This window comes from Gopherus evgoodei, chromosome 5, assembly GCF_007399415.2.
Source record: "Gopherus evgoodei ecotype Sinaloan lineage chromosome 5, rGopEvg1_v1.p, whole genome shotgun sequence".
NCBI lineage: Eukaryota > Metazoa > Chordata > Testudines > Testudinidae > Gopherus > Gopherus evgoodei.
In genome coordinates this window covers 103262051-103394709 of record NC_044326.1, presented here as the reverse complement: position 1 = coordinate 103394709, position 132659 = coordinate 103262051, and the positions used below count along the sequence as shown (strand labels likewise).

General features: G+C 40.2%; 1 protein-coding gene across 1 annotated transcript; it reads right to left on the bottom strand.

Moving 5' to 3' along the window:
* Positions 1-18346: 18346 nt before the first annotated feature.
* Positions 18347-115528, bottom strand: TNIP3 (TNFAIP3 interacting protein 3). The gene is given in 16 exon segments (XM_030565078.1): positions 18347-23064; positions 34342-34402; positions 38014-38172; positions 39199-39252; positions 40799-40924; positions 44342-44461; positions 48743-48892; positions 54039-54170; positions 55482-55547; positions 58906-58983; positions 60882-60893; positions 60895-60944; positions 60947-60968; positions 79801-79933; positions 98771-98856; positions 115490-115528. Coding segments are annotated over 16 exon segments (1320 nt in total). The 3' UTR covers positions 18347-23032.
* Positions 115529-132659: the final 17131 nt, after the last annotated feature.

Genomic DNA, 132659 nt, shown 5'->3' with positions numbered 1-132659 from the left:
TTGTCCACAATTCAGCTGCAATTTTTTGACTGTCATCCACAATTTAAGTAGGGCCCTATATATAACTGGGATAGAAATAGCAAAGAATCCCGTGGCATCTTATAGACTAAGACGTTTTGGAGCAGAGCTTTCGTGGGTGAATACCCACTTCATTGGCTGCATCCGAAGAAGTGGCTATTTACCCACGAAAGCTCATGCTCCAAAATGTCTTAGTTTATAAGATGCCCCAGGATTCTTTGCTGCTTTTACAGATCCAGACTAACACTGCTACCCCTCTGATACTGGGATAGAAATGAGTTGTATATCAAGATGTCAGACTTGAAAAGGACTATTATTCATCCTGAAACTCAGGCCAGTGTTGCTTGGGGAGTAAACTGAAAATTGGGGTAAAAGAGGAAACATTGCTCTAGTTTTTTTAGAGAGCGAGATCGGTTTGAAGCTGCTCAGGTTGTTGGAAATGTTACGAAACATCCCAGAAGAGATGGATGAGTAAGAAAAGAGCAGGTGAGGTAGTCAAGAGTCCATGATAAATGGAATTTATCACATTGATGTCACGACTAGAGACAGCTTTGGCATTTGTGAAAGGAAGCACATGGCTCACTATTATTTATTGGGGGCAGTAATGTGAAAGAGAATCTGTATTGCTGTGTCTTGGTAATTTATTCTTGAAATTATGAATTGCTGCAAACATATTTAAATTAATCACTAGTAATAAAAAAGTCTGCTACTGATTTTTCCTAAAGATCAGTTTCTTCATTCTCGTTCCTATGCCTGCCCACATTTTGGCCTTTGGAGTACACAAGCCATGGATTTTTGAGGGGAGGATTGGAATATAAATCTAGGGGCAGATCATCAGAGTGTAAATTATATTCCCAGGGAGGTGAGCTGGTGTAAATATTATAATAGAAAATTCAGTGCTCTAGGGACCAATTCTGCCAGATAGTTGCTAAAGACACTAGGACTGCTGCAAACTTCCTCACACCTGGCTACCTGAAGGTGACTTAATTCTTCTACAACTGGTAGAATTCTTGCAAGAGGTAGCTCAAAAATACAAAACATGGGATTAAGAAAAAGAGCCCTCCTAGAGCCTTGGTCAAATCATTGAACTTTTCTCCCTTAGTTTCCCTATTTAAAAACTGAGATAATATTTATCTGATTCACATGGTGGGTAGCAACAGGCATTCATAATTAATTTGTGACTGTAGAAAAGCTAAAAGTCACCAGAATTCATACACAGCCCTGCAGGGACTCCAAGACTCCCTCTTATTTTGACAATTGCTCTTGGAAAAGGAAATCTTTTCAAATAATGGCATATCTGCCAGAATCTCAGATTAAGTCAGACAGACTTCACTTCTGCCTCAGGGATTCAGGTGGCCTAACGATCTCTCGCTTATGGAGCCTGCATGCACACTTATGTAAAATGAGTCAGTTAAATTGGGAGTGTGTATAAAGAATGATCTCACTAACCCTCTCCTAAACCATCAGGCCAGCTCTGAACATACTGGAGTGATCTCTGACCAGAATAGGGGCAGCAGTTACATTTGGGAAGATAGCAGCAACATATTTTTAGAACCTGCCCAAAATGCTAAGGCTGGCTTTGATTTTGCCCCTCTGTGGTCAATAGTAGTAAAATATTGCTGGGAGGGAGGGAGGCGGGGGACAAAACAACCCCCCTCACACACACACACAGTTCATGAGATTGTGTTATATGCACAAACAAGCAGACTATTTTTAACCTGAGAACAATTTTTAGTGCTATTGTTCTTGGAGTGTATGACTATTTGTGATTTCAGTGGAAGTAAGATAACACACAAGGGATGTGATGTGCTGGGAAGAACAAGTTTTAGATGTGTACAATGCTATTAATATTTGCTGGGTTTGAAAGAATGGCATGAAGTTTCTCCCAAAAGAACAATTATACTTTTGTAAAATGTAGGAAGCATAAACCTTTTTAGTGAGCAGAAATATAGAATTGTAGTCTAAAGACACATTTTGGGTTTCAATACCTACAGTAAGAATATCAACTTTTAATTTAAAAAAAAAATCAAATGATGTTAATCCATAATAAGGAATATTTCTATTGGACAGAGATTTTGAAAACCTGTTGATGTTAGGGACTTTTAAAGCACCTGTGACCATGGGAGTTATTCACCTGGATCTTGCAAAGACTCACCTGGTACAGTCTTTGCAGGATTGGAGTCAGAGTATGTCATCTAATGGTATGCAGGTTTGAAAGGCAGTTATTTATGTATGTGCAGTAGAGCTGAGTAAAACACAAAACATTTTCTATTAAAAGTTCAAAATATATTCAATTAATTTACTTAGGACATGTTCCTTCTTCCCTGTTTGTGTTCACTACGAACTTTAAAGCAATCTAGTTTTTGTGAGTATTTTTGCCAGTAAAAGTGTCAAAGTTGTACGTGCAAGTATTAATGGAAATCAAATGATGCATTCACATGTACATTTACTGCCATTAGAAGCTGTTTAGCATTCTTTCAGTCAGGGAACAGAAAATTAATACCATGTGACTTATCTGACCAACTGCAAATATCTTAAATCTTGAATATTTGCAATGACTGCATGGAGTAGATTGCCAGCTCTCTGAAACAAGAACTGACTTTTTATTATTTACTAGACTAGAGTTCTTAGATGCTGCCATCATACAAATGTATTAATTAGTGTCATAAAAAGAGTAAGAGTTCAGAAATACGTCTATTGAATAAAATTGAACAAATACCTTTGAGAAAATGTCAATCAGCATGTGAAAATTTCAAAAGCAGAAAAAGAAGCTGAATTCATCCATTAAATAATTCATTGCAAATTGTTTTTTCAGTGCTAATTTACCTTAAAGGCATTTTCCAAAAGAAATTTAACACCCATGCTTGCAGTGACAATATTTTTTTTTCCAAAGTGTGTTGTCTAGCATCTAAATGAAAGCTAAGTAGCTACTGAAGGTCTATTATGTCAATTATCCATAGATTAAAATTTTCTAAATATGTGTTGACAAAACAGAAACACTTACAGTCTGGTGTGCCAACATTCAGCAAATTACAGATTCCCCAAGTAACCATTGAGATGGCAGACTAACAAATTCTGATCATAATGGGCAATTAGAGGATTTTTAACTGTATCTGTCAGTCCATTATGAGGTGCTTTGGGAATGCTTCATGGACCATCAAGGTTTGCAGCCATACCACCTCAGGCTGTGATCACCCCATCACATGAGCAAAGCAGGTCCAAGTTGAGGCCTCCATAGAAGTCTAGGAAGTGGAGTTTGAGATTCTCTAGTTGTCTCTTTTCTAACTCAGCAGAGAACTAGTGCTCTGGTATGTCTCAGTGGGACCATCCTTCTGGCTACTGTTGTCTTTCACATGAGTCATAAGCTGAAAGACCTTGTGATGGCACTTTTCACTAGAATAGAAGTGTTAATGGTAGTGTTCTAAATACATTCTACTTTTATAATTATTTTGGCTTACTTAAGGTTGTCCTGTAGTTTCAATTGCATAAGACAGACATCAGCTTTCTTTACTCAACTGTTGTGTTGCTTGAAGCGGGTGCGGCTTAAAGTATGATGACTTGCATGCACCTGACAGGTGGTTGCATTTCAGAGATGGATGAAATGATGGCCTCTGTATACACTGCATAAGTTTTAATCAGATTGGTAAATTTGTTGAGTTATTTGGATCTTTGCATTAGTTACACTGCCACTTTGACAACTCAAATCCTCAAAGAGCATAAAGCAATGTGTCTAACACTTCCACTCAGATCATAATACTTCACAACAACCACTACAATCAATGGCAGGACTATAATATTTCTATCAATGTCTTGGATCTACTGTCATTTCAATTATGGTTTCTTATAGATTTTAATGAGACATTTTATTTTCTCTCACAAGAGCAAGAAAACAAATCAAAAGCATATGCAGCAGTTTGAGCACAGCTTGTGATTCAACAGAATATTTATACTGCATTACTTAAATGCATTGGTGTGAGTAAAGGTCAGGATGAAATGAGAAGACTCAGCAGTGAACAGTGATTTATGTAAATTTAAGACACACCCAATAAGCCAAATCCAGCTGTGGTTTAAAATGGCATGTTAACATTTAAATCAATGGAGTTAAGCCACTTTACACCAGGGCTGTTTGATTTTTTATCTGGGGCTGGCTTTGGATTCATTATCCAATCTGTTAATAAAATGTGGACAATATGTTTACACATCATGTTTTATTTATTTGGGACACCTTTTAAAGTCTCTTCATGTAGCTAGTTTTATATGCACCCTAAAATCCTACTATATTATGAACTGATTAATATAAACACTAAAATATGGCTTATTAAATCAGACTAGTTAACACAGGGCTGTCACATCTCAACTGAAAAACATCTCTTGTGAAAAGAATGTGTGGGTATTTGTTTTAGCTTGCCAAGTCTGAAAAATAGTATAAAACCAGATCAAAAATGAGTGGCTTCCCTGTAAAATCCAAAATCTGCATGTGCATGGTAATGAGAAACAGGGCTTCCTCATGTTCCAAGCACTGTTTCTCAAATCTTAATTACACTCTGAGGGGAAGAAAAAATGCATTTAAAAAAGATTAAACGATTTTCTGGATAATAAATTGTCTGTGAATCATTTAAATGATTTCAAGTACACAATGGCCCCATTAAAATTTGATGTAAGCTTGTGTATTGCTCTAGTTAAAACATGCAAGTTTGTTAAAGGTGAGAAGGTGTGAGAATTCAGTGCACTAAATAAGACATGTAGTCCACTTTGATCCTGAGCACTTGTTCTTTTATTAATTTTGATGGCACTAGATTCTCGCATAAAGCTACTCCAGGCCACGATTCCTATTGTACTTTCTCCTTTGTTAATTTTCTTCTTAAGCCCTTTGTCCAAAGCTGTTTATGTAGGTTATTATTTGAAGTATATGTATCATGTATTCTTGCAGTGGCCAATAAATTGATTTCGTGACACTAAGGGCCAGATATTCAGACGTGGCATTTAAAATTGTATCTTAAATTGTTTGTCTAATTTTTGTGTATCCAAAACCCAAGTTATGAACTTGCACGCAAAGCTTGTTACCTGACATGTGCAAATGCAGCCTGCATACACAAGTTTGACTTTTTGCATATGATAAATCCTAAATTGAAAGTGACATCTACAGTTCTGAGGCCCAGCCTAAGGCCCTCTTAAACATTTCCCTCCCTCTCTATATATGGTTTTAACTTAATATGTGTAGGTAAAAAAAACCAAAACAAACAAACAAAATCAGAATAGTTTTAAACTATCGGGAATTTAGTTTTATTTTATATTTAATGACTCAGAAGGAATAGCTATTGTATAGAACCTATGACACTGCAAAGGCATTTGTGATACTCTCAAGGCCAAGGAATATCATTCTGATACCTGTTAATGGCATTAAAGGCTATATATTGCCTTCAGTCTGTGCACGGAACTTCCATTGATCTCAAGGCAATATATGGTCCTTAGACATCTTGAACTGCCATTTTAAGACCATTTGGTAACTCCAGTGACATTAGGAAAACAGTTTGAAAACTGACCTCATCAAAACTGTGGAATTAACTAGTGACGGCCTTTTTCCTATCACAATTTCCCCAGAAAAATCAGGATCCACAAGGGATCGTTTAGTGCCCACTACAGGTAATGAAATTCAGAATTATTAGGAGGATTAACATTTCTATACAATATCACCATAAATGTATATAGCACTTTATAAGATAACACTGAAACTACATCGATCAAACTCTCGTGACAGGATTATTTAATTGATGAGTAACTATGTTTGAGAAAATCTTCACACACGGTCTGGAAGGAACAGCTTATTTTATGCATAACACCCAAAAAGAACCTAGAGGAAAATAGTTGGTTATTGGCCAGATCCTGGAAAATAAGGTAACGTTATTGTCTTTGTCTGGAAGAGTTCAAATCATATTTGAGTCTCCCTAATTATTGACATGGAGCAATAGAAGACGACAAGCTGGTATCATGACTAGGGATTATCCTAGTTACTGAAAATTAAAGAAAATGGACCTTATTTGTTTTAATTCAAATTCTGCATTATTAACTTTAGAAACTACAAAACACGCTAAATTAGGCATGATAGAGCATGTGGCTTCTATAAAATAATAACTAGCAGCTATAAAGCACTTAGATCAAAGAGTGTATCCATCTACGTTAACTGAGATGTCCTACTTTTTTCTCACCCAAGCACTCCCAGTGGGTGTAACAACTGATTACAACATTTCATGTGTGCTAGACATTCATTTATGCAGGAAAAGGACAGAAAGGTACGACATACCAGTCAGCAAATTACAGCAAAGCCTTGTTGAAGAGAGAAGCTACTGCTTTAAGATTGAATTCAGAGGTACAAATACAGAGCCAAATGAACATACTTCTGGTGGTTATAAGCAGCATCTGATTAACATCTCGACAAACTGAAGTAAACATAAGAATGAAAAGCATTACACACAAATACAGTAGATGACCAGCAAGGGTCTGTTTTTTAAAAGATATTTAGACCCAATTCTCAAAAGCATCTAGTTGCCTAGCATCCACTGAAATCAGTGAGTTTTAGTGCCTAGGTGCTTTTGAAAATCCCCCTAGGTGCCTAAATACCTTTGAAAATCTGGCCACAAGTGCCTTTCAAGCCATGGTGCTTTGTGCAGAGTTCACCACATGGTTGAAACTTTTCATTTCTCTCTGAGGTGTTGGTTTACATCACACTTTCCCCATAGAACAGGGATTTACTATTTTTCCTTTTGAAAAGTTGCATATTAGTTCCTTTCTGACATCTAACATTTAAAAAAAGAAAAATAAGTGGAGAGAAGTGTTATAAACCAAGGAGAGCTGCTGTTATAAGAGTGTCATGGAACTGTAGAGAAAACCTGGGATGATTCATGCAAAGCCTGTTCCAGATGTTTCTGGATTCTGGAAAGCCTCTTTTGGAAGTTTGGGCTACAGAAAGATACTTTATATGCTTTTGAACTTTAGAATTTGTGTTTAACAGCTTTCAGTTTTAGAAAACTCATTCTAGGTAGCTTCAAATGAGGCTGAAGCTACTTATTGGTACCAAATAATTCTCCCATAAAAGACTCCCAGTGGTGCAATCCTAATCTGAATGGCACTGGGTCCAATTTAGGTACCAGGGAAATTTGTTGCCATGGAATTAGATAAACAGAAAGATTAAACATTGATTGCTTGCTTAAACGCCAAGCCTAAAATAAGCCTTAGAACTAAAGGGGCCAAATTCTGCTCTCATGTACTCAGAGCAACTCCACTGATGTTAGAAGAGTTACATAAGGGTAATAATTCAGAAATACTGGCTAAATTCTATTCTATCCTATTATAATGTTGTATAACTGGTGTACAGTCATTCCCCCTTATCTTGAAGTATTCTTAGGACAGGTCACTACACATTATACTCTTGTGTGTGGGGGGGTAATCTCACTGTTGCCTGCACCACCCATATTGAAGATAAGCATAATGCCTTCCAAGACAAACTGTTTACACTATTCAGTAATGTATTAAGTTAGTTATTTGGTTACCTGGATAACAAATGTGCTTCTGAAAAGATTTGAGACAGTTCTGTGGGCTGCCATGGGTACCTGCATAGCATATACTGAGGTACCCGTGGCAGTGGTGTGTGAATGTATCTGTGGTTTCTGAATACACATTATTAGTCTTTTGGAAAAAGTTGACAAACATGCTTAATAGACAATAACACTTAATCCTTGTTTTCTTTCCCACACTTAAAGGTTTGAATAACTTTTTGGTTAAGCACTGTAAGCTTACGGTTGGTTTCTTTTTCCCCTTCCCAATGGTATATTTCTCTCTCTAACCCATTAAGCAAGCTTCAGTGCACTGACTTTAGACATGTTTTATAACTAAAGGTGTTTTAAGTTGTTGTCCGTGAAGTGGGAGAGGGATAAATTTAAGAATGAACACAGCAACTTTTCAGCAGGCCCCCTCACCTCCAAACTAGAGATTAAAAAAAAAACAAAAATCAAAGAGGGTTGAAGCAGACAAATATGGATGGCTGCAGAAAAGCATTCCTTTCTCAGATATGAAAGTTTAACTCCAATGGAGTTGTCCATTAAAGGCAAGCATCTCTAAAAGTCAGAACTATCGTTCAGTTCAGCTCGGATATGAAAAATTCAGTGCAGATCTGTTCTACATACTATTTTATCAGCTTTTCCAGCAACCTCTTCGGAAGAGCTTTATCCATCAAAACAACAGCTCCATCTAGTGGGTTATCATAAAATGGTCAAAATAGCACAGAGTAGCACTTTTTTCTACCGGCCAAATCCGGGCCACAATACAGTTGATGATTATTTTACTGTCTGATTTGTTGAGAGCAAGATTTTGTCATGAGAACAATTCTAACAAACAGCTCTCTATCTTTCATTTTTAAGTCATATTATAATTGTTCACTTTATTTTCATATAACTAAAGTATTCTTTTCACAGCTTGTGTTCTGTGTGTGTAATTATAAAAGCATAAAAAGATATTATAAAAGCATTCCCACCACCTAAACATTTAGAACTTGCAAGACAAAGTCACAAATAAGCTTTGGTGAGAAAGTCTCTCTTTATGCAACATGAAAATAACCTATACAATGATTTTAAAGCATTTTGAAAATATTAAATACACTTTACAACATTCCTGTGAGGCAGGTATTATCATTTTACTGATGGGGAAAACGAGGCACAGAGAGTGTAAGTGACTTGCGTCAGGCAACACAAGTCAGTGACAGTATCAGGAGTGGAAACCATTCCCAGGTGCCTACTCCAGCCTCTAGAAATTCAGCCTCTCTGCATAACTCACCTAATGGGACAAAAAGATATTCCAGAGAGAGTTTCCAGATTTGTTCTTAAGACTGTTGTTATAGTTGTGAATTCGGTAATAGGATATTGAGTCAGTGTTTAGTTACTATTACGGATATTTTGCTGAGTTTACTTATGGAAGCTACTTCAGGGATCTGTGCTTCCTGTCTTAAGTTAATGGAAGTTAAAAGCCAATGCAGACGATTACAAAATTAATTCTAAAATGGAAGAAAAAACACTTCACTGACTTTATTGGCCAGGAAATCAATAACTAATATTTGATCTGTAATATTTCCCTCCCTGTTTTTGCCCAATACAGTGTACCTGGGTACATGTGCAAATCCAAAGAATACACAGTCATGTAACAACTAGAAAAATTAGACTATATGGATACCCACCACACCAGCAACCTTTTCTTGGTTAAAAAAAAAAAAAAAAAGAGCATAGTGTATAGGAATAAAGGAGTAGCCCTTTAAATAGTTTCCTGAGCCCTCTAGTGGAGCTCACTGTGTTCTATGTGATGGGAGCCACCAGAAATCAGCCAAAACAACAAGATGCATATAGCTAAGCCTTGCATATTCATGTATAGTTAGCAAACATTGTTAATGGAGTTTTCCCTTATTATTAATGTTTCATAAAAAACAAAAGACAGAGAGAAATTCTATTTACAGTTTCCTGGGGGAAGCTCCGCAGCATACCAGAGGATATTCAAAACAGATTTATTTGGAAATCCTGATAACAATGAGGATTGCTTGAAGATGGACAGTTAGCAAAGACAACTGGAGTAAGAACTGAAGAGGTGTGTGGTCTTATGGAGAACCATGGTAGTGGATATTCCTTAAGATATTAAGAAATCTGTGTAGACACACAACCAAAGTCCTAAAGACCAGCAAGGAATGGACAGGATAAACTTATTGAATCCTTCCTCTCATTTTTATAATACCGATTGCAGGAGCACAGAATCAGATAAACTAGATATACAGGATGAAAGAATGTTCTTGAACTAAAAGCCTAGAAAAACTGGAATCATCTACTTAAAGATAGGTTACTCTATGTAGAGTCACTGTAAGCATTTTTGGACAGGCCAGTGAAACAATTTTTCATGCCGGATCAGTTTGCCTTCCCATCTTCACACCCAGCAAACATAACCAACATTTGTCCATTGTAAACACCACTAGACCTGAGGATTTTGAAGATGGTTATCAAGATGATTCTTTGGGACAACCCAACATTTAATCAATCTACTTTAATATAAAAATACAAATGCAAGAATTTTCATGAGCCCCAAACTACATATTGCAGGAGAATTGGAGTCCAAGCAGCTAGGGGTAGGGTCTATACAAACATGACAATCTTTTTAAAAAAATTTGTAAGGGAGAACTATCCAAATAAGCCAGGTCTGGGAGACCACGGCAGGTGTGTGCGCACCTTCTGGCGACTATAAACACTAATACAGCTGTATGCAAACATGCGCTGCTAAAACTAGGCAGCGAGGAATCATTATTATTATAATATCCATTTTGCAGTGTAGGAAAGATTAAATTCCATGAACAAGGCTGTAGATAGAGTACATGTCAAAGCTGGGGTGGGGGTTAAAATGTAGGCATCTTTGTGTTTTTCAGCCCATGCTCTGTTCAGGAGACCACACCAGCCCTCATGTTGTTTAGCTGCCCTTCTGGAAGCAGGCTTGGAATGACCTTAGTCTCATCGGTGGCAGCCTGGGCAGCAGTGCTGCTCACAGGAGTGAGGTTCCTCACCCAAATCAAGGGACTCGCATCTATAGATTCAACAGTCCCCAAAGGGCAGCCCTGCATGGTTGTGTGACAGAGTGCTGTACTCACCATAGTTAAGGCACCTTCTCCTGGGCATTCTGGGGAACAGCTCACCAGGTTGGCACCTCTCCCCATGGCTCCCTCCACCTCTGTCTCTTTGTCTTCAGCCCCTCTCGCTCCAGGAGCTGCTGTGGCCTCTTTGTGACTCAGCCTGCCTATGCATTACCCCACTGGTGGTTGGGGAACCAAGGCCTGCCCTCTACTCCAGGTTCCAGCTCAGAGATCCTCTAGTCAGCAGTCAAGGTCTGTTCCACCCTGTACCTTGCTGTATTTCCCTGAGCCCTTTCCTAACCCACCTGCTTTTCCTTCCTTCTCTGGGCCTGCCAGCTTCGCTGCTCCATCCTCCCAGAGAGCAACTGCAGCCTGCACATTTCTGCAGCCTCTCAAATACTCCTCCCTCTTTCCAGGGAATGACTACAGCACTTCCATCTGTAGCCAGCTTCCTGGCTTATATAGGCCTCACCTGTTCCTGCCCAGATGACATTCTTCTAACTAAGGCTTCTCTTGCCCTCTTAATCCCCCCCACCCATCTTGCTGCCTAATAGACTAATTGGCCCTTCTGGCCTGCCTTAACCCTGTCAGGGCAAGTGTGAGGAGGACACCACATCACAGAGGGAATGTGAATTAAAACAAGATCCTTGTATCTTAAAAATCAGCAACCAGCTTTCATCCTCAGCTAAAGGTTTGCATTGGTTACATTTTCAAGGAGCTTTGAGAGCTTCTCACCTTCTACCTGCAACAAACATCTTTTAAAATAAAAATAATGGAAAACTGAGATTGACTCTAACATTTCTAAGTACAGTACAACCTCAGAGTTATGAACTGACCGGTCAACCACACACCTCATCTGGAACTGCAAATATACAGCAGAGACAAATAAAATAAAATAAAATAAAAATACAGTACTGTGTCAAATGTAAACTACTAAAAAATAAAAGGAAAGTTTGAAAAAAGATTTAACAAGGTGAGGAAACTTTTTGTGCTTGTTTCATTTAAATTAACATGGTAAAAACAGCATTTTTCTTCTGCATAGTAAAATTTCAAAGCTGCATTAAGTCAATGTTCAATCATAAACTTTTGGAAGAACAACCATAATGTTTTGTTCAGAGTTATGAACAACCTCCATTCCTGAGGTGTTTGTAACTCTATTTGGGGGTAGGGGCTGGCTCTCATTCTGACTCTAACTGAATCAATGTAATATAAGAATGAGAGCTTTCTTCCCACCAAAGGTAGGATTTGAAGTTTACTTCTTTCCTGCCATGTTTAATGTTTCAGAAAGAAAGTTGTGGGAGACATGAATTTGTTACAAGTATTAGTTTATCTGGATATCCTGCTTGCATTTGGAAGAACTGTGGCTGAAGATGAAGAAAGATTTCTAAAAGCATTAGACTGGTTAGAAGCCTATAGACTGACGCTATTAATTGATAAATACCACTTCTGTCAGAGATCAGTCAAATAGGTGGGTCATATTGTGTCTTAAAAAGATGAAGGTACAGATCCTGATAAAATAGAGACACACATTTATATGGCAGTTCCCACAACATTATATAGACATCAAGATCTTTCTACGATTTAGTGGCTACTACTCCAGATCTGTGAAGAATTATGCTATTAGTGTGAAACCATTGAATGAATACCAGAGAATACCAGCCCAGCACAGAGAAAAGGAAATGCAAGTGAAAAACTAAGAAGTCCACAAAGCTTCTTGACAGGGTTGCCAACTTTCTGATCAAACAAAACCAAACACCCCTGTCCCACACCTTCTCCGAGGCCCCGCTCACTCCATCTCCCTTCCCCTTCATTGCTTGCTCTCCCCTACTCACCCTTAGTCACTCACTCACTCATTTTCATCATGATAGGGAGGATACCTTTTTGACCAGGTGTTTGGTTGAAAACTGGATACCTGGCAACCCTATTCTTGAACAGAAACATTATGATCCCTGGAAATCCTTTGGGACCAGATGAGATGAGACAAGGCCTTTCAGGGAATAAACAACTCCTTAATTCATGCCCCAGTCCTAGTCTTTGCTGAACCAAACAAGCCTTTTATTATACAAATTGATGCTAGTTTGGAAGGTATGAGAGCAGTGCTAAAGTAAGAAGGTGAAGGCAAATGAGAAACCTGTCACTTTTACCAGCTGAGGATTCTGATAATGAGACTCGGTGCTCCATTCACAAGCTGGAATTTTAGTCTTAAAATTTCAAGATTATCTGTATGTTGTTCAATTTCAAATGTGAATGGACAACAAATTTACTGACTTATGTCTTAACAAGTGCCAGCTTGGATGCTACAGGACAGAGATGGGTATCCACTTTGGCTAGCTAGGTATAAATTCAGTACCAACCAAGGAGAAATTATATAGATCTGATGCATTGTCCTGCCACCCACATGCAATAGAGATGGTTGTGATTCCTATGGAAGAAGTAAGAAGTGTTTACAGTATAAGTCACCTAGGGTCACAGAAACTTTGGGTCTGCTCTCTGAAAGTGTTCAATTAGCCTCTGAACTCTGCTGTGTTGGATCAATCTCCATTGTCTCAGCTCAATGTGGCTGACTGGTAAGAAGCCCAGTTGTAGGACAGTGATATCCAGGACACACAGACTGCTAAAAAGAAGGGACAAAATCCAGCCAGTTAGTTTAATAGAAGTTAAACTATTATTGAGAGAATGGAGCAAAGCAAAGCTGATCAAGAGAGAGAGCTACACCAAATAACAAATTCATCAAAACTACTAGTGCAGCCAAGGAAGTGGAGAGCTCTTGCCATGAGAGCCCTGCACGACAACCTTGAACATTTGGGAAGGGAGAGAACCCTGGAATTTATTTGGATTAGGTTCTACTGGCCCTGGAGGGCTAGGAACATTTGCAGGAAATGTGAGATATGCTCAGTGGGTTCAAAGAAAAACTCTAGTCACTAGAGCTGTGTGCCTGGAGAACATTACCTGCAGCAGACCTTAGGATGTCAGTGCATACCACATCCAATCTCTAGAAGTGGACAAAAAGAATGCTGGGAACATTCTTGCAGTGACTATTTTATTCAGTACAAACAGGCATATCCAACCCAAGACCATAGAGCCACCCTTGTTGCTCAAGTGCTATGGGAGAAATAGATTTCAGTGTATGGATTTCTAGCTTGGATATGCTCTGTCCAAGCAAGGGATTTTGAAAGTCACCTTCTGAAAGATGACAAGAATTAAGTCCAGAACAACCCCTTATCACGCACAAGGTGATTCTCAGTCAGAGCAGTTTAATTAGATCAGGTGTTGGCAACCTTTCAGATGTGATGTGCTGAGTCTTTGTTTATTCACTCTAATTTAAGATTTCGCATGCCAGTAATACATTTTAACATTTTTAGATCTCTTTCTATAAGTTTATAATATATAACTAAACTATTGTATGTAAAGTAAACAAGGTTTTTAAAGTGTTTAAGAAACTTCATTTACAATTAAATTAAAGTGCAGAGTCCCCCTGAGCGTTGGCCAGGACCTGGGTGGTGTGAGTGCCACTGAAAATCAGCTCGCGTGCCGCCATCGGCATGTGTGCCATAGGTTGCCTACCCCTGAATTAGATCTATTTGAATACGCTAAAGACCTTATGACTGGAGCAGAAACCAAATTGGAGTCAGCATGTTGTATTTTTGGTGCATGCATACAATACCACAAAGAATGTTGCTACTGGAGTCAGGCTGTGTTTCCTGATGTTTGGGCAAGAATCTTGATCCTCTATAGACTCATGCTTTGACATATCAGAGAATGGAGATCGCTTGTAAAATGCATTATCACAATGTTGCCCATTAAAGAGAAAAATTAAGAAATGCTTGCTGCCTAGCTCTGACTGGAGTCCATAGGAGCCTTTAGAAATAACCACTAGCATGATGCTAGAGTGTGTTCCCAAATGCTCCAGCCAGGGAACGGAGTTCTGTTGAAAAATATGGGTGATACTGGTGGACACATGATGGCAGACATTGAAGACACTACGTTACGTGATAGTGGAAACATAAGGAACTCTTCTGGTCTACAAGATCAAACTTGAGACAAGGCAGGGTCAAATAAACATAGAACATAGGAATCTCCTGTTACCCATGGGAGACGTTCTATAACTTTGGATCTGAGCAGCAAAAGGGTGCTGGAAAGAAGTCATCACACAAAACTGATGTAACATACACATCATCTGGGTATAGTGTTCTGTCCCATCTAGAGACACTGAGACCACTTAAAGAGAGTTAAATGAGTCTGCTCTACAGCCTTAGCTCACAGCCAGTTGGCTTTTAGCTCATGCGGTACAGGCTCAGGCACTAAGCTCCAGAGGTCCCTGGTTCAATCCTGACCACCAATGCCTGGGGTCTGTTGGTGTTACACTTGCAGTAGGCCTCCTGGAGCTAATCAGCCACTACCCCATGTAGACAGTCATGGAAATGAGCCTGATGTACTCTAGTGTGGAGACCAGTTTGTGGCTGAGTCCTTCCCCTTCACTGATGTATAACTATTGTAAAGCAAACAGCTGCTGAAAAAGAAAAGCTAGTGGCCAGTACTTTGAAATTCTGGCTATGGAGACACCATTAGCCTAGAAAAGAAAATATTGTGAGTGGGGGAAAGTCTTTGGACTGGCACTGCTTTGGGTGAGGCTTGATGAAGCTGGAGCTCAATGGCATTAAACAAATCATATTCACTTTCTGTACTACACTAGCCACTTGAGATAGTGGACACTAACCCTTGGCATATTACAGTTAAAACTTTTAGTAACCACATCCTGTGGCTGGGGCCAGTAAACAAAGAGCAACCTCTTACCAATATTCCTGTGTCTCAGTCTTAGTCCACTTAGTGCACTGCAGGACAGTTGCTCCTTCTCAAATTAAGGACCATGAAAAGTTGTGCGTTAAGGAAACACAACACGCACATTGGGAAAAGAGCATGTGTATACTTCTGTGTTTGTTAGTAAGTCTCAAATCTTTTTATGGGTATATACATACTTGAATGGACATAATTTAGCATGCAAGTATCCAGCGTGTGCACAAATGGGGATTCTACACACATGCACATGCAACCCACATCTCGCATACACACACAGTGCTGAGTACTTGAGCTATGTGCATGCATTTTTTGCATTTGACTACGGAGAAGTCATGTAGAATTTAATAGTGACAAAACCAATAGAACTGTATAGAACTTCAATAGGTGTCTGTAGAATGTATTCTAAAAGACTGTAGAATGAAGAGAATAAGTGATCAAAAATTTTAAGCAGCCTATGGAATTTAATAGTAATTAATATCCCTTCGATAGAAATGTATAGACTCAGTCAAATACAGCATTCTAAACAAAGGTTAGCCAGAATGAATAGCTAATTAGATTTTCATTACATGGATTTGGTTCACACTAAACTTGAAAGCTGTAAGGAAGTTGACTTTCCTACCAGCACCCTTCACTCCATCCACCACAGAAAGTTTTTTGTTTGCTTTTCCTAAGTGTCTCTTATCTGTGCTTTAATGGTCACACCTGACTACAAATGGGTTGCAAGTGCTTTATAGCTTCAAAGTTTGCACTCACAAAAGAGAACACTTTTATTAATCAGGGTTCAGTTCTTTGGGGGGGTGGGGGAAAAGATTTCTGTCAGCACAGCAATAGCATTCCAAGCCTCCTGTACATGGGAATTCTACTTCTCAACTCTCAATTGGTTCATAAAATGTAAAGGGATGGTTTGCTGTGACTACAAAGCAAAAAACTTTGGAGAAAGGAGTGAGAAAACCGGACACTGTCATAAGCATCTGTGGAACAGTGAGAATTTACGGAAAGTTTGTCAGTAGCAGCCCTATCAAAGCCTCTCCATGGGAGCACTATTAAATTAATGGCACACACAGATTAACCAGCACTTTTCTGGCAATATATTTTATATGGCTCGACAGATATATGTTAATACAAAGCCTTGGTTAACAGGTGTATTCCTATACTGGAGACTTTTTTTTTGAGGGGCATGGGTCAAAGACATCCTAAATCTATTGTCTACTAGGCTAAAATAGATACACAGCACTAATACTCTGCCCCAGCTACACCCATAGCCCCAAAATACCTGGCTGCTTCTGCAGAAATTATCCATAGTGAAATATTTAACAATGCTGCTATTTAAATTGTTGACATTAAGCACTAGAGAGAATATGATTGGGCAAGTCACATATCTTGCACAGTTGGACCAAATTCATTCCTGGTATAAATCAACTGACTTCTGTGGAATTAAGATCTCTATTTGAACATCTGTTCTATGCTCTTCCATATAGATTCATATACTATGTGCATCTCCATAGCATCCTAGTCAGTGTGACTATGTCCTAAGTGGAATTACACCAGGGATAAATTTGGCCCATTATTTTGATCTGCAGATTCAAGGTATGTCTACACTGAAGCTAGAGATGTAATTTCCAGCTCAAGCTCTCTCTGTGTGTGTGCGTGCGTGTGTGTATGCGCCACCAAAGTACGTACCTTCAGTTTTAGATGGATCAGCAAAGTAGTGATGTTAGTATTGTGTGACCCAGCCAGCACCTGATCAATAAACCCTGTAGGTAAATCTCAGGTTAAGTTTGGATAGCACCTAAATGTTCAGAAATTCATCTGAGCTTTATCTGAATATTAGGACAGGCTTTCTAGCAATATTTCTAGTACCTCTAGTTTCTGGTCTGGTCTGCAGCTTCCAGTCTGAATGAGAACCAGCAAGAAGAGACTCAGCAAATATGAATATTTTTGTAGATATGACCTGAACTTTCTCTAGACTCCAAGAGCATTCAGTTCAGGTCAAGTCCTAGTTTAGGCAAATGGTCAGGCTGGTTTTTATGAAATCCATGCCAGTTTGCCTATTCTTAGGGCTACACTGTGGCTTTAAGCCACTGCCATAGTTAGCGGGGGCCAGTGGGAGCTGGGTGGGCACCAGCAACAGCTCTCAGCAGAAGCATTGTGCTTATACCAGTTACACCAGTGTAATGCCGTTGACTTGAATAGATTAACTCGGTTTACACTACTGTGTGCTGATAATCAGACCCACTGTGCATGCAGAAGGAACACTGCTTGTAGGCTGGAACAGGAACTTCCTCCCAGTACATTTCTCTGACAGCCCCTTTTCTATCCCAACTAACCCATAACAGTAATTGAATAATATCATGGACTGGTGACAGAGGTGCCAAAAAGCAGATTTGTTCTTCCCTCGGATATGTAACCTATCCTTTTATCAGGTTACCCTTCTCCCTGCCGAAGTGCATGTCCATCCGCTATGAGAAATGCCATCAGCCATATCAGTTCTGGAAAAGCTGGATAGTTAATCTAGTCTCTTGCCTTTTATTGGGCCAACACAGTTCTGAGCCACATTTTCAAGCCCATAGGTCTCATGTCACATGCTGATTGACAGATTGCTTTAATAAATGTGCTTCACCACATACCTGACTTGTTTGCCTTCATTTATCTGACCCCTCTGTCTCCGTACACACAACTTTCCCCACAAGCTTATTGCATGATCTGTAATTAGCATGGGCCCATTGCTCTCTCAGAAGCAATACTCAAAACAGGAAGCACCTGGGTGTTCTCTATTTATGGGGCAGGTGGAGAAGAAACAGAGGCAGTGGCTGCTGTAAATGAAAACACAAAATTAGCCAGCACCCATGTTTATGGTGGGAGTGTATTTTATTAATCAAGAAAATACATTATTTTGCCATGGTGTCTTATATACCTTTCAACTTGCATCTGCAAAATCAGAGACACTGTCTAGGATTTATAGCAAAGGAAGAAAAAAATCTCTTCTGTAAAGTTAAAATACTAAGATCTGGTTTAAATAAATCTCACAGGTATTTTTGAATTTGGGGGATTATTTCAACCAAAGCAAAGGTACACTGTCACCTCGATATAATGCCACCCGATATAGCACGAATTTGGATATAACGCGATAAAGCAGTGCTCTGTGGGGGCGGGGCTGAACACTCTTGCAGATCAAAGCATGTTCAATATAACATGGATTCACCTATAATGCGGTAAGATTTTTTGGCTCCCAAGGACAGCATTATATCGAGGTAGAGGTGTATATTGTAAACGCAGTGCGAGGATGGTGAGAGGGGTAGGGTTGATCATGTAACTTGCAGTTTATCAAGGTAAGGTAAGACAGACAAACAGAAGCAAGGAAGGTGGAGCTTTACCTTATCATAAATCCTATTCATGTGATGCCAAACTCTTGCTAATGCTTAGACTGGACTAAGGTTTTTACATGGCCTTTCATGCTCCTAGAACCTCAAAGGATTTTATCGTCAAGCAGCACCCCAGACTCATGGCTGGTGTACAACATGGGCCATCAAATAGAATAGTCTTTTGCAGTACACCTATATAATTCATGTTTACTCTTTTTTAATTAATTGGGTATAATAAATAACTGTTTTCACAGACAATAAGGTCTTTGTTGCTGAGCTGCTTGAAAGCATTCTTGCTATAATTAATGACCGTTTACCTAGCAACATAACACTTTACACAATGGAGAATACCACCCAATTCTCTTCTCCAAAGAGATTACAGTCTAAGGCCCCAATCCCCCAAGGAGCTCAAACCCCTGCATAGACATGGACTAAAATAGGTAAGACAGAACATGAAATAGCAGTGCAGGTGCAGGAGGGCATAAAAACTTAATGATGAAGAAGTCAAATTTGGAAGGACTCCTGGAAGTGAGGTTTAAGGGGAGATTTGGAGGAGGAAGGAAAAGGGTGCTTGGCAGGTAAAATGTTGAAGACAGTTCAAGCAAATAAGACTGCATGACAAAAGATGCAATACAAAAGACTAGAAGGAGACAAAGGGAACAATGAGAGAGGAGTGGCAGAAGGTTAGACAGTAGAAGGAAAAGTTTGAGTCAAGATCAGAAATGTAGTTGGGGTTCAGTTTATGTGAACTGATGTGGCAAGCAAGAAAACCAACGAATGAATTCAAGGCAGAGAGTAAAGTGGTTCAGGTTTTTCCTTTTTTATTTACAGAATTGCACACATAGGTTGCCATATCTGTGTTACTATGTGCAGACCTATGAGACAAATTGTACCAGATACCTTTCACTGCCCTGCCCATGTTCTTTTCATTAATCCATATCCTCAAACACTTGTTCTAGTATTCAGAACTTCTGAGCAACTTCAAAGAGCTCCCACCTTTTCCTTTTCATTAATCTGGACAAAAATATTTTCTTCATCCCTAAAGTACAGTATGGCCTGAAATGATGGCAGGAAACTATTCAGTGAATAATACAGCCATCACAAATTTATGCCCGGGAAACTTTTACACCACATCTCAAGGTATCTAAGTATAGAATATTATATAGAATACATATTTATTCCTCTCTCCCCATGTGATAAACTGCAGAGCTGTGTGGTATGCTGTATTTAGTATCTGCATTTTGGGAGTTCGTGTACTATTTCGTTAAATCTGTAGCAGAAAGGGAAGTGTGATGGGGCTGAGAAAGGTTTTAAGGCAGCAGCTCTACAGTAAAGCAGAGAGAAGCAGTAGTTGTAGGGTTAATAAATACTCTTTTCCTTATTCTAATAAAGTTCTGTATTCAGTATTTTAAAAAATGACTCTTTCAGCAATTCTTTATCATCATCATATGTCAACATTGAGTGCCTGATTTATGCGGCCCACTAATCTCCCTTCTCTAGAATTTAAGACTCACAAACTTTAAACAGCTTCCAACAGACACCTTTATGAAAAAGCTAGCCTGCCACAAAAGTATGTCACATCCTTGATTGTATATTTGGTCTCCCTTATCCACTGCTGCAACACAAATAAGTTGGAGAAAGCTAAATGGAAAGTTAAAAAGGAGAAATGGGATGATATTTGGGAAATAAAAATAGTGACTGAAGATAGGAGAGTAACAGGAGATCAGATAAACGGTGGAATAATCTTCCAAAGAAAGTGAGAGAAGCTCCATTATTCAGATTGGACAAAGCACTGGAACTGAAGACAACAATTCTGTAGAAATGAATCACCATAGGTTTAATCTAATTGATTTCCCCTCCCCCTACCAAACAGAAAAAACAGTTCTTTGGTGTGTGCTGTTCTAATGTGACAACACTAATTCAGAGAGAAGACAGTGCCTGGATTTGGGGAACGTAGCATCACACAAAAGGTAAACAGACATCTTCCTTCTGCTCCCACCATATTAGAAGCAAAGTCTCACAATTAGCTTCACTGAGATTTGTGCAAGTAAATATTTACAGCATCAGGTCCTAGCCAACTAACCATTAAAAACCTTGTGTTCATATCAAGAAAAAAAAAAGTTAGCACTGCAAACTCTTGTTTTCTTAGCATGAATGACTCATGTTGAGTCATCTCTGCTTAGGCCAGATAATGGTTCCTCAAACTATATAAAGAGTTAAGCTTCACAAATAGAAGGTACAACCTTCATAGTTAGTTGAGCAGAAGGGCTGAAGTGAATCAAATGGAGGTTTGTTGGCTGTAACACCAGATATACAGAAGCTTGTCTGTTTTGAACATTCACAGATATTCTTCCCACAACATTGGTCACCTGCTGAGAGTCTGAATTGAATTAGAGTACATTATAATTGGATTTTCCTAAGGCACTGCATTAGCATTTTCCATGATCTCACCCTTATTAGCCAAATCATTAATCAGTTGTCTGCTAGTTAAATTATCTGCTGCTACAGTATCTGTAAGCCAGCTTCATACCCATGCAGAGATAGCAGCTTCAATGGATACTTGAGCTTTTATGTCACAGGTTTCTAAAAAAATCATGAAAAAATAGTTATTCTACAGAGAATGGTTAATTTAGGATTTTGGTCATGTTCCTCTTGGTCTGCATGACCAAATAGGGTGGGATTTGTCTCCTTGAATCAAAAAAACAAAGCGGTTGGAGGAATTAATTTAATTGCAGAGAAATCCTTTCCCAGGGATTGTTTTCCATTGGGTCTGAATTCAAATGCTGAAAACATTTAATCCATGAAGCTTATTATTTTAATGCAAAAGTCTTTGTACATTAATGGGAATAAAAATGGATTGTTATTAATGTGGAAATTATCCTACATATGGCCGTGAGGGCTGGTAGGTCCACTTGAAAACTCTGCCTTGGTACAATTTAGGAAGGTGTGGTGTGAAATTAGACTCACACTAAGAAATTTCTACTAATTCAGCAAGAACATCCATTAGACTTTTCATGTGACCTACTGCTTAAGGCACAAGACTTACCTCTATGTAAGGCAGAGCCCTAACAGGCTGTGGCAGAATCCCTACAAGAATTGTCCTACTAAATATATGAAGGGAAAGAGCAGTAATACTGTGAGCAGATAACATCGTGCAGTGTTGGCCAAACATCTGTCATGCTGATTTCCTACAAAGTTTCATGGTTTAAACAGAACTATTCTATCTAAAATGTATCTAAAATCTATCTAAAATTAAAGGTTGGACAATTATGTTTAGCATTATTAATTACTAAAATCCTCTATAAATAGAAACTTGTTTCCACTCTCAGTATAAATCAGTGGAATATTTCCATTAATATTCCATTTATACAAATATATATACAAACACAGAATTATGATCATATCCTTTGCAGGCCTTAGGCCCAAGCTTTCTGCTATAGAAATAATTGGAAGAATTGGCCATGACTTAAATGGGAGCAGGTTCACTGTCTACCATGGAAAATTGAACAACGTGAGACATAATTACAGTTATTATGCAAATGTTGTTAAAAAGTAGGATTGTCATTTTCATCAGTCAACCTATTATTAATAATAATCATGTTTATTACAGAAGTGCATAAGGACCAACTAAAAACGGGGCTCATTTATACTAGGCACAGTACAAACATAGAGTAGTAGACAGCTGCTTCTCTGAAGAGCTATCATTCCATAAATATATATGAAGAGAAATGAGTGCAGAATTCAAAATGGCACAACAAATAATTTTCAGAAATTAAATAAAATGGATTGTGATTCTTACACAAGATCACAATATTAATGTGCTTAAACATTTTATATTCAAATCAGATGCAACATCCTCTTAATATCCAGCAGTAGTTAAATGTTGTATCATAAAATGTTTCTATAGATCCATGTAGCTAGTATGGGCAGCATCTTCCACAAAAGGAAGGGAAAGGAGTGGTGTTTCCCCAGATAATTTAATCAGTTCTTGAAGATCACATCTGTGAAGGATTTATCTGTGTCTCCATCATCATCACCACCCCCACTGGGATTTCACCAGGTACAAGTAACATGCACTGGAGACATAAGGAGCTATACGCAAAAAACAAAGAACAAAAAAGTTACGAGGAAACATCAGGCTAGCTCCCAGTCTTTCACAGTATGGAAGCATGTGTAATTCATCTGCACTTCTCTAGTTCATATGCTTTCAGTGATGGACTTCTTTCTCTGAGGAAGTATCTGCAAGTAAATGAATACAAAATGTTTTAAAATTAAAAATATTAACTCACTTGTGATTAATTTCCCTTTTTCTTATTTGATTTTTTCCTTGAAGAATTTAAGTTCCATATAATCAAAAGCTTACAGTCCCCATAAGTATACAATAAACCAAAAGAGAAACAAGATGGGTTAGGAATGCCATTATTTTAAACAGTGGTCAGTGGTTACCATCTCATAGTCAATTGTGACCAATCTCAAATACCAGCTGTTAAGGAAATGTTAGCACCTATATGCCACGGCTTTGCACCTAGTGTAGCCTTTTACACTTCGGCAAAGTGGGAATAAAATGTATCACTCTCATTTGGCAAAGGTTTACGTCCACTTTGCAGAAGTGTAAAAGACTACCCAAGGTATAAGGCGGTGACACATCTAGTAGTATTAACTATTAGTACATCTGTGGTTCAAGCATATGTCTATGATAGTAACGCAAGTGAGCGTGGACAAAATGTCACCACAGAAAGGATAATACAAGATTGACAATATAACACATACATCCTTTCTGAAGAAGTTTCAGCAGACGTCCCTGAAATGTTGTAACATATTGCTAGGAACGCCATGAAAAAGCACACAGTACATCACTTACAAACAAAACATTAAAACAACAATAGGAAATACTCCCAAGTGTATTCTGAGTTCTGACTATGTCAGAGAGAATAATGTACTGCTCCAACATGTTACATCTGTCACTTACTTCTGAAATGTACAGTACTAATGACATCCAAATGCAGTTAGTCCTGTACTCAGAAACCAATCACAAAACCTACCAGCCCTTTGGTTCCCAACTGAGGGAAGAATTTGGATGAACATGCTGAAAAGAGAAAATTAAATCCAAAGGTCCATATTTGTGGCAGGAGATGAAGAGGCAACATTGTTGGAATTCCAGGTTTACATAATAGAACTCTTCCTTTGTCTGTAACAGTTAGAAGCCACTTTATGTGTCTGAGATAAATTAAGTGATGAGTATGAGATGGATGACAATTAGATGATGAATATTTTCCATGTGTGAAGGTATATATGTAGAGTGTCTATTCATCTGACATGCCACATGGATTACACATCCTCATACCTGAAAGGATCACTTCACCTTTGACCATAGTACTATTACAGTGGCGTACCCACACAATTAAAAAAAGAAGCAGAATTTACAAAGCAATCAATAACTCATGGTAAATTTCTGAAAAAGGTCTATTTAGGCCTAATTCAACATTGTCTAAAAGGCAGGTAGACTGCTGTGCTGGCCTAGGGCCCCCTCACACCTGAAATGCAAGATCAGGACCATAGAGATATTTTCTTCCCTTATTTTTTCTTACAACAGACATTTGCCTAAACATACAATCCTATGGCTAGATTCTGATCTCAGTGATACTGATATTGTCATAACTATAAAGGGAAGGGTAACAGCCCTCCTGTGTACAATACTATAAAATCCCTCCTGGCCAGAGACACCAAAATCCTTTTACCTTTAAAGGGTTAAGAAGCTCAGGTAACCTGGCTGACACCTGACCCAAAGGACCCATAAGGGGACAAGATACTTTCAAATCTTGGTGGGGGGAAGGCTTTTGTTTGTGTGCTCTTTATTTTTTGGGGTTGTTCACTCTTGGGACTAAGAGGGACAGGACATCAATCCATGCTCTCCAAATCTTTCTGAACAAGTCTCTCATATTTCAAACTTGTAAGTAACAGCCAGGCAAGGCATGTTAGGTTTAACTTTGTTTTCTCAACTTGTAAATGTTCCTTTTTGCTAAGAGGATTTACCTCTGTTTGCTGTAACTTTGAACCTAAGGCTAGAGGGGGTTCCTCTGGAACTTTTTGAATCCAATTATCCTGTAAAGTTTTTCCATCTTGATTTTATAGAAATGATTTTTACCTTTCTTTCTTTAATTAAAAGCCTTCTTTTTAAGAACCTGATTGATTTTTCCTTGTTTTAAGATCCAATGGGGTTGGATCTGGACTCATCAGGAATTGGTGGGGGGAAAGGAGAGGGAATGGTTAATTTCTACTTGTTTTAAGATCCAAGGGTTTGGATCTGTGGTCACGAGAAAATTGGTGGAGAAATCTCTCAAGGCTACCCAGGGAAGGGTTATAGTACTTAGGAGGGAAATATTCTGGGGGGGAGGTAGATAGAGTTTCCCAAATAACTCATAAATAATTTGGGTGGTGGCAGCAAAACCAGATCTAAGCTGGTAGTTAAGCTTAGAGGTTCTCATGCAGGTCCCCACATCTGTACCCTAGAGTTCAGAGTGGGGAAGGAACCTTGACAGATATAAATCAGTGTTACTCCAAATCTGTATTTGTATAGAGAGCTGAATCCCAAGTCGTAACACTGTAACATCAGCACTGACTGTTACAGAAATGTATTTATCACAAGAAGGAATGATAATTTCAGGTAAGAAGCTAGCAGTAGGACTGATTCTCCATGGCCCAGGGGCTTTTGTAGTCATTTTACACCTATCCAAGTGAAAGGAAAACCCTACCAAATCAGAATGGTAGTATTTTACACAGGCATAACTAACTATACAAGGTACAAGGCAATGGGGAATTCAGTTCACTGTTTTCCCGTTAACATCCTCAGTAATAAAAAAAAGAAGCAAAGGTAAAAAAACCAAGATAATTTTATAAGTAGAATTGTTTCTAAAAAAAAAAGGATTTTTCAAAGGTGCCTGTGAAGTGTCAGTATCTGTAACTTTTTAAAAAGTTACTGAAAAAATTATAATGGGAGAGTTAGATTTTCAGCGCTTCGTGCAGAACTGAGGTGGTGATGGCCTCAAGCCACCTTTGGTATCTCTAGATCCTAATAACTGCTAGGGACCACTTCAGTTCCTGGCATAAATTAGAACAGCACAGAGTGTCCCTCAAAAGGGACAGTCCAGCAGTTGAGAATTAGCCAAGTGCAAGGGCATTCCAGGTATGTTCCCTCCACAGATGGTCAGGAATGGGGTGATGTTCAGCTGCCACTATTTAAGAATTACCTTTACACAAGAAGAATCCCCTGTCAACTGGTTAATTTGGCTTTCTGGCTGCTTTGCAGCAGTGCAAAGCAGCCCACAGTAGTTTGTATTTCAAATCTGGCCCACAGTAGTTTGTATTTCAAAAATGCACTGCAGTGAAAACAGAAAAAGGGAACTGGGCCCTCACTTCAGCAGGAATAGTGTATTTTTGATAGACTAAAATAATAAACACAGTACTTTCAAAGTTGGTGCATCTCTATTAGTGAACAAATAGCATAGAACTAATTTTGCATCTCCTTCACATAATGGATGAGAAAGAAAGAATTTCCACATGGCAAACGAATGTGGTTTCATGAAACCAACAGGAAAGAATCTAATTAATTAACATCTGCGTATTTACTGTATGTTACTGAAATACCAGTATTTCCACTGCCATATGAACTCACAGTGTAAAGCAGAGAAAACCAAGTTACTATAAAATGCCTTGATATCTTCCCAATGTCTTCAATCTAATTTAATATTAGCTTATCAATGCATCTGAAGCTATTTAAAATAGCCGGGACCATTTATTGACAGCAAAAGCGGGAAATGAGTACATATTGGAACATCCTGTTGCGGAGGTGGGGCTGTTAGCATTTAAAACCATACTACTGTTTAAATTTCGTATCATGATTTCTCAGCGGTCATCTCCAACTGGTATTCAGCTGAAACAATATGGAATTTTCTGTGATCTTAAGTTGAAGGTAGATTTTGAAACAAAAATTAGAAAATGAAAAATTCTGACATTTCAGGAAACAGAAATTGTAGGCCATCCTGAATGTGTTTATAGTTTGCATTATAGTGGGAGAAAGTATTATTTGAGCAGAATTTCTAAAAATGTTTGAAAGAGCTAAACATGGGATAAATTGTCAAATCCTTAGTTTCCCACGTGAAGACCAGCTCATGAATATGTCCTGGTTTGCTGGAAGAGATTCAAGCTTTATAAAGGCCAATTTTGAAATACTTGTGCAGTTTCAAATATGCATGCATGTAAACACACCTTGAGCCGGTCAATAATTTCCCATCAAAACAGTTTTCAGCACTTTCCGTGGAAAGTGTTGACTTTTCATTGAAAAGATAAAATGTTGTTTTCAGGTTTTCATTTTTTCTCTGAAAAGTTGTAATTTTCAACAGGAAAAAATCCGTTCTCCCACCAGCTCTAATTATAATATTAGTAGCAAAAGAATGTGTATGTTCAAGGCAACATTGGCTCCTGAGAATGAGAGGTGGCACTATACTAGGGGTACCTGGACACATCTCACCTCTAGAGATGTTCAGATGTCCTGCCACATTTGTGAAATGGTGTGCCTAGAGTTCCACAGGCTGAACTCTGCTTACCCTATCTAAGCCTACTTAGCACCATTAGCTGACCGCTCCCATTCTTCCTAGGATCTTGCAACTAAATCAGTACTGCCCACTGAGCAGGGAGTTAGATGAGGAAGGACTCATTTTGCCCTCTCCCTGTGCACTAAGGCAGGCCTGATTTGACCCCAAATTAAAATATATAATGAGTATATAAACATTAGGACTAAGAGTTCCTGTATTTAGATCAGGAGTTTTGAAGGGATAAGTGTGGTTCTTGAATACATCTACTGGGGGACCACTAGTTATTTCTGCCAAAATCAAAAAACCCCAAGATGCATCTCGGAAGCAAAAGAGAAAACACATGCCAGCAGCAAGGACACGTGAGCTCCGAGCAATAAAACCTCTTTTCCAGAGAAATATTTATGAAAAGATGGTTCAGGGAAAGTCTCCAAAACCAATTTTTTTCCCAACCATCTTTTCAATTTCGCACAGTTGGATAAGGAAGGAAGCCAGCCCCACCTGCTAAATAAACTCAAATTAAATACACTTGCTGGAATTCTTTATCCTTTGCCCCTAAAGCTAATAAAAACAAATTCCAAGAACACTGAATGATATAGCACATAAAGCAGGTTTAGGAACTGGTGCCACACAAGGGCAGCATGAACATTAGAGGAAGGTTAGACTGCAAGAAAGTGAGGAAAGCCTCAGACTTGAGATCCAGCACAAATCCAGGCACAAAGTAAAAAGAGGAGGGGCCAGGTTTAGCCCTGCTGGAAGCAGGTGCAGCTCCATTAAAGTCAGGCCACTGCTATGCTTGCTCCCTTCCACCTCCCCTGCACGCGGTCCTCCCCTGGACCCAAATCTGTCCTCTCCTCCGCCTTTATATATTGGCCTTTTCCCTCTTTCAACCAACTGATTCATTTCCCCTCCGGTTTTTCCCCATCTATGGCATCTGCATTATCAGGAGGAGAAAGATGCACAGGCCTAAAGGGGAGGTGAGTTGTAGAACAGGCCACCTCTCTTCCCACCTATACTCCCAGTACTCATCCTTTCCACTTTCCTCTAGTCATCCTGCTTTTCTTACTCTGCTCTGGAGAATGGCTTTTGGATCAGAGGCTCTTATTAAATGGTCTCTTGCTGGCAACTTGATCCCGTATTGCCCACTTTCTGGGCTGCTAAAGGCATGTCTCTGCAGGCACAGAACACAGCACACAAAAGAGGAAGAGCTGTGCTCTGCAATCCCCCGCATTGATTTATGGCCTCAGACAAAATGAGCTTCACTAAGGGGTTTTAATAAGATACAATGTGCATCTTTATGGATATGAATGCGAAGAAAATCTTATTGTCTTGGAACCAATAACCATGAGTGCAGCCCATACCTTTCCACTTGCAACTAGCTGTTTTAATAGTCCTGGATTCATTTTTGATCCCCCTGGTAAGACCTCTGGAGGTTAATCACTTAGGTTCCTGTGGACATAGAGCATGTTTCCTCCCAAAGGGCACATTCATGGCCTATTGACTTTACCCTGGGGTACAGCCTGGTGTTTCTTACCAGACCACTAGCAGCAACAAGGGTTTCCTTTAAGAAATGCTGCCCTGCAAATGTGCAAGGGCTTGGAATACACTGAGTCATTAAACACACCATAAAAGGAGAAACACATTTAATGTACATTTTTAAAATTAGGCTTCAAGTGGTTAAACTGTTTCCATAACCTGCAGCTAGAGGCAGCCTACGCAGTCTCCTGGCTCCTAAACTTTTCTGGAGGATATATTTTTCCTAACCTCTAGGGCCTATTAAAACAATTTCTGGGTGAGTGACTATTCGGTTAATATCTAAGTTAAACTCCCGAAAGCTGCAGACACAATTTTACAAAGTAACTGGAATGTTCAGTAGTAGGTAGACTGAAGCAAAAGAAAAAATACAAACTGGCTATACACAGTTACACATAAATACACCTTATAAACCCAGTGTCACTGTTTATGAATCTGCAGCACTGTAGTCCAGATCAAATTTTCATGAGACAAGTGAAGCCCTTTGAATAACTGAGGGTGGAGATAATCAAGTATGCTGCTGCTACAGACTTCAAAATCTGCATTCAGATTTTCCCAACTGAGTCCAGCTTTCTAAGGCTGACGACAGCTCTCCCCAGTCATGGCCAGCCATTGGTGCTGCTCTGGGGACAACTGACCAGACAAGACAGCTTCATGCACTGTAGCTCTTAAGCATTTAAGGACTAAGGCATATACAGCCAGCCAACCAACTTCCTCCAGGCCAGCTGGCTCAACAGGACTAAACTTTATGTACTGAAGTCCTTCAGGACTGCAGAGCATACAGACGGACTGACAGCTTACCCAAGACCAACTAATTCAGCAGATTGCAGTAGCTTTAAGGAGCAACGGGCACTACAGTATAGCCAAATCTCACTCATGTGAAACACCCTGTTATGTGAAACAATTGGGGAATACAACCCCGATTAAATAAACAGGAGGTTCACGATAAGTGAAGTTCAATAATCAAAGCTCTGTCTGTTTGTAAATCTTCAACCATAAAGTCATATTTCACTGCAGAAATTTGAAATACAGCTGACATTGGGGCTGTTGTGCTTTTTAAAATGCCACTGCCTTTACTGCTACAACTCAGGTTTATAAACAAAAAGTAAGAATTTCTAGTTAAACAAAAATGTGAAAATTGTTTGTCTTGAACATTACCCTTGTTTGTTTTATTCTGGTTTTGGAGGGAAAGCTTTTTCAAGAAGAAATGGGTAGGAGAATTTTTTCCCTCTTTAACTCCTTGTTTTCCTATTCCCCTTTGCATTTCCCCTCACCTCCCACCCATCCTTTGCTCTGAGGAAGGTATTCATTATCATTAAAATTAGAAAGGGTCCAAATCAAAACCCCAGATCCAAACCACCACAGTCTTTGGGAAAGTTCAGCTCTGGAGCCAAATGTTGAAGATTAGATCTATGTGTAAGTGATCCTCCGCCAACTGCACAAAAAAAGGGTCACGGTGCCTGGGGATGAGAGGGAAAATAAACAAACCAAAGAAAAAAAACAGGAAAATGAGGAAAGAAGGGAAGAAAAAAAAGATGCTGCTCCATATTTCTGCAGGTCATTAAAATATTTCAGGGATGATTCTGGTTTCTGTGGAATTTTCCTTTTCCTAATTTCACTACATTTTTCTATTTCAAGTTATACTTCTTGATACTTCACCTAGTAAGTCCTCTCAACTCTCCCCGGTTGGTGTTAATTAACTTCAAATATTAAATGTATTATTTATTTTAATAACACCCCAAATTTGCAAGGTCTCTCTTAACAGATATGATGAGGAAGTCCTGGTCCTGTTGAAGAATGGGAAAGCTCCTATTCACTTCAGTAGAGCTAGAATTTCACCATGGTCATGGACAGGACATGACCCAGGGATTAACCAGACAGTAAGGAGAAGTAGCGCAGGAACAACCCCTCTAAGATTATGTTGTTACTTAGCAATAGAAGGTTTTTTCCCATGGAGACCACAGAAGTTTCTTGCAGACTTTTGCAGAAGCAACTGGTCATTAAGGAAGTATTTAAAACAAGAGAGAGAATAATAGCTTTGCAGACTAGCTCAGAAAAGGGGTTCCATACAACAAAGGATGTGCCCATGAGAAGCAGAAAAACATGGCGTCGAGTCACCACTGGCAGAGTCGTGTGGATGGGTGCGGGGAGGGAGTGGCAGCAATGTGAAAAGAGGCTAGGTTAGATACATAGACTATTAAGTATATCTTCATTCAAAATTGCTTAGCCAAGCTATACATATTTAGTTCTTTTAATCTTTCCCTATAAGACAGTCTCTCCAGTAACACAATGCCCAGAACTGAGTGAGCACAATACTCCAGGTGTGGTTGTATAGGCTACTGCCTCCAAGCTCTGCAATGTATGCCTTTGGAATTGCAGGAGCCTTACAGTAAACTATGCCTACAGGATACTTTGTGTAAACATTTAGGATCTGGTCCAAAGTCCACTGAAGTCAATATAAAGACTCTCATTGATTTCAGTACAGAGCTAGGCAAAGTTTTTCAGCTGAATGTTTGGGTTAGGGGGCAGGGGGTGGTTAAAAAATGGAGATTTGGCTACATTGAAACATTTTACAATTTCATGTTGCTTTCACCAAGCTGATGGTTTTAAGAAAAGACAAAATATCCAAAAGAGTAGAAACATGTCAGCATTTTCAAAATGAAATGTTTTAATTTTTCAGGTCAAAAGCACCTTTCGTTTACACATTTCCTTCAATTTTATTTTAAAAACCCACAAACACAAAACCAAAAAAGCTCGAAATCTAAATAAAACTTTTTGGTTGACCCAAAGTAAAATTTTGTAGACTTTTCAATTTACCAAGCATTGTGAAAAAATGTTTGTTTTGGATCAACCTGAAACTTATTCTATTTTTGATTTTTCAGAACCGTCACTGAACAGAAAAATCCATTCTTTATGTAGCTCTGATTTGATGGTTTGTGGATCAGAATCTTATAGCATGTTTTATATCACATGGCCTATAGTCATATTTATACAGAGTACACACCTATAAGACAGAATCCTTTGTTTGTCAATCAAACCATGTAAGGTACAAATTATGTGCAGATATAGTAGCACAAGCGACTATAATAAATACTTGTTCATGGATTCATTTTACTTGTGTGCAAGTCATGACATTAAACTATATGGGCCACGTCATGTAGTTGATGCTTGAATAAACTTCCCCTTAATGACAATGGAAATATTGCTTAGGTAAAGAAGACTAAAGGATTTGGCTGTACTATAACATCAATCCAGTGATAGATTCTGTATGGGGCGGTGGTGGGGAAAACTGCTTTGTGGTATCACAGACTGATTTGTTATCTTGTTTAATTTTTTTTTCCTTTTTTTTTTTTTTTTTTTTTACAGCACCATACTTAAGCACTAATTCAGGAGAAAATCATTAACATTTAATAGCCAGTTTATTACCTAACTGGACATATATTCAAGCTAAGATAAATGATCCTTCTCAAATTCTGCTAGCTACACTATGACTGACTGTAGAAACATTATTGTAGTTAGAGCTGGTCCAAAAGGAGAGAAGACAGGCGGAAAATTGTGAACATTTCCTAGTTTCCTCAGGTTTCTTCTCCCCCACTCCCATTTATTTTTGGAATTTCAAAATTCAAAGTCTTGCCAAAACTCAAAAAAATGTCAGTTAGCTTCAACTTTAGTCACTCTTGTTATTAAGTAAAATCAGTTTTTAATAAGCGTACTCAAAATTTGGGACTTCCTTAAGGTTAATGACTAATTTTTGACTAGTAAAAACAACATACAACCCCCAAAGGCTCAGTGTACCCCTTTCTACACTCAACATCATTTCTCTATGTTATGGATTAATTATATACTATGGGCCAAAATTATGTAGCATGGGTTCCTATAGCTGGGGGTAGAAAAGGAGGGAAAGTGAAACTCTTTTAAGTTTCAACTCATTGAGTTTCCAACTGTCCTGTTGAAGGGGGTGGCCTTGGCCCCTGTCCACCACCAATGGTGGAACATACAGGGAGTTTGGCTTTAAAATAACATTTTACACATGAGAGAGTCAGAAGCAAACTCAAGGACATATAAAGGGAGAAATAGGCACAAAGGGGGTTTCCTCAGACCCTTTAATAGAGACAAATTACCATAGAACTGCATCTGCAGTTACTCCCAACCTCCACTCTGATGTATTCACAACATGGAGGGCATGGGTATGACACCATCAACATTCTTTTGTGCAGTAAATTCCCATGGGTTTAAAGGGAGGAAGCCATAAAATAATTCCATCTTCCTGGTGTCTGCGTTCCCTCCCACCCCACCAGAAGCTCAGGCTGCCTCATTTTTTAAAGGACTAGTCCATACATTTTAAAAGATATTGCTATTTTCATGTACTGCATCTCCTACATGTAACTGCTGGAGAAGAAATGGCCATATAGCTTCCCATTTGGATGCTGCACAAGATAGCCTCAATAACAACTCCTTATCACTATATGCAGTATCCACACCCACTACAGAATGATACGTATGGTGATACCATGCAATACTTATCATTATACATTTAACTTCACAACTCAGGACAGCATAAGTCACTTGAAAGGTCATCTAGAAGAAAGAGGATTAGAGTACCGCAAGACCCAAAACCTTGGCTGACACCAAAATCCCCAAACTGGAGAGGAGGAGAAGTTTCCAAAGAGAAGGGGAAGGAAAAGGGACTTGGAATTCAAAACAATATCCTTTCCCCTGCTTCCCCACCCCAGTATCTATAATGGCTGGAACCAAAATCCATACGCCCACAACTTTGTGTCATTTCAAACCTAGATCCTAATTTTGCATAACAAGCCTAATCTTTTGTAAATAATTTGTATGCTCATTTGTCTCCAAGAGTCATTAATAATTGATACTGCCTTAGTACCTAGCATCTTTAACCATTCAGGGCACAGTTCTAGGCCTCTAGATTCCTGATTTTGTGCATCAGTTGATGTTAACAATGTCTCTGTCACTCAATCCAACAAGAAGAGGCATTTCAATTTGCATCTTTTCTACGGATGGGGAAAAAAATTGTTAACAGGGATAACTGCTAAAACCTGTTCCATTTCTCACCCTGTCTTCAGCATTATTCTTATCTAGTCTCGACGGGGGCACCAGAAGCTGTAAAGGCCAACTCTGAGGATAGCCTCTCTTTAAAGATTATTACTGTAACATACATTATAAAAGAGATGTTTTAAGGATCACAATGAAGTTGAAACCTATATCACAGATGGGCCCCCGTAGAACCTACAGCTTCTGTCTTGTATATCAACTGCAGCCTTATAAAGTAGAGCCTTGGAGTAAGAGTGCACTATCTACACTTGAAAGTTTACTAAAAAGGCCTCATTAAAAAAGTGAATTCACAGTATGTTCAGTACAGCTGTTGTCTTACCATTTGCCTTGTGCTGCACATCTGGCGGAAACTGGTCCGGAACATACCATTGATAATCCGGCTGCATAGAACAATAAAACATTATTACAGCAATATGGACTTCATAGACACTTCAAACAAAAGAATAGCGGTATGTTAAAATATAATTATGCTGTGAAGCTTTTTATTAGTCATGCAAAAGTAATTTACCAAAAAACAAAAAACAAAAAAACTTAGATTTGGCTCAAAATTTTTACTGATTGAGCTTTTCAGCTTGTTTTCTTTTTCTAATATGTGTTTGAATTCTGTGAACAGTATCAACCTTTCTAAATATCACAAATCAAAGCCAACATCAGTGACATCAATCAGATTTTCAACAATCTTATGAACACTGTAAATAGGGAGTGAGAAGACAGAGACAAATGAAATGGACCTGAAGACATTATAAACATTTGCATTTTTAACTAGGACCAATGCAAGCAGTTAAGAAGCTAAGAGAATGGCATGCTTTGACATAGCAGGTGAAGCTGTTCCAATGTGAAAGCATGCAAAGTTTGTCAGCATTCGTTTTCAACACCCTTCATCTCAAAAGTGCATTCCCCTATCCTCCCATAGAGTTAGATGAAGATATCAATCGCATTAGGTAGCATCATGTGCCACCTTGAATATGCTGTAGGACAGGGAAATTATTTTTAAAAAAACAATTTTTTTCTTCTTTCTATGAGAAGACAATACCAAGATGGGTCCTGGTCCATAACTTGGGCTCCTAGGCATTATGGTAATACAAACAAACAAGATGATGATATTGCCTGGAAATTCCTCCACATTTCTCATAGGAGAAGGAAATTTTTTTTTAATTTTATATTGCAAAATGTGGAAAATAACTACCAGTCTATTTGATTCTGAAAGACCATTTGACATAAAAAAATTTTCTCATTACATTAGGACTCAGCCCTCATATACATTTGAGCACTTTCAAAAAACACTTTAACCTCAGTTGGAGTAGTGTCAGGCTTTCTATCTAGCTTCAGACAAATGAGGAAGCCTATGAAATGCCATACATCACCACCCTCAATTCATTAATTGGATGGGAGAATTCTATGGTCCCTGTTTTGCAGAAATCCCTCTGGCAAAATTCCCATCATCATCTAAAGAATTCAATTTATCCATCCTCACTGGGAAGACACTTCACTTCACTGATTTCAGTAGGAGTTTTGCCTAAGTTAGAACTGCAAGATTGGGCTGTTGTTATGGATGATGGCTAAGGTCAGTAAAATGAAAATCCTTTTGCAGTTATGTAACATTATTCAAAAGTGGTCATAAGCCTAAGGAAAGTGAAGTCTTACTACAATTGGAAGTTCTATACTTCACACAAGAATTACTAATTTGAGCCAAAACACCTATGTACACACTTAACTTTAAGCACAGGAACAGTCCCATCAACTTCAAGAAGTTAAGCTTGTGCTTAAGTGTTTTGCTCTATTCAGTTCATAATAAACATGCAGTTCTCTAATTCATTACTACTTCTTTTCTCTCTCATATTACAGTCTTGAAAGAAATCCAAGGACAGAAGAGAGATACATTTCAAGTCAAACTAAATATAAAAGTTTAGTTAAAAATTTTCAACAGAAACAAAAAGTGAGATGCAGAAAAGGTGAAAAATCAGAAGCACAGGGTAAATGCACAGTATTACATTTGTTAAATCAAGACACTCATTAAATCGTAACACATTTCTTCTTCACTGACAAATTGCTCAGGGAACTAAAGAGCTAAGAGCAACACTATGCTCGCATAAGAAAATAATTTCAAAGAAAACTCAAAAAACAAGTTTGAGAACTTCAAAGCAAAAATCAGAAATGCACTGCACCTCCTCTGCACTCCTTTAGGAATGGCAACATTTCTAAACCCAGAGAGTCCTTCTGGTACAATTAGAAACACAGATGATGAAAACTCAAGGAGGAAAGCCAGAATAATCTGGGACTGACTCCAAACTGCTGTGAGAAACATTTTACAATATTTTAAACTCTGATAAACAAAATAAGTGTATTTCTAACACAAAAATTACCTGCTTGCCCACATTTTTCCTCAGATTTCTTAAGTTTGAAAGCATAAAAAACACATTTTGCAAAGTTAAGCTAAGCCTGAATAATTAACACATTTAATACATAACTTTATATGCATAAATATAGGATTTAAAAATTAGTAGGTTCTTATCTTAATTTTTTGTTTAAAGTGTAATTTAATATTGTTTTACAATAAAATAAGCTTGCTTGAAAAATGACAAATTTTCATAAATCATTTAGGGCCATTTTCTACTACCCTTACTCATGTTGAGTAATACCTTACTCCTCTAGTAGTCCATTTAAACACAGCCATCCTGGAGCAGATATTACTAAATATGCGTCAAGATGTCAAAATTTGGCCCTTAGGACTTTATAGCATAGTTATGTATCTTTGCTACTAGTTCATCAATTTGCATAGAATGTTTGCATGCTACGTAGAGAGGATATGATAGTGCAGTATTGTACATTACTCATGAATGACATAACTATAAGAGAGTCAAGCAGGTTTTCCAAATAAATATGGTGATTCCCTACATACGACGGGAAAATTTGACATCATATTCAACAAATATTTATTTAGGCTAACTCCTGCTTTCACACAAGTCAAGAAAATAATCACATTGATTTTAACAGGACTAGCATCTGGACCTTTGTTGTCACTATTATTTATTTGAATGACAGAGACATGCTACGTATCTTATGGAACAAGCCCATGTTTATGACACACAGGTTAACCATGCTGTACTGTAGAAATGAGACACGACCTGTGATGGGATTCTGAGTTGATCTAAATAATAGTGTAAAAGTCTAATCAAACTTCATGCGTAAAATTTATTTTCAATACTATTAGATATTTTCTAATTAATCAAATGTAAAATAACCCCCCTTTTTCTTAGGAAAATTATCTATAAAATATATTTCTAAAGGTTTTAATTATTTCTCTCTAGTCAGAGAAAGCATAAATTGTACAAAACCCACAAGGGTCAGTTTAATGAGATCAAGTTGGTGAAATATGTAGTATGTCAGAGATCTGCTCAGGACAGCACTTGAGATGAAGCAGAGGCACGGGAGAAAAGATGTCTTTTAGCCTTTGGGCCCTGCAGAGACTGATCTCGCCCTCAGCACCATTCGGGCACACTCAAGAAATGAAGAGGAATCCCTGCAAGTACTTTCCCTCCCCTTTAAGCCCACTTCTGCAGATTTTCCAAAGGAGGCAGGAAAGTGGGACCAGAATTACAAATTTAACATGAAAAATTATAGGAGAAAACAGAAACATCAAAGAGAGAGAAAAGAGTTTTTCAGATGAGGCTTGAAAAGAAGTGCGGAATCAAAGGCCAGTCTAGATTTCACGAGAGGTCACAGAGCAGGACTTATTAAATGGAGACCAGTGATTTGTGTGGCGAGAGGCAGAGAGAGAGACTGAGCAGAGATCAGGCACAAGGCTGGTTCAAGTCCATGGACAGCTTTGAAAACACAGGAAAAATTTAATCTGGATCCTGAAATGGATTGAGAGACAACCAAGCTAGCTGAAGAAGAGGGTGGAATGAATCACTGAAAAGATTATAGTTCTCATGTAAGGTTGCCATGTTCTAAGATCTGCAAAATGATAATTGACAGAAGTCCTACTCACAGGGTGCTGCTGCTGATCATACATGCCCCGTGATGACATTTGTACTCGAGGGTCTTGGTAGCGGACAACTAATCCACAGTTTCCATAGTTAACACAAGGTGGAAGAAACATCTGAGGCAGGAAGCAGCACTTTTCAGATGACACAGGGAGGTCTTTTGTCTGTAGGAAAATTTTTTTTAAAAAAAACACAAACCATGCTACTAGCTGCACCTGTGGGTCAAACAGAATGCCAATATAAATTAATCACTGAACATTAATAGTGAAGAAGGGTCCAGACCCATAACTGGCTACAGGGCTTCTAATTTAACCTATTCTGAATGTTGATGAACAAATAAATCTCTCTTGATACAGCACCTTCCGCACATCCTGCCAAGGACCATTGAAATTTTTCTGTTGGATTTGATACCTACCTTGCAAGCACTGTTTTCTGGCACCAAATGACATTTTTATCTCATGTAGTAGCACTCACTGTTCAACCAATACTAACCACATGCAGATTTGCTTAATATGGAACCAGGCTAATAAATAATATGAATAGAAATGAGCCAAATCTGATGTCCTCACAGCTTTTGCTCTGTTGTTGCTTGGCTTTACTGAAGCCCAATGAAATCAATGGAAATATGCTTTGGTAAAGACTGACTGGGGGCGGGGAAAAGCAAAAGCTGACTCAGCACTTCACAGATTGGGTCTAATCAAATAAGTACTTTGCACTGATATACCTAGCACTTATCATGAACCTTCACAAATATCATCAAATAGTCACAGACTCTTTAATGAATGAATTTGGGCCAGAGTTTATACAGGGAAACATGCTTATAGAGGGGCTTACAGGGTACACAGGCATTGTGATGAGCCTCTGCAAATCCTAGTGAACGCCGATGTAGTGAAACCTGCTCAATGGATAGTATGCCTGTAGCAACCTCCTTATATTTAGAGAAAGTTTTCTATGTGGAACAATGAGTTTTATTACTATGGAATGCTTTCAGAGCTGATCCTGCAGCCCTTATTCTCATGTATAGTCCCAGTGACTTTGGTGGCACAAGACAGGTAAGAGCTGAAGGGATCTGGCCCTTAAGGAGGAGAGATGAGTAGTTAGAAGTAGGGATTTACTCTACCAGCTCACAGAAGCCTTGAAACATGTAATGTAAATGCAAAACACAAGGTATTGAAAAGGTGCACACACACCTGTTGCTTTAATTGCTTCTCTAGAAGTTCTTTTTCTTGCCAACATGCTTTTATCTGAGGAGAAATAAAAATTTCACTTCGATAATCAACCATCTTGACTGCCAGTCCCAAAGCTGCTTCCAACACAACTGTCAGTTAATCACAGAAGACTCTAAGCATTATATATATACTGGTGCTCCTACAGCAGTGGGGCTGGAACAACTCCCACGTATGTGCATGTTATGAATGGTCATGAGCCACCTACAAGAAACTACTTTTGTGTGCGCATGACACAAAATGCCTCTGCTATCCCCGACCACATCACTGGAGAGGAGCAGGTGGTTCCTCTCCTCCCCCCACATGTTGGTGTTTTAGAGTGATCTCCCACAATGAAATGAAGGGCTGTCACACCCTCCTATGACCATGGAAGGAACTCTATGCAGCCACTTCTACTCCCTGGCTGGACTCTACCACAGCACAGATATCAATGAGAGAAATGGCTTTAGAACCACCTGAACTCTTTAAAACATTCCCAAGCTAATTAAAATGACATTCATCCACAGAAATACCCCATGTCTACTGAGTGGGTAACATACTAAGGATGTCCATGCTATTCCCGTGTGCTTGAATGCCCTGGATGGCATTACTTGTAGCATCACTAAGATTTTGCATTAAAATGAAATGCTGCCTTCTGGCCATACAACATTAACAATATTCTCTCTCATTTGGGCCTTATTCTGTGCAATGCTGAATACCTGCTGGGAGGTGCTAAATGCCCTCAACTCCCAATGAAGCTAATGAGAGCCATGTGCACTCAACACCTCTCCAGGAGGCACTCAAGTACCTTAAGGGGTATCAATCCCTTGCTTCGTATGCTACAGTAAAATCCAGCGTCTACAGTACTGCTTTGTGGGTTGGTTAAGAATCAGCTAATACTTCCGTGGTTAAATCAGGAAGTCCAGAGGGATGATAGTACAGCAGAGTACATTCCATAATGACTTGCCACTTATTGCAAAATGTTGCTCAACTTTTGTCACAGAGAAGTCTTGCGATTTCATTATTTTTTAGAGGAGATTGTGAAAGCTCAATATCTTGTACATGCCATGATTTCATTTCAGCTTCTCCCCTCTCAGAACACTCACTGGAGATAAAAAAGGATTTCCCAACCAATGGAGTGACTCTGTTCAGACTGCTCAATTAATCAGAACTAGGACAAATTCTGCTCTGGAGTAACACCACCGTCTCAGTTACAGGTCACTGTAACAGAGCAGGACTTGGCGCCACACATGTTTTATTTCCAGGTTTGGGGATGAGGCTGTGTTTCTTATATCAAGTGCATGCCAACAAAACAAATAAAAAGGGAAAGACAAAAGAACTGTGGTTTAAGAAATATTGAACAGCCTTTTTAATAGACACTCTATCTACTTAATTTGGAAGAAGTCTCTAATCATTTCTCATCTCTTTACAACATTTCTTCAGAATGATTTCATCCCATGTAGTGACATCAAATAAAATCCAATGTCAATTAAAGGAAGTCAAAAATTCTTGGGCTGTATGGAAAGTGAGAAAATAAAAATAAAATGAACATGTGCTGGCAATGGCAACTTTCTTTAAATCATACCTGAGAATTTAGCTTGTTCAGTTGGGACTGTGATCTTTCATTAAGTTTTTGCAGTGCTTCTTTCTCTTCATTAAGTCTTTCTCGGTCAGATCGCTCTTTTTTAAAGTCTTCTTCATATATCTGTACCTGAAATTATTAATATTATTTATGAAATGTATTGTGGTAGTGCTACAGTGATCCAAGATATCCATTACTCTTTTTTTGTTTTTTAAACACATTCCAAACATGTACAGAATTATCCTAAGAGGGAATTCTCACTGGAATTCTACAACCATGATCATTTCCTGTGTCATTTTTACAAATTGACCGACAAGAAACTGCTAATTTACAGAGCACTTTTTAGACTGATCCCTTCTATTATACATATACCTTCAACATTTTTCCCATGCTTTTCCTAACTTTAGTCTGTTTATCTGCATGCGATCTCACTCACAAATAATTCACAATCTCCGTATTTGTGGAATATTGCTATATTTGAATAGCTTGCTTGGGGACTGCCTTAGACGTGATTAGCACTAAGATTCCAAATATTAAGGGTGTGGATTCTTCAAGATGATTCAAATGCTGGTTTAAGATATAAATATTTTACATTTTTCCCCATTTTCCAACCAGCTCTAATGATTAGCATCTTCAGCGTCCACTGCTGGATCTGCTGGTTCTTACCTTGCAGGCAGTATTCAGGACCTGGCAAGGGATAGTCCCTGAAATGCTAACATGAGGATATATAAAACTGAGCTTATCACTCAAACAGAATGACGGGCCAGAGGTAAGCTGGGACCTATGAAGCATCTCAATGATCCCTTACCTGATGCACCATGAATTAAAAATGTTTTTGCTATTAACCAGTCAGCATTTTTATACATGCAGCACTTACATCACAAGTTAATATTACTGCTGTTTCTCTGATTCAGTGAAGAAATGCCATCAACTGAACCCAAGAAAATGAAACAAGATAACTTGTAAATCACTATCTACATTATTTATATATAGCTGGCAACATCAGCAATGCTCTTTAGACACTTCTGCCAGTGCATGTAGGTCTATCGGTTCTCTTCCTGCATAAAGCTATGCATAAAAAGCCTTTTCAGAGTGTCAGCTCCACCACATTGTCCCCTCAAGGAGGCATGCCCAATGTCAGCTTGTAACACCTTGGGAGTGGGCACAGTCAATAGTTCCTGCAGAGAGTCATGTCCTATATGTTTCAGCACATCTATGAACAACCATCACCCCTCCACAGCACCAGCTGTATAGCAATATATCCTGTCATGCTCACCCTGACAGCCAGGTAACCACATGATCTGTTAAAACTCTGGGAGAGCAGATTGTGTTACAGTTCACCGTGGAGTGACTTATGATACCCCTTTGCATTATAAGTTCTGATGCCCTGAAGAAGAGAGGGGATGTTACATAAACTGTGTATCCCCCATCCCCTGCTTCTCCCTTTTCCTTTGCCCCTCCCCTCTTGTTGTTCAGAGCGTAGCCCTTCTGTGCCAGCCAGGGATGGGCCAAAGATGGCTAAGCAATGGAGATATGCTATCATATATATGTCAATCCCCTATTCTCCTCCACACAAGTCTTCTGTTCCCCTTCATGTTGTGTAAGGTCCAGAATGACTATACTGATGTCTACAACTGGAAACATACATTAATAAAACTGACTGGCTACATTTCAGTTCCCCCAGGAGGATTTTTAGAAATGGTGTAAGCTATTTTATTGTCTAGCAGAATGAAATAACTCATTACAGCACAATGAAGTACAAGATTCTGCTCCCCAGCATGTGGCATACATTATATTAGAGAGTCGAGTCTGGTTCAACTGGTCAAACGTGACAGAAACAAGTATTTTATCCCATGTATCTTCTGATCACGTCCATTTGTGTTTCAATAACTTTGTCTAACACTGTACAGGATGACAGACCTAAAATTTAAAAATAGGTACTTTTCAGGTGAGTTTAAACTGACATGTTCCTAGGTAGAGAGAAAACAAACCAAAGAAATCATATCCATGCCTCAAAATAATGATTGTAATACTCATAACCTCCAGCTTCTCTGACAACAGAGTTTTCCACAAGTTGAGGACTTCAATAGCTCAGACATAGGTCAGAGGTTTGTTACAGGAGTGGGTGGGTGGGTGAGATTCTGTGGCCTGCGTTGTGCAGGTCAGACTAGTAGATTGTAATGATCCCTTCTGACCTTGAAGTCTATGAGTTTTCTCTGCAGCCAGTATGCAGGTTGTTATTTGTGTCTGCCTGTGCTGCATCATTCTTCTGAGAGACTGGAATACTGAGATGTGCAACATCCTGGTTTTCCAAGAACAGGATTCTTATATAATTCAAAACAGTGCCAGCTCACAAGAATGCAGAAGATCAATATCAGACTAACCAATAACTCTTGAAATATATAATTCATTATAGTAAAATTCAGCCCTGTACAAATAGCTAGTACAATGCCTATGACCTTCTTATATCCCACATAAACCCTATGTGATGTTTTAAGTCAGGGGTTGGCAACCTCTGGAATGTGGCTCACTAGGGCAAGCACCCTAGTGGGCCTGGTCAGTTTTTTTACCTGCCGCGTCTCCCACTGGGCACGGTTCACTGTCCCAAGCCAATGGGGGCTGCAGGAAGCGGTGCGGGGTGATGGATGTGCTGGCCACAGCTTCCCGCCGCCTCCCATTGGCCTGGGACAGAGAACCGCGGCCAGTGGGAGCCGCGATCTGCAGAACCTGCTGATGCAGCATGTAAACTGGCCCAGCCCGCCAGGGTGCTTACCCTAGCGAGCCGCATGCCAGAGGCTGCCGACCCCTGTTTTAAGTGATGCTGTGAGGGATTGCAGATCTCAAACCTGGGCCTGCAGGTCCCCAAGTAGTGCCCAGACAGCAGTCCAGAACTAGCAGGGATGGGGGCTAACAGGACTCTGGACCACTAGAGGCTCTGCCCATGAAGCTCCTGATTGGAGCAGATGTCCAGCTCCAGCAATTGGCCCAGACACATGACTTAAGCCAGAAGGACCACAGAAAGTTGTCTGAGCAACTGAGAAAACTCCTGATTTGCTGATGAGCTGAACCCTAACTCTTGACTCTGGTATGACCCTGGCATTGTTCCCTGATTCTGGTCTGATCCTCAGTACTACACTCTGATTTTGGCTTCAGCTTGATCCTTCGCACAGCTCTCTGACTATGACTCCAGTCGTGACCCTCAGTGTGACTCCGGATACTGATTCTGGCATGATCTAAACCCCAGCTCTGACTCTGGCTTTGGTTTCTGGCTTCTGATCCCGGTTCTGACCACTAGGTCTAACTGCCCATATCCCCCCCCCAGGGTCATAGACCTTGTGCTGGTCCTCAGGACTGAATTTCATCCTATGACAATGCATACCACTGTGACAACAGGATCTTAGAAGCATCATTTTATCTGGACTAAAGCCAGACTGCTTCCTCCTTTCAAAATCAGGATAACAAGTTAACCAGAACACAGTTTTTGGAGAAAGGGGGAAAAATAGTACAGTGTTAAACTCAGTCAGCCTGACTTCCAGGCATTCTCACCTGCTGTCTGAGAACTTCCAGTTGGGTCCTCATCTCTTCATGGTTGCAGTTCCTATCAGACTTATCCAAATGAGGCACAAAAATGGACGGGTGTTGCTTTTGCAGTGCATCCAGAAGGGCCTGCAACAACAGGGATTCACCACATCAAATGAATTCCTTTTTAATCATTACAATGTTGGCATCTCTGACTGAATAGATTCAAGCATGTCGTGACTTGCTTTTGACTGCACTTATAATTGTCACAGAGTTCATGTGGTGTATAAACTGTGCAACTAACATTTAATTACCCAAATTTTCAAAGTGACCACATTACGGCTTCTAGGTTTGGGATACTATCATTCCTGGAGACTCAGTGCTCAGATTGCATACATAAGTAGCATTTGCACTTGCAAATCGAGCCATTGCAGGTCCATCCAATTTACATTTACCAATGCCTTTGCCTGTGAAAAATCAGAGTTTTGGAAAGCCCAGAAAAACTTCTAGGAAAAAAATGTAGGTTCCTAAAGATGGGTTTCCAAAACTAAAGATTTTTTAAAAAAACATTTAGCCATTATCTAGCAAATAATGGCTACAGCAGGGACTGAACCAGAGACCTTTAAGCACTGAAAGTACACATTTCTACTGCATGAGTTCAAAATCCTTCAGCTCTAGGCATGCAGGGGATTGCATAGTCCATATGGCCAGCCATTAGAGGGAGTCATGATTACCCACACTACACCATTGTATTACTGTTGCTCTGCTTTTCAGTCCAATCCTGCTATGATACTTTGCATACTTTCCCTTACATTATTTTTTTGAGATTACTGTATTCCAGTTATTCATGGGTTTGGAATAATCTTAAAACTATTGCTTCTCCTCACTCTCTATAACCTATCACCAGCTAACAAATGTCACATTCCTTTATTATTCTGACATAGCCATTTGGTGTCATCCCATCTCAACCTCTGTCAAGGAGAGCATGGATGTCTCAACATTATGCATTTTTAAAAGATATAATTCCTGGAAATTGTTTCAGACTCCTCTCCTTGTCTGAACTGTTTACAGTTACCATCAAACAGCCAACTATTAAAAGGCTCCCAAGGAGTTCATAGAGGAACCACTCCCTGATGTGGATGTCACTGAATTTTCTCAGAATGCCCAGTAGAGTCCATCAGAAGTGACTTCCTGTTGGCCAGCTCCCACACAAGGTCATAAGGGAGGGAAGACTGATTTAGAGAGACAGAGGGTGGGCATAGCAGGAGTTACTATGACCATAGTAACCCGAAGGTTAATATTATGTGCCTTGTCTTCCATGAAATAGTGACAGTAAAATTATAGTTATAACCTATAGCCTCCCAAGAAGGAAACTGAAAGAGGAGAGAGGATTTTTAATCTAATCCAAAATGCTGAGCTACCTTGAGTACTGTCCCAATAGTTGTGCCATTTGAGAGGCACATATATGTGCAGAGTTGTGTAAATAAGGTTGGATGTACAGATGAGATAGTATAAAAATACATGCAGTTGGTCAACTTGTAGATTCTCTGTATTGTATCAAACTTAGTGGGGCAGCCTGCCCCTCTGAGCTACAGTTATTTTGGACCATTCTATTCTGAAATGATATTTCACTACCATGTACAAGTAATAAAATTAATGGAGAGCCAAATATCTACAGCAAACCCCCCCCCCCACCGACGGAGCAGTATGTCCTAATTCTCTGAAAGTGTTTTTAGGGCTGGTCTACACTAGGGGGAGGAAATGGATCTAAGATATGCAACTTCATCTAAGTGAATAGCATAGCTGAAGTCGAAGTATCTTAGATCAAGTTACCTACTGTCCTCACGGTGCGGGATCGACATCCGCGGCTCCCCCTGTCGACTACTCTACCGCCTTTCGCGTTGGTGGAGTTCCGGAGTCGATAGCAGCTTGTTCGGGGATCGATATATTGCGTCTAGATGAGATGCAATATATCAATCCCCAGAAATCGATTGCTACCCGCCGATACGGCCGGTAGTGAAGACGTACCCTTAGTATACACTCTTGTTAAAATAACATTTAATTACGAGTTGGGGATAGGGTAGAGGGAAGCAGGGAAGAGATTTTGTAAAGCTTAATGGGATCACAATACATTTGAAAGCTAAAACACTCTCCTGGTCTGTTCCCAGTCAAACCCTTTCTTTTACATATGACTGTTAAGTATAGCTGCTTGGGATGAATGTGAATGAAATCTGGTTTTATTTCCCCCCTCACCCATGTGATATACACCTGTGCCTTGTTGACAATATACTTGCACATAGTGGTTCAGGCCCTCTGATTCAAAGATGAGCCTATTTCATTGTTCCTTGATGAGGTATTGTTTCCCCATTTTCTCTGATTTTTTTCACTCCTTTTATAAATCAGTCACCAAGCTTACAAAGCTTATTTGTCATATCCATTTTAACTCTGCTGACTTTATATACACCTTTAAAATAAAAAGTTCGATTAGTTTCTTAGGTGGCAATAATTCCAAAATACTTTATGTCACATATCTGTGCTAGTTCCAGATCATCCACCACAAACAGGTGGAAGTGGAGGAGATTAATTGGAAGAACGTTGTGAATTTTCCTAGCATATCAGAATTAGTGACACTTCTGTGCTGTAAATAATTTTGTGCTGATCCAGTAGGAGAATTCACAGATTATTCTTTGTCCCTCAACAGTTCTCATTTTTATAGTACCTGGAGAGGAGGAGGGTGGGAGAAATCTACTGTTTATGTATTAAGCTCCAGTCTACTTCTCAAGCCATCTGGAAGAATTGTTTTATGCTGTATGCAAAATAAGTCTGTGCTTCTCTATTTATCAATGTCTTTATTTCTAATTATGAACAGTTGCCAATTCTTGTGACTTTAGAACAAATCTCATGATATTGGGTGCTTTTCTTAAAGGCCCAGCTCCCGGAGTCATGTGATGATGTGAGAATCTCAGCTTTCCCCCCACCCCCACCCCTAGATGTTTCTAGACATCATTGTGTGGAGAAAAAGCTGGGAAATGTGAATTCTAAAGGCTTAAAAACATAAAATGAATAAAAAACATTTATTTTCAAAATCTCATTATTTTGAGGCAGTCAAACTCAATTTTTGAATGCGTGGGGCTGGCAATACCCTGGACAACAGTTTCTATGTGCATTAGTGAAATAGTTATAGAAGAACCTAAATAACAAGTAAACCAGAAAGAACAATTCTCTCTTGCACTCAGCGAGGTCTGTATTATAGAGCAACAGGTATCTCACTGGCAGCACAGCTCTTCCCAAATGAGAATATTTTCCTCCCTTCTCCTCAGTCCCAACCACACTACAAGACCCTAGCAAAACAGAACAATATGTTCCAGTAAATTATTTTATGAATAGACCTTCAGAGCTGAAGTCACACCAAGTTCCTGCGCAAGTCCGGTCAATGCATTTTGGAGAAAGCTAGAGAAACCACAAGTTCAGTCGAATTCTTTTACAAGGCAACATGCATTTTCCTTGCTTTGAATTTAGCCTATGCATCATTCAAAGTTACGTCACAGTAATTTTTAAGAGCAGCATATTTCCTCAGGAAGCTTTTGTGGTTTACCAAGAGGTACATTGTTAGAAAACACATCTTGCTTTCTGTGATCTCTTGATTCAACATTTACTACATTTCCTCCTTTTTAAAAACAGCATTTCACTGGGCACTGTCTGGTGAAAAGGATTTGGATTCTGAGCTGTCAGGCCAGAGAAGGAAGGTCATTGGGTGCCAGGAGAAAAAGACTGTGGTGAAATCTTGTCCCGAAGTAAAAAAGAGCTTTGCCATTGACTTCAATTGGAGCCAGGATTTTACTCTATAAAGCTGAGCAGGGAATGGAGTAATGTTGCAAGGAGGAGAACGGGATTATGTCTGGGGCAACATGGGTTAGGGATCAGAAGATAGAGTGGAGGGAAAAGGCTGCCATTGTCAGATAGAAGAATTTGAGAAATGAACATTGCTGAGGCAAGAGGATGACTAGGAACCCACAAGGGACTTGAGTCAGGTTGGGAATCTGAAGCACAGAAGAGTGTGTGTGGGAAGCCAAAGCTTCCTCCAAAGTTGGCCTATAGGAAATGTATATTCCCCTTCTTAGTGCAACTGTCTGTCAACAGCAGCTGGCTGTAAGAATGGGCTCAGATAATCCCTCTCCTGTCTCCACTAAGCATAGCTCCCCGCACTAAGGCACATAGATTAGTAGTGATCAAGGTTCCACTGCTATGCACCAACAGCAACACATCAGATGAGTAATATGGGAGGAGAGAAAATCACCCTATTTTCAACATTCAGAATCTTCCACATTGGTATTATCTGGCAGCAAAAATCTTTGAAATAAATTCAGGTCAAAGATACAAAAAATATTAAACCAATGTTTCCCATCTGATACCTCTCTTTGTCTATACCTTGTTGAGGCGACTTATTTCACACTCATAGTATTCTTTCTTTTTGGATACTGAAGTTTTTTGTTCCTTCAGGACATTGTTCTCTTCCTTCAGGACCTTGTTCTCTTCCTTCAGTTCATTAAATACTTCATTTAGAATTTCTTTTTCTTTCTGGAATGTAAAACATATAAAGATGTTGATAAGGTTCAGATGAAAATTTTTTTCAAGAATGTTTTCAGACTATCTGGCAGATGTGTTGCACTTTGTTATCCCAAGGAATTGTTCCAAACTACTGGAAGGAGAAGCAGCAGAAAAAACAATGGGTAGCTGGAGCCTGATGCGATAAAATGTGCTGATATTTCACTGTGCTGACTACTCACATGATGAGAAAAAAAAAGACAACATACCAGACCAGATTCTGACCCCTTCATGTACTTGGGTTGCACAAAGGGACCTTGAAGCCAGGTATCAAAACAGATGAGGTTGCAGAGAGATTATTACTCCAGTTCTACATTATAATAGTCCAGCACAGGAAGTGTCCACAACTAGGGTTGCCAGGCATTCAGAACGCCAAGTCGAAAAGGGACCCTGATGGCTCCTGTCAGCACCACTGACTGGGCCATTAAAAGTCCTGTTGGCAGTGCAGTGGGGCTATGGCAGGCTCCCTGCCTGACCTGGCTCCACACAGCTCCCAGAAGCGACCAGCATGTCCCTGCGGCCCCTAAGCATAGGCGTGATCAGGAAAGCTCCACGCACTGGCCACATCCTGAGCACCACCTCTGCAGCTCTCATTGGCTGGGAACTGCAGCCAATGGGAGCTGTGGGGGGCGGCGCCTGCAGGCTTAGGCAGCACATACTGTGCAGAGCTGCCTGGACACTCCTCCACCTAGGGGCCGGACATGGCGGCCACTTCCAGGAGCGGCATGGAGCCAGAGCAGGCAGGGAGCCTGTCTTAGCCTTACTGCGCTGCCAACTGGGAGCCGCCTGAGGTAAGCGCTGCCCGGCTAGAGCTCACACTCTAAACCCTCTCCCCAGATTGGAACCCCCTTCTGTACCCGAACTCCCTCCCAGACCCTGCACCCCATCCCCCTGCCCCAGGTTGGAACTCCCTCCAGCACCCAAACACGCTTCCAGACCCTATACCCATGCCCCCTCCCATACCCCAACCCCTTTCCCCAGCCCAGAGCCCCCTCCTGTACCCTGAACCCCTCATTTCTGGTCCCACCCTGGAGCCAGCACTCGCCGGCTGCAGCCCTCTTCCTGTCCCACATCCCAACCCCCCTGCCCCAGCCCAGTGAAAGTGAGTGAGGGTGGGGGAGAGCGGCAGGGAAGGGGCAGGACAAGGGTGTTCAGTTTTGTGCAATTAAAAAGTTATAACCTTATCCCCAGCATAGGCTGGAGTGCAGCAGTGCTCCAGCAATCCCTGGCTAATGAAATGGTTCCTGCAGCAGTTGACAATTAAGAGCAGACCTGAGGTTGCTCTACATTGCAATAGAGGCTTACTCAGCTCCCAGCTTGCTCCAGAATCAGTGGCCACCAAAGTACACCTCTACCCCGATATATAATGCTGTTCCAGGAGCCAAAAAATCTTACCATGTTATAGGTGAAACCACATTATATCGAACTTGCTTTAATCCGCCAGAGTGTGCAGCCCCGCCCTTCCCCCCCGGAGCACTGCTTTACCGTCATATCCGAATTCATGTTATATCAGGCCGCGTTATATTGGGGTAGAAGTGTAGCTTAAAGTTACCTTTGTTCCCACCTTAGCTGTGCAGAGTGGAGCATGATCACAGTTAACTATTGCCCAATTAAGGAAAGTATCCCTAATTAGGACAGCACTTTTACCAAGTTATTTTAAAAATAGCATTGTAGGGATTAACATGAGTGGCATATTAATCATACAGTCCAATTCTGATTTCACATCACATCTACAGTCTTACTGGTGTCTGACTATAAAACACCATTGGTTTCAATGCAGTTACTGAATGGATTTACAGCTAAGTGGAGCTGAGATCAGTATCGAACTCCCAGAGTGACAGTATTGTACAAGCTTCTCCATATTCCTCTGAAGGGTTAAAACTTTCCTCATGAGCTGCTTTTGTCAGACTGAGTTAGATTAGAGTTATTTGACATTTTTCTAATTTAATTTAAAAGCTTGGGACTTCTTGTACAAAAGGAAAAATAAAATTAAGAGATTTTCTGAGTTCTGCTGTTTTGGACAATAAAGAAACAAACTACAACAAACCTAAACCCACTGTGTTCAAGCACATCAGGGGCCATAAAACCCCATTCTTATGTACAACAGATCTGCCTCAGTGCAGTCAGCTACTGTTTTATATGCAGTATTAAAATGCCCACCAAAAAAAGGATCAATCTTAATGTGCACATCCACCCACAGAAAAAGCACTTGGCAGGCTTACAATTACTGATAACGTGGCTACACTCCATCGCTATACCCCAAATTAGTTGGAACATTTAATTTCTTCAAATCAATTTGTAATTTTAACAGAGCATCTCCCAATTAGTTAATTACAGATAAATGAGTAAACTTGGAGTTTGGGTTTTTTTAAGCTATAAAAATCCTAAAAATCTTTATAAATGTTTTCATCTCTTCTTGCCTTAATGATTACTATTATTTCTAAGGCTTCCCCCATTCCTAAATCCCAACAAATGCAAAATGCTGGGGCTCCCCTTCTGATACATACAAAGGAACATAACCATATCACTACCTTATTTAGCCAAACTCCTCTGGTTCTCTACTCAGTTCAGATTCCAGCTCAAAACTGCCATCCCTGTTTTAAAACTCTCCATAGACTTGCTCCAGAACAACTCATTGACCCCTATCCCTCTCTCCTCATACTCTCATGTGAACACAGACCTTCTCTCTGTCCCTTCACTCACCCTCACCATTGTTCAGAATGTTTTCTGCAGCTGTTGATTATTTGGGAAAACCTTTCATCTCTTTGCCTTATCGAACTATCCATTTTCAGATCCCACTAGAAAAACATATTTTTCTGGCCCTGGATAACACCCTTTTAATGCTACTCTCCTACTATCTATTTAAAACGTTATGCGTGTTTTTTTAACTCTGCAAACTATCTGAAGTTTATATGAAAGATGTTGCCAAGTTGTGTGGTACTGTGTTATACATTCTTTAACCCAATGCTTCTCCAACTCTTTCTTTCTTTGGACCACTTCATCAGAAAAAGATCCTCTCATGGACCAGCCTTCCTTAGTTCTCAAATTGTTTTGTTCTTCAACCTCTGTGTGTCAGACAAAACATAGTTTGAGAATCATTGTGGAACTCATAGCAGAATCAATTATTCTCTCTGCAGATCATGCTTTGCATTCCTTACTGCTATAGCCTAAGTTACAATGCAAGACAAACAAATGATTATAGGAAACAATGTATTTGGTTTGTTTTTCCTGGACATGAAGCAACCACTTGCAGATGCAAGTTCCTCAGTTTTAGTTGTTATTCAGTTGTACTCAGGGAATCTCTTTTTAAAGTTTTTGTTCTGTGAAGCTGACTGTTAATATTCTAAATTGGAGCCATATCACTTAGCTGTAATTGGTCACACACATCACATGGAATTGTTTCTTTAACATAACAGATGAGCAATTTCTGAAGATTTCCAGTGCACAATTCCTCAAATTTGTGGAAAGTGAATTCTAAAGAGGCACAAACACTCTTGATGGAAGTGCTTTTACTAATGCACGTGCCTAATTTTGAAGTATGTGATTAATCTCGTTAGGCACATGTTTCAGTACCTTGCTGAATCAGGGTTTAAGACTAGAGACTACCACTGAAAACAAACATGTATTACTGCACATAGTGTGTTTACTATTGAACTACTCAGAGCAGTCAGCACTATACCAGATAGTGTTTGCAGGACTGGACCTAACAGCAGTAAGTTAAAGAGCTCCTTAAAAAAATTATATCTATTTGAAAACATGTTCTGTTAAACACACAAATATATTTACTACATTAAATTATCCTTAAGCATTTTGTGTATGTATCCCTAAATTCCTACAGTAAGAACATAAGAACGGCCATACTGGGTCAGGCCAAACGTCCTTCTAGTCCAGTATCCTGTCTTCCGACAGTGGCCAAAGCCAGGTGCCCCAAAGGGAATGAACAGAACCCTGTGATCCATCCCCTGTCACCCATTCCCAAGCTTCTGGCAAATAGGGGATAGGGACACCAGCCCTGTCCATCCTGGACAATAGCCATTGATGGACCTATCCTCCATGAACTTATCTAGTTCTTTTTTAAACCCTGTTATAATCTTGGCTTTCACAACATCCTCTAACAAGGAGTTCCACAGGTTGACTGTGCGTTGTGTAAAAAAATACTTCCTTTTGTTTGTTTTAAACATGCTGCCTATTAATTTTATTTGGTGACCCCTAGTTCTATTGTTGAGGAGTAAATTACACTTCCTTATTTACTTTCTCCACCAGTCATGATTTTATAGACCTCTATCATATCCCCCTTAATCGTCTCTTTTCCAAGATGAAAAGTCCTAGTCTTATTAATCTCACCTCATATGGCAGCCATTCCATACCCCTAATCATTTTTTTGCCTTTTTGAACTTTTTCCAATTCCAATATATCTTTTTTGAGATAGTGCGACCACATCTGCATGCAGTATTCAAGATGTGGGCGTACCATGGATTTATATAGCGGCAATATGATATCTCCTGTCTTATTATCTATCCCTTTCTTAATGATTCCCAACATTCTGTTTCCTTTTTTGACTGCCGCTGCACTTTGAGTGGATGTTTACATAGAACTGTCCACAGTGACTCCAAGATCTCTTTCTTGGTAACAGCCAGTTTAGACCCCATCATTTTGTATGTATAGCTGGAATTATGTTTGCCAATGTGCATTACTTTCCATTTATCAACACTGAATTTCATCTGCCATTTTGTTGCCCAGTCACCCAGTTTGGAGAGATTATTTTCAGCATTTTCTTTTATTGAGCATAAAGAAAAATCACCCACTTACAGATCTGTTTGAGAGGAGACAGGTGCACAATTAATATCAGTATGCTTCCACCCCCATACCCCAAATGCTCTATTCATCAGCCCTCTGTCAACTTCTGGAGTGACACTGCCACAAGGAGTCACTTGCCTTTCTAGAGATGGATCTCCGATCTGCCACCTCCTCAGGAGCATAACACCCCCAGGCAAGGAACCCGATATTCTATTCTTATCTCACTGGTGTAATTCATCCCACGCTGTATCTCTTACTAGAGCAAACCCTATGTAACTCTATGGATACACACAATCAAGTAGGTAAAGTGCAATCCTCCTACCGCTTCCTGAAGCGGTCCATCTCTGACCAGGGCTTGCAGCCTCTCACATTCTTGCTGATTCTGGTGCCTTTCTTTCTCCAGCTCACTGATACTCCTCTGTGATGCACCCAGTTTTGCTTTCACTTCTGCGAGCTGTAAAATGATCACACACAGTCACAGCAGGGGTGATTGAGACAGAGGACACTGAGTGGTGCAGTATGCCCCAGGCTCCTTCAAAACCTTTCAGTACGCAACTAGACACAGAGAAGGAGCCAGAACCGTTTGTACAAAAATAAGATCCTCCTCCCTCCCTACCTTTTCAGGTCTCTCTCTAATGAAAAATTTTAAGCACTCTGGCCCTGGGCCAGATCCTCAGCTATTGTAAATCCAATTAGCTCCAAAGATTTAGCTGCCAATTTACATCAGTTAAGGAGCAGCCCCTCTACAGATTTCCCATTTTAATGCTCTTTTTTCTTCCCCATCATGGGCTCTTTCAGCAAAGATGAGCCTCATAATCCAACTGGGGGCAAAATGATCATGCACTGATGGAAACAAGTCATTTGTATTCTCTCTGTGTATAAGCAATTCAGAAAATAACTGTGTGGTGGTGGTGGGGGGGGAAATCAACATTTTGTTTTTGGTAGAAAACAAAAATAAATTGAAATGTCTTTTTCCTATAAGGCAGTTAGAGGCAGACACTGATGGAAATTATGATTATTTACTTAAAAGAAGAAACTCCACTCAGGCAACTGAGTTTGCTAGCCAACTAATTATGGTGTTTTCAAAAGAAATGTCTGTGGCATAAATACCTCAGTATGTGAAAGGAGGGAGGAAGAGACTACCACTTATTTTAACAAAATTCTTAATAAAAGAAAAGTAACAGTATTTATTTAAAATACAAGCACAAGAGCTCCTTATACAGTATAGCCTCTCAGCGGGTAAAATCCACCCAGGTATTAGGGCTAGTGAAGCTCCCCTACTAGGAGTACCAAAAAGGGGATCCCCATGCTGGTCATTCATAAATCAAGCTAGAAGGTAGCATAAGGGATGGCACAGGGGCATTTGGATCCGTGGTTTTGCAGATCTAGTGCCTTTGGCACACATTACACACCTGCAGATTAATTCTCAGGGAAGCATGGCTTAAAGTGAGCAGAGTTTTCATGATCTTGTGGAGGACTCTTGTTTTGATGACCACAATGATCCTCACAAGACTTCAAAGACCACTTTTAACCTTAGCTCCAGTAACAGATTGCCAGAAAACCCATATGCATGTTACTTGCTATTTTATGTTCAAACTCTCAAATTTTCCTTTACATGGGAGGTGGGAGTGGACACAGAATGCTAATGTTTTTATGTTATTTTTCAAATTATACATGTAGTCTAGTTTGTATCTAAGGATGGGGCTGTATCTAAGGATGTCACCTGGTGGCACTTTTAGAGCCCAATAGAAACAATCAATCCTACCTTTTTTTCATAGTGTTGTTTCATACTTCTGAATTGTTGATCCCATTGCTTGTTCACCTTCAGCAGCTGCAATTATCAGTCAGTAATTCTCAGTGAACAACACTTGCCTGAAGTGCATTATTACATCATTTAAATTGACTAATTTTTTAATCCTGAAGGTAACAAAGGTGTTCAGCATCTCCTCATCATCTATGGACAATTTACATTCAAGGAGAGAAAGTCCAAAGGCTGCCAACCTTTGTGGCATTCTTTCATTTCTTTGATATTTGCATTCCAGAATACAGTCAAGGTGGAGATTTAGGCCTGGTCTACACTGGAGGATCTGGAGGGGTCACAACTTCAGCTACATCGGGGTTCTCAAACATTTGTACTGATGACCCCTTTCACACAGCAAGCCTCTGAGTGTGACCCCCCTTATACATTTAGAACACTTTTAAATATATTTAACACCATTATAACTGCTGGAAGCAAAGCGGGATTTGGGGTGGAGGTTGACAGCTCGCAACCCCCCCATGTAACCTCCTGAGGGGTCCCAACCCCCAGTTTGAGAACCTCTGAGCTACATAAATAATGTAGCTGAAGTCAATGTACTTAGATCTACTTACTGTGGTGTCTTCACTGCAGTAAGTAGATGGCTGACGCTGTCCCGTCGACTCTGCCTGCACCTCTCACCCTGGTGGAGTACCAGAGTCGACGGGAGAGAGCTTGGCAGTCTATTTATCACATCTAGATGTGATAAATTGACCCCCACTAGATCGATTGCTGCTCATCGATCCAGCGGGTAACGTAGACAAGACCATAAACTGAGGCTTTCCCCATCCACAACCAAATAGTTGTGCAAGAAGTGACATTTACATCACTCTGATAAGCAGTAAATTGCAAGTGACTCATGTTTAACACAGTAGCAATGCAAATAAACTACCACTCCCAATTTCTTTTTGAAGTTACATACACTTTTTTCCTTGTTTAAAGTTCACTATATCTTGCTAGGTATATGTGATAGGTATAGTTTTAGATGTTGCAAACCCCATTTGCCTTACTCATATGAAAGTGCCATTGAGTTCAGCAAGACTATTTTCATATATAAAGTGAACAGGGATTAGGGTGACCAGATGTCCCGATATTTAGGTGTTTGCCCGCATTCCAACCGATCTTTGGTGGGGACGCAATTTGTCCCGATATTTCGCTCCACTGGCAACACTTTGCCTCCCCCCCCCCCTTATCTGCCAGCAGCACTCGCCTTTCAAACCCCTCCTCCCCTGGCAGCACTTGGGGTTTTTTTTCTTTGCCAGCACACAGCCCTCCGCCCATGTGTCCCGATATTTTTCTCCTTCTCATCTGGTCGCCCTAACAGGTATTGGCTTTTATCGTAAAAGGGGCCTACCAAATTCATGGCCCATTTTGGTCAATTTTACGGTCCTAGGATTTTAAAAATTGTAACTTTCATGATTTCAGATATTAAATCTGAAGTTTCACAGTGTTGTAACTGTAGGGGTCCTGACCCAAAAGGATCTTAGGGGAATGTCTCAGGATTATTGTAGAGAGGTTGCAGTATTGCCACCCTCATTTCTACGCTGCTGGTGGTGGCAGTGCTGCATTCAGAGCTGGGCAATCAGAGAGCGGCAGTGCCAGTAGCAATGCAGAAGTAAGGATGGCATGGTATTGGCTTGCCACCCTTACTTCTGCACTGCTGCCTTCAGAGCTGGGCCCTCAGCCAGCAGCTGCCACTCTCCAGCTGCCCGGCTCTGAAGGCTGCAGTGCAGAAGTAAGGGTGGCAATACTGCAACCACCCCTAAAATAACCTTGCAACCCTCTTTTCGACTGGAACTCCCAGTTTGAGAAACACTGGTCTCCCCTGAGAAGTCTGAATAGTATAGGGTAAAAGTACACAAAAGACCATATTTCAAGGGGGACACCAGATTTCATGATCCGTGATGTATTTTTCACAGCCATTAATTTGGTAGGGCCCTAATCATGCACATAACTGGCACATAAAAAGTTAGCAGTGAACCCATACAAATGGTTTACACTCCTCAAATATGCCCCCTGGAAGCATCATGAGATCCAGCATACATAGATCACTGTTTAGGATGGTCACAAAAAGAAACATTCCCAGTTTGCTAGGAGTCAGACACCCAATAAGCAATTTGTTGTTGCTCAACATTACCCCTTGGCATTACTATGAGCATCAATAAAGTTTACACTAATGTCTTATTGTCAAGGTTCCTTCCCCACTCTGAAATTTAGGGTACAGATGTGGGGACCTGCATGGACACTTCTAAGCTTTATTACTAGCTTAGATCTGGTATCACCGCCACCATCCAGAATTTCAGTGTCTGGATCACTCCCTGTCCCCCCAAAACTTTCCCCTCCCTGGGTAGCCTTGAAGGACTTCACCAGTTCCCTGGTGAACATAGATCCAAAGCCCCTTGGATCTTAAAACAAGGAGAAATTAAGCATCCCCTCTCCTTTCCCCCCAATCCCTGGTGAGTCCAGATCCAATCCCCTTGGATCTAAAAACAAAGAAAAATCAATCAGGTATTAAGAAAAAAAGGCTTTTAATTAAGAAAGAAAGGTAAAATCATCTCTGTAAAATCAGGATGAAAATACTTTACAGGTAATCAGATTCCAGAGGAACCCCCTCTAGCTAGGTTCAAGGTTACAGCAAACAGAGGGTAAAATCCTCTCAGCAAAAAGGAACATATTACAAGTGAGAAAACAAAAAGAGACTACATGCCTTGCCTGGCTGTTAATTACAAGTTTGAAACATGAGAGACGGTTCAGAAAGATTTGGAGATCCTAGACTGATGTCTGGTCCCTCTTAGTCCCAAGAGCGAACAACTCCCAAAACAAGAAGCACAAACAAAAGACTTCCCCTCACCAAGATTTGAAAGTATCTTGTCCCTTATTGGTCCTCTGGTCAGGTATCAGCCAGGTTTACGAGCTTCTTAACCCTTTAAGGCAAAAAGAGGCATTAACCTTTAACTATCTGTTTATGACACTTATAAATCCTACTCCAGGGTTCAATAAATCATTAACCTTCAGCTTGACTACTCCACCTATATCAGCACATTATTAGTGTGTTTTCAGCCCCAATTCTGCAAACATGTATGTTCTTGCTTAACTTTATGTATGTGAAACATGCCAATGGCTTTAGTCACATGCAGAAAGTTAAGTATACACATAAGTGTTTGAAGGATTGGACCTTATTTCACGACAAACTGTGAGGCAAGAATATTTTGGTTCCAGACTGTAGGAGTAGCATTCCACAAGAAATCATGGCCCTGATTCTGCCATTGACTGAGAAGGAAACTGCTAAGAAGTAAATATTAATCGAGTATGAGTAACAGTAACAATTTGAGCCCTATGATTTCCTGCTCTGGGAGACCAAAAATTATAATTTCATAATAGTATAATCAGTTACCTCTTGTCTCTGTCTTCCAGTATTCTGATCTGTTGTCAAGGGTACCTGTTGGTATCTTCTTTTTGTCAGTAATGTACACTTTCAAAGGAGAGAAAAAAAACAATATTTAAAATAAACCCTTCTAAATATACCCCCAAATTCAGTATTATCCTATAGAGCACTTATCTACCTTACATGTCTATTATATTAATGTTTATAAAGCAATTGAAGAGGGACATTTCTATTTAAGTGCTATATTTACACTACTGTCCTTTAAATCTCCCTGCAAGGCAAAAAGCCCTTAAAAATTGAACAAAACTGTAATTTACACTCACTTTGAGGCTTGCTTACTCTGTGGCGGAAATGAGAATTGTGGCCAACTGAAGTCAATGGAGCTATGCCAATATAAACCAACTGAGATTTAGCCCATTGTGTATCATATTGCGTTACAGGGCCATTCTTAAAAGAGCAGTTTGCAAAAGCCAGCAAAGTCTAATGATTTTCTTCAGCTTCTATATTCATATTTGCTTTTATTTTAAAGATACAGTGTATTAAAGTATTGTTTGCCTGCCTCACAACTAATAAAGGTCCTGTGCTTCAAACACTTACCACTAGGCATGCTAGCAGGCATGAATAGTCCCATTCATTCATGGACATTAGCACAGTAAGCATTATTCCTAGCAGTAAGTGTTTGCAGGAGTGGGCCCATAATTAGATCCGTAATGGTTCAAAATATACTTCATAGGTCATTTGTAACCAGTATGGTTTCAGGCAAATCCTCATTTTATATTATTAGCTCAATAGATCATAACTTCCAAGAAGCTATCACAGGTTTCATAACAAACCATGAATGCACACTAGCTGCATGTAGAAACAGAATTGTAATTGGAATAAATATAACATAACACAGAAAAGCACATTGGCCATGTCAATGCTTGGTCACTGAAAACGTTGCTTTCAATCCTCCCCAACCAAATATCCAGTCAGTAGCCTGGTTTTCAGACCAAAACTGCACTGTCAATTAGAGGTCTGCTAGGACCAAATTTAAAGCCTGATCTGGTATCCGACTAGACCACAGCCAACCTGAACTCAAGTCCAAGCATATCTAGTTGTTTTCATTCCTGACCCAATCCCAACACTTGTAGTTGGACTCTATCAGGTTCCAGTTGATTGCGAAGGTCTAGCAGCTGGCCCAGATTCCATTGTCTTTACCTTGTTTCCTCTGTGGCGCTGCCAGGACTAATGACCTCCCAATCCTTGTCACCCTTCTGTGACCACAATCCCTTGGTGCTCCTCCCCAACCTGTGTCAGTGCCACTGCCTCATCTGTGGAGCTTGGCCTCAGGGGAGCTTCTCACTCCCCCATGCCCGCGATCTATCTCTGCTGCTTCCTGCTCATGGAGTCGACCCAGTGGTAGTGGAGTTTCCCACTCCTGCCAGCTACTGTGGCCCTGCTGCACTGCATGTGCTGCTGAGCTGGCACAGCTTGTCAGCCTAGGCAAGTGAAAGCACAGCCTAATACAGAATTCTCAAAAGCTACCAATACATTTTTCATATTCTTTTATTCAATTGATAAATATATACAGCTTTAAGGACAAATTGTGATTGGTTTTAAATGTCACAGCTCACACTTTCCAGTAGAGAAACACAATGCTAGTAAATTCAAAGAATGCCCTGGTGCGTGTGGCTCAAATCTTGGTATAGCTAACAGTGCTGCAAGAAGCTGCCTTGTTACCATGGCAATTGGCCACGCCCAGGATTAGCTTCTTAAGAAAAAAATTAAAGACTAAAAAAGAGTTCTAAAAGATCTATAGCATTCCAGCATCACCTTCGTACATTAGAACAGATACATTCATTCTGACAAGACTATTTTACCACACAAACCTATGATGATCCAGCCACAAAGATGATAGCTCTAAATGTCTAATTAGTTTGCACATTTCCATTAAACAACAAACATGCCACTGATACTGCTCCCCATCAAGAATGCTCACTTACCTGTAACTGGTCGTGCTGAAGTTTCCGGGCCATTCATGCCTGTCTGTGGCAGTCGAAAGAGGCTTGGATGTCTGTTTTACTGCAGGTCTTCAAAAGAAGGCAAGCAAATAAAATATGTACTTTAGACAGGTGGGGTTGTCCAAAGGGGGGGGACGAAAAAACTTCTATTAAAACATGCGTCTTAAAAAAACTTCACAGAAAATGTTCCCAACTAGCTGAGCATGTGTGGAAGCAAACACGGAGTAAGATATAGGTGATGGAACTCTGATTTAAACCTTTTTTGTCTCTATACAGGGGCTTCCCAGAATGTCTCAAGCATGCTCTCTGTGACTAACGTATGAGACAGGAAAGGGCTTTGTTTAGTGTGGTATGTAAATTGCAATCCTTTCCTTTACTGGTTGATTCTCCCCTGGGTGAGGAACTGGCAAAGATAAGGGAAGGAAAAATAAACTTCCAATAAATAGCTCTAGGGACATGGCTTTCTTTTCCCCAGTACCAGAGATATCTGTTTCCAATTGGAACCAAGCCCTTGCCTTGCCTGAATATAAACATTTTCTGACGTGACATTAAGACACACTGTATTTCCTTATAAGAGAGAAATTGGTGAGTCACTTAATGGAGAATACCAATAATCCTGTAAAACCTATGGGGAAGAAAACACCTAGCAAAAAGAACAATAAGTACAGTGAAATATATACGCAGTAGTTCATGCTTTTACAGCCTGAGGGTGAGCTTTCCCCCCTTGAAATAGTTCTTTAATTGTGCAAAGATACAGAGCTACAACACTGTTTTTCTTATTATCTTTAAGGGCCTAATCCTTCCAGTTCTTGTCATTATCAGGTTCTCTCAATATGGATTTAGATGCCCAAGTTAAGGTATACAAGTTTAATCATTTTAGTCTCAACTTCTATGTCTTAGTTTCCATCCGCAAATGAGGATATCTATACATAACTAACCTCACAAATGAGACACATAATTAAATGTTTCTATGGCATTTGAGTTTTTTAGATGCACTAGACAAATATAAAGTAACATTTTTTTCTTCTAAAATCGGAATGATGATGGTGTTGGAGGGAAAATTTAAAAGGAAAAAAACCCTTGTTCCTTTTTGTGGGAAGATAATAGGTTTTTCTCAGGGAAAGGAACAAACAATCATATGAAAACTGATTTAAGATAACATAGTTCCTTGTAAAAACCTGCAACTAAAAAAAGAATTATGCTAACTATAGACTTTTGGTGAAACACTGGACTTTTTACAGCTGAGCGCCAGACATCTGCTTGGTAATTTATGATGAAACAATTTCTGTATTGTAGAATCTCAAGCTCCATTTGAGTGAAATGGAACTTCCCACAAACAATAACTGCACTTCAGTTACAATCCAGTCATCAGGATTAAACTTTATACTGTCTGGAATATGTCTCAAGGGCTTTTTTTTTTCCCCTCTAGTTTTTCTTGGCACATGTTGAACCATGTACAAGATTCTGCATGCTAACCAAAGTTTCTTGATTAAAATCTTCACCAATAAAATGACTTTCTGGGAAACAGCAAAACAATTTTTCCTGAAATCTTGGTTTGTTTCCTTGTCTTGTCCAGTTGAACAGGTCAGTTTTCCAACTTTGTAAAAGTGATCAGGGATCCAATAGGGTACAACCAAGGCATTAGGAAAAAGGTTTTGTTTTGATAGGGACATTTTGGATTGTATACAGAAGTTATTCTGACCACCAAGTAAAATATATAAATAAATATTTAAAGGTTTATAGAAATGACAAGAATGACAAAAAGGACTTTTAAAGTGAAGAGCAGTGAAAGTATAGTTTTTTGCCTAAAATTCAAGTCAGTGAGTAATTGTCTTAAAGCTACAGAGCACACACTGTACTGATCACAATTCTGCAATAATTTTGTCTCAAGATTATGTTGTTGTTTTTATCATGGAGCTTTAGACATCTGGTTATGGCCAATGAACAGAATATTTCAAGGGGCCTGAGAGCACTCTGAAGCAGAAGGCACCTGAAATATTGACTCGATCAAAGACTAACATTGGGATGACCCCCTTCATTCTGATCCTTTTTTACTTTATCTTTTGGGCAAATATGAGTTCTCAGGATTACAGTTACAACTTTTTGGTGATGCTATAGTGAAGAACTAATTTAGCCTCCTGACTCTGTGCTGTACCTTGAGACCTCACCTATGTTCAAGTGTGAAAATCAGATTGTTCCTAAGCTAGCATCCCAGGATATTAGTACTTTATTTGTTCCACCAGCCACAGCACTGCACCAGCTTTAGGTCGATTTCTAATTTTAACTACAACAGAACCTTAGTAGAGATTACAGTAGTTAAGGCAGAAAATGACTAGGTTATGGATTTGGCCCTCAGGCTACAGAGGAAGGGGCCGATTTTTGAGATGTTGTGGAGGAAGAAGAAATAGGATTCATCCACAGACTAAAAGAGGAGGGGAGAGAGGGAGCAAAGATGATTCCCAGCTTGCTCAAATCCTGATCAGTTTACTCACATAAGTAGTCCCATTGAAATCAACAGTATTACTTCAGTGAATAAGGCTAGCAGGATTTGGCCTTGTATTGTCAGTAATACCAGGGAAACTGGAAAACCACACAAAATTGGCAATATGTGCCACTGCAGATATATCACAGGAAGTTACAGGATTGCAGTATGCATAAATGCAATTGGTTTTCCATGAAAATATTTCACACCAGTTTGAAGTTGGACAGAAGAAGACAGCAATGATTTAACTGTGAGATTCCTGTGGTGGTGAAAAGGTCTCAAAATGAAGATGACATATCAAATGATCAGGTAAATCACAGACTTTGTACCTCTGGGGCTTCTTTTATCTAAGGGTCTCAAAGTGCTTTACAAAAGTGGGTAATATCCCCTCTTTATACACAGAGCAACAGAGTGATTGAATGTCTACGGTCACACCGTACATTAGTGAATAAATCACATGTCCTGTAGACCTGTGTTCTGCCTGTTTATCATTCATAGATAGTTAGAAGGCATCAGAATGCTTACCATGGCATTGAAGCATTAATTATGATGGCTTCCTGTAGAAAAGAAGTAGCAGTTTTCCTGATGGAAAAGTTTTTTTTAAAAGAGTCAAGAAACAGATCTCCTGATGAACAAGGGAGACAAGGAGTACGGAGAGGGGACAGTGTCCCACCAGAGCTAGATGGGAAACTGTCCTGACTCATGAATGTTGTTCAATCCCAAATCAAGACAAAAGGACAAAATCTCAAATTTTCACAAACCAAAAAAGGGAATAAAATATTTATTTTGGACTAATCAAAACATTTTGGGGTTTTCTCATCTTTTTATGGGCCTTTTTCAGTCTTGTTGTCTTAAGTTTCAAAACAAGCAGTCATTTAACTGGAACTTTTCTTCCAACTAGCTCTAGTCTCCCTACACACACAAAACTGGGAAAGCCCCTTAATAAAATCATCTTATCGTCTCCCAGTGTGCCTTCTCATACCTGTTATAAACTATACGCTCATGGAAACAAGGGTTGTCTTTATCTGTTATATAATGTGAAGCACACTGCTAGTGCATGTTAATAGTGAGAATGCAATTGGAAAATCCCCAGCTCCAGCTGCACGTTTGTGTTTTAGCTCACTGTGTTAATGCTATTAGCACTGAAATAAACTCAGCTAGGAAATGAAATTAACATGCTGGAATTCATAAAATTGCTACCATAATTTTGCTCAAACCAGTTTCCAGGAGAGTTGGGTTAACTTTAAGATGCTGACTAAGCCTCTAGTGTTTAATACATTTGTGTCAATCTCATTTTGGAGGATTTCAATTAGGGCATTGGGGAGACTTCTAGGGTACACTGTACTGTAGGTGTGTTATCTCATAGTTGGAAGAAGCTGCTGCAGTGACCCTACCTCTTCTCCTTATGCTCAGAACAGCACCCTGCAGATATGCCCCACCCCCTCTTCTGCTAAAACCGGTCAAAATCTTTCAGATTTAAACTTTTAATGAAATATTTTTGTGCAATATTATGTATTTCAAATTTGTGAAAAATTCTTGTGACTTTCTATTCTTTAAAAAAAAGAATAACTTATTTTAATTTAAATCAGTTCTATGTTCTGTCAGTTCTTCGGGCTAGGAACCAACAGGGGAGGTAGCAAACAGTGTGTCAAGCAGGAACTGGCAAAGTGCAGAGTGGCATCATTTAAAGTTAGCCACCAACTGTCTCAGTCCAAGGACAGAGAGATTTCCAAGGTGGCGCTGAGGTTAGTCTGCAGTGAGTGGGGCAGGGAGGAGGGGAGAGTTTTTGTGGGGGGAAGGAATAAATAAATAGATATGAGCTGCATGAACTTCCATCATCAGGTAATGGCAAGCATGGCAATTCTTTGAGGTAATGTTAACCCCTGTCCTAAAATAAAGCAGGCCTCATGGGGTAGGGATGGGACATCTAGTCACTTTTGGCAGATCACAGAGGTAGGCAAGTGTGACCGAATGAATCTCTGCATTCCCACTCTATACACCAGTGTAACACTCTTTGTACAAAATGTGCCTTGTGAGGTATCATTTATGCCTTGTGAAGTATCATTTAAAAACTAACTCCTCACTGGTCAGTCTGGAACCTCTTTCACCACCAGACTCCTTGACTCCAACCTCACAGCAGGAATTTACTTTAGGAGCAAACTGCAGGAGAATGAATTTCAAACTGTGACTGAACTATAAAAGTGAAGAGCAAAGAGACCCCATGTCTCCCTATCCATTTCTTGCTCTTTCACCTATGAAGACAGAAGAGACAAGCCCATTTGACTTTGGGAGAGATTCTGACCTGAAAGTTGCCCAGACCAGTTTCTGGGAGCAACCAAGAATTTTATCTTGAACCAAGCCTAGCTTGTTAAGTTTTAGTCCTAGGAAGCATTTTATCTTTATTTCTCTTGTAACCATTTCTGACTTTAACGCCTTATACTTGTACTCACTTAAAATCTCTTTGTAGTTAAACAAACTTGTTTTATTCTGTATTCAAAACTAATCCAGTGTTGTCAACTGTGTGGGTAACTCCATTTAAGGTGTCAAACTGTTGTATATTGGTATCCTTAGAGGCACAATGGACTTAATATGTCTGAATAGACCTAATATGCCCAGGAGAGTGCTGGACAGTGCAGAACACACATTTTGGGGAGGCAGGGTGGGGAAATTGATACTGGAACCATATTTGGTTCACCTTGCAAGTGGTAACCAAGGCTTCTGGAAGTCAGCATGTGGCTGGAGTTTGCTGACAGGCTGCTGGAATGAGAAGTGCTGGCCCAGAGCTGTGGCTACACACGGACACTAGGCATGTGTGTGTGGCCTGCCTGCTTGCAGGCTGTTTATGAACAACAGAGGTAGGAGCTACAGCAGCAAAACATTGTGAGGCATCTGGATTAAACCCCAAAATGTCATAGAAGGGTCTTATTAAAGAGAGGAGGAGGAGTCTGGAGGAAGATGAAGCTCAGAGTGGAGAATGAGATAGGAGTTGTGTTTACTTAGTACCTGTTCATCAGTTCAGAGCCCTCAGAATTAGTATTGTTATTCTGAGGGTTATTCCCATATACACATATGGCTATTTTAGCAGCTGAAGGGCTAAAACTGTGATCTTGTTAAAATATGGCAACTTAAATTCATAATTAAATAAAACCTGAAGAAAGGATCTAGAATAATGTTTCTGTGCATTGTTTTCCAATATCAATTTTTGTAAATTTCATAGTAATTATCAGATACACTATTTGACTAATATTGCCATTATTTGTTAAATAATGATTCTTCTGTTTTGTTCTAGTATTCAGCCAGCTCGGCTATCAAAGAAGAACATTCAAAGAGGGATCTCTGTACCAATACTCATAATGCAGTCAGTGTCATAACACACAGGACAGACCACACCAAGCATTTCCTTTCACTTTCTTGCCTTCAAATTTCACTCTCCACTCCTGGGGTTTTACCAAGAGATGACAGTGTAGTAATCACTTGGGGCACCAGTGCCGCTCTAGCTCTCGTAGCCCTGGACCTTTGGTGGATAATGCTAATGCAGCCTCAGAACATTGGGACACAATGAGCAATCCTGAGTCCATTCTTCAAGGAATTGTCCATCATTACACTTGTATTTTGCCTCCTTTACTAAAAGGGGGAGTGAATCATATCGCTTTGCTCTTCAGACAAAAAACCAAAACCCAGCACAAAGAAACACAGACACCCCAACTCTTCCCTGCCTATCCGGATGCTGATAAATTTGTCTCTAAACATTTTTTGCTAAGGTAGCAAAAGTAATGCTGAGCACAGCAAGAGCTGTAAATTGCTGTCTAACTTGCATGTGATTTGACATCTTGATTTTATTTCTCTCTTTCTTTAAATGGACAAATATGTGCAATGGCAGGCTCTGCATCGGTGAATGCACTTGTATAAATCACCAGAAAAATATACATCAGGAAACAATCTTGCACTGGGAGGATGCAGACTTGATGACCTTACTGGACTTCACCACTAACTTCTGCGATTTACACCAACACATACAGCCATATCAAAGTCTACAGTGAATTCATGTGTTTTATATTCTCCTGAAATATCTGTTTAAATAATTACATACTGTCTTCCAAATGGTTCCAGTGCTCCTATCAGTTTGTAGGACATACCCCCAGACATTCCTTTTCTTCATTCATCTCAGCCCTACTTTTTATTATTTCATTTCTAATGCACCCCTTCTTCTCATGCGGCTGCCCTCTTTCCTCCGATGAGAACAGCAAAAGGACCCCATTTTGCTAGTTAGGCAGCAAATTCCTACTATTGGATTCTGACATGCAATTGGGCACTAAACCAACATTGACTGTGATTAGGCTTGGAAGGATTTGATTTGACTGGTAAATGTAGGTAAGTGATTTCATTGTACACACAAACTGATGAAAAAAATATTTTCATTGATGATAATAAAAGTTTACAGGTAGGCTAAGTAAGAAAAATACTAGTTGGCAACTTATTAGAGTTTGATTTAAGGATATTTATTGGTATATTTTGGCACAAGAAGTTGGCAAGTTATATTTTAATGGTTATAAAGCTTTAACTTTTTGAATCTCAACATCTGTCAAAATTGTTGTCTAACCCCTCACCCCATTGTGTGCTTCCCCATAATTTCCCTTAACTGTCAACATTTTAAATTGATAACTATTTAAAAAAAATTCTTAAAACCCATAATTTCACATGTGAAAATGTTAAAAAAATCAATATCTCCAAAATTTTTAAAACAAACACTGAAATATGTCAATGATAAATTATATTTAGGCATGGGAGAAATGTATTTAATTTCTCTGTTCATTTTAACACAATCATGGCAACAATGGGAAACTGACCAGAAAAACTCCATGTGGAATCAGTCCTGACTTAAGTAGAGCTTTCTAATTTAAGTGAAGATTTCCTTCTCAGTTTAAGTCACGACATAATCACCTAGAGCATTTACTGTCTTTTTGGAGCAATGATGAGTTTTAGATATTTCTTTTCAGGAAATTTGCTAAAGGAGTTCCCCGCTAGGTCATCATTGTTTTATTTTTATATATTACTTCTCTCTCTCTCTCTCTCTCTCTCACACACACACACACACACACACACACAAAATACGGTCTTTGTTTGACATAGACCATTTTGTTGCTTCTCTCTCGCGATAACATTTTTAATATTCAGCTGCACTGTTACCTTTTAAAAAGACAGCCCAAAAGCATGAAAAAGGTGTATTTAAAAAGATAGTATAGTGAATAATCCTGCACCAGAAGGGAGATAGCTTAGTTTACTTAATATTGTAAGTCTTTTTCATTTCTAATTTCTAAGATTCACAGTTACTATTTATGATCTCATTACTAAAGTTTTGTCATTGTTATTTTTAGTAAATGTCCTGCAGGTGACGGGCTTCTGTGAATTTTTGCTTATTGCCCATGATCTGTTTGGGACATTTACTGAAAAAAAAAAAAAAGTGACAAAATGGGGTTGACAGAGGGATGAGAGCCTGAGATCTGCTACAGGAATGAAGGGCAGGTCCAGCACCTGCTGCCCACAGTAGCTGAGAGCTGCAGGGCTCCCCGTGCCATGGTTCAGAGCTCCAGGGCTTCCGCCAGCTGACAGCTCCAGTTCTGCTGCCCCATGCGCTGAAGCCGAAAATGTCACAAAGGTCGCTGAAAGTCACAAATCCTGTGCCGAAATCTTAACTTACTCATTACCAAGATCTACTCTAGTATGACCTATTCATTTCCTTCCCTTCCTCACTTTTCATCTTCTTTGTTCCCTATATACTCTCATATGTGTCTAGATGGTATAAAATCATTCTTTTATTTCATAAGTTTCCATATTAAAGTTATAAAAATTACAGTAACTTCAGACATCTATAGTGTTTTGGGATGTCTTGTTTTTTTGGTGCCCAACTCGAGACACCTTACATGGTTTGATTTTTAGAAAATGGTAAGCACCCTTCTTTTGAAAGACAGGCCCCTTTATATGTAGTAAACTGGGTACTCAAATTAAGGTACTCAATCACTAGCCACTTTTGGAAGTCTTGGCCATTATATCTTCCTTAATTCTAATGAAACTAAAGACTTTTTAAACGCTCAGCTGGATAACAATCTCTTTTTGATGATGCAGATAATAGGTAAAATATAGAATCACTTCATTCTATGACTCTTAACTTAGCCAGTGTTTGCAGTTAAGCCTTTATAGACTTATACTATTCAGTGACAGGACTATATAAGCCATATTCACTATAAGATTATTTAGGCTGAGTTTGCTGATTTGTGCGTAGCATGTGTGCACTTGTGCGCACACTCATCTCTCTGCCTCTCTCAGACCATCCCTAAGACTCCTTGAAGACTTTCCCCACCCATACACTTGGAATTGGATTTTATAATACGAATGTTTTTCTCCAACTGTTATCATACCAGTAGGGTTTGTTATAATCTTCATTTAAAATATTATTTAAAAATAATGAAAAGAGTGGTGATGGCAATAGACATTTGGGGTACAGAATGGCAGCTATTCCCTGTTCCCAGTCTGGTGCAGTGAAATACTGAACAGCAAGGTAATTCAAACTGGAAATACAGCCAGTCTTTAAACAGGAAAGAGAGTGTGTTATTTCCTGTCTACATTTGATCTTTGTGCATAGAAGCTTCACCCAGACGGAAAAATGTGTAAGAAGGGGATTTTCCTGAAAAAATGAGTATGTCAACACACCTTTTTGACATATGTATTAATGTTCATCTAGAAACTCGCAATATTCTTGTATGTACATGTGTTCAGATAAAAGTACGTTCCTCAGTAATTGAACCTTAGCAGCTTAGGCACTGACTAAAATGATTGTGCTTCGAGCTTTCCTTCTACTGTTCTTTGTTGACTTCAGCAGGACTAATTGTGAGCAAAATTGCTCACGTATCTAAGTGTTTACAAACTGTGGCCCTCAGGACCTAAATACCTATTTCATGAATCTACAGTTAAACTGGAATAAAAGAGAGCAAGGAGGCACTAGAAAGAAACACTAAGAAGAAAAATGTAGGAATGAGGAAAATCAAGGATACTGTGAAACTTAGTGTGAGTTTTTATATATATATATATATATAAATAAATAAAAATCTCACACTATACCCACTGATGAATCATAATCTTCTTCTAATTATATCCAGTGTCAGAACTGCTATGATCCGTTTGTTCAGGAAGATTTTTTCATGTACACAACAGTTATTTTAACTTTTGATCTATATGTCTAACTATGGATAGTCCATGAACCAAATGTTTTCCTTTCTTTTTGCTGGCATGTTAATAATACTTTTATTTGTCCCTTCCCATTTGGTCCTATTCTTCCCTATATGGAAGAGTTGCCCTCTACATGCATGTAAAATATAAATGAATCATTTCATATGAATGCCATGGATATGATATATTTAAAATACTCTGTATATAAAAAAATATTTTATGTGGAAAATATTTCATTTTGACAAATACTACTTGGCCTAGTTTGTTATAATAATAAGAATGTTTAATAATTCATGTAATTTTGGGGAACAGAGGCTGTGCTACTGGTTCTAGCAGGGGACTGGGATTTAGGAGATCTGGGTTCTATTTACTGTTTTGACTTCCTGCATCACTTCGGACAAGTGACTTGTGCCTCAGTTTCCTCCTCCATAAAATAGAGGATACCTCTCCAGGGACATATTGAAGATCATGATAATTTACTGAGATTGTGCCAGACTCAAATGTGGTGTGTAGGGGAGTGCATGTTAGACTCATATAGACTTTTTATACACACTGAAATGTATAAATGTAAATGGGGAAGGAAGTCTGAGCTAGAGTACCTCAGTATATGAAACTTACAATAATTAGACTTCTGACACTATTCTTCAAAAAGTAGGTCTGAGGGGAGATGGTTGAAAAGCTTGATTAAATTTGAAGCCACTTTTAAAATGTTTCCCATTTTTGGTCAGTGAAAATTATTTGGCCAGCTCTAGTCAAAGGGAAAAGTTTCCATTTCAGTAAATGGAAAGGAGTCTGAGCTAGCAAAGAGGTCTAATTCACACCACCTGACACTTCAGAGTTTGGCCCTTTGTATGTATAGATGAAATGTGTATTTAGTTCACTTGTGCAATTCAAATACAAGGACTCAACCCTTTCCATTTGCCCATATGTGGACTGAACACATGGTCAGATGGAAATAAGTTCTTACCAAATTGGGTAAGTCCCTTGCATCCATTTCATGCGTTTCTTGCACCTTTAAGTTCTCTTTGAAGCCAATCAGGCACCATGTTCTTCTCACACAACACAGTGAAGATTAAAAATGAGACTTTCCAAGAAGGGCCACTATGGTTTAGTACCAAGATGGCCCAGGACCGTGGGTAACACAGCATGATGACATTCCATAATTTAAAAACTATAATACGTGCAGTGATCATTACATGAAGTTGACGCTTGGAGTCCAATCTGTTCACTCTGCATATCCAGGTTCCCTCCCTCAACTGGCCTCTTTCAGCTCTTATATGTTTATGAAGAACTTAGCTTACATAAAGAAAAAAAGGGAAAGAAGCAAAGGGAATTTGTTTACATACAATTCCAGAAATAGAATCTTACTAGATCCTTGGGGTTAGAATGTGTCAGTTACTGTTGGTGATTGTGGGTGTGGCCAACTCATGATTTTGTCATTGGTTTCATGATTACGACTAGTAAAAGCAACAAAGAATCCTGTGGCACCTCATAGACTAACAGACGTTTTGGAGCATGAGCTTTCATGGATGAATACCCACTTCGTCAGATGCATGCAGTGGAAATTTCCAGGGGCAGGTACATATATGCAAGCAAGCTAGAGATAATGAGGATAGTTCAATCAGGGAGGATGAGGCCCTGTTCTAGCAGTTGAGGTGTGAAAACCAAGGGAGGAGAAACTGGTTTTGTAGTTGGCAAGCCATTCACAGTCTTTGTTCAATCCTGAGCTGATGGTGTCAAATTTGCAGATGAACTGAAGCTCAGCAGTTTCTCTTTGAAGTCTGGTCCTGAAGTTTTTTTGCTGCAGGATGGCCACCTTAAGGTCTGCTATAGTGTGGCCAGGGAGGTTGAAGTGTTCTCCTACAGGTTTTCGTATATTACCATTCCTAATATCTGATTTGTGTCCATTTATCCTTTTCCGTAGAGACCGTCCAGTTTGGCCGATGTACATAGCAGAGGGGCATTGCTGGCATATGATGGCGTATATTACATTGGTAGACGTGGAGGTGAATGAACCGGTGATGGTGTGGCTGATCTGGTTAGGTCCTGTGAAGGTGTCGCTGATGTAGATATGTGGGCAGAGTTGGCATTGAGGTTTGTTGCATGGATTGGTTCCTGAGCTAGAGTTACTATGGTGCGGTGTGCAGTTACTGGTGAGAATATGTTTCAGGTTGGCAGGTTGTCTGTGGGCAAGGACTGGCCTGCCACCCAAGGCCTGTGACAGTGTGGGATCATTGTCCAGGATGGGTTGTAGATCCCTGATGATGCGTTGGAGGGGTTTTAGCTGGTGACTGTATGTGATGGCCAGTGGAGTCCTGTTGGTTTCTTTCTTGTGTTTGTCTTGCAGTAGGAAGCTTCTGGGTACACATCTGGCTCTGTTGATCTGTTTCCTTAGTTCCTAGTGTGGGTATTGTAGTTTTGAGAATGCTTGGTGGAGATTTTGTAGGTGTTGGTCTCTGTCTGAGGGGTTAGAGCAGATGCGGTTGTACCTCAGTGCTTGGCTGTAGACAATGGATCGTGTGATGTGCCTGGGATGGAAGCTGGAGGCATGAAGGTAGGCATGGCGGTCGGTAGGTTTTCAATATAGGGTGGTGTTAATGTGACCATTGCTTATTTGCACCGTGGTGTCTAGGAAGTGGACCTCCTGTGTAGATTTGTCCAGGCTGAGGTTGATGGTGGGGTGGAAGCTGTTGAAATCATGGTGGAATTTTTCCAGAGTCTCCTTCCCATGGCTCTAGATGATGATGTCATCAATGTAGCGTAAGTAGAGAAGGGACGTGAGTGGACGAGAGCTGAGGAAGCGTTGTTCCAGGTCGGCCATAAAAATATGGGCATATTGTGGGGCCATGCGGGTGCCCATAGCAGTGCCACTGATCTGGAGATATATATTGTCATCAAATTTGAAATAGTTTTATGTGAGGATAAAGGCACAGAGCTCAGCAGCCAGTTGTGCTGTGGCATCATCAGGGATACTGTTCCTGACAGCTAGTGTTCCATCTGTGCGTGGGATGTTTGTGTAGAGAGCCTCTACATCCATGGTGGCTAGGATGGTGTTTTCTGGAAGGTCACCAATGCATTGTTGTTTCCTCAGGACATCAGTGGTGTCACGGAGATAGCTGGGAGTGCTGGTGGCATAGGGTCTGAGTAGAGAGTCCACATAACCAGACAGTCCTTCAGTGAGAGTACCAATGCCCGAGATGATGGAGCGTCCAGGATTTCAGGGTTTGTGGATCTTGGGTAGTAGATAGAATAACCCTGGTCGGGGCTCTAAGGGTATGTTGATTTGTTCCTGTGTTAGTGTAGGGAGTGTCCTGAGTAGATGGTGCAGTTTCCTAGTGTATTCCTCAGTGGGATCTGAAGGAAGTGGCCTGTAGAATTTGGTATTGGAGAGTTGTCTGGTGGCCTCCTTTTGGTCAGACCTATTCATGATGATGACAGCACCTCCTTTATCAGCCTCTTTGATGACGATGTCTGGGTAGTTTCTGAGGCTGTGGATGGCATTACGTTCTGCACGACTTAAGTTATGAGGCAAGCGATATTGTTTTTCCACAATTTCTGCCTGTGCACATCGGCGGAAGCATTCAATGTATAGGTCCAGACTGTCATTTCGACCCTCAGGAGGGGTCCATGTGGAGTTCTTCTTCTTGTGCTGTTGGTGGGAGGGTACTGTGTATCAGTATGCTGTTCAGTGTTGTCCTGAAAGTATTCTTTGAGTCGGAGGTGGCGAAAGTAGGCTTCCAGATTGCCGCAGAACTGTATCATGTTGGTGGGGGTGGCAGGGGTTGTACCTACAGCCAAGCACTGAGGTACAACCGCATCTGCTCTAACCTCTCAGACAGAGACCAACACCTACAAAATCTCCACCAAGCATTCTCAAAACTACAATACCCACACTAGGAACTAAGGAAACAGATCAACAGAGCCAGACGTGTACCCAGAAGCCTCCTACTGCAAGACAAACACAAGAAAGAAACCAACAGGACTCCACTGGCCATCACATACAGTCACCAGCTAAAACCCCTCCAACACATCATCAGGGATCTACAACCCATCCTGGACAATGATCCCACACTTTCACAGGCCTTGGGTGGCAGGCCAGTCCTTGCCCACAGACAACCTGCCAACCTGAAACATATTCTCACCAGTAACTGCACACCGCACCATAGTAACTCTAGCTCAGGAACCAATCCATGCAACAAACCTCAATGCCAACTCTGCCCACATATCTACATTAGCGTCACCTTCACAGGACCTAACCAGATCAGCCACACCATCACCGGTTCATTCACCTCCGTGTCCACCAATGTAATATACGCCATCGTATGCCAGCAATGCCCCTCTGCTATGTACATCGGCCAAACTGGACTGTCTCTACGGAAAAGGAAAAATGGACACAAATCAGATATTAGGAATGGCAAAATATACAAAAACCTGTAGGAGAACACTTCAACCTCCCTGGCCACACTATAGCAGACCTTAAGGTGGCCATCCTGCAGCAAAAAAACTTCAGGACCAGACTTCAAAGAGAAACTGCTGAGCTTCAGTTCATCTGCAAATTTGACACCATCAGCTCAGGATTAAACAAAGACTGTGAATGGCTTGCCAACTACAAAACCAGTTTCTCCTCCCTTGGTTTTCACACCTCAACTGCTAGAACAGGGCCTCATCCTCCCTGACTGAACTAACCTCGTTATCTCTAGCTTGCTTGCATATATGTACCTGCCCCTGGAAATTTCCACTGCATGCATCTGACGAAGTGGGTATTCATCCACGAAAGCTCATGCTCCAAAACGTCTGTTAGTCTATAAGGTGCCACAGGATTCTTTGCTGCTTTTACAGATCCAGACTAACACTGCTACCCCTCTGATACATTATTATGACGGTTTTTCTTAAAGCCCCTGGAGTCAAATGGATATGTGGTGATTTCAGCCTTCGTTCTTACCTTTTCTTTAAGTTACTAGCCCTTGTGGCTGAGGAGAAAACTTCAAAATGTGACCCCAGTGCACTCTAAAAAGCTCAAAAAGCAGAAGGTAAATAAAAAGAATACCAAATCTATTATTTTTACATAACTTCATGATTTTAAAGCCAATCTCATGATTTTTGGTGTCTAACAGGATTTTTGAATAGTTGGGGTTGGCAATACTGCTACCTCAAACATTGTAAAAATCTGACAAACATTCACATGATTTACTATCTGTGCCTTACTTTTCTGAAAGGATGTACAAAGCCACAGATGAAGCGTAAGATAGTTTATACCTCTTCCTCTATCCCTAAGCTACAAAAGCTGACATTCGTAACTGTTTTCTTTACTATTGTAAATCATTTACATCTGAAGAGTATTCTTTAGCATAGCAAGAAATCATATCCTGCATATTCAACTGATACAACCCAACACTCATTTTAAGCCACCTGCCCTGAAAATTGTTGGACTTTATCACAGCTGGCACTTACTGTAAATCCAAGTAAATAGTTGACCAAGTAAAAGAGCCAATCCTTTTAAAAAAAAAATCTTAAAACCACCAGGAGCGGCTCCAGCAAGCGAGTGCCTGGGGCGGCAAGCCACAAGGGGAGGCCTGCTGGTCGCTGTGAGGGAGGCAGTCAGACCACCTTTGGCGGCATGCCTGCGGTTCTGTGACTTCAGTGGCAATTCGGTGGCAGGTACGCTGAAGCCGTGGGACCAGCAGAAATGCTGCCAAATCCGTGTAAGCAGTGGACTGCCCACAGGCATGCTGCCAAGTCAGTCTGACTGCTGTGCAAAACAGAGCCACCCCTGAAAAACCACACACTTTTGTACACTTGAAGCACTGTACCGCCCTCTCAACTGTATGAAAAACCCTCACACACATCCAAAGGGCAAGTAACTGGAATATGTGCAAATGCATACAAAGAGAGGGAAAATACTACAGATTTGCATAGTTAAAGTGAAACACTGAACTATAGAACAAAGGAGGGGGAACGAACCCTCGCTCTGTTCTCTTCCCCTGTCTACACTCCCAACTTTCTATTGAAAAAAAGATCACATCTAGTGGCTGACTGAAACAATCACCCACTTTTGTTTGCTGATGTGTATTAAGTGAGAAGTTTAATGCTTTTGCGGTTCACTGCTTTTGGGAGGATGGGGAAGAGATTTTTGTGGATTTCAATGGTCATGTAAAATCCATCTAGTTTTTTTCCCTTTTGTGATGATTCTGATCCCATTGTTCTAATTGTGACATTTGCCCTTAATCTTATTGTAGGCAGCAAGTAGGGCTAGGCAGAAAACAAGAATTCTTTGAAGAATATCCAGGGTTTTGATATTTGGGTTCAGTCTGCATCAGAATGAAAATAAGACTATTTGAATATTTTTACAAAGAGAGCGAGAGATCCACCTTAAAGTAGACAATACCCCTGTGATTAGGGCACTCACCTGAGATATGGGAGATCCAGGTCAAGTCCCTACTCTACCTGGTCTGGACTCACACCTAACCACAAGGCTATGGCATCAGTCTCTCTCTCTGCCCCAGTGAATATTTATTTATACAAAGTGGAATAGCTCCAACAGGAAAGGGAGAGAGAATAATGCTATTAGGGTACTCACATGGTACAAAGCAGAAGACCCAGGTTCAAGTGCTTGCTCTGCCTGAGTCAGAGAAGAGATTTAATCCTGGCTCTCCCACATTCCCAAGTGTCATAATCACTGGGATATTGATGGGCTATTCTGGGGTCTCTTCTTCCACCTGGAAATTCCATCCTAGATCTGAAATTTTTTCCCAGCGAAGCTTTGGTCAAAACAGATGCATTTCAACACGCACACCAAAAAAAGCTTACTTTGAGATGTGTGGTCGCTATCTGCATTCCATGCATGGGTACACAGGCACACCATGTGTGGGAGAATGGAAAAATCTCTCAAGTAGTGTCCATTGCTCCATGCCTGTGCCATAAAGCCTGTCGTGCTCAGCACCAGGGTATATGGGGAAGTGCAGACTGTTTTCTACCATGAATAGTGTCATGATCCGTGGCAGAGGGGAAGGAGGGCAGAGAGAGGAATGCAGATAGGGATCACACATCTCAGGACCTGTCCCATTACAGGTAAGTAAACTCCATTTCCTCTTCAAGTGCTGGTCCCCATGTGTATGCCACATGGAGGTGACTGGTAAGCAGTAATCAAAGAAGAGGGTGGTATGAGGTTGCAGGAAGTATTGATGTTGTTCAAAGGCTGTGTCTGCGGAAGAGGCTTAGATTAAAGCATAATGCTTCATGAAGGTGTGGATGGAACTCTAGGTTGGCGCCTTACAAATATCCTGCACAGGTACTTCTTGGAGAGATGCTTACTGACATTGCCTATGTTCCAGTGGATGGGCCCTCATCCTGACCAGGGAGTGAGATGTGGTAATTGAGAGCAGCCAGGAATCCTCTTGAAGAGGATCTATGTAGATATTGCTTAACCCCAGGTTCATTCTGGTATAGCAACAGATAGTGTAGACATTTTTCTAATTGGTTTCATTCTCTGAGGGTAGAACACCAAATCTGCCCTGATGTCAAGAGAGCAAAGCCTCTCCTTCTCACTAGAGGCACGATGTTTTGGAAAGAATACCAGTATGTGAATTGACTGATCTATGTGGAACTCAAAAATTACCTTGGGAATGAATTTTGGGTGGAAGCAAAGGGATACCTTTTCTTTTCAAAAAGTAGCATCTATGGCAGGTTGGCCATAAGTGCCCTCAGCTTGCTCAGCCTCCTGACACAATGTGATGTTGACCTGCATAGACAGGTGGGACATGGTCAGATGTTCAAAGGATGGCCTGATAAGTATTGACAGTGCAAGACTGAGGTTCCATTGAGGTGTTCGCTTCACTACTGGTGGGAAGGTCCTAGTGAGACCCTTCAGGAATTTGGTTATTATTGGGTGTGTAAAAATAGAATAGCTCTCTACCCAAGGGTGGAAGGCAGTGATTGCTACTATGTGGATCTGCAGTGAGCTAATAGACAGGCCCAACATCTTCTGATATTCCTGCTTTTCTAGACTGTCAGCTGTCTCTGGGGATAACTGGTTTTGTCCGCCCAGGTGTGGAACTCTCAAAGAAGTTTCAGTTTCAACAAATGGGAATTTTCTGACAAAAAACATTTCACTGAAAAATTCCTGAGCAGCTGTAGCAGCAAGTCATTCTGGAGATGATGGTTTACTTGTGAAATACCTATAAATTGATTCATCATAGTAACATGTTTCATTTTCCTGGTAATTCCTTGTAACATACTTAGAGTCGTGCTTTTCAGCCACATCCTTTTGCTCATTATGATGTCCGAAAGCAAGCAAAGTGGGTCTCCACTTCGTTCCCTTCAGGAATGAATAGTTTAACTCTCTCTCCCCGAAGCCAGGGTGCACCATCTTGTTTCGCCTTCCTTTCCTCATTGCAAGAAATAAGAATTTCCTCTCCTCCTCTCACTACCAGGTGGAAAGTAGTTTGGCATTCAGGGGAGAGGGATGCCTAAACCATCATTTTTTCCTTTCTCAGACCCTCATTTCCACTCCACCAACTTCCTCTCCCATCTGCACAAAAGGCCTTTTTTTGTTTCCCTTCTTCCCCTTTCACTGTTGAACCATTGAACACAATGGGTCTAGATATGTTCGTGTGTGTTTAAGGTCACAGTTGGGCATCTCTAGATATCACTATCCAAAAGGTCCAGCTGGCCAATCAGAATGCTGCTTTGGACAATATGTCTATGTCTACGCAGAGATAAAGGAGAGCTGCTGCAGCTGGCTTCAGTCAAATAGGATAAGCTGTAGGGCTAAAAATTGTGAAGACATTCTGGCTTGGGCTGGAGCCCAAGTTCTGGGACCTTCCACTCTCAGAGTCCCAGAGCTGGGGCTCCAGTCCAAAGTCCAGACATCTACACAGCAATTGTTCAGATCTGGAGCTTGAGCCCCGTGAGCCTGAATCAACGGACCCAGGCCAGCTGACAGTTTTTTATCCCTGTGTAGATGCACTCTCAGTGTCTCTAGCTGGGCTTTGGAAACTGCTGAAGAGAAGTGTCTTCTCACTTAAACAGTTTCCCTAAGTCACAGGAAGTGGCTTTGTGAGAGCATTTACAGTGTGTTCCTCATATGATGTGTTCAGCAATCAAGGAAGTTTGTGTATACTTGTTAATACAACAGGAGATACCCCCTCAATTTTCTTCCCTTGCAGACAAACTGTTGCAAAAGAAACATTTGCTTACCTTCAGGGAACACGAAGTCATCTGTTTTAGCACACGTTCTTGGGCAATGAACTCAGAATTCTCATGGTACTGTGCAATACTGTTCTTCTCTATCAGATTTCTTATTTCATCATCAAGCTCTATGCTTTCACACCTGCTTAGAAGGAAATGGTAGAGTTATATTGCCAAAGCATACAGGAAAGAATTTAGGGAGTTTATTTTCTGGTCAACCATTTCCTTATGTGGCACAATATATGGAAGAGCTAGTTCTGTACCTATCACAGGCTTCACCCTTGCACACAAACACAGAAGAGTAAAGCAGAATCACAGAATTTCAGAATCAGCAAAATGGAATGATAATGGGTTTGTGTTAGAGTTGGTATAAGATTTTTCTAACAAGAAGCTTTTTTGTAAGATGGCTTCCCCCCCCGCCCCGAAATGAATTTTTTTTGCATAAAAATTATCAGTAATTTCTGGGGTTTTGCAAAAAATGTTGTGCCTTTCCTCATTTTTTCCAGAAATTTTAAATCAAACATGAACAAAAAAAGTTATCAAAATTGTTACCACAGCCAGGTTTTCAGTAAACAATTTGACAATATTTACAACAACATTTCTGATTTAAAAAATTGGTTTTTAAATTAACCATTTTTTTTAAAAAGGTCTGAATTTTTTTTTTATTTACACAATAGGTGTTCATTTTTCCTCTAGATCTAGTTAATAACTTCTCCATTTGAAGCTATCAGGAAGATCATAGGCAGTAAGAATATTTTATTTATTAGCTTTACTTATTTATTTCAGTTTATATAAACAATCCAGAAAGGGGCCTGTTCCAGGCAATTTGCAAATGTATTTAAGAACATTGTTCATCCATATAGCAAATCCATCAATCTCCTCCATAAAAATAAAGGCTATAATTAGGCAAGCGGAAGTTTGGATAGACTACAGAACAATTCATTCTATTCTGTGCTGTTACAGACAGGGACTGTGTATTTCTCTTTCCATCAGTGTTAGTTCTTTCCCCTATGTACTAAATAAGAGAGAGTAGGCAATAAGGAAGGGTAAAGTTTTGGATTTGGTTTATTGTCCAGTAGTCAGATCCTATGATTAGGAGTCAGACATTCTTGCGTTCTGATCCCAGCGCTACCACTAATTCTAGAGCTAACACTAACTGAACGTCATTCACAAAAATGTATGAACTGGAAGAGGTTTTATATAAATTACTGTAACTTTCAACAAGAAATGTTCAGTCTCTCTGATACTTTGGACAGTGAAATGATGTTATAGGCATGTGTAAATCCCTTGCCACCTTGGATAAAGCTCAAGTTATATAGTGCTCCAGAATGAGAAACAGTACTGGGTTAGTTAGGCATCTGTGCCCAGAGCGATTACATCGCACTGCATAACAAACATTGGAGTGAGGTAGGTTGCTGAAAATTGAGTAAGGAACTGCAACTAACGTGGTATGGTAATTTATCACTCATCAATTAAGTTAAAAAGCTGACTATCAAAATTATACAAAATGGCTTGTTGCACTATGGAGCTCCAGATCTCACAGTGAAACAATCCAAATCACATGCCTCCTGACAAAACTCTGCACTAAATCATGCCACTGAATGAAGATACTCTACCACCACCAAAGGTGTCACAAATAACTGCAGCAGGCATTCCAGTGACAATTTAGGATGCACATGAGTTGATGTGTGCGTGAGTTTAATCACAAAGGGCCCAGTTTGGGGGAAATACTTGGCCCTTTCCTGGATTGGGCTCAGAAAATGAAATTTAACCCCCTGCACAGTGACAGCATAAAGATCCATGCTTCTTAACTTCCATTTAAGCCCTATTTTCAGACTATAAGTAGGAATTAAGTGATGCGTGGGCTGGCCTTCTGTACAGGGTGAGTTTCACCTAAAATGAGCAGCAGCAAGCCATTTCAACAAACATGAATGCAAAGCTAGGATTATATGCTAACTAAACAAAATACAGTGCCTTCAGTTATGAAAGGCAAATGGAATAAGGGTAGTACACAATGTGGCTAGGCTATCCTGATCCCTTTAACGTTGTTAAGTTATACACAAAGAAAGAAAAAATGAAATTCTGCCTTTTCCTTAACTTTTCTTATTATAAAACTCAAACACTGTAGACATTACAAGCTGCACATTAGCAACATACATTTGTAAGATTCTTGAAATGGTATTGTTGTCCAGCATTATGCATGAGTGCATTAGTTTGTATGCTCTGTTGTTAATTAAACAGATAATTAGGACTTTTTAATGACTCTAACATGCATTATGACATACTCATGCTCTCTTATCCACATCCCTCCAAAAAACATTTGTTTCAGCTCCTCCAGATTGCCTGAAATATGCCTAGTGTATGAGATATATTTGCATCGCATGACAAAATTTATTACACATTATGCAGCAGAATTAAATGTATTTGATAACATCTGGAAGTATTCAGAAATTACATCATCAAAGCAGTCATTTTGGCACAGTTAGGGAAAAGTAGACTGAATATTATTTTCATAATTAATGTAAATACCATGATTTACATAACTAATGTAAATACCAGAACCAGCCATAGAAAGGACTGCAGATTGATGGACAGGGAGTAAAATTAGTCCCCACCAGAGCCACCCCATCCCAGCATCCTGTAGGTCCAGAATTGAAGAGACTTGGCCATGCTCCGGGTGCACTATGTTTCCCTCCTCCTCGATTAGTGTATTGTTAACTAACAATTGTGCCTCTGTGGACTAGCCACCAACTTGGCCAGTATCAGGGACTGAAACAGGGGCATATCAAGCTGAAAGCCTAAGTCTCTACAGCCTGAGCTAAACATTCAGGCTCCACAGTTGGGGGGCTGTAATTGATTCACCACCTCTGTGGATCAAGCGTAAGGTAGGCCACAACACTGGGTTATATTTGCATGATTTCAGGGTGCGATAGTAAATTTCATTTTTATGTTGTACTAACCTATTTTGTGCATGTGTAGACAGGTGTCTACGTCCAGCCCTATGGCACTGGAAATTGTGAATCATCACATAGGCAGAGGTGGTCGTTTGTTCCAGGCACATAAAGAGTATCTCTCAATTTGTCTGGGTGCAGTAGTTACATGAAGATTAAAATTATTAAACTAATTTAATCTAAAAGTGTATGGGTGGGAGAATACTGTCCAGCTGGGAGAGTACTATTTCAAGACACAGGAATTGAGAAACATACTCATATAGACCACCATGGATTGCCTTGCAGCTGATGTAACTTTCTCTTCATAGCTTTCCCTTGACTCATGGCCTGGGTCAGAAGGTGAGCCCTCAAAGGTGAACAGTCAAAGTCATGAGACCTGTGATCATCTGTGTGATTAATGATGGAGTGGGGGGGGAGTGGGTGAGGGTAGCTCCCTTTGACTGACACCCAGCCAGCCAGCAAGCTGTAAAATCCCTCTTGGCAGCTGTTCTCAGCTTGCTTTACCTGTAAAGGGTTAAAAGTCCCCCAGGTAAAGAAAAGGAAATGGGCACCTGACCAAAAGAGCCAATAGGAAGGTAGAACTCTTTAAAATTGGGAAAGACACTTTCCCTTTGTTGTTCTCCAGAGAAGGAGACACGGACTAGCAGTACTATAAGCAGGAATACTGTGTAAAGTTTGAACCAGATATGAAAACCATCACATCATACCTAGAACTACTTTTAACAACCCAAATATGTAAGTAAATTGGGAATGTTTAGGAAGACGTGATAAGATTTATTTCTGCTTTTTTTTTTTTTTTAAAAGGCTTGTGGACTCCTCTGTGCTAACCCCAGATGCTTTTGTTTGCTTGTAACCTTTAAGCTAACCCACAAGAAAGCTATTTTGGGTGCTTAGTTTTTGGAATTGCTCTTTTAAAATCTAGCAAAAGCCTAAGTTGCAGATGTATTTTCTTCCTTTGTTTTTAATAAAATTTACTGTTTTTAAGAACAGGACTGGATTTTTGGTGTCCTAAGAGGTTTGTGCATGTTGTTTGATTAGCTGGTAGCAACAGCTAAATTCCTTGGTTTTCATTCTCAGCTCTTCCCCAGAGGAGGGGGGGCAGGGTGAGAGGGCTTGAGGGTACCCCACAGGGAAGAATTCCCAAGTGCTCCTTCCTGGGTCCAAGGGTTTTTTTTTGCATTTGAGTGGTGGCAGCATTTACCAAGCCAAGGTCAGAGAAGAGCTGTAACCTTGGGAGTTTAATACAAGCCTGGAGTGACAAGCATTTTTTAAAAATCCTTGTGGGCCCCCACCTTCTGTACTCAACATGACAATCTGATTTCAAGTTAATTAGGCTCAAAGGATTGCTGCAGTTCAATAGAGAACCAGCAACTCTCCCTTGCTGTAATGACTATTTGCACTCATTCTTTTATCTAATATTCTTACTGAAGTTGTGGATTAAGCATCCATTTTTTCCCCTTCAGGTTGCACTCCTAGGAATACCATTTGTGAACTTATGAAATATCAAGTGAACATATGGCCTTGTCCTGTAGTCCTTACTCAGGCATAACTTGGACTGAGCCCTATGTGTCATTTAGATTGGAATAAAGGTTGAAGCAGATGTTCCAGGACTTCTGAGCAAAGCAGGGGATAATATAGAAGCCCATTTGTAACAATTATGTTTAAAATATTTAAATGTGAAGAATTGCATTGTTCATCTAATGCTACTACATAGGGGAAAAAATCAATGTATTTGTCATTGTGGAGGGGCAAGCTGAATGGTTATTAAAAGTGAATAGAATTATTTAACCTTTACACCCTGAATTCTTTGTTACCAGATGGATAAGGTATCACATATGAGGCTCTTACAGTTAAATAGTAGTTTTTGTCCAGTCTAATTTTAAATGTGACAAACAATAAGGCTTCAACTTAAGAACATAAGAATGGCCATACTGGGTCAGACCAAAGGTCCATGTAGCCCAGTATTCTGGCTTCTGACAGTGGCCAATGCCAGGTGCCCCAGAGGGAATGAACAGAACACGTAACCACCAAGTGATTCATCCCCTGTTGTTCATTCCCAGCTTCTGGAAAACAATTCTTGTCCATCCTGGCTAATAGCCATTGATGGACCTATCCTCCATAAATTTATCTTTTTTTTTTTTTTAATCTATTACAGTCTTGGCCTTCACAACATTCTGTGGTGAGGAGTTTCACAGGTTGACTGTGAATTGTGTGAAAAAATAGTTCGTTTGTTTTAAACCTGCTGCCTATTAATTTAATTTGGTGACCCCTAGTTCTTGTGTAATTTACTCCTTCTCATAATACTTCCTTATTTATTTTCTCCACACTAGTCATGATTTTATAGACCTCTATCATATCCCTCTGTAATCATCTTGACTCTCCGCTGCAGTGCCTCCTGCTGGTCATCCTCAGGGAATTAGCTCACCCAGCATCCACAGCACCCTCTGCAGGCCAGTGATCTGCCTTACTGCTGGCCCTGTGTCCCTCCCAGGATCCCGGTGCCCTTGTCTTGGGTGCTACCCCCCTGGCAGTACCCCTCACAGCCTCAGGGGAACCCCCACCCACTATCCCCACTTCACCTCAGTGTTAGGCTACTGCCAGTTCCTGTCTTACTCCTGCTCACTGGGGAGAATTGCAGTGTAAGCCACTCATCACAGGCAAAGGAGGGTTGGACCTGTTACCTCTGCCTACTCATGGGCTGCCCCCTCCAACCCAATACCTAATGAGCCTTACCAGGCCTGCAGCCTGGGGCTTTCCTAGGCCAGAGCTCCCAGCTCCCTAAGCCTTTCCCCAGCCCTGCTCCAAACTAGATTCTCTTCTTGGCACCTTGCAGCCAGGCCCTTCTCCCTCTACAGGCAGAGGGAGACTGCCTAGGCCTCTGGCTCACAGCCTTTTATGGGGGCCAGCTGGGCCTGATTGGGGCATGGCCCCAGCTGAGCCTACTTTCCTCCAATCAGCCCAGGCTTCTTGCCCCAGCCACAGCCCTCTCCAGGGCTGTTTCAAGCCCCACAGGGCAGGAGCAGGTAATCACTCTGCCGTATTCAAGATGTGGGCATACCATGGATTTATATAGAGGCAATAGGATATTTTCTGTCTTATTGCACTGGTCTACAATTTTTGAGACGTCGTCTGCTTCAGAGATAAAATGTGATATTTATTATGTATTTTGATGTGCTGAATTCAAATATGACTATTAAAACAACTGATTGGCTACTGTTTCTAAGATATTTAAGTTTTTACATTTTATGTCTATGAATATTGTGTAGATAGTAGAGTTTTAATCATAAATTGTAAACCTAGGTCTTTTCATGTGTTTATGTTTGCTTTACATAAGATTTCACCTGTCCTGTTTATGTAACACTTTAAAATACAGCAAAAGGGTTATATAAATAAAAATTATGAAACAAAGGGCAAAAAACTATTATGTACATAGTTTAGTCCTATTCAGTGTCTACTCGGCGCTTCTTGGCTTGTCTCTTGTATTCATTAAATGGAGCATCTCTTGGCACTGTCCAGCAATAGTCTGCAAGCACTGATGGGCTCCATTTGCCCTGAGAGCCTGCCAGGAGATTCCACTGCTGTAGTCTGGAGCCAAACAGCTCCTGCCTTACTCTTGGGTAGTTCCAAATCCCTGACAAGGTCATTCAATTCACCTTGTGTTATGAGGTGTGGTTCAGAGGAGGAGGATGGGAGAAAATGTGGGTCCTGTGACATTGATGGTTCAGGACCAGAAGTTTCATCCTCTTCCTCGTCTGACTCAAGTGAGAAAGATTCTGGTGCATCAGGAACCGGCAGTCCTTCTCTGTGGGGTACTGGGCGTATAGCTGATGGAATGTTTGGATAATGCACAGTCCACTTTTTCTTCTTTGACACACCTTTCCCAAGTGGAGGCACCATGCAGAAGTAACAATTGCTGGTATGATCTGTTGGCTCTCTCCAAATCATTGGCACTGCAAAAGGCATAGATTTCATTTTCCTGTTCAACCACTGGCAAAGATTTGTTGCACAAGTGTTGCAGCATGTGTGTGGGGCCCACCTCTTGTCCTGATCTCCAGTTTTGCAGCCAAAAGAAAGGTGATAGGCTTTCTTAACTATAGTGGTTACTGCGCTTTTGTGATGTAAAAGTCACTTCACCACAAACATAGCAGAAGTATGAGGCATCTCTGCTCACTTTGGCTAAACAGAAATGTGTCCCTTTGCAAAATCAGACACTGACAAATAAGAGAGCACGACACTGTATGATTTCTAGAGCTGATACAGGGCAATTTGTTCAGCAGATTGATTTAAGCTTCGTTATGCTTGCATCATCCATGATTTCTAGGAATAACATGATGCAATTCATATCATGTATGACGCAATACTAGCTTCAGATTGCATCATTCATTGTTTTGCCTAAAAAGCAAGTACTGTCCAACCTAGTCATAGATTTATTCATAGATCCAGTCAAAGATGTATTTTAGTCATTTCTGGTTTAAATTGAGATCCTTTCCCTTTATAACTCACTTATCCTCCACCATTCCCAAGTCAAGGGTCGTATATACTGACCCAATAGCATATCTTGAAAACTAGAGCCAATCAACAATTTTAAGCATCATTTTCATTCTCAGTGACCCAGAATTAGTAAAGTTGGACTACATTTATTTCAGAAGCATTTTGGCTGTAGAGCAGTGTTATCTATCCCTTTCTTAATGATTCCCAACATTGTTTGCTTTTTTGACTGCCGCTGCACTTTGAGTAGATGTTTTCAGAGAACTGTCCACAGTGACTCCAAGATCTCTTTCTAAAGTTGTAACAGCCAATTTAGACCCTATCATTTTATATGTATAGTTGGGATTATGTTTTCCAATATGCATTACTTTGAATTTATCAACACTGAAATTCATCTGCCATTTTGTTGCCCAGTCACCCAGTTTAGAGAGATCCTTTTGTAGCTCTTCATAGTCTGTCTGGGACTTCACTATCTTGAGCATAATGCACTCAGTTAATTATTCACTCCACTGGATTTCCTAGGGCATGCCATTTTCTCTGTATCTTTATTTTAAACCATGAGCTTTTCAGCAGGCACTGACTTTCTTTGCGTTTCGTATATTACATACACTAAATAAATTAATACTCAATGCTTAATTCAGGCCTGTGAAAAAGAGGTAAAAGAAAGTAAATATCTGAATTATCTTTGGTCCTATAAAAAGGTGCCAATGCTAACACACCATGCCCTATTGCTTCCTCTTATATCCTGCCTCAGTGCAACAGGTTTATAGTATAACCTCCATTATCAAGAGATTACCTAGGACAACCCCAAAACATTGAGTACTTAGGGGAATCCAGCCCTGACTTACTAACCGATCCCCACAGTTATCCGGGCAGCAGAAGCAGTGCAAGAACAGAAGACTGGAAAGTATGGGCAGAGTTATGACTTAAATTCCAGGAAGGGGAGTGAATTCCTCTCAGAACCTCCTCTCCTAGCTCACTCCCCTCCTTCTGAAACTCACACACGGGCAGTTTCCAGCATGTTAAGCCTCTGGTCAGGTCAAATAAGAAAGGAAATGTAGAAAATACAGTAGTTAAAATGGCAATAACCAGCCTATATTAGCCTACCGCTGTTGCTCTAATCTCTGAAGCCTTCCATAGACTGCCTGAGAGAAAATAATCAGGCAGTTTGCCAGCAGACTTTCCCTATAATCTAGACATCACTTTACTGAAACCTCCCATTCAATGAAACAGGATCATGTCCTCACCTAAAGGTGGCATGACTGATTCAGATACAGAGCTTCACATAAATGAGATTTAGACAATGCAGGTTGCACTCTACGGGTTATTTGCATAACAAGTCAGCAGGCAGGCATAGGGATAACACACAGATTCTCACTGGAAATCCCATAATATATTTCAAAGCTTCCTAGTGCCTTCCCTCCTTTTCATACAAATACTCTGGATCCATTACCTAATGGATTTCCCAGAGGATTCATATGGGAAATTGGAGGGGAGAGGAATGACTTTCATGAGGACAAACTTAACTCCTCATTTCATTCTACTAACATTATTTTGAATGTGGATAGTATAAAACTAATTGACTTTCAGTACAGTATTTCCCATCCTTCAGAAAGAACTAATACAGGTTTGGACTTCAGTCCATTTCCTAAGCCTTCCCTTTATTGAACTTTAGCCAATTACCATCTTAGAATACATTGCCTTGGATTGCCTGTTCTTAATCCATTTCATTATGTTATGCTCCTGTTCATTAAAGGAGGGAAGTAAAGTTTTGTTAATTTGGTGTATGGAACTTACTGTGAAGAATATAAAATATTAAACCATAGAAATTCATTGCGTTTGGCATGAAAAGCAGCAAATATAATGTTCTGCTCTGTTAAAGAGTGCTATGTGACAAGCTTAGAATTTTAGACTGCCCTAATGAAGCAATTCTTCCTAATGACCTCTAGACGGCACTCTGAATTTAGCTGTCATAGAAAGTAATGTTCCCAAACACACAAACTACATTAGGTTTTACAAAGTTTAAAGATGCATTTTGTACGATCTTAAAAGTTGCACTGAAGGAAAAACATTAATAAACGAAGACATTTTGTTCAGGACTATTTCAGCTGTGCTTTTGTTACTAAAATAAGTCAGATATCATTGTATTGGACTACAATGAAAATGACACTTACATTTACTGAAGTGTCAAGTTTCTGTTAGAAGTTCTGATCATTCATATGATTTTCTCTTTTGTAAAAATCAATAAGAAAAAATTGGAAGTGCTTGTATTTTTAATAGGACAAAGTCTTTGCTTTCCATATCTTCACAGTGCAAACATATCAACATCTGTGATGTGAAAAAGCCATCCTGATTATGAATTGTGACAAAGTTCCTCCTGTACGTTGGTGGGTCATGCGCTTATTGGCAGATTTGCTCACCTCACAGATTCACCCTGTGGGTTGGGAAACAGCCCAGAGACCTTCCCCTCCGATAGAAGCCACAGTCCAGGTCAATTCCTCCTGTGTTTGATTAGGAGTTGGGAGGTTTGGGGGGAATCCAGGCCTGCCCTCTACTCCAGGTTCCAGCCCAGGGCCCTATGGACTGCAGCTGTCTCCTGGTACAGTTGTGCAACAGCTACAACTCCCTTAGCTACTTCCCCATGGCCTCCTCCCAACACCTTCTTTGTCCTCACCACCAGACCTTCATCCTGAAGTCTGATAACACATGTACTTCTCAGTCCTCCAGCAGCATGCCAACTCTCTCAGCTTCTTGCACACCTCTTGCTCCCAGTTCCTCACACACACTTCCTCTCCCCTGGCTCCCTTTGGCCTGACTGGAATGAGCCCTTCTATAGCGTCAGAGGGGCCTTAATTAGATTCAGGTGCTTAATAGCCTCACCTGACTCTAAGCAGGTTAATTGGAGTCAGGTGTTCTCATTAGCCTGGAGCAGCCCCTGCTCTGGTCACTCGGGGAACAGAAAACTGTGTATCCAGTGGCCAATATATCTCACTTCTACTACTCTGCTGTTCCCAACTGGTCTGGGTCTATCACAGAATATATAGCAGGCTGAATACATAAACAAACAAAAGATAAGATGAGCATAGTACTTCCTTCTTGTAATTTTTAAGTGTTGCTTTTATAAGCAAAAAAATCTGATTAGAGCTGTCCAAATATGAACAATTCTCTTGAAATTTTGAGGTGGGGGGTAAAATGTACATCACTTAACTTCAGGAAACTGTGTTCTTAAATGTCACTTTAGTTTGAAATTTTGCTGAAATTCCTATATTGGGATTTTTTTTTTAGAAGAAAAAAATGGGAAAAAACACCTATCAAAAGCCAGCCTTACCTTATAAAAAGTGAGAGAGGGAGAGATATGGGATTCCAAATATTCACCATTTTATCATCATCCACATGACTTGTTTTGCAAGGCAACAGTCCTCTCAGAAAGATCAAGACTCTGTTCTTTTGTTGCATCTAGTGTCTGTTTGCCTAGGTCTGCACACTGCCTTTGATATCCACTCACTTATACAATCTAGCAATCATTTGTCTCCTTTGTTCACTTAGTGCCTGATCCTGTACCACTGAAGTCAATAGGAGCTTTTCTATGGACTTCCACAGATGTAGTATCAAGCCTTTATAGAATAGTACAATAAAGAGATGTTTATAAAAAAATCTCAAATATTGGAAAACAAACAAACCAGTTCCCAGGCCTCATATATTTAGGGATAGTAACCTACAGGAGGTCAGGCCCCAAACACATGGACCTACTTGCCCTCTGATGCAATAACAGAACAGAATTTTCATGTATCTCATACGATGGTGCCCTTGTTAAAATGGAATCAATACTTGAAAATTCTCAACTGTCTGAAAAATGAATCTCTTCACAGCCTATGCAGTGATGGAATTACAGGAAGTAGCAGCATAGGCTTGTGGAGACCTGAATCAGATAGACAGACACTAGGGTTTTTGGACTGGTTTAGAGAGAACCCCCAAAATACCCTTTGACGGGGGAGAGACTGTATGTCTTTACTTCACAGTTCACCCAGTATATTATGCAGGTGTTACTCCAAATCTCCTCCCATCCACATACAAAAACTTCTGACCCCAGTTTAGTGACGCTTTCACTCCAAGATAACTGGCCCATCCTGGAGTAAAGCCTAAAGCCCAGGTGCTGCTTTTGCACTGCACTTTGCAGTGCAAATCATTTGAGCACTAGGAGCTCTTCAGTGCATTCTCAAGATTAACTGAAAAGGATCAGTGTCTCAACTTACTGCAACACAAAGAACCATGCGATAGGCCCCCACAGGTCATAGTACACACGCAGGTAGCATAGCACTAGCAAGGACACAATAACTCAGGTATAGCTTTGCGGTGTGGCTGCTCACACCCAGGCTAGGCTAACATGGGTGCAGATCACTCATGTTAACTCTGTAACGAAGACATACGGAAAATGACTTCTATGCGCTTTCCTGGACACAAAGAGTAGATTCAGCTCATCGGGGAACCAGGAGAAGTGCAATGAGACATTGGCCATGTGAGTAATATCACCAGCCTACCCAGCTTGAATCTCAACATGCATCGCAAAAAGCTTGAAAATATCGAAGTTTTTGTAGAGCCTCATACACTGCAAATAATTCGTGTCCAGAGATCAAAGGAGAACTGGAGCATTTAAAAAAAATTTTTTTAAAGAGAATGGTTTGTGTACTTTCACTTTGGGTTATAGCTCTGACTCAGATTGCTGCTTGACTCTCAGTCCATTTTTTTCCCAGACAGTTTAGTGATCATGTACTTCTCTAGAAGAAGGGCAGACCTGGAGACTCAAATTATCCACCAACCAGGTACAGCAATATTTCCCCCCAAACCTCTCTATCAGTGTTTCATCCTGAACCAGGGTAGGGGTGAGAAAGTAGCTTAATCTCCATAGCTATACTGTTCCTCCCCTTTTTTCTGAGGCTTCCCACATAAGTGCCTCATTGCTCCAGTGATTTTTGACATCTGTCATCTTGAAAATGGACTAAGACCACCAATTTATTTCATATAGGATAGTGAGCAGCCAGCAGATTCTAACTTCCAATCATGATTGATCCTAGGTGGCCTAGAGGTGAAAAGTTTTATGCTCCACAACCCTGACCCACTTGATTTTTCCATGATAAACAAGAAAGCACACAGAGCATCAGTGGGATATTTATGTTTATTACGTTGTCAGCTCTATCTTGAGATACAATACACCCCTCAAGATCATCTCAAATACAGCCTAGACACCAGATAAACAATGTTGAGATTTAGTTGATGCACAGTGCTAGACCAATATTGCTCTTTTATAGAAATGGTGACCAATTTTCATACTGTAATATCATATGACTTGCAATGGCCCAATGCTACTCTAATGTGGTACTGCTTCAGAGGTTTAGTTTTTATTTTTTATATAAAATAAAAACCTCAGAGGTTGTGTGTATGTTCACACCCAACAAGTAAGAATATCTAGCTCTTATATAGTGCTTTTCATCAGTAGATCCCAAAACACTGTACAAAGGAGGTCGGTATCATTACCCCCATTTTACAAATGGGGAAACTGGGGCACAGAAAGGGGAAATGACTTACCCAAGGTCACCCAGCAGGCCTGTGGCAGAGCCAGGAACAGAATTCAGGTCATCTGAGTTTTAGTCCAGTGCTGTATTAACCAGGCAACACTGCCGTAGTATATATAGATATCACCAAATATATGAAGGAGATTGACTAGCTATATTTAGTGACCGAGACAAGGTGGGTGAGGTGATTCAGTGATGTTTAGTGAAGAGATGTTCTTGCACACAGTGCAGCTGTAATTAGAAGACTGCTCACCCCAGCTGGGGTCATAAAATTGATTCATAAAGGAAATTCTGGGCTAGAGCTATGCTGTCTGAGCAGTTCAGCTTGCTAAATAAAAGTGGAAGATGAACACAAGTTTAGAAAACTTTATCACATTATACTCTCCCTCCCATCCCCACCACAACATACTATAGGTTTAAATGTATTTGCACAAGTCTTCCACCAGTTTGGTGCAATTGCCTAATAGTAGCACATCCCAAGTATTATGAGGGGTGAGATCTGCGTTTGATTTAGTTTTGATCTCTTGATTTCCAAGCCAGCATGTAACAGGAGACTCATGGATGTAATTCTTTCAGGTCTCTGGAAGAAAGGTCTGGCAAACACTTTTTTCTCTTTTTATAAGCAGTGGGCTACACTTAATACTTTTACAGCTCAGGATCTTGTGATGGGTGGACAATATTCCTGCTGAGCAAGAATGAGTCCTGATCCACAGCCCATTGAATTAAATGGAAAGACTGTCAGGACTCTGGTCCTTAGAAAAGGTTGGCAAGTGATAGAATACAAAAGGAAGAATTTTAAAGTCCTAAGATAAACTACCCAAACCCTGCTGTAAAGTGGAGTTGAGAGAATAATTCACTTTTCAGTTTGGAGGCTGAACAAGAAAAATACAAAAAAAATCTGTTTGGTTTGAAGCAAAATTGAGTATTTTCCATTTTTCCCTCACCAAAATGAAAAAAAAAAAGATGACATTTCTTTACTTTTTCCAGCTGTACTGTGAAGGGACAAGTCCGTACAGCAACCCAGAGACAGTATGGGGCTTAGGGAACCATCACGATGAAGAGAGTTCAATCAGCCTTCCCTCCCACCTGAATAAGCACATCATTTGCCAACTCTTGGCTCCCTCTAGGTGGTTTTCTATGTTAATGGAATTTGGGACTCAGAGAAATTAGCATAGTCACAGGTCTTTGGGAGCTGTTCTCTATGCTTCAGTGCATTAACTCCCTCTAAAGATTACTTTAATCTCTAATGCACACAATGCTACTCAGTGTAATTTCAGCATGTCTACCATGCTTGTGTCATACGTATGATTCCTGAAGCTATGAATACACCGTGAACAATTGTAAACAAGGCGCTTCATAGAGACAATTTACAGCCAGATCCCAGCACCAGAGAGCCATATTTTGAGCGGAAATGAATCCCAGGGTCTACGGGTTAAATCTCATGCTTCTTCCCCATGGGTGGCCATTTTGGACATGAGAATCCTGCTTGGCTAGGTCTGCAGTGAAGGTAAGATCCATATAAAGAAACAGATTTATGGAAGAACTGTCTCAGATAAAATGAAAATTGACATATCCCAAAACAAACCATTTTATATATTTGAAAAGGTTAGTTAACATTTCCCCTCTGTTATTTATCACTCTATGTGCCTCGGTACTTCCTTCCCTTATGGAAATGGCCTATAGAATTTGATAGAGAATGAGATCTTTCTCCAGAATTTCTAACCCTATTTGCAGCGGGAATAAATTTATAGCAGTGATTAAATGCTCCATGTTGTTTAAAAAAATATACAAAAACAATATCCTCTTTAATTCTATATTACTCTCAAATTTCATAGGGTTTTGCAGGAATTTCATATAGTATTGTTTAATTTCTATAAAACATTTGATTGCTCTCTCTGATATTAGGACCTTTGTATTACAGGTTAATCCAATCAAGACCAGATGCGAAACTGACAAAATACTATGACAAAGGCTTTACATGGGGAATTTCCAACCCAACTGGAAGCAGGAAGAACCAGGAATCTTGCAAGAAAATCTGTTTTTTGCATGAATTTCCAGTCTAATTTTTCAGCCTTAAGAAGATCTGATAGTTTTAGTTAATATCAGTGGCCAGATCCTAAGCTGTGTAGCTCAAGTGAAATCAATGAAGCTATTCAAGGTTATAGCATATGGGTATTTGGCCCTCATGAGACTTCTGGTTGATTATTGGAGTTGCATGTTTTGAACTTCAACTCCACTAATTCACATCTGTGCTACCATACATATGTCTACGCAGTACACTCTATTACACATAAATATACATTATCACTAAATAACCAGCCTATCTGGTAGATTAAATCTATACTTTGACAAAAAAAAAACACAACCCTTTTCACCCCCAATATCTTTCATTTGAAAAGAGTGAATATTGTAAATGATTTCCAACATAATTCACTTTACTTCATTAAGCTTTGCAAATTCAGAAGTACAAAGAAAAATAGAAATTTACTAAAGTTGTTTTGAAAACACTGCTAGAAGATCCAGCCTAAATTCACAGAAGTTAAGTATGATCCATTGAAAAAAGAAATCGAAACAAATTCAGAATCTTTCAACTGGGATCCCTAAGGTCTCTAGGAAAAATATTTAGAAATAATCCTTTTTCCTTCTTGAAAAGAGGGCTTCACAGTGTAAAGTAGAGAATGGGGGTTAAAATGTGTGTATATTGAGACATATAGAGAAATCACTTCAACTTTCGCTCAATACGGTTCCAGCCACCAAACATCTGCCTGTCACCCCATAAATGTTGCTACATTTGTTCCCTTTATGACAAAGGAATGGAGCTTTTAAGGCACATTTAATAGCCAACAGCTGTTTGGCTGTCAAATGCCACATCTGGAGAAGCAGCGTGCTGTTAACGTGAACAGAAAATTGCTCTTTAATAGTTTTGCTTAATTTTATGAATTATACAAATCACAACAATGAGAGATACATGTTCTTGATAGAAAACACATCTGCTTTCTTTGAAATCAATCTAAAAAGATCCCAATAATTAACTGAAGCCACATCTATAATCCATTGCATTTTGCTAAAAGATAAATGAGTAAGCCTATCAGCCTGGTGGCATTTAGAAATATTCAATATCACACACAGTCTTTACATTATCCTTATAGCATATGTGTGAAAGAAGAGGAAAAAGGAAGGCTGCCAATACATGTCAAGTGCCAAGGGGCTTGGCCCCATTGTGTTCTGCTTTTCCCTTTTCTCAGAGTTCCTTTCTTCTCGAATCTCTGTAGTGACATATAGCTCCTGCCTACTTCTATATCATATCATCTGCAGATAGAACAATAAAATGTCTCCTTTGGTTACTTGACATGGTTGCCTGAATAAAGCAGAAAGAGCCTGATCCAACATTCCTGTTAATAAAGAATGAGACTGGATCCAGTGAAGTCAATGGACTCACTAACCTCACTGGACTTTGGATCAGACAGCAAGAGAATTATGAATGCTACCTACAAGGGAAAAAGTGACCAGAGCACTCACCCAGTATCATAACTCAGAAATCTTTTATCTGCATGTTGATTACTAGTTGAAAGAGGGTCAACATTTTGCCATGCAAATCAATGATTACTCAGTTGACTGGAAAGCTCAACCAAATGGAACCCTCAGATAGCATGCAAGTTTTCGAACTGGCAAATATGATCTCCTTAAACATCCAAATGCAGAAAGCTAACGAGAGAGGAGGGGGCAGGAGACAGTGAAAATGGAAGTGAAACCTGAGACAGTAAAAGAGATACAGAAATTCAAAGCAGACCAAGAATTACTTCCTTTTCAAACAAGTGTAGCATGACTTACCCTTTTGCAGAAACCAGTATGCACCAGTAAAACATAGGTATTCTCTAGGACATCACAGCCACATGTAACTCCTACACACTCTAATACTAGTAGGGTAGCTGGAAGCATAGGTGGAATAACCTGTCATTTCAATAGACAGCTTTCTAGAAGATGTTGCATTCTCACTGCTGTGAGGGACTGTGATAGCCTATGAGACAGAGCACACACCCACACATATATATGTATACACATGTCTATCAAAAGATAAACATTGGTACTTTATTTCTGCAGTCTTACCAGCCATCAAAAGTAGTATGGCTGGATATTTATAATTAATCCTGATGGACAAGAGATGCATAAAGTAAGATCTTTTCTAATATGCCACCCAAGCAGGGAGAATCAAGGGAGAGAAATGATAAGGTTATGTGGGACAAGGAAAGGAGGAGTTCATACTACAATACAGTAAGAATATAAAATTACTTTCTGATAAAATTTCTATAAAATCTATGTTTGAAAGCACAGAAATAGCATTCTGCAGGCCTCAAAAATGCTCAGATACTACGCAACTGCTCTTAAAATTGCTGCTCAGCCTGTGCTCAGCTGTCTGAATATTTAAATAAATTGCATACATAATTTTGAAAGCACCCAACTGGGAGCTCACAACTTTCTTTTTTCAACTTGAGAATGCCAGTTGGCATTCTATCTTTTCTGAATTAGCACACTAAATGAAATAAGAAACACACAATGAATATTTATTGTCTCTTTTACATTAGCTCATTCCAAGACAGTATTTAGATTTATCACCAGTTTTAACCTTTATTGGTGCCTTATGAAGAGTGCTCCAGCACCTCACCTAGTGTAAATTGGTATAGCTCCATGGAAGTAAATGAGATTAGGCTACTTTTCACCAACTAATAATCTAGCCCAAAATGTCTTGGTTTGTTTTTCCCATATAAACCAGACAAGTTCAGATTTAGCCATCCCTAATATAAACAAAATACAACAAAGAGGAGGCAATTTAGAGTTAGTCTAGGAAATGTAGAGTGGTTGGTGAGGGGGAAGTCTGGAGATGCAATACAGTCTATCACCTTATGCTACCAATGAAAATCCAGCTCAGTAGTGGCTGGCCAAGTTATTACACTGCAATGCCTGCACAAGACAAGTTGGAGTCTTGTTGGTCAGGAGTTCACATCACAGAACCACCACCACAAACTGCCATTAACTGGCTTCTTGTCTCAAAAAAGGTGCCATCATCAGCATGTGGCATGGAAACAACTCCTTTCACATCCATAGAAATAGTTCTTCCAGGTCACAGTTGAGCTACGTGAGCAGGATGGTATGGGCAAGGTTGGAGTTTGTCTGCCCATGTTGTAGCTACTTTTTGGATAAACAGAGAACACCCATTTCCAGGGATATCCAACCTAACCATTCACAAAGATTAAAAAAGTCACTAAAGGAAAAAATTCCAATTTTTTAAAAAAATCCCCTCCAAAATCCAACTAACAATTAGCTTTTGAATGTTGTCTCCTTTCATTCTCTCTCTGACAAACACAGAACACTTAGCTCTCTTTAAAACACTTTTCGATTTGTTAATCTCTAGCTAGACAGATAAACTTCTGTCAAAAGTTTAACATGTTGATTAGGTATTACAGGATTCACTGGAACATGCCGCATGATTCTTTATGGCACTTTAGATTTGCTGTACTGGCAAATCTAGGAACTTTAGGAGCTACTCTTACCCTGTTTTACACCAAGCAGGGTTAGATGGGGGGTGGGGAGGGTGGAATACTTGAGTCTAACCTATACTATAAGCTCTACCATTAGCAGAGCTGCAATGGCAGCCAGTGATAAATCTTTCCCTTTAGGGTGAATAAGGTCTATATGTACACTCAGTAACGTGTCCTATTTCTGTTGATCAAATTAGCAGATCTAGTTTTCCAGAGGAATGGCTGGAAGTGAGGAATGAGATCTATAGAGAAGGATAAATTCCCATTTTGAAGAACACAGACTGGCATACAAAATTTTGATTGAACAACAAGGGGTACCATGGTGTTCAGTTCTACGCCATGGGAAGTGCTGTTTATAAGTACATTTTCAGTATTTACAGAAGTGTCTGATGCCTTAAAAAGAAGAGATTTTCTGTGATGAATTAATACATACCTTTCGGCCTCAGGAGATTCATTGGTGCACAGCTCTAGAGCATTCTCTGCATCTTCCTTCTTCTTTTTGAGCAGTCCACAATGAATCTATCAGAAATGGAAGGAAAAAAAGTTACACCAAGGAAAAGAACAGTTTGAGCAAGGACCAGGCCTTTTTGATGTTTTTAGGGCAGGAATTAAATGGGAAGAAATGATCATGTTTGAAAGGATTGTGTTTGAAAGATACTTTATGGCACTTGGTTCTCTATATCCTGCTCCTTTTCCTCTATCATTAGCTGCAGCTGGATGGTGGACTGTGAGACCACCACTGTTTCTGCAGAAATTTGGACTCTAAATACGGATATTCCATATGCAGAGACATAAGGATGACACTACCTCTATCCCATGACCCTTCCCCCCTCCCGCCATAAATAGTACCAGATTTGTTGGTGAGAGGGGGCAGTAGCAGGGCTCCAGCAATCTCAGGCCTCCCTCATGGATCCAAATATTATCTCATGGATGCAAAGCTGAGTCCAAGCACAAAGTAGTTTGTGCCCAGAGCAGGAGAACTGAATTTGACACACTAAAGATATATTTGGAGGATTTTTTTTTTTGTATTTTTTAAGACGACAAGTGGAAGTAATTTAGAATATCAAACTGCTATGACCCAAATCATCCATTAAGGGTCTCTAGAAATGCAATAATGTTTGACAGAGTTACTCTAAAAAAAAGTACTACAGAAGTCAGGAGCAGCTCTATGTTTTTTGCCGTCCCAAGCATGACAGTCAGGCAGCCTTTGGCAGTGTTTCTGCGGGAGGTCTGCCCCGGTCCCGCGCCAGAAGGTAACCTGACTGCCACCCTCACAGCAACCGGCAGGCTACCCCCCACTGCTTGCCACCCCAGGCATGCATTTGCTGCACTGGTGCCTGGAGCCGCCCCTGTCAGAAGTTTACACAGAATGACAGTCTATCAGGGCTGCCCGGGGGGGGGGAGGGGCAAGTGGGGCAATTTGCCCCAGGCCCTGCAGGAATATAGTATTCTATAGTATTGCAACTTTTTTTTTATGGAAGGGGCCCCCAAAATTGCTTTGCCCCAGGCCCCCTGAATCCTCTGGGTGACCCTGCAGTCTATGGGTTTATTGAACCATTCTACAGAATTCTCTTTCAGGACTAGAAATCCCTAGTAAATTCCATAGAAAATAGTTTTTGGACTATGCTATTATATTCTATAGAAATTGTTCCATGCGACAGAATTCTGAGTGGTCACAGAAATAGGAGAGTGGCTTATGAGAGATTCTCTCTGAAGGATCAAGTCTGCTTCCCTCAGGCTTCTAAATGAATAGGAGTTGCATGTCTGGGCAAGGTGGCTCAGAGAAGTGGGGGAGGGCAATCGCAGGATATAGAGTCAACAGTTCCTGCTTTCACTGGTGCTCAACAAGTGCAGTTGCAACAGGAGATGTGTAGGAGATGCAAGGATGGGGCAGCCTCCTTAAACTCTTCCCTTCCCCTGCATATGGGCCAGCCACCATATGGCCCTGTGTCTTCAATGTGCAAAAGCCAAGAAAAACCTTCTCAAGCAAAGATTCCATCAAGAATAACCACCATTACTCCCGGGGGGAAAAATTGCATTTAAATAGCCCTTTCCAGCCAAAGATCTAAAAAAACTCAACAAACACATATTTATTAAGTCTCACAAGACCCTTATGAAATATTATTCTCACTACACACATGGGAAAACTAGGCACTGAACTGTTAAGAGTCTGATCCCATGCCCATTGAAATTCATGAGATTCTTTCTACTGATGACATTGTGTGTTGATTCAGGCTCCATAGCCTGTAGCGAGTCACTGGTTCATTCAGGAATGAAACCCAGAAATCCTCATTCTCACTACTTTGATCTAACTACTGGAGAACAATTGCATTGCTGTAATTGCTGCTTTTAGAATACTAGTTTTATCTCCACCTACCTATTGTGACTTGTGTGATTTCAGAATATCAAATGGAAGGATGACAGTTTGAACACTGAAATAAAATAGGAAGTTATCACGACCAAAGAAAGATTGTTTGAAACCAAATGAGTTTTCAATTAGTGATAAATATATTTATAAGTAACATCAACAAACTGAAACCACAACAAAACATTTAATAGGCACCATACTGCTTCACCTGTGCACACAGCAGAATCTTAAAAGGTGACCAGGGTAAGATCTGAGGTGTTTGGCTTTTTTTTTTTCCTCTTAAATTCCTATACCCTCAGGCACTTCTCACATTTTAAATACATCTGGTAATCACTAATTACAAAGATCCCATTAGAAAAGGATGGCAATTCAGTTTCATGTGAAACTTGATTCCAGCTTTCCCGAGTTTTACAAATGTCTTTAATTGTAACAAAAATGTGTTGAAATGCTTTAAGTTGTAGTAGTTTGACTTCCGTGGGAGCTGTGGGTGCTCAGTATCTCTGAAAATTAGGCCACTTACATAGGTGCCTGAATTTAGATTAAGGTGCCTAATTTTAGATATCAAGATTAAAAATTTGGACCCATTTGTAATAAAAACAAAAACCAATGAAATTAAAGAAACTGGCCTTAGCTGTTCAAGGAAAGAAAATCCAGAGTTCAGATTGCCACTCCATCTCTAATTCATCCTGCTGGACCTGGGTATTGCAGTTTCTCAGGTCGACATGCCATGTTGTGTATTACAGCATGTGTCAAAATATCTAGGCGTAATGGGCCAAATGTAGATGGTGCATGTTAGAGTCATTCAACGTCATTACATTTACTTATTGATGTGTAAAGGAGTTAAAGTGGACGTAATCGAGATACCAAGGAACTGGGAAATAAAGTTTGACACCTTTTTATACATGCCTGTTAGTTGCTTCACAGACTCAGCGAGCCAAATTCAGAATGGATGCATATGGGAGATGTGTTATACATTACATATTGGTGAGTGCACTAAAACCACACACGTTGAGGGTGGTCTGAAAGGTGGTAAATGTTAAACCAAACTTCAACTCTTTGATAGGGGGATGTTTTAGAGAGTAGCAGCAGCCTTCCTTTTCAGATCTTCAGTTTCTGGATACAGCAAGTGAAAAGCTATTTTAAGGCATCATTTCAAGGAAGTTGCCATGTTGGGTCTCATTCACACAACCAGCCCAACAGAGTGCTAAATTATTAAACCAATTATGCCAAATACGTTTACGGTATTTGTGCACAGTATTAATATTTTTCTAGTAATAACTGATTTTTACAGTGCAATATTATTTATTTACTGGGCTTTTTATTATTAATTGTAAAAATTAAATTTAAGATACTGGAGAATTCAGCTACTTCAAAATAAAAAAATGTCATGAGTCTTTGCAGGAAATGGGTTTGTAATGTTCAGGTAGAAAACTACTGAGAGTTACAGAAAGTGTCTGGCTACTTCCAGGACTTGTAAAGACAGCAATAGAGTTACAATGATGAATTAGACACATATTTATAAGGTGTAGAGCCAGTTAAAAGAAAAAATTCCCACAAATTGGCATTTTTCAATTTTTTCCAGAATTTCACACACAAAAAAAATATTTTTCCAATAAATGACCAAAAATATTTCAGTTTTTGAAAGTTATTTGCAGAAAATACAATTTTTCCTTTTTTTAATTATTGAAAAAGCTAGAAAATTGACCAAATATGAGACTTTTTCTCAAAAGATTTCATTTTGGTAGAAGAGGCATTATTCATTGAAAAGATAGATACTGACAAAATTTTGATTATCTCTAATAAATTGTCATTCAGAAAGTTGAATGACACTAGCCAGCCCTGTATTCATCAAGTTAAGAAGCCCAGAAAAGGTCTTAATTTTTTAGCAAGTTTCTATATTATGTAAATTAATTCCCGTGAAGTTTTCACTTTGTTTATCCTTCTGACAAAATACTGCTCTGCAACAATCCATAAAAAATGGTATAGTTTAGTGCCACAGTGGTAAAATCTAGAAATTGGATTAGCAATGTGCAGTGCAATTCTAGAATATCAGAAATTTTAGTTCTTCCTTCCAGCTCTTTCCTCCACCAAATTTCTATGTCTGAATGTCTTTCTAATGCAAATCGTGTATTTGTATGCTTTTGCCTCTACTGCATACACATAAAAGTCACAAGAACAGAAACAGGTAATCATACAGAAATGAAAGCCACAGGGCTTTCAGACTTGTGGGAATAGAAGCTCTTTGTCTCTCTCTGTAGGTAAAATGAGGTAATTGTGGAGGGAAAAAAATTGCATATGCTGCTCTCTGGCTTCTCCTGTGGGCAAAAGGGGAAAACTGAGGGTGCTCCCTATCTGTTGACAGATATAACTTGCATACAATTTAGAAGAGTTTCATAAGGTGCTGAGAGCTCTGCCATCTGATGATACTTGTCAGCTCTGTGTTTCTGGGGAACTAGGGCACAGTATCTAGCCTGACTGACTGACTGACTGACTGACACACACACACACACACACACACACACACACACACACAGTCTCTGCTTGAACCAAAACTGATCAGAGAAAAGGCTTGCAGAGAGCAATGAAGGGTGTGGAAGACACACCTAGACCCTTCCTGACAAGAGTGACAAGATTAAGACATCTCCATTAGCATACAGAATGAACAACAGAGACAACTCCCCTAGCCTCATCTGCACGAAATATGGGACAGGCAGACTTCTCTATTTGCATACAGAATGGAGAACAGAGATCCGCACTGAACTCTGGGACCAGAAAAACAGGGAGCACTGCATCATGGGGGATCTCTGCTCCAGATGTTAACAACCTATGCCTGCCTACACCCAGCTCAGCAGTTATCAGACCAATTCTAGCGAGGAATCCTTGACTGATATCCAAAATACAGAAGCAGCCTAGTTGCACTGTGAGCTCCCTGGAAGAAAATACCATTCATAGCCAAGAGTGATCAGCTCCTATTGTCTAGCCCAGGGGTAGGCAACCTGTGGCATGCGTGCCGAAAGCAGCACATGAGCTGATTTTCAATGGCACTGACACTGCCCGGGTCTTGGCCACTGGTCCAGGGGGCTCTGCATTTTCATTTAATTTTAAATGAAGCTTCTTAAACATTTTTAAAACCTTATTTAGTTTACATACAACAGTTTAGTTATATAGACTTATAGAAAGAGACGTTCTAAAAATGTTAAAATGTATTACCGGCACACGAAACCTTAAATTAAAGTGAATAAATGAAGACTCAGCACACTGCTTCTGAAAGGTTGCCAAACCCTGGTCTAGCCTAAAGAAAACTCTTGAGTCATGAGTTTACCCATGAACAAATCTAGCGTTCTCCCTTGAACCATTGTTGTTTCTCTACAAAAAAACCTACCTATGTTCAAGTAAGTGTTCTGATGCTTAGATCCAAACTATGCATCAGTTCCACTGGGACTCCATCTTCTCCTGACTGATCATGCTGGGGGCTCTGCCTGTCTCCGGCACTCAGGACCCTGAGCTACCACCATCACCTGGGAACCCTGACCAGTTCAAGCCTCATGGAGTGGGTGAGATCCCCTTCTTTCTCTCTCTCTGTTTTCCTTTCTACCTTAAGTATTAACCTTTAATAATATATGTTATATTGGTTTAAGCTCTCCTTGTGTAGTTATTATTATTCAATAAATAACTTCTATGGTTAAGCTGGTTGCTTCTCTCTCTCTCTCTCTCTCTCTCTCTCTCTCTCTCTCTCTGAGCTTTACTCTTTTGTGGTTTTAGCTTTCCCCATTTACTCTGCAGCAACGCTTCTTTTACCTAAGCTGAAGATCCATGCAGCACCCAAATACTGTGGGGTTTGCTCATCAAGTAGGTTACTACCAGTACAATTGGTATGTGTGAGTGAGGATAGGGACATGCTAAATCTGGGACACATAAAGGGGCAGCTTGAAAGTGCTGATTGACCCAGTCCACTCAGACGTGCTCTGTTAATGTGTGTGTGTGCGCGTGTACACACATGCTCATTTGTGTTCATCCAGTTCTGGGGCGGGAGGAACCCAGCCCTAGGGAACCTAGGTCCCGCAAGATAGCTCCATTAGGAGGGGACTTGCAGAAGGGAGAAGTAGAGCTCCATATGAAAATACATATGACACAAGCAGTACGTTGATAGAATTACGGAACCCCCTCTCAAAAAGAGTAACCCAAATAAATGAGCATACCCCAAAGTAACAGGCAACTGTGGTAACACTGAAGATTCCCCATGTTCCAAACGCTCATACTGCATTAAATGTGCTGCGTAACTGTGGATGTGTGAAAGAATGTGCATGTGTGAGAATTAATGGGGGTTATTCAGTGGAGGGAGAATGGGCCACCCTGATCTAGAATTGAGTAGGCACTAATTGCAAAGTGGCCGAATCGGGATTGGACTGCATTTGTGAATGCAATTGGTGAGGCTTCTCCTGAGATGCATAGTTTGGAGTGGGTGGGCTCTAACCAACAGGCAACTTGTTTGTTCTTGTTTCTAAATCAATTTGGTTATGACCCTAGGTTACCAAGACCCCTGCATATGTTTGTGAGGGTTAAAATATTGTGAGGGGCCATTTAGATTTTAATGGGCTTAGTTTGAGTACAGCTCTTGGTGGGGGCTCAAGGCAAACAAATTTTAACAAGGGATTCCAGATACCACACTGAATCTAGCCTAGCAGAAGAGTCTGCTCCCCAGTAGAAATGTTACAGAAATATCATGCTTGCAGTAAGTGTCTGTTCTGGCAGCGATACAAGGGTGATATGTCACATTATTAACACAGGGAGGTTTTTTCTTTTTTAGAGCAGATGTTTTCAGACTAATTTATTAATGTTAGAATCAACAGAAATGCAGATTTAGACCCTAGATTAAGGATACTCCAACTTTTCCAATCTACATACTCTGACAATAGAGATTCTTTCATAGGACACATTCCAGGCAAACCATTTATTTTTCCCAAATGTTTTATTTTGAAGACCACCAGAGGTTTACAGACCATAGCAGTTTGAGAGCCACTACCTTAAACTATGTATTCTGATCATTAAAACAGGTAGTTGTCATTGTATCGATCAGGCAGCCCACCATTACAAAAAAAAGACAGGAGAAACTGTACTCTTCCTCTCAGTCATCTAGCTGTTCAACTCAGTTACCAAGTTAAGGAAGTTTGTATGAAATTACCATCATGTTTCACCAACAAAACTGAGAAAAAGCATGGGGTAATAGAAGGGACATTGTGGCTTTTCTTAGGGAGAAAATATGCTAGTGAGTGAAACTTGAATATAAAGTTACCAAATTATGCAAAATGTATTACCTCAGAAAGATGCTATTCAGTGTCACACATTTTTCAGCCTAGACACAGGTGTTAAACAACACAGATTCATATAATGAGGAGATAAAAAGAAGAAACGCATTTAATCATTCTAAGCAGTACACATATTACACAGCCACAAAGTAAGTGGAACTCTTGTAGTCACGAATGCCATTGGTAAACAAGCCTGTAGGTCATGGTAAGTGTAAGTGGTGTGTGGGTGTTCTGTTGGAGGAGAGGGAGGAAGAGATAGGCTGTTACTGTAAATGTGATCAATATATAAAAGCAATAGAGTAGAGCATATTGTGTGAAAAAAGTTCTACGCTACACATACCGAAACTAATTGAGGGGGAAATAAAGCCTTCAAGACTCTTTCCCCGTCATGTTTTTGGGGAAGTCATATTTTAAAGACTAATACTTCAATGATCTGTTTCCATCTAGAAGGTCATTTCCAGGTTTGGCTTTTTCACCACAGTAATATTTCCATGAGTGTTTTACAAGACTAGCCTTGAAATAGCCATTAGTGTTTTTTTGCTCTTACATCAGCCTCTTCACTGAAGACTCAGCATAGCCATTTAAATGCAGCAGAAAGATCACACCGAAACACACACAATGCAGACAACTACCAAATCTTGGAATTCTTCTGGATCCGCTTTCATTTCTCCCTGATCCAGTGCTCAAAATGCTGTATTATGTAGAGTCCTCAATTAACATTTTAAAACTTGAGGTCAAGATTTTCAGAAGTGAATAGCAATTACAGACACATGAACATTTTGTTACCCAACTTGATACATGTAAAAATATATTTGATACACTTCCTGTGTGGTGCTAAGATACTAGAATAAAATTTAACTGATCTCACTATTAATCTTGTACAGAGTATGATTCTCTCTCATTTGTTATGGTAACAGTGCATTCAGAGATGCACAAGAAAAAACACCACCACAAAAATCCCACCTTGAAGATCCTGCAATCAGAGAACACTGGAATCTAAAAGTTAATAGATAACTGTTGAGAGAGAGAGAGAGAGAGAGAGAGAGAGAGAGACCTTTTCAACAGAACATGCAGAAAAAAAATCTACTTGTTTGGAAACCAGACAGAAGGTCAATTAAAGCCTCAATCCTGCAGTCTCTACTATGGAATAGTGGGGAAGTTTATCGCACATAGGGTGAGGAGCAGCAGCTGTGGTTTTGTACTATATAAGTCTTTTGACTCTAATCCAGCAAAAGGAAATAGACTAATCCTCCCAACACTCGCACAGATACCCACTAGGGTGACCAGATGTCCCGATTTTATAGGGACAGTCCTGATATTTGGGTTTGGGTCTTATATAGGTGTCTATTATGTTCCACTCCCTGTCCCAATTTTTCCACATATGCTGTCTGGGTGATCTAATACCCACTGAAGGCATTGGGGTTTGGATGGACACAGGAGGCCACTGCATGATTTTCTTTGCAGGATCTGGGCATGGTTAATAATGGAACTTAAAGCCTGCATTCATTCAACAGTTATTTACCCACTCTTAATACGGTTATATACTTTGTCCAGGTAGCGTTATGGGTATAACTATATTTTAAAGTCAAAGAATCTCATTAGAAATAGACTTTAATAAAGGGTGGGGGAAACCAAACTGGTGTTTTTAGGTGCATTCATCAATTGATTAAAAATTGAATTAATTTAACTGATTTGTTTTTCAATTGCTTCACATTTGAGATCTGAAGAGTAGAGGTGGGTGAAATTAATTATTCAGGCAAAACTTCTTTTGGCAGAAAAAAATAGTTTCTGGTTGACTTAAATATTTCATAAGTTTCAGTCAAAATGACTTTTCATTTAAAAAAATTAAAACTAAAAAACCAAACAAAATGTGTTCAACCCAAATCATGTTTATTTTCCACTTCTGCAGTTCCGTGAAACTTAAAAATATATCATTTGAGGTCGACCTGAATTCTCTCTCCCCCAACTCTCACACCCCACCAAAAATTAATTAAATAATTAAATAAAAAACAGTTATTTGCCTAGCTCTCCTTGATAGCCAAATTTATATGTACAGCAACTATTTCTGGATGTGTGATTACAAACCCTCTTCCTCAGAAATAAACAAGGGGTTATAGCAGAAAAGTGTCACCAAATGTAGGCTCCAGGCCCACATAGGGATTTATTCACAGATACCACAGTGCCCGTTAGGGTGACCAGATGTCCTGATTTTTTAGGGACAGTCCTGATTTTGGGGTCTTTTTCTTATATAGGCTTCTATTACTCCCACCCACCATCCCAATTTTTCACACTTGCTGTCTGGTCACCCTAGTGCCTGTGCAGAATTCCACTGAAGTCAGTTAGATTCCATATTTGGATGGGGCTCTGTATGAGTGAATCCTAATGCAGCATTGGACCTTTAATTTGTGGGGTTAAATGTGAGTCCAGTGCAAGGAGTATCAGCCCTATACTTTCAGTTAGACTGAAAAAAGGCACAAACCACAAGAAAGCAACAAGTATCGCCAAGCTGTCCAACCCACTTACAGTGCCTCTCCGACAAGAGCACCCAGTTCTTTCCTTCCACCTTCGAACAAGTACCCAACTTTCTATCTCTCCCTAAAAATACAACAGTCACAGGGAATTAGAGAAAAAAGCTGGTTATTTAAAAATAAATTAAAAAAAAATCAAAAGCCAAATTAAAACGGAAGTTGTAGATCCCTATTAAATTAGAAACAAATTACAAATATCCTCAAATTTTGATGTTTCCCCTTTCTCTGCAAATACTGCATGCATCTCTGCTAATAATCCTTTTCTGAGACCTCAGGAGACTCCCCAATAAATCATCTTATCAGTTCATTTTATATACAGTAGAGAAATACTCCCATATGCTTAATAGTTTACTTGAGCATGCAACATTTTAATTAAGCCAATGCTGGTGTGCAGATTTGGGGAGTGAGCCCCAGCACTCTAGGCCCATGCATTGCATACTGTTTTTTTTATGAGGATAGAACAATGTTAGAGCACATAATTTGGTTAACTTGTTTAATAAAGTTCAATAAAATCTCTAAAAACATGAATACACACACTATTTTAGGCAAATTTATTTATTTATCTGTAGCCCAGGAAAGCTTATGCTCAAATTAATTTGTTAGTCTCTAAAGTGCCACAAGTACTCCTGTTCTTTCTTGCAGATACAGACTAACACAGCTGCTACTCTGAAATCTGTCACTCTATTTTAGGACTATAAAAACTGTTTCTTTTTGCAAGGACAAACATTTCAGTTCTGATGATGTTGCCTAAGAATTCTACTGGACCTTACTCTGAGCATATTCTGTATTTCCAGTTGGATTAGTGCTGTGAGAACAACCTTTCCAATGGCATTGCCAAGATAATCTATAGTTAATATTCATTAGCATGTAAAAAACCTGTAGGATTTTGGCATTTTTTTTTTAGGGTGGGACAGCAGGGAAGGAGGAAGTAACTATTTAGTGCTTTGTAAACTTCAGGTTATGCAATGAACAACTTGTGCTTTATTATCTATAAAGCACCACAGGATCAATGAGGAGCATAGCTCTTTACAATCTCAGTAATAGAAGACAGTGGCAAGGGAAAGAGAGGCAATGTAGAAGCAAGGTGGTCAGTCAGTTAAGTTTGGTATATACCTTATTAGCACAAGGGGGTTTTACTTTTGCAAATTATAAGGAGAGCTACATTAAAAGATAGGAGGGAGCAGAAATGGGAAGTGGCTGGTGAAATGCTAGTCAAAACAGAGCAAGTCTTTAGAGGGGATTTGGATCCCATTGACTTCAAGGGGTTTTAGAGCAGATACTTGGGGCATAAGGAGTTTGTTCCGCACATGAGGGGAAAGAAGGTTGTTCCAGGCATAGGGATGTTAGTAAACCAAAAACCAAAAACACACACACAATGGATTTGGGAAAGGAGACAAAAGGGGGGCATACTTTGCAAAGAGTAACTGTACAAACACATGGTACAGTCGGAGACAAGAGGTAAGATGCAGACAAGCTCAGCACTGTGCACAGCCTTAAAGGCAAGGCTGAAGAGCCTGAGTTTGATGAGGAACTCCATTCTCTTTCACTGGTTTTTTGTGCACTATGTCTAACACCTTGATACCCAAGTGTAGGCTGAGGAAGCAATGGCGAAACTGCAGACAGGCAGGGTGTGGAGAGGGCATGGCTGACCTGGGCATTTGAGATAAGCTTAGCACAGCTCCTATTGCATGGCTGCAGGGAGGAACTCCAATTTTAAATCTCTCTCACCCAGACTGAAAACAGTTACTTTCCATATAAATTTATATAGGAATAGAACAGACACACTGGGATTATATATGATGTTTGACCATTGTTGCTAAAGGTTTGAATTCTGCCAGAACCAAGCTGCACACTAATCAGGACGCCAGGGTGCAGCCAGGTCTGGGAATAAGAGAAAGGATGACCTTTGAGGAATGTCTGCCACCCACTGCATTTAGCCTGTTTGCTTGTTAACCCTCACAGGTGTCTTGGCGGCTATAATTTAATTTTAACAACATGGAGCTGCAGTTTAACTCAACATCACTCTCAGCTAACTGTGTTTATACTACTAACACTGTATGTATCACTGTGAATTAAGACAGACATTATGGCTCTGAAATGTTCCCATATTCAGAGGTGAACTGTACAGAACCTGCTTGTACATTTCTTACCACCACTAGGCATGGTTTAAAAGCCATTGTAAAAACATAAGATCTTTAAATAAGACAAATAAAATGAATTCAACATTATCACTGCAGTGAAATAATGAGCCAAAAAGTCCTGGTACATCCTCATATGCCATAAAGACCAGCAGATAAGGATAAAAAGCCCCACTTGCTAGTAATGGTAGACCATAGTTAAACACAAAGACAAGGTTTCTGCTCCTATTAAAGAGTCAATGAACCTTTGCCATTGAATCCAAAGGGTCCATAAGCATAAGCATCATCCAACTCATTTATTTCAATAAGAGTTTTACCCTGTTAAGGAGTATAGGACGGGACCCAGAGTAGATACATTATACAGATTGTGGAATTTTATATTGCTGGATATTGCATAAATGTTTTAGCTGGCAATACACCTAACTATCTTTTAGCTATGCAGCCCAGCGTGGAGAAAGGTGATCTGCAAATGACTAAGAAATGAAAAGGTTATAAATGTACTTGCAAGTTTTAAATACAAATACAAAGTGAGGCTGTTGGGGTGTAGGCGGGAAACAGGATAAATCTGGATGATTTCATTTGGAGGCTAGACATGTATTCGATTAAAAATAAAGCACTGATTACTCACCATTCTTTATGCGAGTTGCCTCTGGGGGCTGCTAAGTTAGAATGGTCTCAAAGGCTTAAGAACGCTCTCTGAATCAAATGATAAAGTAAGTGGTTTGGAGGCACATATATATCTCAACATTTAATCCGCCCATGCTCAGGGAAACCCCTTTCTTAAAGTCATTCTGCCACTGAAAACGTATTCATCTCTCTCATATAAATACAACCCACGTAGATCTACTTGAAAGCAGTGCTGATGAAAGACCACAGAGGATTCCCTCATTCTTCAGAGTACCATGGAACAGTGACACAATAATACACCCACTCAGCAGGAGGAAGCTCTGTGGGAAAGGCAACAGCCTACACAGTGGAAAAGTTATATCAATTCAATAAAAGTATAAGCACAAATATTAATCTAGAAGTGGTACGATTTACTGTAAGGACCACATAGGTCATCGACCCATTTCTAAGAATATACTTTACTTTGGTTTCGTCTTATTATTGGTTTCTCTAAAGAGATAGAGCTAGATTCTATCATTCATATAGTCTCTATCAAAAAGGATATACAACACCCACTCGCTGGTGAATAAATGGCACCTTAAAGCTGCTGATTTATTCCTTTATTTCTGAGGGGAAGCTGGGTGCGAAAAGGCAGCCATTGCACAGGTTCATTTCCCTTGACAAGAAGCGATGTGATATTTTTTAAAATTATACTCATTCATTTTAGGATATAACTCACTGAACACAGGCTGGTAATAAGTCTCACAGCAGCTGATAAAAGGTGGCACAGTCATGCTGTTAACTAGAGATGGGTTAAGGAGATAGTAACCCCTGAATTAGGTTGAAGTTCAGGGGTAAGCCTGTTTCAGGCACAGGTTTCAGTTTCAATGACACCAAAATCCCACAAACAGGTTTTGAACAATTTAGCTCCAAATGGGATAAAATAGCCTGACATTTTAGGAGATTTTTGCCATCTTAAATGGTGTGATTATTATTGAGATCACTGTTCTAATAAGATTTTCACCCTCCTGTTCTCTCCCCCCAAAAAAAAAAACCATCGCAGCTGCTCAATCTTGTATTTGCAAATGACCATAACTGTGTTATTTTATAACTAGTAAGGCCTATATACACACACACAGACTTAAACATTTCAAAAGTCAGCTATTTGGGGAGTTATTCACTTTAAATTAAAAGGTCAGGTTTTACAATAAGGAATGTATTATTTTTCCATATAATTTCTTTGCTATAGTTCCTTGAGGACCCGGTGCTTTGGTTTATGGGCTGTGTAAAACTCATAATGAAAAGAGGACTGCCTCAAAGGACTTAGTCTAAGGGTGTTTCTTCTTCCTTAACTTTAAAATAGGTACAGGGATTTTGTGCAAGCCTTCACAAAAGATGAATTAAAAATAAACTTCACTTTTAGACAAATGCAAAGCATGGAAGGCAAATAATTTGGAAAGTTATGTGCCCGTGAAAACAGTGTGCAAGGATGGAAACTAGTTTGTAAACTTGAGAGTAGTGGTTGCTACCAGCCTGGCTGCTATGTTTACTTACCCACACATGCTTCTGAATTAGGCCCCTTATTACTTAATTGAGATGTACAGTGCATGAAATCCTGACCCTAAAAATCAATGGGAGTTTGGCCATTGAGTTCAAGGAGGCCAGAATGTCATCTGTGTGTCCAAGTATTTGTGTGAAAGGAGCCCTGGTTGGCAAGTGAAGAAGTGGGGATTGCTGACAAGTTTTAGTTATTGTTCCTATTAGAACAATGGATTTTTTTCCATGACTAGAAAGGAATCAATGTTCCAGTTTCTGCTAGAAAATATTGTCAGAGCAAAGCTAAATCACTACCAAAATGTCTGAACTAAACAACCATTTGGAATCGGAACAAATATGCAGAAGCTATTTTTGCAATATACATCTTCTCATAGACTTTAAGGTCAGAAGGGACCATTAGGATCATCCTGTCCAGGGGTGGGCAAACTTTTTCACCTGAGGGCCACATCAGGGTTCCAAAACTGTATAGAGGATTGGGTAGAGAAGGCTGAGCCTCCCCAAACCCTAACCATCCTGTCCCACTTTCTGCCCCCTGACTGCCCCCCTCAGAACCGCCGACCCATCCAACCCCCCTACTCCTTGTCCCCTAACCAACCCTTCCTGGGACCCCTTACCCCTAACCGCCCCCTTGGAACCCCACCTCCTATCCAACCCCCCTGCTCCCTGGACTGCCCTGACCCCTATCCACACTCCTGCCCCCAACAGCCCCCCTGGAACCTCACCTCCTATCCAACACCCCCCCCAAGCCCCTTTTGGAATGTGGCCCCTGTGAACATGGGTGGAGGACTCAGGAGGAGCAGGGGCAGCCAAGCAGCCAGAGAGAAGCAGCAGGTTCCCCTTCAAAGCACCTCTTCTCTTCGGCCGGCTGCGCAGCTGCCCAGTGCTCCTCCTGAGTCCTCCGCCCACGTTCACCACACTCCCACCACCCACACTGCCTGCCTGCTCCCCTAAGGCTGCAGGAGAGCCTCCCTTCCTGCTCTCCCCTGCCCCCATGTTTCAGCCCCCTCCCGCGCTGGCAGTGCATCTCGCTGAGGCTGTGGGTGAGGGGGGACAGCAGGGGAGGGGCTGGGGGCAAGCCTTCCCAGCCGGGAATTCAAAGGCCGGGCAGGACGGGCCCATCAGCTGGATGTGGCCCGCGAGCCGTAGTCTGCCCACCTCTGATCTAGTCTGACCTCTTGCACATTGCAGGCTTCAGAACCAATTACTGCCAGCTACCTAAGGGTATGTCTACACTGCAACATAAGCCCAGGGTTAGTAGAACTTGAGTTAGCAGACCCTGGGTTTGTTAACCTAGAATTCGAGTGTCTACACTCATTTATAACCCCAGGTTAGGAATTGTTGGAACCTGGTTCCCGACAAAATTTGACAGTCCAGAGGACAAAGGAAGTCGTCTTGTGGGATTGTGGAATACTTTTGGGTGTCTCCCAGAGCATGAATCCAATGTGTTTACACTGCAAAATAACAGAGCTTGAACCCTGGGTCTCAGCTTAACTCAGGAGTGGACTCATCACCCCCGTGGGGTCCTCGCACCCTGGGTTAGCACAGTTTGTGCGTAGATAGAACGGGGGTTAGAGTTATGCCTGAGTTTGAACTCTGGGCTTACCACTGCAGTGTAGACATACCCTAAAAGCACTTCACAATGCATTGCCGAAGAGTTGCCCTGAGGAGCGGCTATTCCGGCCACTGGGCATCAGTCCTGGACAGCAGTTTTTCCCTAAAATTCCCAATACAGAACATGGACCTTGTTAGGTCCTATGAAGAGAAAGTGAAAATGTATTCTCCTTCCTTCTGATTAAAACTGAGTTTTAAAAGCCATCCTAATTCAAACAATTACTTGATTTCATTGTAAACTCCTTTAAACACTGGTAATAGGAAAGTAATGACATTTTCATCACAGAAAAGCAGGCAGAGCAAAACATTTTGCAGAGGTAGCAAATAGTAGCTCAGCAGAGAAACTGAAGGAGGAAGCCCTTCTCCTGACTTAAAGGGAAATAGTTATGAGGATCCATCAGAATTCACATAGGCATCTTGCTATCCTTGGTCTCCCATCCACATAGTTAAATAAGGAAAACCCCTTTGGCTACACCAATATAAACTATAATTGGACAATAAAACATTTCATTGCCTTTTGTACATAGCCAAGCCACTTATCTACAGAAAGCAGAGGCTGGATGTCTGCCATCCTCATTATTTTACTGTTCACTGAAGAGCTTTTTGTTTAGGGATTGTCCATCAGGGAAAAAATAAGGAAACGAGTTAGAGAAAATTTAATACAACTTGAAGATAACTGCTTAAAACACTTGATCCTGAGTGGCTTGCAAATGACTTTATTGCAATTTAAGTGTTAGAGTAAAGAGAAGAGACCACTATGAGAAAAAGAGATTGGGAAGAAAAAAAAAATTCAGAAACCATGTTTAAAACAGATTGGGACCCAAAGCATTCTGGAAAGGAAGCTGAAGGAGAAGGATTTGCAGCTCAGAAACTTTCCAGTTTAGCTCTGGGAAAGTTAAAACTTTGATAGAATTTTTTATACAAAAAGTGCAGTTTCTTTGGTAACAAGGACACCTTTTGCTTCCCATTCCCCAGCACATGCTGTCTACAGCTGTCCTGTTTTCAGTGGGTTAAAGAGAACTACTCCTGCACACTTACATTTTTGTCATACTGCAAAGAACTGTTTTCCTCCGTCATATATAGGTTGGCTCTTTTCACAGATTCGCATGCTCCAAATCAAGCAGTAATGGTGGGCAACAGCCAATCCAGCTGCCATGCCTCTATATAACCCTTTGTATATGCACTTCTAACAACTACAGGTATATATGATATAGGGACTTAATTTGTTGGCATAATTATGTGATTGGTTTTTAACTTGTATTATTGAATATTAGTAATAGTGAAGATTGATGTCTTAGGACCCAATTCTGCAATAGAATCTGCAAGACAACCCTGGCACCTGCAAGGAGTTCAACAGATATAACTGTGGGTGCAAGAGTCTCTGTCTGTAGACTTTGTTGCAGGACTGAGGCCTATATTGTATCCAGCCACACAAGAGTCACAGCAGAAGCCTCTCTACACTGCCTCTCCACTGTGCCTTTGCCCTGCCCTAGAGAGTGCATCAATCTCCCTGGCCATCCTATTATTGACCTCAAGTGCTCAAATAGCGCAGTGAAGGCACTCAGATACAACACTGATAGGCAGAAGTATTTAACCCTTAAGACAGACTATGCTGAGAGAGCAACTGCTCATTAGGATGTAAATTGTGGTATGGACACAAGCTCACTAGCAATGGGACGAACATATTTTGTTTAAGCCACCAAACGGATGGTAGCATTTTGGGGTCTCTAAAGAACAGGGGCCAGACAAAAGGGAGTGCAAACAGCATCTGCTGTCCTTGCATGGACAGCTATATTAGAATGGTGATTGACCCTTATGGGAGGGAAGACAGGTGATTCCACTTTACGGTGGAGCTGTAGGTGAAGTTGTAACAGGACAATGTTAAGCCACTATTTGGGCTCCATAAAGGCTCCTCCAATAGAGGCTGCTATGAGTTGTGCTAAAACCAATGCATCTCCTAGCCAGTTTGGCTTCAATCTTTTTGTGGGCTGCACTGGCTTATTCTGGGTCCATCCATGAAGGGGAGAGGTTGTTGGTGGCTTCCTCTGCAGCCCCCCCCGCATCAGAAGTTCTGTCCCTTCTTACAACTAGCAAGTCAAAGGCTATAACTACTTAGTACAAATATGAATGCAGGTTCCATTCAGTTATTTTCTCCCCCCAAATCTTCAGACATTTCAATTTATAGCAATTGTTAATACACAAATATAGCATCATGAAATAATTTAAGATTGCTACACATGTAACAAGAATGACACAAAAGGAAGGGAATACAAAATTAAGATACTTTCTAGTCCTCCACCTACAGGCTACAGATCTCACCATTAATTCAATTGTGTTACAGAGAACATGCATTGCAGCCTTAACTCTGCCTCACCTAAGGATTCCAGTCTTCAGTCACCCAGCTTTCCCACACTACATACTCCAAACTCACCAAACTTGTATACTAAGAATAAAGCCCTAGCCCCACTGGAAATCACTAGGAGTTTTGCCATGGACTTCAACAGAGTGAGGATTTCACACTAGGTATCCACAACTAATAATGTTTGGAGGACGTAGTGTGATGAAGTTGGTTCTGTCAAAAGGAAGGTTGAAAAAAAAAAAACAACTCTGAGCCTTGATTTAGGACATCAAAAAATCAGCAGCTTCAGGAACTTGCTATTTAAAAAAAATCAAGTCTGTCAAAACTTATTTCAGAGCTGTCCAGAACACTTCTAACAAAGCAACTACTGATTTGTTGAAATTTAAATAGCTTTTTAAAGACTGTTCACATCTATAAAGTTGCGATTGACCCTGGGGTTCCATGTGACTCTACCTGGCTCCCCACATCACCTGCCTGGCTCCCAAGCAGCCTGCCTGCCAGACTAACTCAGAGCTGAGAACCATTTGGTTCTCAGGATCTGTGGTTCTGGAACTTCCTGCCAGACGAATTGCCCCAGAGCCAAGACTTCATTCTCTTTCACTGAGAATTTTCAGTTTTCATTTCAAATCAGAATTAAATCAAATGTTGAAATATCAAAATCCTTCATAAAATGAATTCTGTTTCTCCACACAGCTCTAGAATGTTTCTTCCTGCCCCCAAATATAGAATTACCTCCTGCCAATAAACAACAAACAAACATTGCATCCGGGATGGGGAAATAAATCAGTCTTGTATCCATGACTATTTTTCTGCACTTTAAATTGCTGGCATATTAAAGTGTTATTTAGTGTTTCCACAGAGCAAGAAATGAGAATGCTAGATTTCCATCAGGATACAGCATTGCTTCTAGGCTTGGGAGGCCCTGAGTCAGCAACTTTAAAATCTTTAGCAATAAGAAAAGGTATTTTAAGTAATTTTCAGAGATTTTCCTGGCAACACACAAGTCCAGACTTATGAAGCCACTTAGGGCCAGAAAACATATCAAAATTAGAGTGCATTGAGAAAAGGTGAGGAGAAAATGGAAGTAAATCCCAAAAGAAATAATTTGCCTCCCAAATTCTTAGTGTAAACATTCACATTTCACTTTACCCGCTCTTGCGCCTTACGCACTTACTAGTACTATAACATTTCTGTACAAAGAATTCAGGGAATTCCTTACCAAAACAGCTGAACAGGCTGTAAAGTTGACTGAAGAAGAGGAATAGGAGTGGAGAAGGCACTTTGGGGAAGGTTTTTGACTGCTAGTGAAGCAGTTGGCTGAATAGGAACAAGGAAGGAGCCATTTGCAAGCAGAGGAAAGGAAGGAAACTGAAAAAACAGGCTACTCCACAAAAGTTCAGAGACTTAGCCACTAATATTACCATAATAAGCAGTGCTTCCCCCCTTATTGTAATACATATGAATCTATTTTTCCTTCTTTCTGAATCTAAGATAATATCAGTTTATAATATTACAGTATATCTGCATAAGATCTGTGTGGTAATGTTAAAAACCACATCATGAGAGAACTCTTAATCACTGGATCTGATTTTTGGATCTGGCTGTTAAAGAATTTAAAAGATGCAGTATTTCCAATATAGCTCCTCCCCTTCACTAGAAAACTGGTCTAAAATTCAAATGTCTATGTACATTTTTTTTTGACAGAACTGCCTTAAAGGTCCTGTTTCCTCTAGAAAAGACTATAAAAGTGGAAAAAACTTCTGATCTTTGGCTGTTATTTCCACCTCACATGACCTTCATTTAAGGGGAATAGCACCCATGTGGACTTCAGATTTTACTAATAAAAAGAAATCTACAGAGAGGCAGTGTTCAAGCAATGGGGAACAATTAGAAAAAATGTATAAATACTTAGAACTGTAAGAAAAGGTTACTAATATGATTAATTTTTATCCACATTGTAAGAAAAAACCATTCACTGAGTTTTGGACAGGGGGCTCCCATTTCTATACAAGTGGTTGAAGTACTAAAAGGCTATAGCAAAGATATGTTTATACTTCCACTACCTTAAAATATTTAAGTACTGCAAGTTTTACGCACTAGAGATAAGTCTCTCCCAATTAGACTTTTAAATGATTTCCGTAGCTATCCATCCATCTTATTTATAAAGGCAGTATTCAACTACACTAGGAAATACAGTAGTCTGGTAACCTTTCCCTTAGAAGCCAGAACTCTTCTCAACAGCCTGAGGTAGGAACCTTCTTAATTTTGTTCAGCATAATTTAATTATTTTGATTTATAGGCCTTCTCTCAGATCTTTATAGAAATGAAACACACACAAGTGATAACAGATTGAATCCAAATGAAATGTCCATGTGACTATTCAGACTAAATAAAATCATAAAGACCAACTGTCAGGGGTGGCACCCTTGAGATCCACTCCCTCCCAGCTGCCTGAGAGGGTATGTCTACACTGCAATAAAAAACCCATAGAACCGAGTCTCAGAGCTCAGAATCAATTGACTCAGGCCCATGGGACTAAGGCTGTGGGCTAAAAATAGCAGTGTAGGCATTCAGGCTTAGGCTGGAAACTGTCCCTTCTGCATTTTAGGGTTTCAGAGTATGTTTACGCTGCAATATAAGCCCAGGCTCAGACTCATGTTTGAGCCCAAATGGCCACCTTCTGTTTATACACAAATTTCTCAGACTTCAGCTTGAAGCCTGTAGAGCTGGAAAGTTCAAGCCCAAGTCAAGCCAAGACCCAGGTTTTGAGCCCTATTACTTTGCAGTGTAGATGTAGCTCGTTGACTTGGGTTCTGGGAGCCAGAAGTATCCCACAATCCCTTGGGCCAATTTCTTTGTCCTCTCTATCTCAAGAATCTCCAGTCAACTCCAGGGAAATGGAAGTAGCCCCCGTTGGTGTAGTGCAGCAGCTCGGTGAGTCAGCATTTAACTCTTCCGTTGTCTGACCACTGAGTTGCAAGCAAACCATCTGAATGTCATCAGTGTTTGAAATGGAGACTGAACAGGAGTAGTCTTTTACAAAGCCTGCTTCTTCATGATCACGGGAGCACAGCCAAATTTTGGTAAGTCTCTGGTACAAGACCAGCAAAACAGTGGACTTTTATTAAAGTACTAGGGGTTGAAGAAAGAGGTTTAATGTCTGAACCCTTCCTATCAGGAAGGAGGGACGGAATTGACTAACAAACATACAGATATTTAGTCAGTTTACATTGTAAATTCCTTGGGGCAGAGACTATGTTTACATGCTTTGTAAACCACCATGTATGCTGGGGGTCCAGCATACAAATACAAATATATGTATATGGTTTGTTCAAGCAGCACAAGTTGCTATTAGACTACAATTTTCCCAACATTAGCATGTAGTAAAGTAAATGATTAAGCCATTTACGTAAGCTTTCTAACAGATGGCACCATGATGCAATAATAAAGGTAAGCCACCACCTACATCAGGATCTTCTTGCTGGAATAGTTGACAATATTTGACTGTGGTCAAATAGTAAGCAGTCAGTTCATATTCTTTGACTGGTCAACTGAGCAACTTAGCAAGCCTGTTCCACACAGTCCAAAGGAATGTGACAAAAGTCCCCTGCAAAAGGTCTACTTTGAGTCCAAAATAAAATAATTCAAAAATAAAAAGTCTCTTCCTTCTCTCTGCTCCAGCCTCTGGCTGTCACTAAAGCTTTTCTGTCTCCTAGAGTCAGATACCTCAGCCCTTCTTCCCAGGTCTACACTACCAGTTAAGTCAATTAATTTACATTGCTCCAGGGTGTGAAAAAAACCACTCCTCATGAGCAACAAGTTTCACGTTCTCCACACTGCTGCTATGTCGTGGGAGACATTCTCCTATGGACACAGCTTACCCTTCCTGCCAAGGTGGAGTAATTATGCTGACAGGAGAGCACTCTCCCATCAGCATAGCGTGTCTTCACCAGAGACACTACGGTGGCACAGCTGCATTGGTGCTGTATATATATATTGTAACAGGGTCTCTTCCTCTGCCCCCCTTGCAGCAGCACCCTGCTGTCTCCACAAAGCACTCTGAGCCTCCTGGATGCAGCACCTGTGGCTTTTTATTTACATACAATTCCCACCACCAGTGATTCTATTTACAGGTCTTACTCTCCTCCTCCTCTACAGGGAGTCTACCCCAGCCTAGAGACTGCCATGCCTCCAGCTGTTCTCTTCCCCCATTCCTCTGGGGGCCAGCCAGCCTTTATGGCCCTTGAGCCTGCAGGCCCACAGATGCAGACCGTTCTGAGGCCAGGCACCAGGCTTCTCCCCAGCCCCAATCCATTTCACCTGATTGGGGCTGGCTGAGCAGGGGATAATTAGCTGCCTCTGCAGCAGCACCCTGCTACAATATATACATATATATAGCACTGTAGTGTAGATGTAGACTTGCCCAGACTATTTCCTGCAGCCACCTCCTCCAGCCAGCGGCAGCTCCCCAGGCTTCTGTCCTGCTGCCATCTTTGGGAGATCCTCCTCACAGGAGCACACCTTCCAGGTTCCTTGCTCTGTTGAGTTTTCCTGGAAGCTCCTCTCCTTAGCAGCTTCCTTTCTGGGCACCAACTGGGGGCACCATTCCCCCCCTTGGGCTCATTAGCTGCCAGCCAGCCCCTAGGGATTTAATTACTTTCAGAGGAGACTGGTTTGGCTCATTCGCCCTTACAGGAGCCTGACTCAGGTAGTATGATCCCTCACTCACCTTAAAAGGCCAATTACCAACAAATAATTAAATCCTATTTAGCCAACATCAATCCACCTCTTATCAAAAGTCCAGGGGGACTTCAGTGGGTCTCCACACAGACCTCGCTACAGGATAAAAGGTAACATTTTTAAAAGTACCTAAGTATCACATTAAAAAAAAAAAAAGGTGACACTCAGGGCCAGATTTTCAAAGATATTCAGGCACCCAACAATGCAGATAAGGTAGGTAGTGTGATTTTCAAAAGAGCCTTAGCAGGTTTGGCTCACAAGTCCATTGATTTGAAAATCCCAATAGGTGCCTATCTGCTTAAATACTTTTGAAAATCTGGCCCAATACCCTTACACAGCCATATTCTATACCCTTTAGGCTTTATATAGTAAATCCAGACCCAAGTCCTTGAATGTTCCCAGTAGCTGATAAGCAGCAAGTATAGGTTACAGAATATCAGGCTCATGAGCAGCCTGGGTGAAGCCTTTCTTAATAAGTGAGCCACAGCATTTCAAGTTAACTTGTTACAGGGTCATTCTACATACAGGATAATGCCCTTAGAATTGTTTTTTAAATATTAATTGGGTTCTTTACAAATAAACAAATGCAGATGCTGTGCCATATAGCAGCATTGTTATAATACTGCCTGTAACAGGGGGCTGGCCAGCAGGTCCTGAGCCAGGCCCCTGTTAGCCCAACTCCAATTAAGAAGCATTAATTGGAGCTGGCTGAGAGTGCCAAGCCTAAATGCATCTGACGAAGTGGGTATTTACCCACGAAAGCTCATGCTCCAAAACATCTGTTAGTCTGTAAGGTGCCACAGGATTCTTTGCTGCTTTTACAAGCCTAAATGGTAGAAGGGAAGCACCTGCGGGCCTTATTAGCAAGGGGGCTATATAGGGCTGGCAGGCAGGAGCAGGAGGAGCCAAGGCCTGTACATCCCTGCTGGCTGAAGAAGCTAGATGTCCCCCAGGTTGCTAGTTTGCAGCAGTCTGTAAATAGAAGGTGGTGAGAGCTGACACTGTAAATAAAAGGCACTGGTCATTGCCCTTGGAAGAGGTCTCTGGCTGATTTGTTGTAAGGACAAGCGAACTCCTAGTTGTCTTTACTATCTTCATGTTTATAACCAATATTGATTGTGTTTATCAGTGCAGAGTCTTTAGAAGCAAAACTTCCATTGAATTCAATGGCTCAGACTCCTTAAGAAAAAAAATTATATATATATGAGGAAATCCCCTGTGCAGTCACGGATTTAAAAAAAAAGCTTTTTTAGAAAAAAGGATTAGCCAAAGAGTATGGCAAGTTGTACTACTCTGTGGCTTTTAGTGACAACTTCCTTTACAACAATATGCTTGTAAAATCACTAGGGGGATTCTTTTTAAACTCAGGCCCTAACTTTGGTGTGTTCTAAATCCCAGGATCTTACCTGAGTAGACTCCAGCTGCTTGAGCTCCACTGGTTCCCACTGCCACAACTCAACAAGGACAAGAATACAGATACAACTTGCTTTACTACAGGGCATTTTATGTACATTGCACCCCAATATATCTTGCAGAGTAAATGTAAAATAATTTCAAATGACTGCTGGAGCAGCTAGTCTTGGAACACACAAGGAGAGAGGCAATTCTTGATCTGTCTTAAATGGCTTTACAGGATCTGGTTCAAGAGGTGAAAATAGCTGAACTGCTTGGTAATAGCGACCATACTGTTATTAAATTTAACATCCTTGAGGAAAAAGCCCAAAGAATCCCACCATAGTAACATTTAACTTCAAAAATGGGAACTACACAAAAGAGAGGAAGCTAGTTAAATGGAAATGAAAAGGAACAGTCACAAGAGTGACATACCTGCAAGCTGCATGGAAACCTTTTAAACACACCATAATAGAAATTCAAATTAAATATATACCCCAAATATAAATAAAACAACAGTAAGAGGACCAAAAAAATTCTACCATGGCGAAACAGAGTAAAAGTCAGTTTGAAACAAAAAAAGCATATTTTAGACATTGAAGTCAAATCCTACTGAGGAAAATAGAAAGGAACAAACTCTGGCCAGTCAAGTGTAAAGGTATAATTAGGCTGGCTAAAAAAGCATTTGAAGAGCAACTAACAAAAGGCAAAATAAAATAATTAATAATACGCTGATAGCTTTGTTAGTACATTAGAAACAGAAACCCTGCCAAATCTCAGAAACTGTCCCAGATTGATGTGTCAGAGGAGGTTTTAAAACAAATTGATAAATTAAACAGTAATAAATCACCAAGACAAGTTACCCAAGAGTTCTGATGGAACTCAAATATTAAGTTGCACAACTACTAACGGTGGTATGTAACCTATTGCTTAAATCAGTCTCTGTATTAGATGACTAATGCTGATTTTTAAAAAAAAAGAAAAAAAGCTCCAGAGGCAATCCTGGCAATTACAGGGGAGATTGCCTAACTTCAGCACCAGGCATATTGGTTGAAACTGTAATAAAACAGACTGATCAGACACAGATGAACATGATTTGCTGGGGAAGAGTCAACACAACTTTTGTAAAGGGAAATAATGGCTCACTAATCTATTAGAATTCCTTGAGGGAGTCTAAAACAGGTGGATAAGGGTGACCCACTACATATAGTGTATTTTAGATTTTCAGAAAGTTTTTGACAAGATCTCTCACCAAAGGCTCTTAAGCAAAGTAAGCAGTCATGGGATATAAGGGTACATTCTCTTATGAATCAGTAACTGGTTAAAAGACAGGAAACAAAGGGCTGCAATAAACTTTCAGTTTTCACATGAAAGAAGTAAGTAGCAGCATAGGTGCCAATTCTGTGGGTGCTCCAGGGCTGGAGCACCAACAGGGAAAAATTAGCGGGTGCTTCGCAGCCACCAGCAGCCAAGCTCCTCCCTCCTTGCTTCCTTCTCCCCACCCCCACCCCAAGCGCACTGCATCCCCGCTCCTCCCCCTCCCTCCCAGCACTTTCCAGCCCCTGCTGCCTAACAGCTATTTGGCGGCACTTAGGACTTTCCAGGAGGAAGGGGGAAGAGCAGGAATGCAGTGCACTGGAGGGAAGGAGGTGGAGAAGAGGCAGGGCAGTGGTGGAGACTTGGGCAGTGGGGGTGGGGCAAGGGCAGGGCAGGAGTGGGGCCAGGGGCGGGGGGGTGAGCACCTTCCAGGCAGAGGGGAAATCGGCACCTATGAGTAGCTGTGTCCCACACACATCTCTATTGGGACCAGCACTGTTCAACATATTCCTAAATTGTTTACACCTTTTTTCTAGACCGTGAGGTAGCAAAGTTTGCAGATGATAGAAAATGAAGCTGGTGCTAGATGAATGGAGGAAATGAGGATGAGAATCACAAGCAGGTCCATGGAGAATTTTGCAAGGGAAAAATCTTGAAATCCATGGGGAGCAAATGGAGCTGTTTAATGGTAGCAGTGAAGTGTTTATACTTCTCCATGTGTGAGAGAAGACTTGAACTACAGCCCATCAAAAATGGATTTTCCATTTAGTGAAAAACTTCAAGTTTTCAACATCTGATTCCAATGCAAAACATACAGCTAGAGAGTTCTTTGTCAGAGAGTTCCTAGCACACTGACCTGCAGTGGGGGTCTCTCATTCTGGCCTCTTGGAGCTATTCCAATTTATATACTAATTAAATATTAATTGGGCCAAAGAGAGAGTCTAGAGCTGACTCTATAGCCTGCTGGTTCAGGACATATTGGGCCAGAGGGACCCCAGAATAGCCAGTAGCCTGGTGTTTAAGACACTAGCATCAAATGAAGGAGACTAAGATTTAAACCCTGCTTCAAATCAGGCAGGGCAAGGCCTTGAATTTAGATATCCCACATGCCCTGTGAGTGTCCTAACCACTGCGATATTAATTATTCTGGGATGGGAGATTCTTTGTTTCCCCCTCATCCTGCAACTGAGATTCCCAACAAAAGGTTAGCTGAAACAGATACAAGTTCTGCAAAAAGTTTTGGCTTTGATGAATTAGTATTTAGTCAAAAAGCATTTAGTCAAAAAAATTCCTGACCAGCTCTAGCAGGCACTGATTTTCTGCACATGCTGGAGAGGGTGAATTTGGGAGTTTAGAGGGAAGGGAGACGCAATTAGCAATCAAGGTGAAGGAAAAATGATGCATGAGGCTCTCAGAAGAGGTGGTGTCTTATAGAAGCAGTACTGCAGAGGTGATGATAGGCATATTTATGGACAAAAGAAATGTGGGGAGAGACTAAAAATATGCATGTTGCTCCATGCCAATATTAATTATTTTAAACCTATTTGGCTTTTAAATGCAAGAGAAGCTGTGCCTTTTGTTGGGCTTATAATGATGACTATTACTAGAAACGCATAAACAATTCATGTTTGTACAGAAATTTATATTTAAGTGCTACATACATTCAGTGTAATACTTTAATCCCAATTGTTATTTGAACCCCTATAAAGCTGCTCTGTTGATAACTCCTTAAGGCAATAATCAATATCCCAGATTTAATATACAAATCTAGTGAGAACACTGTATCCTTACCCAACAAATGGAAAAGTCTTTCTGGCTATGGAATACACCCAAAGTGAAGAAACAGGATTATATTTAGCAATTATTGCAATTTAGGTGGTAGTTCAAACTTTAGTTCAAACTGTGCAGCATCACTGACTCATCACAAGTGGGTTAGAGAAGGGGATTTCCTATTTAAGTACAACACAGATGAACAATAAAAGTAAAGCATTCACAGCTAATAAAAAAGGCTAGAAAATATCCTTAATAGTCTTTGTGGAGACAAAATCTTTACAGAACATAGGTGGCAACTTCTATTTCAAATAGATATAAACTCTGCTATTCTAAAACCAAAAGCATCCCCATAAAGCTAGTCATTATTCTAATGCCTAACTAAACCAAGCTGTGGCTGCCTTTGCTAGGAGAGAGTTAGGGCAGGGATTCTCTGCAGTCTTTGTAACACCCTAGGTTCTAGCATAGAAGAAATCCTAGATTAACCAGGCAGGTATTTCACAAAAGATGTTCTGACATGAAAATGGCTTTCATTGTAGCTGTTACATAAGGTGGTAGAGAAGGCCATACTAAAGAACCGAGCCATTACCCAATATTTGGGCTCAAATCCATGAGTCAGTGACACCATCCACAAATTTCAGTAAGTATGAAGGTCATTTTTGTAATTACTGTTTCTAGTAAAGATGCCCTCCCACGTACAGTGAGGGTGGGCGGGAAGTTATGATCTATGTGGGAAGTTTCAGCTGTAGGCTGTGTCAATGTGGGACTCCTTATGATTTAAGAGTGAGCTTCTGTAAGTATATTAGTAATTAGGTAACTAGTTTTTGCTTCCAACAAACAGCTGGGTGATGTTTCTAAAGAGTTTTGTGTCAGGGAAATATCTGAACAAGTGCAAAAAGTTATTTTTGTATTACGGATACGGAGCACTCTAGTGGTCAGAGCACAGAACTGGGAGTTTTAAGCTCAGTTCCTTATTCTGCCACTTGCCACCTTGGACAAGTGTTGTGAGAACTTCCTGTACCTCAGTACAAGGTGGATGAGACTGCACAAGGATATTATATTTATTTCTATTCCCAAAGTCCTTTGAGAGCCTCACATGAAACATATTATAGAAGGTGGAGTACTAGCATTTTAGGTTTGAGATTTATACTGAATTTAGATATAGACTAGTAAAGAAAATTAGTGATGTTTAGGACTTACTAGTTATACTGGTGAGAAATCAGTAGATTCAGCAAGATGGAGTTCACCTCCCACTCTCTCCTCTCCCTTCCCTCTCTTCTGCCTTCTACTTCCCCCATAAATAGCTCATTGTAGAGAGATGGGAGGGTGAGATCACGGGTATCAGTAAGTCAGCCTGCCGCTCCTCTTCTTTTGGGTTGGCAGAATGAAATCATTTGGATAGCTCACTGTTGAGTGCTAGGGATGGGGTATCCAGCGGTGAGCAGCTGACTTTAGAGCAGCAGTAATACATGAAGATATTTCAAATGTAAATTAATTAATTAGTTTGAGCCTCTGTGCTTGTTCTGCACTAGTGGCTGTTATTTTGATCCTTTCTTCAAGACAGTTGAGTTGCCCTGGTTATTTGGCAGCATCTCTCTAGGTGTAGTTTTGTTTCTAACAGTCTCTCCTGTGAACTGGAATGACATGGTGCACAAACAATCCCATCTTTAATGTCTCCAATGTTACATGGGGATGTCAGTTCTCAGCTCTGTAACTTAAGTATCTATTCCCTCTTCTGATTCTGGATTTGGATGAAATAACATATCTGGCTATAATCTCATTCTGCCTGGATTCACAATACTCAAACATCTTTATTACTCCAGGCAACAGTGTCTCACTCATCTCCCCCCACACCCATATGATAGTAAAAAAAAAAAAGCATTACTTTCATTTTCACATCTTTATCCTCCATGGACAGATATGTATACAGACTTAATTCTTGCTTCCCTGCTGGTGCAAGGTTTTTCATCTGGAAATCCAGCATTCCTGGTAGTCTGAGTCCCTTCATGCTGTGTGTTTGCTTGGCTTCTAGGAGCTGCTTTGCCTGTTAATCATACTCTCTTCCCTTGCTGTGGGCCTCACTAAAATGACTGCTGCCACCATGGTTCATATACCATGGGCTGAGCAATAAATGAGGGCTCCATATTCCTTAAAATAAACTGGCTCTTTATTAAAAACTATTTACTGAGATGCTGCAACTGCAGCTGGCATTCCATCCACGTGCACACAGACTGACTTCTTGGTACCTCCTCCAAACTCCAGGTTGCTACATCCTGAATCTACTGTTACAGGTACACGGGTGTCTCATTGTACCTGACTTATCCAAATGATTATGACTTAGTTGATACCATGTAGGCACAGTCACAAATAGTGAGCAATGTAAAGCCACATAGCTTTGGTGAGGATTGTGCTTCTGGAAGCACAGCTACTGCTAGATCATTCCTGAGCACAGGGAGGTGTTCATACTGCACTGAACATCAAGATGGGACATACTGCTACCTTATCTGTAGCCAATCAGCTCCATGGGCCAGGTGGGGATGGGATGACAGACAGGACCATTTCCCCTACCTTTTGCCTGCTCATCTCAGAGTATCTGACACCTTTGAGGACTGTTGTATTAGTTTCTTTTAGGATCAGAATGAAGAAGATCCATGGTCCCAAGAGATGATAGGCATGGCAGCCATGATGGTGAAGCTCACTTCAGGAGCCTTTATCTGCCCCGCCTTTAAAAAAAAGGGAGTGAGAGGTAGAATATCCCATCCCCTCATTTTGTCCACCAATTTTTAGACCCACATTTTCTTATTATACAAACCATGATCGTAACAGGCCTTTTTGTTTAGACTAATTTAGCCTGTCTCACTTTCATACCTTTTCCCCTATCAACATTTGATTTTATAGGTTATTGTGACATTTTTGCATTTTTACATACTTTTTACAGTTGAAATTACAATAAGTTTTTCAGCCCATTGATCCCATCAAACAGGACACAGAAAGGAAAAAGTTGTTTGAATTCCTGAGCTTTTTATTTATTAAGTTTACTATTTACATACTAAGCTCTTACTGGGTACCACTATCAAGTATGTTATCTGTTCTGGACATAAGCAATGCTGAAGTCAGTTTTATAAACTACATCTCTGACTATTTCTAGCATACCTCTTACATTCTGATTATGGAGTCTAGAGAGACAAGGTGGGTGAGTTAATATCTTTTATTAGACCAACTTCTGTTGGAGAGACACCCAAGCTTTTAGAACCAGTATTATTTTGGTCCTACACAAACCTGTCTCATTTACTTCTGGAAAATTAGCGATCTGTCAAGCAAATCAAGGCAGAAAAGTTATAACTTTAATAGTGTTAGAAAAACTCCCTGCCCTTTACACAACAAAAATAGCAAAGGACAAGATTGAGTCATTTGAAGTAGTGGCCAAAAGGTATTATTCCTGTGTTTAGGGGATAACGGCTGAGTAACTAGAAGGACTAGGTCTTCAAGTCTCAAAAAGGTTGAGATAGATGTTTTTCAGGCAATGATTTCCATAATCATGTTAAAGAAAACATTAAGGCAGAGGTCCTCAAACTGTGGAGCATGCTGAATATTGGGGGGCGGGGAGCACATAGCTGGGGCCTAGGCCAACCCCCACAGGGGTCAAGGAGGGAGAACCACCCAGCTCCACTCGGGGCCCCAGCTCCCAGCCCTGCACCCAGGGCACCCTTACCCCTGTCCACATCCCCCCTGCCCAGAGCTGCATCTTCTCTCCCAGCCACAGCTTGGGATGGGGGGAAGAATGCGAGGTGGTAAACGTGGGGACGACTGCATTAGGGGTTCTTCAAAAGTACATCAGGAAAACAAGTTTATTTTGAAGTCAGCCAGCCTTTATTAACTAATACAATGGGTTTGGTTTTGTTTTTTTAAAAAGACACATAATGGGGCAAATTCATCCGTGCCAGGAATTAATTAGGTCAATATGTTAGTTCTGGTACAAACAGTAGACCAGATGCTGTGTTATGTAAACCAGCCCAATTCCATTGCAGTCAGTGGAGCAAGGTTTAATTGCACTAGTGGAGAAACTGGCCAATGAGTTTTAGTTGGGGATAATGTGGTATTAAGCTAATTTTTATTTTCATGATCAAAGCACAAAAGTGAGGTTGTTAATGTGAGTGAAGAAAAGGGTACTGAAATTTGGAAGTCATGTCCACTGAAACCAAACTCTCAAGTTTATTCATTTAGTAAATTGTCTGACTCAGTGTTTTTACATTGAAAGTGATTCATACTAAAATATTTTTTCTGTTTTGTAAGAGTATACAGCACATACACCATTAATGGGCCTGCACTTGGGCCAAGCTTAGTTCTAAGTCAGAGTTCATTTTCTACATCTTGTACTCAATACCTAGTTTATTGTATCAAAGTTATTTCACTTCCATAACCTTTTTGTAGCATTGACTAAAAGCAGAAAGTACCATTTAGGAAATATGGAGAACAGTTTCGATACAGATTAAGGTATCTAAAGGATGTAAGGCAAGCCTTTAACCCAAGAGCTGGGTCACAAAGTTGTTTTAACTCTGCTGGATGAAAACAAGTTCTCACTGATCACGTTTTAGTCTCTCTCCCCCACCCCACCCCCGTTCACCTCCTATTTTTCCTTTTCTTAAACCACCAGTCACACTGGGTGAAAATGATTTTCAAAAAAGGATGAAAAAAGTTGGGGAAGGAAGGGAAGCTTTAAAAAAAAAAGTAGTCAAAATACCCCAAATTTAATTAACATATATATATATTTTAAATATCACAAATGTTACCTCACCTACCCAGTCTCTCATTTTATATCTTTTTTGGACTAACTTCTGTTGAGAAGAGAAGATTTCAAGCTAAGTGGAGCTCTTCTTCAGGTCTCCTGGGTCCAACATGTTTACAATGCCACTGTAAACAATATAAAATTGAGGGGGTTTTCCCCTTCAATGTTTTCTATTTAAGAACAAGGCTATTTTCAATGGGGAAAACACTAGGGAAAAAAAATAAGACCAGCTCTATACCCTAAAGACTGAGCAGAAGAAATCCAATTATTCATTGCCCCTTCAATATTCTGAGTGGTAAGCTGTCAAGAGAGGTTTTATGTTGGGTGCAGGGGGATCTCTCATGTGTTGGTCAAAAACACAGATACATCAGTGACAAACCGATGCTCAAATAGATTGGGATGGCATATTGTTCAGTATTACTGGAGCATAATGTGCAAGGCAATAGACTTTTTACTGCAATAGAAAATGTAAGGTGTTTTGTTTTAAGAGAATGTGTTTAGCTCATTTGATATTATTTTGCATTTGTCAATTAAATCTGAATCCTGAATCTGGATATTTTGTCTCTGAAAGTGGTCATTCTACAAGTTTTGCTGAAAGAACCTGACAGTGTGCACAAAATCAGAAAGCCTTTTTTCCATTTAAGTCATTATGAAGAAGTGCTAGGTCATCTTTCAATCCTGTTTTTATTCAATGGATACTAAAAAGCACCTCAAACAACATATTTTATTCCTCACTTCTAGTAACTCAAACTGTTTGTTCTTAAAGTGAGATCAAGTCTAAACCCCAAAAGAAGATTTAACATGCTAAGGTATATTTTAGCATTTCCCCTGTGAAATAAACTTTGCTAATTTAGAAGACTGAGTTGGCTAAAATATACTGCTGCTCAAATAAACCACCAAGTAGGTTTCTTCTACAACTCATTTTTATTTGCGACAGAACTGTTCCTAAAAAAAAACAAAACCCACCACTCAAATATGCCACATGATGTCACCAGAGACACATCAAGAATTTTAGTTAGATAGCCTCTGCTGGCTTTGTTTCACCTTTCAGAACAAATGCTTCAGGGACAGATTTTTAATAAGAAGAAAGGCAGCTCAAGGTCCAAGTGTAATTGTGAGCTTATCTTTGAGTATGCAATTGTTCTTAATCTACAAATGATTACCTGGTTTCTTAGTTCAAGTCATTCAAGGTATACACAGCATCTCAGAAAATGAAAGTACATCAAAGCACACTACACAAAACTTTTAGTGCATGATAGCAGAGTACATGCAGCACATTGATAAATGCCAGCTATGCACTATAGATTTACACTCTGGCTTGCCATTCACTAACTTTCCATGTAGACAAGTCCTATGAATGGGATCCAAAAAAGCCAATATGCTGAACAGAGAGTTAACATTTCTTATTTCCTACTTTAGGTAAGATGAGGAGCGGGGCCTTACCATTCCTCCCTGGGAATTAGGTTCACATCTCTGCCTGGGGATTCACAGCCTGAAATCTTGTGCTGGAGTTAGAAGTTTAAACCAGGTCAGCTATTTCTTGCAAGGTAATGGTAGTACTGCAGCTGATATACTTATATCCAATAGCACAATGGTTAGAGCACTCACCAGGATATAGGAGGCCTGGATTCAAGTCCTCACTCTTAGTACTTCTATAAGAATTGGAGAAGGGACTGGAGCTTGCATCCCATTGTGCTTTAGAGTCGCTCACTTTCGCTGGGCCAATAACTAGGAGTTACGCAAAGTGGAACAGCTTCAATGGGAATAATTGAGACCTCACCCCAGAATATCCCTTAGTCCAGTGTTAGGGTACTCATTGGAGATCTGCATTCAAACCCTGGCTC